At 42.4% G+C, this 121896-nt stretch overlaps 3 protein-coding genes across 6 annotated transcripts; 2 read left to right on the plus strand and 1 right to left on the minus strand.

The window, feature by feature from the left end:
- Positions 1 to 33495: 33495 nt before the first annotated feature.
- On the plus strand, positions 33496 to 57382 carry itga6a (integrin, alpha 6a). Of its 3 annotated transcripts, XM_020455459.2 has the most exons (26): positions 33496 to 33779; positions 46187 to 46314; positions 46466 to 46545; positions 46890 to 47151; positions 47484 to 47615; positions 48105 to 48318; positions 48448 to 48641; positions 48728 to 48822; positions 48916 to 49043; positions 49135 to 49224; positions 49340 to 49401; positions 49528 to 49697; positions 49985 to 50128; positions 50298 to 50413; positions 50539 to 50698; positions 50782 to 50868; positions 50970 to 51049; positions 51143 to 51220; positions 51323 to 51425; positions 51544 to 51720; positions 51856 to 51951; positions 52036 to 52152; positions 52257 to 52355; positions 52466 to 52591; positions 52815 to 52943; positions 55806 to 57382. In XM_020455459.2, the coding sequence occupies exons 1-25, from the start codon at positions 33598 to 33600 to the stop codon at positions 52914 to 52916; spliced, it is 3222 nt and encodes a 1073-aa protein (XP_020311048.1). In that variant the 5' UTR covers positions 33496 to 33597; the 3' UTR covers positions 52917 to 52943; positions 55806 to 57382. The 3 variants fall into 3 exon arrangements, with proteins under 3 accessions (XP_020311048.1, XP_020311044.1, XP_020311057.1); XM_020455455.2 differs by lacking the exon at positions 52815 to 52943; XM_020455468.2 differs by lacking the exons at positions 33496 to 33779; positions 46187 to 46314; positions 46466 to 46545; ... (1 more) ...; positions 47484 to 47615; positions 52815 to 52943 and adding an exon at positions 47622 to 47787.
- Positions 57383 to 58340: 958 nt separating this feature from the next.
- On the plus strand, positions 58341 to 62075 carry pdk1 (pyruvate dehydrogenase kinase, isozyme 1). Its single transcript, XM_020455480.2, has 11 exons — positions 58341 to 59048; positions 59198 to 59342; positions 59552 to 59623; positions 59723 to 59907; positions 60160 to 60255; positions 60349 to 60426; positions 60561 to 60637; positions 60743 to 60841; positions 60957 to 61064; positions 61152 to 61265; positions 61357 to 62075. The coding sequence occupies exons 1-11, from the start codon at positions 58937 to 58939 to the stop codon at positions 61495 to 61497; spliced, it is 1227 nt and encodes a 408-aa protein (XP_020311069.1). The 5' UTR covers positions 58341 to 58936; the 3' UTR covers positions 61498 to 62075.
- Positions 62076 to 62078: 3 nt separating this feature from the next.
- Positions 62079 to 107169, minus strand: LOC109866697 (neurabin-1). Of its 2 annotated transcripts, XM_020455491.2 has the most exons (20): positions 106979 to 107169; positions 104641 to 106599; positions 79337 to 79469; positions 79056 to 79176; positions 78662 to 78766; positions 75396 to 75522; positions 72624 to 72773; positions 72461 to 72514; positions 71994 to 72223; positions 71227 to 71323; positions 70989 to 71133; positions 70662 to 70807; positions 70146 to 70467; positions 69926 to 69977; positions 69770 to 69841; positions 69415 to 69610; positions 68401 to 68445; positions 66302 to 66418; positions 65254 to 65442; positions 62079 to 63411 (listed from the first exon to the last, which is right to left on the minus strand). In XM_020455491.2, exons 2-20 carry the CDS (start codon positions 106432 to 106434, stop codon positions 63253 to 63255), a joined length of 4254 nt encoding a protein of 1417 aa, XP_020311080.2. In that variant the 5' UTR covers positions 106435 to 106599; positions 106979 to 107169; the 3' UTR covers positions 62079 to 63252. The 2 variants fall into 2 exon arrangements, with proteins under 2 accessions (XP_020311080.2, XP_020311089.2); XM_020455500.2 differs by lacking the exon at positions 68401 to 68445.
- Between the last annotated feature and the right edge of the window lie 14727 nt (positions 107170 to 121896).

The following is a 121896-nucleotide window of genomic DNA, read 5'->3' on the forward strand; positions in this document are numbered from 1 at the left end:
TGTTCTTTACCATTCAGCCATCAGATTTGTCACCAATGCTCTTTATAGGACACATCACTCTATACTCCTCTGTATACCCGTCGCAAGACCCACCCTCTTAGGCCTCACTCCCCCCGATATGTGATATCTACTGCAGCCCTCATACTCCACATACATCACCTGTTCTGCCAGTCACATTCTGTTAAAGGTCCCCAAAACGCACACATCCCTGGGTCGCTTGTATTTTCAGTTTGCTGCAGCTCGCGACTAGAACGAGCTGCAACAAACACTCAAACTGGACAGTTTTATCTCAATCTCTTAATTCAAATACTCAATCATGGACACTCTTACTGACAGTTGCGGCTGCTTTGCGTGATGTATTGTTGTCTCTACCTTCTTGCCCTCTGTGCTGTTGTCTGTGCCCAATAATGTCTGCACCATGTTTTGTGTTGCTACCATGTTGTTGTCATGTTGTGTTGCTACCATGCTGTGTTGTCATCTGTTGCTGCCTTGCTATGTTGTTGTCTTATGTCTCTCTTTATGTGGTGTTGTGTTGTCTCTCTTGTCGTGATATGTGTTTTGTCCTAAATTTATAGTTTGTTTATATATATATTTTTAATCCCAGGCCCGTCCCCGCAGGAGGCCTTTTGCTAGGCCGTCATTGTAAGTAAGATTTTGTTCTTAACTGACTTGCCTAGTTAAATAAAGGTTAAATAAAAATTAATTAATTAATTAAAAACAAGGTGCCTCAGTTACCTTTAATGTCCCCCCCTGCTGAAACGTTTCAAGAAGTATCAGATACGTCAGGCATTCACCAAAGACAACCTAGGCCTTTCCGAACATTACTGCCCAGTAGCAGCACTCCGAAGGCGATACGACCACCTCCGTAAGCTGCCTTTGCCACTGGTGAACTAAGCTCAACCTCTGCTGCTGATTGGTTCAGACATGCCTCACCTCCTGATACCCATACAGCCAGTGTGTACAGGCCCGCCTTGTGGACCCATTGCCGTCCACATCGAACGCGGCTGGTCATTCCCTACTAGCTATGTCCACACAGCACCAGCTGAACAACAGTACCTGCTTACCACTACTGTTTCGCCGTCCGCCGAGCTCTTCAGGAACATGGAGCGACTTTGGCAGATCGATACCCTCCCCTATGTGAGTGAGAAGCTGGATACTCGCTCTAAAAAAGACCAGCAAGTCATGACGCTTTTCCAGACGTCCACTTCTAGGATAGAAGTTGATGGCGTTCAGTGCTACGCTACATCCCTGCTTCGTCGAGTAAATGATGCAACTCTCCATGCTCCAAAGGAAGCTGTACTGCCAAGCCTTCATAGCATGGAGCGAAGACTTACCAAAGACCCAAAATGCGCAGAGGTGTACTGCCAGGAGATCAAGAAGCTGCAGATGGCAGGCTACGGGTCACTTGTGCCACCTGAGGTAGCTGAACAATCTACTGAGGCCTGGTTTATACCCCACCATATTGTGCATCACAGTGGAAAGGATAGGATTGTGTTTAACTGTTTGTTCCAGCATAAAGGACAGTCGCTCAATGACCTTCTCCTCGCTGGACCAACCTTGGGACCATCCATGCTCGGTGTCCTCCTCAGATTCCGTGAACATGCTGTAGTTGTAAGCGGTGACATCAAAGGCATGTTTCATCAGATCCGCCTCTTACCAGTTGACAAACTGGTGCTACGCTTCATCTGCCGGAACATGCAAAGAACTGAAGATCCGAACAACTATGAGTGGCAGTTCTTGCCATTCGGCACTACTTGTAGTCCAAGTTTTACCATCTATTTTCTGCAGCGTCATGTTCAGCACAACGTAGGAGCCAACCAAGAGCTTGTGAAGTCAGTCGAAGAGTCATTCTACGTGGACAACTGCCTTCGAAGCATCCCCTCTGCTGATGAAGAAAGAAACCTTGTTAATGAACTGTGGCAGTTGCTCCATACTGGAGGCTTTGAGATACGCCAGTGGGCTAGCAATATACCAGCTGTCATCAAGCACATACCACCTGAGGCCAGATCAGAATGCAGCAAATTGTGGCTTTCCGAAAGTAGCATGGATCTCCAGGAACCAACCCTGGGGCTACATTGGAACTGCCTCAGAGACTCCTTGGGATACAAGGAGAGCTCCAAACCTACAATGAGTATTATCTAAATCATGCTCACCTGTCACTACGACCCACTAGGCTACATCGCGCCTTTCACAATCTGAACCAAGATACTCGTCCAGGACCTGTGGAAAGAAGGGATAGGTTGGGATGACCCCATTCAGCCTCAGAGACTGCTGGACAGATGGCTTGTTTGGAAACAAGAGATTCCTGGTCTTGTCCAGATGGAACTCCCCAGAACCATATGCTGACAACCCAAAGCTGACCAGAGACCTCTACATATTCAGTGATGCATCATAGAGAGCCAAATGGCTCTGTTGCCTGCATGCGGACTGTAGATGACCAGAAGCAGGTACACATTTCGTTCATTCTGGCCAGGTTTCGCGTTGCTCCAAAGAATCAACTGTCGATGCCACGCTTGGAGCCGATTGCTGCACTCACTGGGGCTCAGCTGGCCAGTGTCCTCCAACGGGGCAGCCGGGTCCACTCTCCAGTTAACCCAGCAAAGCAGCAGATTACATAGCTGCAGAAAACCTCCTCCAGAAGCAAGCTCAGATGGAATCGTTTCCTGTCAAACCGGTCTATACCTTCTAACAGTTGTATGGGTCCCTTGTCTTGAGTACGATAAGGATTCAGGACTACTTAGAGTTGGTGGTACACCTCGCAGAGCATCTGGAGATGGATGCTATGCACCCCATTGTCTTGGATCCACATCATCCATTGACCAAGCTACTCATTCAAGATTTCGACAAGACTCTCCTCCATCCTGGCCCAGAGAGGGTTCTGGCAGAACAGCGCTGCAGATACTGGATTCTGCAGGGAAGGGATGCCATCCAAAAGTTTCAGCACACCTGCTTGCAATGCCAAAGATGGTGCGCCAAACCTGAAGTTCCTAAGATGGCGGACCTACCTCATTCGACTGTATAAGCCACCCTTCTACTCTACCGGAGTGGATTGTTTTGGAACATTCAACGTAAAATCGGACGTTGCAATGAAAAGAGATGGGGCATCGGCTACAAATGCATGACCAGCCGCTGCACCCACCTGGACCTCCTGGAGAGTCTGGACGCTGATACCTTCTTGATGTCTTTAAGATGCTTCATTGCACATTGAGGCAAACCTTTTTAGCTTCTTTCGGACAATGGTATTAACTTCGTTGGAGGAGACCGAGAACTGCGATGGCAGTTCAAAGCGATGGCACCCCACCTGAAGGAACAGTTGGCCAAACAGAGGATAACGGATCAACCCACCAGGCGCTCCTCACTTTAGTGGAACGTGGGAACATGCTCTCAAGGTCATACTCAAAGACCAGACAGTCACGGGAACCGAGCTCTGTACTGTGCTTACCGAATTGGAGGGAATCTTGAATGCTAAACCTCTCAGGTACATCTCCTCCGATGTCGCGGACCCAGATACCATTACACCGAGCCTCATACTCATGGGACGCTACGACACATCTCTTCCTCAGGTTTTGTACGACTGAAATGACATCCTAGGGAAACACTGCTGGAGGCATAGCCAAGTGCTTGCCGATCACTTTTGGTCCCAGTTCGTTCGCTACTACTTGCCGAGTCTACAGGAAAGACAGAAGTGGAGGAAGGATGGAAGGGAACTTACCGTCGATCAAGAGGTTCTCATCATGGACCCTCAGCTCCCTCGATCTCTCTGGCCTGTTAGGAAGGTGACTCATACTTACCCAGTAGCTGATGGACGTATTTGGACTGCTGCCATCCAGGTCAAGGTTCGGACTTACCTACGACCAGTTGCCCGGCTGGTGCAGCTCCCAGCCATCCTTGATGATGATACAGAAGAACCTTTCACCAAGAACAGACTTTTCATCTGGTTAGAATAGCGTAGCAGACGTTTGGTGTGGCTGTGTAAAGTGTGTCCCTTTTAAGAAGTCAGTGATGATCTCACAGCTATCACAAGCTGGCAGAGTGTTCAGTTAATTACCAAGTGCAGCTCGCCACCTACTGCTGAGAACATAAATCTCAGTTTTTGGACATTATTTCCTTTCTGACCAATTTATTCATCACTGTGAGTGAATACTAGAACTGCATGTAAAGTTGATGTTTTCCCCCTGTTTTACTGACAAAGCGTTCAATAGTTTAAGAATATTTTTGTCATTATTACAGCATTATGTATCTTGTTTTATGCTAGCTACAGTTGAAGTCGGAAGTTTATATACACCTTAGCCAAATACATTTAAACTCAGATTTTCACAATTCCTGACATTTATTCAGAGTAAAAGTTTACATGCACTGAATTAGTATTTGGTAGCATTGCCTTTAAATTGTTTAACTGGAGTCAAACGTTTTAGGTAGCCTCCCACAAGCTTCCCACAATAAGTTGGATGAATTTGGCCCATTCCTCCATTTTGGCCCATTCCTCATTGTCCATTTGAAAGACCCATTTGTGACCAAGCTTTAACTTCCTGACTGATGTCTTGATATGTTGCTTCAATATATCTACATAATTTCCCTGCCTCATGATGCCATCTATTTTGTGAAGTGCACTAGTCCCTCCTGCAGCAAAGCAACCCCACAACATGATGCTGCCACCCCGTGCTTCACAGTTGGGATGGTGTTCTTCGGCTTGCAAGCATCCCCCTTTTTCCTCCAAATATAACAATGGTCATTATGGCCAAACAGTTCTATTTTTGTTTCATCAGACCAAAGGACATTTCTCCAAAAAGTACGATCTTTGTCTCCATGTGCAGTTGCAAAACGTAGTCTGGCTTTTTTATGGCGGTTTTTGAGCAGTGGCTTCTTCCTTGCTGCGTGGTCCCATGGTGTTTATACTTGCGTACTATGGCTTGTACAGATGAACATGGTACCTTCAGGCATGTGGAAATTGCTCCCAAGGATGAACCAGAATTGTGGAGGCCTACAATTCTTTTTTTGAGGTCTTGGCTGATTTATTTTGATTTTCCCATGATGTCAAGCAAAGAGGCACTGCGTTTGAAGGTAGGCCTTGAAATACATCCACAGGTACACCTCCAATTGACTCAAATTATGTCAATTAGCCCATCAGAAGCTTCTGAAGCTATGACATCCTTTTCTGGAATTTTCCAAGCAGTTTAAAGGCACAGTCATCTTAGTGTATGTAAACTTCTGACCCACTGGAATTGTGATAGAGTGAATTATGAAAGAATCTGTCTGTAAACAATTATTGGAAAAATTACTTGTGTCATGCACAAAGTAGATGTCCTCACCAACTTCCCAAAACTATAGTTTGTTAACAAGAAATTTGTGGAGTGTTTGAAAAATGAGTTTTAATGACTCCAACCCAAGTGTATGTAAACTTCCGAACTTCAACTGTATCTAACATTGTTAGCTACATTTTCGCCTGTCCTTGTTAGCTTGTTAGTCTGATGTTGCTAGCTACTTGTATTTTCGTTTCAGTCATTGGATTATTATAACAGATGAGAGCTGTTTGTTATTGCTAAATGAATGTGCCTTATCTTAGTATTGATGCCATTGTATTCATGTTTATTATTTCCAGACCCCATCTTGTATGGATAAATGGACAGTTAATTGGATAATCACAGCTCGGGGACATGGCACAAAATTGCAAACATTGTTAATGTCCAATCAACATTAAATAACCCTGAACGGAGGAACTGTCACTCTCACCGTCTCTCTAACAAGAGTACAATCTCCATAACTTAATTTACTCAATCAGTGTATAAATTCCAGAGGCATCACCCTCTAATTCAATATATAGCCTTGTTGATTTAATTATGTTTAAATGTTGAAGTTGAAATAGTGCTGCAATAGTGGAGGCAGTGCTCTTGTTGTCTTTGTACTGACTTGCGGTAGCTCTGTGGTTCTAAATGAGCAGTTGTTTAGTAAACTGTCAAAAACATTCATTTGCTTGACCATGTTGCAGCTCATATAACTGTTACTTGTAATATTTGCTTCGTCGACTTCACAGGACAGATGTTGCTCTCTAGTATTGTGATTTTATTCCTCCACTGTGTGACTGTGGTATTTTTGTTGTCACGCCCTTATTGTATATCAAGGTGGCGTATGAATAAATGGGTTATAGAGAAAATAACACAAATATCACAACATAGGTTGTAATATGGCTTTTTTTTATTAGCTTGGCTTCTCCAGTGATTTTATCAACGCACCGCTACTGCCTTTCAGAAAGACTTTACCTACTCAGAAAGATGTCCAATTTGCACTTTGCATTGAAAACGTAAAAAGGCATAATATGGTTACATTGTAAATAGAAATAAAAAATAAATAAATAAGTTAACAGGAAAATGAGATTCAATAAGCCATACACATGCTCTTCTGTTGCCAGGTTACCTCTGACCTGGCCGTCTGCTGTGGTGGACATGGTCAGTTTGAGTTCTCCTGGTCTCAGAGCCAGGCTGCTGGGATCTCACTTCCACACATATTGGGGGGTGATACAGTCTGCCCATTGTTTCCAGGGACACAGCACTCCATTCCCAGGCTGGACCGATGGGGACTGCCTGTCACAGCCAATTAAGGATCTCCACAGTCTCACTGCACTCAGCCAGCAACAACCAAATAGTCTGTGGCCAGAATGAGTTGCTCCCGTGCAGTTAGAGTAGGAGCACTGAAGTTGATATGTTTCAGTATCACTTGATGTTTTTTCTAAGGATAGAAGTGTGGGTTTGTTCTTTGAAATAAGCATATGTCTAGGAAAAAACTATTGCGACCTATTGCATGGTTATGAGTAGTCTCGCTACGTTTCCTACATTTAAGTGGCTAATTAGTTTGAATATGTGCTCCATACAAATTCATTTGGTTATTGATATGTTGGGGGTTGAGATTCAACAAGCGGAAATAGACTGACGATGTGTTTTCAGCCAGGACAGTCATCATAAAGTAGTCTGGAGTGAAAAGATTAGCAGTTATCACTCCTACTACTCTCCTCTGCTTGGCACTGTGTGAAGAGGTGACAGCTTGAGTCTTGGTTGTGTGCCACGAGAGTGTCCCTAGAATAGATTCGCCCATTGTCTCAACATCTGTTTTTCTCAGGAGGCCAGCTAACAAGGCACAGGGTGCAAATACTTGGCATAAAAAACATAAATACTGTCAGAAGCTGTTAAAAGGAGCCGAGAGGCACTGGGAATGCGTGAGTCATCACTTTCAGATTGTGGAATGGTGGGATTTCACACTGCCATGGCACTATCTCAGTGTTGTTTTACCCTACATGGGGATTATTTACAGGACTGGAGCTACTACACGACTACTCTTCTCACTACTACCTTAAGGACAGCAGGTCCTGGTTGTATTGAACTTATTGATTTAGCTGTTTTCCTGAGTTTTTCCCCTCAGCGCTGTGCTCCAGCATGGCACAGTGGATCTTCTCAGTGTTAACTGAAATGAGGATAATGACAAGAGACAAGGAGCAGGTGCCAACGCCGTCTAGAACAACCATGTTTCACCCCTGTGCTCGTAACCCTCCTTGACCCAAGGAGAAGCTCACTAACCAGTCTGGTGATGATCTTTGCCACAATGACTATCGTTTTAGTTGGTTTGCAGCACTAACTTGACAGTATCCGTCTCCCAACGTGTTTCATTCTGATTTTGAGAATGGGGTTACAATGTGTTGACGTAATAAGAAACAGTGTGAACAGATAGCTGCAGGGAGAATTCAATTAACAGGATTTTTCCAGATGTATTGTTTCAATGGCTGAGAAAAATTGACCTTTCTTGATTGGATGTTTTTCTTTGGCCAATTCACATGCTGTACAGACTTCCTATTGGATCTGTTATAGGATAAAAGCCTGAAATCATGTGTAATAGAAGCACTTCTCTTTTTTGCTGCATTATCAATAATTGAATGCTTAAAATGCTCATATATTATGTATTACTGTGTAAGTCAATAGGGAACATTAGCAAAGATGGCTGACAATATAAAACATATAAAAAATTAAGCAAATGTCATTGCCACATTGAGTTGATGTGATTTATATGTCTTGGTGTGAATGGGCATTTATAAATTACTGTGTTAGTGTGTGTTTTATTTAGACTTTATTATTCTCTTCTAAATACTCCTGAAGACACAACAAGGCCAGACAAGGTTGCTGTGCTCTGTTATCCTCTAACTTCTTGGTTATGCTGATAACAGGGTCATATTCCTCTCTTTCTCTGCCTCTGCCTCTGTCTCTCTCTCTCTCTCTCTCTCTCTCTCTCTCTCTCTCTCTCTCTCTCTCTCTATCTCTCTCTGTCCTTTTTACTAATGCACACAGCACACAATCTGTACAATCAAGGCAAAGCAATGGCGTCTATATCTTCCTCTCACTCCCCTGCATTCCCACCCACAACCTCACTCTCTGACTCCATGTAGCTCTCACTGCCCTCACTGGCACAACAACACATTCCTGCCCTATCTTCACCCACCTCTGCTACTTTAGAGCCTCATACAAGAGCCTACCGGAGGTAGGTTGTAGTTTTGTATGATGCAAAATGGTTACAAACAGGTTTCAGTAGTTAAACATCAGCTGGTATTGATACTTGCTGTTAGCAGTCAAAGTTCAGACAGCAGGATGTCAATGTGACAGATAACGATTTTGACCTCTAGAGACGATCTATACATTCTACTTAAGTGTCCAACATATCCCAGCAAGTTCCATGTCACTGTGCCTCAACTGGAGGTGTAAATGCTGTTTGAAGCAGGCAACACCTGAGAAACTTTAGCTGGACACAGTTTCTGGAGAAAATAAATGACTTGGCCTGATTCCATGGCATCCCAATTTGCCCTGGATTGATTTGAGCACTCCAAGTGGGAGAGTTGCTGTTGTGATCACACCTCAGACACCAGTGGGGGATTAGCCCTCCTAGTAGGTAATGGAGCTGCATGGGAACACAATCATGCTAACAATCTCTTCCAGATGTCGTCCACCACGCCCAGCGGGCAGCGCAGGCAGAAATTGCTGTGTGGCTGAGCATAAGTAAAAGTGGCTGGGCCAACATTTTCCATCCCTGACATATTCAAGTGAAAATTAACACAATCACATTGCATAATTTAACACACAACACATCATAAATGTGACCAACTACACCACAAACAAGCCCGTTATTATTGCCAAGTAGGCAGCGCAAGTGCGCAACTACACAACTGCTTACAACACCACCACTGACAAAACAGTACAACAGTAAACAAACATAATGAAATATAACACAAACATGGATGAGAGCACCAGCTGTTCCGGAAGACTGTGTGATCACGATCTCCGCAGCTGATAGTGCCTGTGTCCAAGAACACTAAGGTAACCTGCCTAAATGACTACCGACCCGTAGCACTCATGTCTGTAGCCATGAAGTGCTTTGAAGGGCTGGTCATGGTTCACATCAACACAACACCCACTCCAATTTGCATACCGCCCCAACAGATCCACAGATGATGCATCTCTATTGCACTCCACACTGCCCTTTCCCACCTTGACAAAAGGAACACCTAGGTGAGAATGCTATTCATTGACTACAGCTCAGCATTCAACACCATAGTACCCTCAAAGCTCATCAATAAGCTAAAGACCCTGGGACTAAACACCTTTCTCTGTAACTGGTTCCTGGACTTCCTGACAGGCCGCCCCCCCAGGAGGTAAGGGTAGGTAACAACCCATCCGCCATGCTGATCCTCAACACAGGGGCCCCTCATGGGTGCGTGCTCAGTCCCCTCCTGTACTCCCTGTTCACTCATGACTTCACGGCCAGGCATGACTCCAACACCATCAATAAGTTTGCCGAAGACACAACAGTGGTAGGCTTGATCACCAACAACGATGTGGGATGGGCGCCATCCGAGCCAACCGGGGCAAGGAAACCTCTCGAGCCAGCTAGGGCGTGGAAGCCCGACGAGCTGGCTAGGCACCCCCGGTTCCATCGGTGGCGACCCAGAGCCAATGCCACCATACCAACCGTAACGCCAGTACTCCCCGATGTATGTTGGCTGCTGCATTCTGTCACATGAGATGACGAAGCAGGTACGAGGAGTAAAAACATTTAATAAAGATGGACATAGAAGGAGACAGGAACAGCATCAGCATCAGCAAACTAATACTAAAGACAACAACAATACAATACAGCAGCGGGGGAACAGAGCAGGGAACTGACAAATATAGGGGAGGAAATGAACAGGTGATAAGTGAGTCCAGGTGCAGACGTGACAAACTAACCGGTGCCCCCGCACACTGACTCTGTATCGATACCCCCCTGTATATAGTCTCGCTATTGTTATTTTACTGCTGCTCTTTAATTACTTTTGACTTGTATTTCTTATTCTAATCCATATATTGTTTAACTGCATTGTTGGTTAGGGGCTCATAAGTAAGCATTTCACTGTAAGGTCTACACCTGTTGTACTCGACGCATGTGACAAATAACATTTGATTTGATTTGATACATGTCTATCACCTACTTATTCAGAGAGAGAGAGAGAGAGAGAAAGAAAGAAAGAAAGAACCAAAGAAAGAGATTCTACAGCAGCAAACAAGTACAGTGGACAAAACGTGAAAAATTATACCGTTATAAAAAAAACGGATAATGGCTGGTGTTCAGTCCGAGAGTCCAACCTCATGAAATAATCAATATATTATCAGATCAGACTGACCACTTCCACTAAAAGGAGCTATCTACAGTACAGGCACAACAGGTGGATTCAGAAACATGGTCAGTGCATCAGCCGGACACCAGCTCGGCACTGGATTGGAATATGTGCAAACAGTTTATTGCACAAAGATGCAAGAAAGAAAAGAAAAGAAAGTATTTTCATTAAGTCCCCAAGTGCACACCTTTCCCATATGAAAACACCCACACACAATACAATACAAACACTTTAAGCCTATATCTTGAGCTCTATGGCAGGTATGAAATAAATAGCTCACTTTGAATAAGAAAACTACTGTATAGGCATTCAGAAATGAAAACATGAAATCATTATACATAATACCACGGTGGGTATGAATACAGCCATCCTATTTCATAGGGCTAGATTGTTGAGGTGCAGACAGCATGCAAGATCGGATGGATGTTTTGATACGGCCTGTAGTGGTGAAGAGTCTCTCAACAGTACATGAAGTCACACAGTAGGAAGGGTGAGGCCCTTAGTAGTCTATTGATGTTAGGGAAAATGTCAGGGCTGCAGGTGTCCTAAACTTCAATAAAGGATGGGAATTCCTGACCTTCCCAATGTAACGGATGTGAAACGGCTAGCTTAGTTAGCGGTGGTGCGCGCTAAATAGCGTTTCAATCGGTGACGTCAGTAGTTGTTCCCCTTGCTCTGCAAGGGCCACGGCTTTTGTGGAATGATGGGTAACAATGCTTCGTGGATGACTGTTGTTGATGTGTGCAGAGGGTCCCTGGTTCGCGCCCGGGTATGGGCGAGGGGACGGTCTAAAGTTATACTGTTACACCAACGCAGTGATGGTAGGGGTACCATATGATTGCGGTTTAACCAATTAGATCCCAGGAACTGCATTCCTACTGCATTTTTCAACATTTCTGATTTGCCAGGAGACAATACAAACAAATCAAATTATGGGTGGGCCAGTGTTCAATCTGGCAGGGTCTCTGCCCTGCCATGGCTTCGCTGCCATGGCTGCCATGGCTTTGCCTATGACCACATCATGCTATTGCCAACATGAGGCCTGAGAATATGATGTGTCTATGTATACTGGACTGAAATCACAGCTACTGGCAATTTCTCAGATTGATGTGCTCTTTCTTTGGGTCTTCACTGTAATGCTTCATTTGACCTGAAGCCAAATCCCCATGCTGGAACAAAGACAGACTTCAGGCTCCATCTATCAGAATGGCCATTAATGAGCTATTCCTGGCAGAGAAAGCTCAGAACTTCTTCTCAAAACTATTGGCTGCCAGTGGGACAGTGTTGGGGATTAGTGAACTACACGTAGTTCAACTAGTAATTAAACTACATTTTACAGTAGCTTGGTAGTAGTTGAACGAAATTCAAATCTTGGTAGTGTTTTCAGTCATTAATTAGCAGTGTAGCTAACTACTGGAACAACACACTAGCTTTTTAGCAAAAAATTTAATAAAATATGGATGAAGTCGGCAAAAAGTTGTTCAATTCTGCCTAGTTCACACTTGAAACATAGTTTTTGTGTTTAATAGAATAAATGACACATTATGTTAAAATCGGACTACTGAGTGACCTGTTCTTGCAATTTGTATTCTAATTTTTCACGAAGCAGTTTGGATGTAGTGGACTACTTTTTCAAGGTAGCTTTAGTTAAGTAAACTATATTTTTCTAGACCTCTAAAAGTCAAAGCCTGGGGGAAGTTCTACTAAGCTAAAATATGGAATTGTTTTAAGATGGTCATACCATGCATGTATCATTAAGCTATTTGATTTGGAATCTTAGAACCCCTGTATGTATTTCTTTTTTAAATAAATATTTGATAAATATTTAATTTGACCCATAGAAACTCATTGAATGACACATTCATAAATGGCAAAAAAGACTGTAAAAAAACATTTTGGACACATATTTAAAGTTTTTTTTTTGTTGGCACAAAACTACCACCATACTTCCCATTCATTTGTATGAGTTACCTTCAGACGAGTCCCGTGACACTTGTGGGGGTCTTAGAGCAAACGTATTTGTGAGAGTATCGTCTTTCATAGAGTAGTCTTTTATTAGTTAGTAGGCCAAACCATTCAGACACTACAGATGTTTTCATGAGGAGACCGATTTTTGGGATGTCTCATGTTCACCTGGTCTGACAAACAGTGCTGTTAGCTCTGCCACTTTTCACTGCAGATGCAGAAGGCCGACATAGGCATATGCCCATGCAAAAAACCAAAAGTATGTGGACAAGCCTTCAAATTTGTGGATTCGGCTGTTTCAACCACACCCGTTGCTGACAGGTGTATAAAATTGAGCACACAGCCATGCAATCTCCAGAGACAAATACTGGCAGTAGAATGGCCCGTCATAGGCTGCCACCTTTTCAACAAGTCAGTTCGTCAAATTTATGCCTCGCTAGAGCTGCCCCTGTCAACTATAAGTGCTGTTATTGTGAAGTGGAAACGTCTAGGAGCCAAAACAGGTCAGCCGCGAAGTGGTAGGCCGCACAAGCTCACAGAACGGGACCGCTGAGTGCTGAAGCGCATAGCACGTATAAATCGTCTGTCCTCGTTTGCAACACTTACTACCGAGTTCCAAACTGCCTCTGGAAGCAACATCAGCACAATAACTGTTTATCGGAAGCTTCATGAAATGGGTTTCCATGGCCGAGCAGGAGCACACAAGCCTTAGATCACCATGCGCAATGCCAAGCGTCAGCTGGAGTGATGTAAAGCTTGAAGCCATTGGACTGGATGCAAGGAGAATGCTACCTTCCCCAATGCAAGGTGTCAACTGTAAAGTTTGGTGGAGGAGGAATAATGGTCTGTGGCTGTCTTTCATGGTTCGGACTAGGCTCCTTAGTTCCAGTGAAGGGAAATCTTAATGCTACAGCATACAATGACATTATAGACGATTCTGTGCTTCCAACTTCGTGGCAAAAGTTTGGGAAGGCCCTTTCCTGTTTCAGCATGACAATGCCCACATGCACAAAGCTAGGTCCATACAGAAATGGTTTGTCGAGATCATTGTGGAAGAACTTGACTGGCCTTCACAGAGCCCTGACCTCAACTCCATTGAACACCTTTGGGATTAATTGGACCGCCGACTACGATCCAGGCCTAATCGTCCAACATCAGTGCTCGACCTCACTAATGCTCTTGTGGCTGAATGGAAGCAAATCCCTGCAGCAATGTTCCAACAGCTAGTGGAAAACCTTCCCAGAAGAGTGGAGGTTGTTATAGCATCAAAGGGGGGGACCAACTTCATATTAATGCCCATGATTTTGGAATGAGATGTTTGACGAGCAGGTGTCCACATACTTTTGGTCTTGTACTGTATCTCTAGGTTAAACTGACAGAGTTTGATGGGAATTGTTTTATTATGTTAATTAAATTAACGCACGGGTCAAAGATTTCTTAAGAGCAGCTTTGGTGTAGCTTAACTTCTTCCAGTGTGAAGTAATTGGTAGCTTGGTAAACTACATCTTCACAGTTTATTTCCCAACACTGCAGTGGGAACAACACTAATGGTTTAGGAGTAGATAAAGATAATTCATTAGTGGTCACCCTGGCAACACAGGAGCATTCCAATGAAAAGTCTATAGTTATGTAAAAAAACATATATTTTTTATGTAATGTGTTTTTATGAGGAAGTTTGACGACTAAAGAGCTGGATTGAAGCTAGTGTGTAGATTTAATCTAGAAATATATAGTAGATACAGCCCTTATGGGACTACCATGTAGGTCTCACTGACGTTCATTTTGCACAGTTGAGTCATTTCAAATTATGGTATTCATCTCATACAACCAACAGGCTCAGCAGAAGTGAGGGGGATGGTAACCATATCTGTCCAGCCGCTCACTGAGGCAATTAAATGCTGAGCGGTTAAAAAAAATTAAATCAGTCATCAACTCAGAATTGTGACACACAATTAATTAGGTCGCCAATGAATAGACGCGGTCAACAGATCAACATTCTTCATCAGTGATCTAATAAAGCTGACCAGACATTGGATGTGGACAGATCACAGGATCGCTGAAAATCAACTTAATACATTATGGTCAATGAGCATGTCCCTTAAAATGGGAAAATATCTGACTTCCAGCCTTCCTAATATATGTTGTGCAATATTTAACTGTAGTTATGTATTTCTATTGTTGATAAACCATGTGACTCGGGCCCTGGCAAACATGACCCTTGATCCAAATTTGGTTGTCCACCCCGGTCCCTGTTTGGAATTCCAGGTATCCAGGGTGACCAATAGTGCCTGTTTACACTTCCAATGTTCTTTACAAAAGCAGCCATTCCTCTCATCAGGCAGAGATTCGCAGTGGGAAAGGGGAGGGAAAGACCCCAATGCCTAATGGGTAAGGTTACTTTTATTAGTATGTTTTCATGTTGTTTTTTTATCCTTTAAATTATTCTGAAGTTGGACAATACAGACAAAGTAGGGAGATTCAAATGATTTTTCCTGGGGGTCAGGCCCATTTCAGTGAAGACAAATCTGTTTCTGGTTAAACTTTCAACAGAGAAAACACACACACACTATACTTAGTTGAGTTTGCAACACTTCAGTTGCCAAGGACTGTTCCTGCACCTAACAAGATTATAGAAGAAAGTGGAGGATATGACTTTCATTGTGGTGCATTGTGAAGCAAATCAACTGTGGGCAACCCCACTGTGTTAGCTGGGTTCTCCTGCTGCTCTGAATACTCACTCACTCACTCAGTGCTGAGGGAGCAGTGGTGCATAGGATCCCCATAAATCAACTGAGCCTGCCTGGTGCTAAAAGGCTTCTCTCTCTCCTACTGTGGAGTTCAAATCTACCATAACCCGAATCATACTGTATGAGACAATGACTATAAGACAATGACTATAAGACAATGTCAAACATTTAGGGTTGAGTAATCTATAAGTGAGATCACTCAATGAATGCAGGCAGCTTTCGAGTTCAGTAAAAGGGCTTTGGCTGCCGTGTGATTAGCTGAGCCTGTCTTGCTGGGAGTGTTGCAGCTATAGAGATCCTGTTAAATTGCTAAGTATTCTAATTCCTAATTCTATGGTTGCAGCATTCATCACCATGGCAACTCGCCCTTGGTCATCCCTTAGTCAATTGGACCCGATGTTTATACATGGTTGATTTTATGGTTATGACATCCATACGCAACTGGTGATTTATGTTTCCCTTTGTCTTAGCACACAAAATTCTGAAAATTTTTATATTGTTTTGCTGATTAGTCAAGCACCAACTGCCGTTTGAAAATGCAATTCATATGATTGATATAACCATTGGTCAAGAAAAATGCATGAATACCATTAGTATATGGATTTTCCTCAATGCACCTCACATATTCATGCATCGTTTGAACATGGATATGATTTCCTCAACTGGTTTTTAGCTTTGTAAGACCATTCCTGGTCAGACTCTGGCCAGGGTAGCTCTCTGAGACCTCTGAGTTCCTCTGCTAGGTGCAGGAAGAGACCGACGTTAATGTTAGAACCATCCATGCCCGGGCTCTCATGATTGAGCACCTGTTTCCTTTGAATAAGTCATGTTGCCTTTTTTTCAGATGAGAGGGTCTTTTTTTTTATTACAACAATAGCTTCAAATGGGCAAGCTGCAGCTGGAATAACAACTGGAAGGAAGTGTTCACTTTCAAACAACACTATAATTAGGTTACCTTCTTGCAGATGAAGCGATGTGTTTGAGTGCATATTATACAGCAGATAGTGTCAACATTGATTGGATTATTTGTGTTTAGCCAATTGACACTTTGAAACTGTATTATTTATTCACGCAGTGCATTCATTCTGTGCATTTAAATGGTGAATATGTCATTGCAGTGCATTCATTCTGTGCATTTAAATGGTGAATATGTCATTGCAGTGCATTCATTCTGTGCATTTAAATGGTGAATATGTCATTGCAGTGCATTCATTCTGTGCATTTAAATGGTGAATATGTCATTGCAGTGCATTCATTCTGTGCATTTAAATGGTGAATATGTCATTGCAGTGCATTCATTCTGTGCATTTAAATGGTGAATATGTCATTGCAGTGCATTCATTCTGTGCATTTAAATGGTGAATATGTCATTGCAGTGCATTCATTCTGTGCATTTAAATGGTGAATATGTCATTGCAGTGCATTCATTCTGTGCATTTAAATGGTGAATATGTCATTGCAGTGCATTCATTCTGTGCATTTAAATGGTGAATATGTCATTGCAGTGCATTCATTCTGTGCATTTAAATGGTGAATATGTCATTGCAGTGCATTCATTCTGTGCATTTAAATGGTGAATATGTCATTGCAGTGCACAGGATATAATTATGTTCTAAATATATTATATATGTATTATCATTTAGAATTATCACTTCTTGGGGATATTACAAATTGACCTTATTACCTGCGATGAGCCTTACGATGCTTTGCCAGAACAACCTGAGAGACACATGGAGAAATTGCATGGCTTTGTATCGAGGGAAACACAATCCTGCAGTTTGAAGTGAGAACAAAGGGGAGTCCCCCAGAATTCCCTGCGTCATCTGCTGGACCTGCCTGAGAAAGAATGCCGCAAGGTCCCACTCCCCTCATTGTTTATTCAGAGGCACACCACCCTCCCAGGAGTCATAAAAGGGAGGCAGTCCTTTGTGAGGGGGACCAGAGCAGATTTACTGCCAGGGGTTTCTCCACAAAGGGCTGTGCCACTGTCACAACAGGAGTAGATCAGGAGCTCTCCCTTTCACACAGTGTGATTTAACACCACGCTTCACACAGCTACTGGTGCCTCTCTGGCCGGAGACTTTTCACTGTGGCTTTTAGTGTCACACACACTCACTCACCAGACGTTCACACACTTTTAATGAAAAGCAGTAAGCGCTCTGCGGCTCAATTGTTAATAGCTGTGACTGATGTTTGTGTTTTTCCAACCGCATTTCCTAAAATGTATAACCTTGATAACAAGCTTCAGAGTTGAATATTTTTGTTTACACATTTTGTATTATCTCAGAAATCGATTGATCTGAAGTGATGCAGGGTGAACTGTGTAGTGGGGTCACAATGGTATGTGAGTCTGTGCTCTCTGGAGTTTCATGGTGAATTTGTCTCAGGTGACACTTTATCTCGCCTGTTGGAGATGTCAGACTGAATTAAGATGCGTATGCAAACATAAGGATGATAAATCTGTCCAAGTCATGTTTTTATGAGACAAAAGAACCACCTGATATGCAAGTAGCCCAAATATCTCCCCAAACACAGATGTAACAAAATCCTGTGAGAAATCATTATGATGCGATCATGTGACCATTTATTAGAGCTACACCAAAGAATCAAACTTAAAATGGATGTCATCAATTAGAATGCATTTAAATCCCTTTGAACCACACTACACTCCCATTTCCTCATATTGAGACTTGAAGACACAGAATGACAAGAGGCTAAGTGTGTAATAAATGAGGTGAACAGATGGCATGGTAATGAATGAGGAGTGCTGTACTCCTTAGTGGTCTAATGGTGCATCTGTCATTGCATTGCATTGCAGTGACTAGTCCAGGATTGTTAGATGGGGTGTAACGGCAGTTGTCTAAATGCCTTTATGAGTGCCAAGCCTGCTGTGCTCTTTGGGCTCTGTCCGATAACTTCTGGGTTTGGTTTCTTCAACCAGTCAGTTTTGATTTCACCACTGTAACTTCAGAAGCCAGCCCTCCAATCTCAAAAGCAGCATAAGTTCCAAACAGCACTCGTATTAAGACGCCTTAACAAAGCAATAAAGTCTGGTGGCAAAACATATTTAAAGTGGTAAAATATATATATACATAATAAATCATGTTTTATGGAATATAAAGTATATACAAATGTACAGGACCAGTCAAAAGTTTGGACACACCTACTCACACCTAGGACACACCTATTCAAGGGTTTTTCCTTATTCTTCCTATTTTATACATTGTAGAAAAATTGTGAAGACATCAAAACCATGAATTAACACATATGGAATCATGTACTGTAGTAATCAAAAAAGTGTTAAACAAATCAAAACATATTTTATATTTGAGATTCTTCAAAGTAGCCATCCTTTGCCTTGATGACAGGTTTGCACACTCTTGGCATTCTCTCAAACAGCTTAACCTGGAATGCTTTTCCAACAGTCTTGAAGGAGTTCCCACATATGCTGAGCCCTTGTTGGGTGCTTTTCCTTCACTCTGTAGTCCAACTCATCCCTAACCATCTCATTTGGGTTGAGGTCGGGTGATTGTGGAGGCCAGGTCATCTGATGCAGCAATCCATCAGTCTCCTTCTTGGTCAAATAGCCCTTACACAGCCTGGAGGTGTGTTGGGTCATTGTCCTGTTGAAAAACAAATGAAAACCAGATGGAATGGTGTGTCGCTGCAGCCATGCTGGTTAAGTGTGCCTTGAATTCTAAGTAAATCACAGACAGTGTCATCAGCAAAGCACCCTCACACCCTAACACCTCCGTGCTTCATGGTGGGAACCGCACATGCAGAGATCATCCGTTCACCTACTCTGTCTCACAAAGTCATGGCGGTTGGAACCAAAAATCTCAAATTTGGAGTCATCAGACCACTGGTCTAATGTCCATTGCTTGTGTTTCTTGGCCAAAGCAAGTCTCTTCTTCTTATTGGTGTCCTTTAGTAGTGGTTTCTTCGCAGCAATTCGACCATGAAGGCCTGATTCATGCAGTCTCCTCTGAACAATTGATGTTGAGATGTGTTTGTTACTTGAACTCTGTGAAGCATTTATTTGGGCTGCAATTTTTGAGGCTGGTAACTCTGATGAACTCTGTGTCTTCCTTTCCTGTGGCGGTCCTCATGAGAGCCAGTTTCATCATAGTGGTTGATGGCTTTTGCGGCTGCACTTAAAGAAACTTTCAAAGTTCTTGAACTTTTCCGTATTAACTGACTTTCACATCTTAAAGTAACGATCAAATGTCATTTCTCTTTGCGTATTTGAGCTGTTCTTGCTATAATATAAGCAAATCTGTGAAGAAAGGCTCTCTCATCTGTGGAGATTCACCTGTCTCTCCCCAATATCTCTCAGGTTACCCCGTACCGTTGACCTGAGACAATCTGGCATAGCAAACTGACCTCTTCTGACATCTCCTATTACATACCCACCCAGGGCTATACTGGACATGAAAGCCCTGCCTGCTGTTTATGTGGTTTCTTTTTTTGGTTGCTATACTAGTTTGATAATGGGAGGCATACCTCATAGGTCAAAGGCCCTGGTGACTTCATGGCCCTGGTGACTTCATGACCCTTTGCTACCCATTAATTTATCAAATCAACATTTTGGACAGTAAGACAGAAAAATAGGCTATAATTCTTGATGAGGATGCATAACATACAGTACAGCACATAGGGCACTATCAGTCGCCTTGATCACAAAGCCATTTTTGTCACAAAGCCATTAATTAATTTGCCACCTAATTTGGTAAATTGCCAACATAGATAAAGATAAATCATTTCTAAGCACATCTTAATTTCATAATAGCAATAAATTCAGTTGCATGTAGCATATGAAACCATAGACTTAAAATCTTGTATTCTGTATGCGTGGATTGATGGTTTTCTCACGGGCTGATACCAGCTGCATGACCGCTATCATTAGCTTTTTTGGCACTTCCTCTCTCACTTTACCTCAGCCTCCAGCCTGGTATCAACACAGCCTTAGAGCTCTATAGCAGATTCAAACAACACTGTTGAAAAATCTGCACATGCCTGAGACTATTAATAGAGATGCTGGTTTCACATCTATATTTGACTTAATCAAATCAAAATCAAATCAAATGTATTTATATATTCCTTCTTACATCAGCTGATATCTCAAAGTGCTGTACAGAAACCCTGCCTAAAACCCCAAACAGCAAGCAATGCAGGTGTAGAAGCAAGGTGACTAGGAAAAACTACCTAGAAAGGCCAAAACCTAGGAAGAAACCTAGAGAGGAACCAGGCTATGAGGGGTGGCCAGTCCTTTTCTAACTGTGCCGGGTGGAGATTATAACAGAACATGGCCAAGATGTTCAAATGTTCATAAATGACCAGCATGGTTAAATAATAATAATCACAGTAGTTGTCGAGGGTGCAGCAAGTCAGCACCTCAGGAGTAGATGTCAGTTGGTTTTTCATAGCCGATAATTAAGAGTATCTCTACTGTTCCTGCTGTCTCTAGAGAGTTGAAAACAGCAGGTCTGGGACAGGTAGCACGTCCAGTGAACAGGTCAGGGTTCCATAGCCGCAGGCAGAACAATTGAAACTGGAGCAGCAGCACGGCCAGGTGGACTGGGGACAGCAAGGAGTCATCATGCAAGGTAGTCCTGAGGTATGGTCCTAGGGCTCAGGTCCTCCGAGAGAGAGAAAGAAAGAGAGAATTAGAGAGCGCATACTTAAATTCACACAGGACACCGGATAAGACAGGAGAAGTACTCCAGATATAACAGACTGACCCTAGCCCCCCGACACATAAACTACTGCAGTATAAATACTGGAGGCTGAGACAGGAGGGGTCAGGAGACACTGTGGCCCCATCCGATGATACCCCCGGACAGGGCCAAACAGGCAGGATATAACCTAACCGACCGTGCAAAGCACAGCCCCCACACCACTAGAGGGATATCTTCAACCACCAACTTACCATCCTGAGACAAGGCCGAGTATAGCCCACAAAGATCTCCGCCACGGCACAACCCAAGGGGGGGGGCGCAAACCCAACTTAACAATTCATAGGCCCACAGCAGTTACTGTATTGTTCTTAAACCAATTATCATTATCAATTCTAAGCATTATCAGTATTTATATTCAACTGGCCTGTCAATTCTGTGACATTACATATTTATACTGTACAGTTATTAATCACTGCTCAGAAAATATCACCGTAAAGGGTAGTACTGTACACTGAGTGTGCAAAACATTAAGAACACCTTCCTAAAATTAAGTTGCACCCCTCTGTATTGCCCTCGTAACAGCCTCAATTTGTCGGGGCATGGACTCTACAAGGTGTTGAACGCGTTCCACAGAGATGCTGGCTCATGTTGACTCCAATGCTTCCCACAGTTGTGTCAAGTTGGATGGACGTCATTGGGTGGTGGACCATTCTTGATACACGTGGGAAACACAGTAACGTCGCAGTTCTTAACCCAAACCAGTGCGCCTGGCACCTACTACCATACCCTGTTCAAAGGCACTTAAATATTTTGTATTGCCCATTTACCATCTGAATGGCACACATACACTATCCATGTCTAAATTGTTTCTAGGCTTAAAAATGATTATTTAACCTGTCTCCTCCCCTTCATCTACACTGAGTGAAGTGGATTTAACAAGTGGCATCAATAAGGGATCCTAGCCTTCACCTGGATTCACCTGGTCAGTCTACGTCATGGAAAGAGCAGGTGTCTCGAATGTTTTGTACACTCATTGTATGCCTGAGGTGAAGATGCACAGACCATGCCGGATCAATGGAATCTTAGAAATACCTACACTGAAAACTGATTTGGCTCATGCTTCACTGCCACTGAGCCAAATCACATTCTCCCAGGTAATGTAGCGTAGCCGCAGTTGTGGTGTATTGGGGTTGTGCAGCAGAGCATCAACAGAGTTGTGTGTGTTGATATGATCACGTTCTAGAAAAATGGTTGAACTGAATTCCTGTCTCCTGTTTCATCATTGTTGAATTGTTATAAACTCATGGTTATGAAATCCACGAGACATAACAAAAGATTGGCGACGAGTAAGTCTGAACCTACAGTGCAGTGACAATTCTGTCCGGAAGGAGTCCGTTTTTACAAGTTTTCCGTGGTACTGTCTAGGCTAATGTTAGGACAGTGTATTGATAGCAGTGGCAAGTGCATCATCAAGTTAGCTAAGAGAGAGTTAGCATCGGCATGGATGGCAGAAAATGATTCACTATGGACATCGGAGCGGGAAAACAACGTGGTTAAAAAGGGAGGAATATTCAGTGATTAAAGGAAAGGAAAATGTATTCAACTGTGAAGACGAACATGGGAAGAAGAAAACTGCTAAATTAGCGAATTTGAAGATGAAACATTAGTTAGTGAAGTGAATGAAGATCACTTGACTGAGGAAACTCTTGCTGTGGTTGAGGACAATATTGAAGTGAGTGACAATCAGGAGCCTATTGGAAAAAAAATGTCTAGAATTGTTGGAAACATTTGACAGTTTGATGAAAGTATTGAGCAGTGGAGCTCATATACAGAATGGTTAGAGTATTTTGTTCTTGCAAATTACATTAATGAGGACAAAATTGTGTTAACAATTCACCTCACAGCCGACACTTATCATACCAGTCCTCAAGAAGGATGGTGGTGTCAGGATATGTGGAGACTTTAAAGTCACAATTAACCCTGAGTTGTCCGCTGAGCAGTATCCACTACTACATATCAACAATCTTTTAGAGAATTTAGCTGGGGGTCAAAAGTTCTGCCAAGCCTATTTGCAGATGGACGCGGATGAAAACGAGCTTAGCAACAAAGCTGAAGCCACTGCATCAGTCGCTTTGTCAGGACAAAACAAGGTAATGTACTAAACAACTAACTAACTTTGACCTGTCATTGCCCTTCCAACTAGCTGATGATAGTAGTCCATAAGGTGTGGTAGCAATCTTGTCTCATATCATGCCTTCCGGTAAAGAGAAGCCGATCGCTTTCGCATTGAGGACATTGAACGAAGCAGAAAAGTAACTAGTTATGCACCGATAGAACGAGAAGCCCAAGGCATAATTTTTGGAGTGCGAAAGTTTCACCGGTATCAGTATGGGAGGAAGTTCACCCTTCTTACAGATCATCGTCCACTGAGGAGCATCTTTGGACCGTATACTGGGATTCTGTCACTTGCTGCAAGGAATATGCAAAGATGGGCTTTGTTGTTGTCAGCACACACCTATGACATCAAGAACCGCAAGTCAGTACTGCACTGCAACGCAGATGGACTTTCCAGATTATCACTACCTGTGGTCAAACTAGAGTCACACCAAGTGGACATCTTCTACTTCAGACAAGTGGAAAACGCACCATTCATTTCAACATAAGTGTGGAGAAACGCCAGAAATGACCCGTGTTATCTGATGTGATGGACATTATCATCAAAGGTAAAGCTGCAGGAGATGCTCCGGACCTGAAACCTGAGCTGTCGGTTTGTCTGCTGTGGGGAGGAGAGTTATCATTCCGTTTTCTCTAAAGAAACCAGTGTTGCAACAGCTACACTCAGGTCATTATGGAATGGTTCACATGAAGGAAATCGCACAAAGCTATTTCTGGTGGCCTAGATTGGATGGAAGCATTGAGGAGAAAGCATTGACTTTGCAGGTCCAATCAAAGACAGAATGTTTGTCGTGGTCATGGATGCTTATAGCAAGTGGCCATAAGTTGCAATCATGAGGTCTACTACTACTGAGAAGACCATTAAGAAGATTGGAGAAGTGTTTAGTCGGTTAGGATCGCCACTCCAACTTGTTAGCGACAGCGGGCCACAGTTAGTGTCCCAAGAAATGTCCATGTTCCTACAGGTGAATGTGAGACAGCACATCAGATGATGGAGAGGTTCCTACAGACCATGAAACATGCCTTGAAAGTGTCTTAGGGTCAAGGGACGCTTGAACAGCTTTATGCTATCCTACAGGAACAAGCTGCACGCAACCACCAAGGCTTCGCCTGCATCTCAACTCATGAAAAGAGAGCTACGCACAAGCTTCAACCTACTCAAACCTCAGAACGCAAAAGAGACGAAGTGTGAAGTCAACAGAAGAGTCAAGCCATACATTGTAAACAGAGAGCAAAGGACAGAGCTTTCAATCCTGGAGAAATGGTCTAGCTAGGAACTACCTCAATGGACCAATGTGGGTTCCTGCTACAGTCATTGCTCAGACTGGTCCTGTGTCCTACACTGTTCAACCTGCAGAGGACATCATCTGGAGAAGGCACACAAATCAGTTACTGTCACACCGACAGAACCACCAGTCGTGAGTGGTCCAGAACTGTTACTGGGTGACCCTCTGAACCAGCAGTCATCACCTGGGGGCTCACAGTCAAATTCTCAGGACACTGACTCAGCTGCATCCACGCAAGTGTGTAATGAGACTGTGACACAGGCTACTTGCATGCCTACACCTGTGACAATGCCACCGTCTAAAGACATTGTTCTTGATAGTCAGATTGACCGCGGTTACCCTATGAGAGATAGGCGGGCACCAAGACGCTTGGACTTAAGAGTTCATAATTGTTGTTCATAATAGGGACAATTTGACTCAGAAGCTATTCAACAAGTAATCTGGAATTCTCGTTCCTGACTTAGAATGGTCATGTAATTGACTTTGTGTTTCACAAGATTGTAGTTTGAGAGGATAGATAATCAAGTTCCTTAGTATTGGAACTCAATATCCTGCTTTATTGCAATTATAAAGCATACATTGACTTGATGGAAACTATTTTAATATTTTTGTTGAGGAAATGCTGAGCATAACGTTACATACTGTACATACATGCACTGTACTATTTGTTCTACCTCATGAGATAACTGGATTAAATTAGTAGAGACTTGCCTAATGGTATCTTGCTTTGGTCTTGGGATCTCCATTATTTTAATCCTTGTGTTCTGACACATCTTTGCTGTAACCAGTAATGCTTCTATTATTTTTGACCTGCATAGGCACCTCCCAGTCATAGGCACGCCCCCCCCCCCCCCTCAATTAAATTCAAAGAGCTTTATTGGATTGGGAAACATATGTTATATGTTTACATTGCCAAAGCAAGTGATATAGATGATAAACAAAAGTGAAATAAACAAAAAATGAACAGTAAGCATTACACTCACAAAAGTTCCAAAGGAATAGAGACATTTCAAATGTCATAATATGGCTACAGTACAGTGTTGTAATGATGTGCAAATAGCTAACGTACAAAAGGGAAAATAAATAAACATAAACATTGGTTGTATTTACAATGGTCTTTGTTCTTCACTGGTTGCTCTTTTCTTGTGGCAACAGGTCACAAATCTTGCTGCTGTGATGTCACACTGTGGTATTTCACCCAAAAGATATGGGAGTTTATCAAAATTGGATTTGTTTTCAAATTATTTGTGGGTCTGTGTAATCTGAGGGAAATATGTGTCTCTAATATAGTTATACATTTGGCAGGAGGTTAGGAAGTGCATCTCAGTTTTCACCTGATTTTGTGGGCAGTGTGCACACAGCCTGTCTTCTCTTTGGAGCCAGGTCTGCCTATGGCGGCCTCTCTCAATAGCAAGGCTATGCTCACTGAATCTGTACATAGTCATAGCTTTCCTTAATTTTGGGGCAGTCACAGTGGCCATGCATTCTTCCACTGTGTACTCTCTGTTTATGGCCAAAGAACATTCTAGTTTGCGTTGTTTTTTGTTTGTTAATTCTTTCCAATGTGTCAAGTAATTATCTTTTTGTTTTCACATGATTTGGTTATGTTGCTGTCCTGGGGCTCTGTTTGTGTTTGTGAACAGAGGCCAAGGACCAGCTTACCCAAGGACCAGCTCGAGTTTGATAATCAGCGGGTATCGGCCTAATTCTGCTCTGCGTGGATTATTTTGTGCTTTACGTTGTAGGACATTTTTGCATATTTCTGCATGCCGAGTCTCAATTTGGTGTTTGTCCCACTTTGTGAATTCCTGGTTGGTGAGCGGATCCCAGACCTCACAACAATAAAGGGCAATGGGTTCTATAACTGATTCAAGTATTTTTAGTCAGATCATAATTGGTATGTCAAATTTTATGTTCCGTTTGATGGCATCTCTCAGATCGTTCACAGCTTTTGGAAGTTACCTGTGGCGCTGATGTGTAGGCCGAGGTATGTATCGTTTTTTTGTGTGCTCTAAAGCAATTGTGTCTAGATGGAATTTCTCTCTCTCTCTCTCTCTCTCTCTTTCTCACTCACTCTCTCTCCCTATAATCTTTGACTAGCTGAAATGGGAACAGATTTAGCTTTGAGGTCTCTACAATGCCCACATTGTTTTGTTCTCTGCAGTGAGAACAAGGCTCAGGTCAGTTCAATCTGTAAACCATCTTAAAGGCATGATCAAACACAATATTTTGTGAATGAGAAATAGGCGGCAAAAATTCCATTGAAACATGTTAAGACCATGTGTATTTGATATGTGTGAACAAATGTACACAGGGTTGGGTTATATATATATTTTTAATTAAGTATTCCTTGAGGCTAAAGTACACTCTACTCATCAATAATCTTTTCTTGCAGGACATGCCAACAAACTGTATTCACGCGTTTGTCCAACAGAGAGAAGACTAATGCTCACACTTTGAGTCAGAAGTCTCCCAACAAGAGTGTTATGCACAGTATTGTTCTCTTGTTCATCAGACAAGGCTGTGGGCAGAGTGCCCCTTACATGCTGACCACACCGCTCACGCGTGTTTATGCACAATCGTGCGCATGTTGATTTTGTCCACCCACACCAGACACAATCAGGACACGAAGGTTGAAATATCAAAACGAACTCTGAACCAACTATATTAATTTGGGGACAGGTCGAAAAGCATGAAACATTTATGACAATTTAGCGAGCTAGCTTGCTGTTGCTAGTTAATTTGTCCTGTGATATAAATATTGGGCTGTTATTTTACCTGAAATGGTCCACTACTCCGACAATTAATCCACAGATAAAAGGATAAACCAGTTAGTTTCTAGTAATCTCTCCTCCTTCAGGAATTTTCTTCTTCTTCTTTGGACTCTATATGGCGGTTGGCAGCCAACTTTAAGGTGCATTACCACCACCAACTGGACTGGAGTGTGGACCTCAGTTCATCTTTCAATCACCCACAATGCCCCAATGGGAGAGGCAGGACATGTTGCGCGTCAAGCGACACAAATAGAACCAAGTTCTATTTTAGTGCCTGGCTACGCAGACGCTCGTTGATGCGCTCAAGCAGTGTGGGTGCAATGATTGAATAACAAAAATGTGTACATTTATTTTGCATCGCTCGCGCACGCGACGTGGGCGGTGTAGTTAGCATTTTAGGATGTCCTCAGCTCTGACCCACAGTGGCTTTGACTCATTTTGGTATTTTTGGTATTTGGTATTTTATTAGGATCCCTATTTACTGTTGTAAAAGCAGAAGCTACTCTTCCTGGGGTCCACATAAAACATGAAACATAATACAGAATGACATAATACTACAGAACATCATTAGACAAGAACAGCTCAAGGACAGCACTACATACATCATTCAATTGTTTTATGTTCCCAAAATGTATTGAGAAGATAGCAGGGCATAGCTGGCACATTAGCTGTGTTCTTCCTGTAAGGGGATGTGCCAAGGAGCTGGCATGGTTCCCTGGGAGAGAAGGATGCCATTTAATTTGAGACATACTGTAAGTGTAGAGACCACAACATTTAGGAATAATTACTTATTCATGAACATTGTGTCCACCAGGTGTTGTGAGTCAGAATGGTCATACATATTTTAGAAGCCATTCTCTTGTTGATGAATGATTAGGAGCCTATCAAATTGACCATTGTCTACCAAAAGTATTCCTTGTTTTAAGAAGCTTTTAAAATGAAAATCTTTAAGTTTTCTAATGGAGCCTGAATTTAAGAAGCTCCATTCCTTGCAGCTTAATGAAGAAAAAGGCTTGAGGCAAAGACTGGACTAGTCAGTGTGCCAATTCTACCTACAGTTTGAAGTCGGAAGTTTACATACACTTAGGTTGGAGTCATTAAAACTCATTTTACACTCCACAAATTTATTCTTAACAAACTATAGTTTTGGCAAGTCGGTTAAGACATCTACTTTGTGCATGACACAAGTAATTTTTCGAACAATTGTTTACAGACAGATTATTTGACTTATAATTCACTCTATCACAATTTCAGTGGGTCAGAAGTTTACATACACTAAGTTGACTTAGTGAAAAAAATGATGCTTTAGAACCTTCTGATAGGCTAATTGACATAATTTGAGTCAATTGGAGGTGTACCTGTGGATGCATTTCAAGGCCTACCTTCAAACTCAGTGCCTCTTTGCTTGACATCATGGAAAAATCAAAAGAACTCCAAACAATTGTAGACCTCCACATGTCTGGTTCATCCTTGGGAGCAATTTCCAAATGCCTTAAGGTAGGTACCACGTTCCTCTGTACAAACACCATGGGACCACGCAGCTGTCATACCGCTCAGGAAGGAGACGCATTCTGTCTCCTAGAGATGAACGTACTTTGGTGCGAAACGTGCAAATCAATCCCAGAACAACAGCAAAGGACCTTGTGAAGATGCTGGAGGAAACAGGTACAAAAGTATCTATATCCACAGTAAAACTAGCCCTATATTGACATAACCTGAAAGGCCGCTCCGCAAGGAAGAAGCCACTGCTCCAAAACCGCTTTAAGAAAGCCAGACTACGGTTTGCCACTGCACATGGGGACAAAGATCATACTTTTTGGAGAAATGTCATCTGGTCTGATGAAACAAAAATAGAACTGTTTGGCCATAATGACCATCGTTATGTTTGGAGGAAAAAGGGGTATGCTTTCAAGCCGAAGAACAAATCAAATCAAATCAAATTTATTTATATAGCCCTTCGTACATCAGCTGATATCTCAAAGTGCTGTACAGAAACCCAGCCTAAAACCCCAAACAGCAAGCAATGCAGGTGTAGAAGCACGGTGGCTAGGAAAAACTCCCTAGAAAGGCCAAAACCTAGGAAGAAACCTAGAGAGGAACCAGGCTATGTGGGGTGGCCAGTCCTCTTCTGGCTGTGCCGGGTGGAGATTATAACAGAACAGGGCCAAGATGTTCAAATGTTCATAAATGACCAGCATGGTCGAATAATAATAAGGCAGAACAGTTGAAACTGGAGCAGCAGCATGGCCAGGTGGACTGGGGACAGCAATGAGTCATCATGTCAGGTAGTCCTGGGGCATGGTCCTAGGGCTCAGGTCCTCCGAGAGAGAGAGAGAAAGAAAGAGAGAAGGAGAGAATTAGAGAATGCACACTTAGATTCACACAGGACACCGAATAGGACAGGAGAAGTACTCCAGATATAACAAACTGACCCTAGCCCCCCGACACATAAACTACTGCAGCATAAATACTGGAGGCTGAGACAGGAGGGGTCAGGAGACACTGTGGCCCCATCTGAGGACACCCCCGGACAGGGCCAAACAGGAAGGATATAACCCCACCCACTTTGCCAAAGCACAGCCCCCACACCACTAGAGGGATATCTTCCCAACTGTGAACACCATCCCAACTGTGAAGCACGGGGGTGGCAGCATCATGTTGTGGGGGTGCTTTGCTGCAGGAGGGAGTGGTGCACTTCACAAAATAGATGGCATCATGAGGCAGGGAAATTATGTGGATATATTGAAGCAACATGTCATGACATCAGTCAGGAAGTTAAAGCTTGGTCACAAATGGGTCTTCCAAATGGACAATGACCCCAAGCATACTTCCAAAGTTGTGGCAAAATGGCTTAAGGACAACAAAGTCAAGGTATTGGAGTCGCCATCACAAAGCCCTGACCTCAATCCTATAGAAAATGTGTGGGCAGAACTGAAAAGGTGTGTGTGAGCAAGGAGGCTGTCTCAGTTACAAAATTGGAAGGCTACCTAAAACGTTTTACCCAAGTTAAACAATTTAACAGCAACGCTAGCAAATACTAATTGAGTGTATGTAAACTTCTGACCCCCTGGGAATGTGATGAAAGAAATAAAAGCTTAAATAAATCCTTCTCTCTACTATTATTCTGACATTTCACATTCTTAAAATTAATTGGTGATCCTAACTGACAGGGAATTTTTACAAGGATTAAATGTCAGGAATTGTGAAAAACTGAGTTTAAATGTATTTGGCTAAGGTCTATGTAAACTTCAGACTTCAACTATATCTCTTTGTCTGCCTGGATTTGGGAGGTTCATTATCCAACTGATTGTCTTCACAGTTGACCTGCTGTCCATCCATGTCCAAACATTAGTAATACTAAAAAGCCCTGGCCACTTCGACATTATTAGCTAGATGCCCTAAAACATATGGACCTCTTTTGATTATAATTTGTCGGCATAAGAGTGTGATTATTGGTACATATACATTGATTAATAGACTACATGTATCTCTCAGTCCAGTCTCGTTACCAAATAGCCATTTCTGATCACTATTGGCTACAGCGAACTTTCATTTAATTTAATGAAGCTATTCATGAGGGTAGTTACTGCTTTCAATAAATATTTAAAAAATTTAATTGGTAAACATTTAGTTACGAAGTTTTCGACGATATGCATCAATACCAAATTCAGTGTGATATCAATACCAAATTCAGTGTGGTTCATCTTAGGGATGTCCATAAGAGGGTTGTTTCAAGTTGATAGGCCACTGTGGAGTGGATTTACAGTGGATTAAATGGACAAGTAAAATTTTTATTTTTTATTTTTTATAACTCAGCCATCTTTTGACCAATATCTTAGCTTTCTTAAACTAAGTTAAGACATGTACCATGGGCCTACAACATTTGGTGTCATTTGGTCCTATGGTTCATAAGAAGTATTTTTTTGCATTTTTAGCATACTAGAGTATGTGCTAATATGCATCTACTGGCGGCCGTCTTTAAGTGCATCAACGTTATTTTTCTCAAAATCTTTAGGGACTATTGTGATGAGTCCATTTTACAAAATTTGGAGTGAGTCTGAGTTTTAGTCAATGAGAAGATTTTTCATTATTATTTTAGCATTAGCGTTACATAGTCAAAAAAGAGAATTGCTAATAGTTTCCTTATTTTTTAAGATATCAATGGCAAACTGAATGTTTCATCATGGTAATGTATTTGATGATCCTATATCGTTTCACGTTGATAGGCCACTGTGAAGTGTATTTACAAAGGATTTAAATGGACACGTAAAATCAGATTTCTCCCCAATTTCGATCTTGTCTCATCGCTCCAACTCCCCAACAGGCTCGCGAGGCTTCCTCCGAAACATGACCCGCCAAACCACGCTTTTTAACACCCGCCTGCTTAACCTGGAAACCAGCCTCACAAATGTGTCGGAGGAAACACAATTCAACTGACAACCAAGGTCAGCCTGAAGTTGCCCGGCCCGCCACAAAGAGTCTCTAGAGCGCAATGAGACAACTAAAGGTCCCCCGGCCCAAACCTCCCCTAACCTGGACGATGCTGGGCCAATTGTGCGCCGCCCTATGGGATTCCTGATCACGGCCGGTTGTGTTACAGCCTGGGATCGAACCTGGGTATGTAGTGATGCCACTGCGATGCAATGCCTTAGACCACTGTGCCACTTGGGAGGCCCAATTTCCTGATTTAATAATAAGTCAGCGTTTTTTTCAGAGACAAATGTGTTCAGCAAGAAGAAAGACCTCTACCTACAAAGTTTGCAGTCTCTTGGTTAAACAGGGTGGCGGATATGAGGATTTAAGTGAGACTGTTTATAACAGCGCCACCTATAGGCCAATCAGTGCCATTATTTTGGTTAGGCTGACCCAGTGGTCTGGTAGGCTGATCCAGTGGTTCTCAAACCTCTCCTCGGGGACCACCAGCCAGTTCATGTATTTGATCTATTCCAGAACTAGCACACCTGAATCAAATGGTCAACTAATCATCAAGCCCTTGATTAGGTCAATCAAGTGAACTAGTTCAAGGCTCAAACAAAATTGTGAAACAATTTGGGTGTCCCCGAGGAGAGGTTTGAGAACCACTGGGCTAACCTAACCAGGTAAAACTACGGACGCTAGTATGACATAGTAATACATCAGCTGTAAAATGGTTTTATATGGGCTAGTCATACAAGTCATATGTATTTTTTTGACTAAACAACAAATGTGATTGGACAATAGAATTATCAGGGCATCTGTAATTAAAAAGTTACTCACATAGTATGTCATCACTATTGTGTTGATTAATTAATTCCAGTCAATAATTTTGGATTGAAAAGGTCTAGGTAGTTAAGCCACCTGAAATTTGAATATAAACAACATTTGATCACATTCCCATTTTTCTTAACACAAATAAATAGGCTTTTTTTAGGCTATAAATACATGACATTACTGCTTAATTTCCCCTGGCCAGAGGGATCAGAGCTCTAGGCTACCTGCAGCTGTGGTGGTTATCAGTAAACTACAGTTGATCAGGCTGAAGCACAGATTAATTGTGCTGAGGCAAATCACTCTAAACAACAATACTTGCTTTTGTGTCCATATTTTTTTTACCCGAATAAAAGTGTTGGGGCATCTAAATTTCGATTTAGTATGTCCAATTTTTGACTTAAGTATCTCGACATTTTGATCTACATTTTATATTGTTTTTGGTGGTGGGAATGGGCTTCCATAGTTATTTGACCATGTCAAGGGGAAAAAATGTCTAAAAATAATGGTAAGTTACACACTAATAAACCTTAAATGGAAACTGGAATGAATGACGACTACTGAATGGCCATTGCAGGGCAACTCTAAATAAAATCAAAACCCAGAAAACTGTTGTGGGGATTTGCAAGGTGACGTAAGTAAAGGGTGGAGGGCAGCAGAGGAGTGTCACTAGTCAACACAGCCACAAATGGCTAAACCCCGTTTATTTCTACAATTTCTCTTCTTAAAATGTGATTTAAACATAACTTTTAATCGTAACCACACTGCTAATTCTAAACCTAACTCTAACCCTAAATTTAAAGCAAAAAAGCAGTTTTTTTTGTTTTCAAGAATGATTACCATAGCCAATTTAGACTTTGTCGATGTGTTAACTAGTGACAACCAAGCAGAGGAGGGAGGGGCGCTGTACTACACGAACTTTATCCATAACCCCGGGAAAACAACAGAACCATTCAGCAGAGAATCCTGAGCGAGGTGTAGTGGAACGTGGAGACAGCGGCACAACATTGGACTATAGTGGTACCATTTGCTCCTAGCGCAATGGTTCTCCCAATAAGATATTTTCCAATTCATGTGGCACTTTTTTGTTTGCTAGAATGGACTCCCATATCAGCCTTCAACCTGGATACCTTGAATGTCCTGAGGAAAGACGGGGAACCGGGCAGTTTATTTGGATTCTCTCTAGCCATGCACCGGCAACTTATTCCTTCAGATAAGAGAATGTAAGTTTAGTTTTTTGTTGTTGTTGATATTGTTGTTGAATTAGTTATGTAACATTTATTAGGCTTACACTTCGTGTGGGTAGGTTAGGCTACTTATTGTGCGTCTCCGGTCTCCATTTTACAGTAACGTTAGTTGGAGCGTTCATCACTTGATGTATGGTAGCAGGTCCATTGACCAAATTCCGGTGGGACCGTTTTCTTGTCAAGGCAGGAGAATATTGTGCATTTAAAACGATACTGTGCATTTAAAAACGTTTCCTATTAACGCAACGTTCCACAATTGTTTCGTTATGGAGAGAAATGAACTATTTCTATTCGTACATGGTTTTTAAATATTTTAAAGTTAAACATTTAAACATTTTTTTTACTCTATGTTTTGGAGACCTACGTGTTGAATGCGTGTTAATAGGCTAGAAGCACAATGAGTATTTATATTCAGTAGTGCGTGGGTCCAGTCATTGTGTGTTTCAGAATGCCCTTTGACAGGGTCCTTGCTACAAATTAACAATGGAAAACCAGAGGTAACGAGCTTTGTCACTGGAGAAATCATGCATGTTAATGACATTTGTTCAAAAGAAAGTGACTCTATCCCCCAAATGAGAGGTTGAGATGGGGACCTCTGAATATGAATAGGAAATATGTAAGGACATTAAGAAGTGAATACACACGGGATATCATACGTAATTTTTTTCATAGTATGGGACACTGTATTGCACACCCAGATGTTTATTGAAAAGTATATTATCACTGTTATCATTTCGGAAGAATTTTGGTGTCAAGTAACCAACAGCATTACTTCTGCTGTTTTAAATTCTTAAAAATAGATCTGCCTGCAACTCCATTCTTGTGCACTTATTTAATGAGTTCATAACTTGGTTATAAACCCGAGTTTATAACAAATGGTTGTCATTCTACTAAATAGCAACTCAGGCATCTGCAGTGGTGCAACCATGGTTTTATCTATTCATCTGTAATCCATTCTCTGATAGTTTAGATTAATTCCTCTGAAAAGAGGAATGATTGGTGACCTGATGTAATTGTCCCAACGGAGAGTGGATGAGTGTGGCATGGGTCGGGGTGAATTATTGGTTTAGAACAGGGTGCTAAGGGCAGTGGCCCAGACAGAACACACTGTGTGTGTGCAGTGCACTGTGCACCATTTAAAAACATTGCAGCCATGAACATTGAATATATTTAGATAAAGAACAATCCATGAAGTCTAACTTTATCAAATAAAGATGTATTTTAACTATGGTCAGCATTGCTTTATTACCGAAAGAGCAAAATATTTGGACATACCTGACATTCAATAATGATTAGTAATGGTAATGATAGATAGGATGGGCACCATCCGTGTGTAACCTGTGATTCATTTAATTTAGCAAACCCTGAGGTGCCAGGAAAGTTAGGGGTGAATGCAATGATCCAGTGCGGGACAAAACCATGCCTCACAGGTGTGTGTTCCAGCTAACCACCAGAAGAACAGAGCAGGGGGATGGGCTCTGCTGCATGTCATATCCACACACATACTGTAGCCAGGGTGAGCTTAGCTGAGCTCCAACAAGCAAGCACACATTTGGTGGCAGCCAGAGGGCACTTGCTGCAGTACATTAGAGATGCAAAGGCCCAGTCTGCAATGCACTGATAACAACATTTTGGCCAGGATTCCTTAGATCACTCAGATATCCCTTCCTTTGCTTAGATCCTCACTTAGATCCTGCTTTGAGGAATGCAATGTGAACCTCTTCAGGTACGGCAGTTCTTGGTATCACTATTAACACATTTACTACATGCTTATCACCTACAACACCAGAGATTTTTAGGTTAAGCAATATGGACCCACAGTTAAATTATTATAATTAGTATATACAGTAGGAGGATGCAGTTAAGCATAACCATAGTGTCATTTGAAAGGGAACACGCTTGAGGTTAAGTGCTTTGAATAAAGGTTAGAATAAGACAGTTAAAATGCTCATCTTAGACTAAATCATGCCTTTGTGCCCATAAATGGATAGGGAGTGGAAACAGATGAACAACACAACTTTTAAAATGTTTTTTTTAATGCTATTTTCAAAGCACATTTTCACCGTAATGGCTGCTGTAAATTACTAGTTAAAAAAAGTTGAATGTCCTACTTGTATGTTAATGTTTTACAAGTGTGTGTATCTCTCTGCTTGTCCAAGAAATAAGTTCAAGAGAAGCCTGCTGATGGCCCAAAGCAGCAGTCTCCAAAATATATAGTGAATTTCATGGTATTTGTTGGACAAACAGAAGCTTGGTATTTCTCAGGAGCCTGGCAGTTGGCTGTGTCCCAGTCAATTTCAAAGGGAAGCTAGAGTTCCTTGGTTGGGTAGAGAGAGAGCCACTGATTTATTAACAACGATAGAAGAGCTCAAGTCTTGGTGTTTTGAAAAGCCACACACATTGGGATCAGATTTACGAAGCAATGTCATTTCGGAAGAATAAGAATTCAAACAAAAAGTCAAGTCAATGTTAGGAGAATGACAAACATTCTAGTAAATCTGTCCCTGTCTTCTACAGAACTCCAATGAAGGCTAAGAAGACATGTGGAAAATGAACCATTTGCCTTTATGACAGTTTCCCCTCCCTGTTGGGTTCTTGTCCTTGGTTGGTTGTTACAAAGAAGATAGTATCATAAAAAAATGTGTAGGCCTATCCATTTTAGGTCATTGAGACCAGAAGGGAAACACAGTGTCTTGTAAACATTTTGTCTGTAATCAGTGCTTTACTTGAACTGAAATAGGTGCCGGTACTCATTTTGGGTGCCGGTACAGTTTATTTTTAGGTGCAGGAGCTCCACAATACTTTTGATGTAATATTCTAGGAACAGGAGCTCAAGCAGTAGAACATTTGAGGTACCGGTACTCAGCTCTGGTGAGCTCCTGCCCAAGTCAAGAACTGGCTGTGATCTCAAATGTAAATCCTCATGTGACCTTAGATAATGAACAAACCAAGTGAAAGCAGAGTTGATCACAAAGATAGTTAATGTGTAGCCCTGGCTAACAGCTGTGATGCTCATTAACCCGCTATGTCTTTACACAGCTCAGAAAACCAAATGTCAACGCAAATATTTGTGAAACCAATCGACAATTGACTCTATTTATATTTTCCCCCACCTAGAGCATCTGATATTCACAGTCAGTGGCATCAATGGAAAATGCTAATCTGGCCAAATTATCAGCAACATTTATTTGGGAACATGAATGAATTAATAATGTTAGCAACTAATTTATTGGCTATTGCTTGTACTGAGTGACCACTTCCTTTTTAGTACATTGGGGCTTGGAACATTTTTTTTAAAGGAGCATATAGTCTATTATGATGAGCTGGCCATACTTATTGGAGCAGCGGGTGTGTCTATATAACAGACTAATATCCTCACTGTCTGAACTCAACTCAACCAAAGTGATTAACTCACTTACCCTTCCTCTCTAGTTAGATAACCTTCGGTGTCTAGCACCGATTGTGTTAAACTGATTTGAACTCAAAACAACCTCAAGCCCTTCAGGGTCTTATTGCCAATGTCTCTGTGCATGGTTAGTGTTCATCTTTTTAATAAGAAACGGAACACTTCAAAAATAGATAACAACAAAGTGACAACCGAAACAGTTCTATCTGGTGCAGACACACAAAGACTGAAAATAACCACCCACAAAACACAAAGGAAAACAGGCTACCTAAATATGGTTCTATATGGAACCATATCAGGCCAAACACAGAAATAGAAAATCATAGAAATACTAACATAGACAACCCACCCAACTCACGCCCTGACAATACTAAAACAAAAGACAAAACAAAGGAACTAAGGTCAGAACGTGACAAGATGAGTATCTGGATCAGTGTAACGATCTGCATCAGTGTAACGATGTGCACTGAAAGTCAGGAAGCAAGTTCAGGGAGTGAGTGTTTTTATAAATAAACGCAAAATAATACAAAACAAGAAACACGCACAGACATGAAACAGAAATGTAAACAATGATGACTGGGCAAGGAAAGGGAGTGACATATATAGGGAAGGTAATCAGGGAAGTGATGGAGTCCAGGTGAGACTGATGACACGCAGGTGTGCTTAACGATGGTGACAGGTGTGCGCCATAATGAGCAGCCTGGTGACCTAGAGGTTGGAGAGGGAGCACACGTGACAATCAGCATTTGTGTGTTCGATTACAGACTCAAAATGACCAGAAACAAAGAACTTGCTTCTGAAACTCGTCAGTCTATTCTTGTTCTGAGAAATGAATGCTATTCCATGCGAGAAATTGCCAAGAAACTGAAGATCTCTTCAACTGTCCAGTCCTCAACTGGCAACTTCATTAAATAGTCCCCGCAAAACACCAGTCTTAACGTCAACAGTGAAGAAGCAACTCCGGGATGCTGGCCTTCTAGGCAGAGTTCCTCTGTCCAGTGTCTGTGTTCTTTTGCCCATCTTAATATTTTATTTTTATTGGCCAGTCTGAGATATGGCTTTTTCTTTGCAACTCTGCCTAGAAGGCCAGCATCCCGGAGTCACGTCTTCACTGTTGATGTTGAGACTAGAGGTCGAACGATTATGATTTTTCAATGCCAATACCAATACCGATTATTGGAGGACCAAAAAAAGCCGATATCGATTAATCAGACAGTTTTTATATATATATTTGTAATAATGACAATTACAACAATAATGAATGAACAATGAACATGTCACGAATATTACCGAAGGTGACTCCCCTTCTTGTTCGGGTGGCGCTCGGCGGTCGTCGTCGCCGGTCTACTAGCTATCACCGATCCGTTGTTCTGTGTTCCTTTGGTTTTGTCTGATTGGTATCACCTGTTTCTTGTTTGGTTGTTAGGGGAGGGATATATATAGTTCGTTCAGCCCGCTTCTGTTTCGTGCGGGCTTGACAGTCTGTTTTGTTGTTTGAGTGTATTTTGTTTGTATTTGGGTTTCACGCTGTCCGTTTATATTTCTGATCATTTGTTTTGCCACTTTTGGTTCATGTTATGTTTCCGGGACATTAAAGCGTGTTTTTCCCACATCTTTTGCTCTCTGCGCCTGACTCCACACCTCCTCACTCATTTTTCGTAACAGAACACTTTTATTTTAACTTAATATAATACATAAATAAATATCTAATCTATCAAATAAATAATGAAACATGTTCAATTTTGTTTAAATAATGCAAAAACATAGTGTTGGAGAAGAAAGTAAACGTGCAATATGTGCCATGTAAAAAAGCTAACGTTTAAGCTCCTTGCTCAGAACATGAGAACATATGAATGCTGGTGGTTCAATATTCCAAGTTAAGAGGTTTTAGGTTGAAGTTATTATAGGAATTTTGACGAGTCGACTATTTCTCTATACCATTTGTATTTCATATATATTTTTTTGTTTGTTGAATTTTTAATCCCTTTTTCGTGGTATCCAATTGTTAGTAGTTACTATCTTGTCTCATCGCTACGACTCCCGTACAGGCTCAGGAGAGACGAAGGTCGAAAGCCATGCGTCCTCCGAAACGCAACCCAACCAAGCCGCATTGTTTTTTAACACAGCGTGCATGTGTTGGAGGAAACACCGTGTACCTGGCGACCTTGGTTAGCACGCACTGTGCCCGACCCGCCACAGGAGTCGCTGGTGCGTGATGAGACAAGGATATCCCTACCGGTGTGTCGCCCCACGGATCTCCCGGTCACGGCCGGCTGAGACAGAGCCTGGGCGTGAAACCAGAGTCTCTGGTAGCACAGCTAGCGCTGCGATGCAGTGCCCTAGACCACTGCGCCACCCGGGAGGCCCGTATTTCATATATCTTTCACTATTGGATGTTCTTATAGGCACTTTAGTATTGCCAGCCTAATTTCGGGAGTTGATTGGCATGAAGAGCGCTGTGCACCAAGCATTGCTAAGAGCTGCTGGCATACATAGTAAAGTGCTGTTTGAATGAATGCCTACGAGCCTGCTGCTACCTACCGCTTCTCAGTCAGACTGCTTTGTCAAATATCAAATCATAGACTTAATTATAATATAATAAACACAGAAATACGAGCCTTAGGTCATTAATATGGTCAAATCCGGAAACTATAATTTCTAAAACAAAACGTTTATTCTTTCAGTGAAATACGGAACCTTTCCATATTTTATTGAATGGGTGGTAACTCTAAGTCTAAATATTGCTGTTACATTGCACAAGCTTCAATGTCATGTCATAATTATGTAAAAGTCTGGCAAATTATTTCGAAATGAGCCAGGCGGCCCAAACTGTTGCATATACCCTGACTCTGCTTGCAGTGAACGCAAGAGAAGTGACGCAATTTCCCTAGTTAATATTGCCTGCTAACATGAATTTCTTTTAACTAAATATGCAGGTTTAAAAATGTATACTTCTGTGTATTGATTTTAAGAAAGGCATTGGTGTTTATGGTTAGGTACATTTGTGCAAAGTGTGTGCTTTTTTTGTGTGCTTTTTTCGGGAATGCGCTTTTGTTAAATCATCACCCGTTTGGCGAAGTTGAAGTAGGCTGTGATTCGATGATAAATTAACAGGCACCACATTGATTATATGCAACTCAGGACAAGCTAGTTAACCTAGTAATATCATCAACCATGTGTAGTTAACTAGTGATTATGTGAAGATTGATTGTTTTTTACAAGATAAGTTAAATGCTAGCTAGCAACTTACCTTGGCTCCTTGCAGCCACAAGGTCCTTTTGACATTGTACTCGTGCAACAGGTGGTCAGCCTGCCACGCAGTTTCCTCGTGGATTGCAATGTTATCGGCCATAATCGGCGTCCAAAAAGGTTGATTTACCGATTGTTATGAAAACTTGAAATCGGCCCTAATAAATCGGCCAATGCCAATTAATCGGTCGACTTCTAGTTGAGACTGGTGTTTTGCGGGTACTATTTAATGAAGTTGCCAATTGAGGACTTGAGAGGCGTCTGTTTCTCAAACTAGACACTCTAATGTACTTATCCTCTTTCTCAGTTGTGCACCGGGGCCTCCCACTCCTCTTTCTATTCTGGTTAGAGCGAGTTTGCGCTGATCTGTGAAGGGAGTAGTACACAGCGTTGTACGAGATCTTCAGTTTCTTGGCAATTTCTCGCATGGAATAGCCTTCATTTCTCCGACCAAGAATAGACTGACGAGTTTCAGAAGAAAGTGCTTTGTTTCTAGACATTTTGAGCCTGTAATCGAACCCACAAATGCTGATGCTCCAGATACTCAACTAGTCTAAAGAAGGCCAGTTTTATTGCTTCTTTAATCAGCAGAACAGTTTTCAGCTGTGCTAACATAATTGCAAAATGGTTTTCTAGTGATCAATTAGCCTTTTAAAATTATAAACTTAGATTAGCTAACATGCCATTGGAACACATGAGTGATGGTTGCTGATAATGGGCCTCTGTACGCTTGTGTAGATATTCCATAGAAAAATCTGCCGTTTTACAGCTACAATAGTCATTTACAACATTAACAATGTCTACACTGTATTTCTGATCGATTTGATGTTATTTTAATGGACAAAAAATGTGCTTTTCTTTAAAAAACAAGGACATTTCTAAGTGACCCCAAACTTTTGAAAGGTAGTGTATATATTGAACATGTTAATGCATCCTTTTCAAAACAATAGCTATGTACGTCGATGATTTGGTTAGGATATCTCCACAGTGAAACCAGAGAAAAGGCCATTGAATTGTACATGCCAGGCCATCTGTGCACATGTAACCCAATAGACCGCTTGCAGCAGTTTTCTCTCAGACAAGACACCCAAAACCAACTAGAAATCGTGGCTTTTCTTGGATCACACTGTACAGTAGTATGTATATGAACTCTTTGCACCACATCTAACAGGGGTTTTGTTCCTATCTGAGCTTTCACTGAGCAGGATCTCTGCTTAAATCCAGCACGCCTAATTCTTGTAATGGCCTGGCTGATATAACAAGCCAACTCCAGGCCAGTGCCAAGTGTTGGTGTGGGTAAACGGACACAGTTAGAACAGCTGCAGGGGTCCTGGGGACTGTGAGTGCGTGGTGGTGGGGGCAGCGTCACACATGTGAACAAAGGATGCACCCATAATTTGGTCACCACTATTCATTTCCTGTTAGTCTGTAACCAACCATTCTGATGGTTGATCTGCCATGCTTTGACATGGTCTCTGTTTTGACTTTCTTTGCTCTTCCTTATTGTCTTTTAGACTTCTTGACAGGGATATGGATATGGCTTCCCATGTATGCTTTTAATTACCTGTGGTAGTTATGCTGACTTGATACTATAACCTGGATGTTTTCTGTTTTAGGGAAACAGGGGCAGTAGATTTGCAATGTTATTTTTTGAACGTGTCCGAAAATGTCTCATTTCCCGCAAATGTAACTTGTTGGCAGTTCGCTACGAAGAAGGTAGCTTAGCGGTAGCTTATATCACATCACAGTGTTCCCATTACTTCTCTAGGGCATTCAGATCTATGAAGACCAGAGGGAAGAAAGTTTCAGAAGCTCCAAGTAGCAGTTTTGACATTTTGGTTCAAATTGCTTAGTCATTCCGAATGAGTTTATCTATATCAGAAGCTGTTTAGTAGTCAATATGACAGGGTGGATAAGGTGCTTGTCCATAAGTCATCAGAAATTAGCAGTTTGTTTACATGTGTGCACCAGACTTTGGATGCAAAGGCTGAAGTGTTGCATGTTAATGTCAATATTACTCTTCAGTGATTTGCCGAATTCTACAACTATCACTGAAGAACCATGCTGAAAACCTTTTCTTGCAGATACAAATCCCTATCTCTGTGTTACTATCTCTGTGTTACTATCTCTGCATTGATGTGTTGTTTCCCACCTAATATAGCTCTATACTCTGGGAAAAAAAGGTTATATCTAGAACCAAAAATGGTTATTCGCTTGTCCCCATAGGAGAACCCTTCGAAGAACCCTTTTTGGTTCCATATAGAACCCTTTTGGTTCTACCCGGAACCAAAAAGACTTATCCTATGTGGATAGCCGCAGAAACCGTTTGGAACCTTTTTTTCTACAGGTGTATGGGGTTGTTTTCTCCAGGGTTAAGTGAAAGTGTGATGTGCAAGAGTAACATTACAATAAATACATTGTGATTCTGAAAGCCCTCAACTATATACATTCTAACTGTGCCTAACACTGAAGCTCAGCTGCACTGTGAAATTGTAGTTACGATCTTTGTATTGACTAAGCTCTTATTTGCATTTCACTGGCTGTTGATAGAAGGGAGGGGACAGAATTTGGGCTTCCATCTTCCTCTTTCCCAACAGGCTTCCTCTTGGGAGTTCTTGTTTGTTAATTGGAGGTCTATGACACTATCCAATGAATCAATAGGGGGTTTACGGAAGTGCCTGTGGAATCATGCAGAGTGGAGGAAGAGGGTGAAGAGGATTCCCTGACCCCCTTTGAGGAAATTCTTACAATGTTTCCATTGGATTCACACTGTGGTCCACGATCACCCAAATGTGTTCTCCACTAGATCGGTCCCTAAGCAGTTGAACAGAGGACTTGTACTGTGGACTGTAATACATTTCCCTAATTGCATTACAAAACGACTTCCTCTAGTTAATATGCAATAGGCCTATGCAATATTTTTGCCCAGAGTGAGCCATTCTCATATTGATGCTTCTGCTCACATTTTTCTCAGTGCTCCCCGGTATGGGCTGTGGCTCTCACTCACTGTCCAGGCTGGAAAATGTGACCCAGAGTGGTCCTGCTGAGGTGTTTCTCTCACTGTGGTTGTTCAACAATGCGCAAGCTGCCTGTGTGTTTCCCTCTATAGTGTTAGTCTAACAGGAACACTTTTTTCATTTAGTGAAGTGCAAGTACAGCCAATTCCTAAAAGCCCTGCTAAGATATTACTTGAAATGTTTCATTCCAATATCTCATTCAGTCACAGGTCTTATAAAGCATTGTGCATAAATATATGGGCTCCTGAGTGGGCAGCGGTCTAAGGCACTGAATCTCATAACTACACACACCCTGGTTTGATTCCAGGCTGTATCACAACCGGCCGTGATTGGGAGGCCCACAGGGCGGCGCACAATTGGCCCAGCGTGGTTAGGGTTTGGCCGGTGTAGGCCGAATTTGTTCTTAACTGACTTGCCCAGTTAAATAAGTAAATACAAATGTAAATGGCTCTACAAATTATTCAAGCCTTTAACATATTCACACAGGCCTATTGTCTCCCGGCGGTTGTTAGGATTCTCTGAGGGACTGGGGGATGATTTGGATAAGTTGTTGTCAGTGAGCTAATGTTGTACAGGACAATCACATTATTGAATATGTTGCAAATTAGATTGTCGGCTCTACTGTTGCTCTGCCTATTGCTCATTGTATTGCACAATAGTCTACTCTACTACATACAGTTGAATTTGGAAGTTTACATACACTTAGGTTGGAGTCATTGAAACTTGTTTTTCAACCACTCCACAAATTTCTTGTTAACAAACCATAGTTTTGGTAAGTCGGTTAGGACGTCTACTTTGTGCATGACACAAGTAATTTTACCAACAATTGTTTACAGACAGATTATTTCACTTATAATTCACTGTATCACAATTCCAGTGGGTCAGAAGTTTACATACACTAAGTTGACTGTGCCTTTAAACAGCTTGGAAAATGCCAAAAAATGATGTCAGGGCTTTAGAAGCTTCTGATAGGCTAATTGACATAATTTGAGTCAATTGGAGGTGTGTACCTGTGGATGAATTTCAAGGTCTACCTTCAAACTCAGTGCCTCTTTGCTTGACATCGTGGGGAAATCAAAATAAATCAGTCAAGTCCTCATAAAAAAAATTGTAGACCTCCACAAGTCTGGTTCATCCTTGGGAGCAATTTCCAAACGACTGAAGGTACGACGTTCATCTGTACAAACAATATTACCTAAGTATAAACACCATGGGACCACACAGCTGTCATACCGCTCAGGAAGGAGACGTGTTCTGTCTCCTAGAGTGGAACGTACTTTGGTGTGAAAAGTGCAAATCAATCCCAGAACAACAGCAAAGGACCTTGTGAAGATACTGGTGGAAACAGGTACAAAAGTATCTATATCCACAGTAAAACGAGTCCTATATCGACATAACCTGAAAGGCCACTCAGCGAGGAAGAAGCCACTGCTCCAAAACCGCCATAAAAAAGCCAGACTACGGTTTGCAACTGCATATGGGGACAAAGATCGTACTTTTTGGAGAAATGTCTTCTGGTCTGATGAAACAAATATAGAACTGTTTGGCCATAATGACCATCGTTATGTTTGGAGGAAAAAGGGGGATGCTCTCAAGCCGAAGAACACCATCCCAACCGTGTAGCACGGGGGTGGCAGCATCATGTTGTGGGGGTGCTTTTGCTGCAGGAGGGACTAGTGCACTTCACAAAATAGATGGCATCACGAGGCAGGGAAATGATGTGGATGTATTGAGGCAACATGTCAAGACATCAGTCAGGAAGTTAAAGCTTGGTCGCAAATGGGTCTTCCAAATGGACAATGACCCCAAGCATACTTCCAAATTTGTGTCAAAATGGCTTAAGGAGAACAAAGTCAAGGTATTTGAGTTGCCATCACAAAGCCCTGACCTCAATCCTATAGAAAATTTGTGGGCAGAACTGAAAAAGCATGTGCAAGCAAGGAGGCCTACAAACCTGACTCAATTACACCAGCTCTGTCAGGAGGAATGGGCCATAATTCACCAAACTTATTGTGGGACACTTGTGGAAGGCTACCCGAAACATTTGACCCAAGTTAAACAATTTAAAGGCAATGCTACCAAATACTAATTGAGTGTATGTAAACTTCTGACCCACTGGGAATATGGTGAAAGAAATACAAGCTGAAATAAATCATTCTCTCTACTATTATTCTGACATTTCACATCCTTAAAATAAAGTGGTGATCTTAACTGACCTAAGACAGGGAATTTTTTACAATGATTAAATGTCAGGAATTGTGAAAAACCGACTTTAAATGTATTTGGCTAAGGTGTATGTAAACTTCCGACTAAATAGATCATGAGAATCTCTTTTTTTTTGTCCCTAGCCACCAAAATAATTATTTTGAGGACTGACAGCCAGTTGATATACAAATTGTTTATATTTGTGTCTCAAAGGCCATGTTCCCAATTATTTTAAAACGCTTGAGACAGTATTATGAATGCTGGCAGTTTGTCTGGCAATTTGTATAGACACACAGTAATGGAGATGGTTTCTGTTATTCAGTGCAGTCCTGGGTACTAAATTGACTGCATCTAATCCCATGTCTAAAAATGGTCAGTATGAATTATTGAATAGAACAGCTGCAGTATAGGATTACCAAACATCTCTGACATCTGCTATTGTCACAGTACATTAATCTACAGACCATACATATCTTAAAGATACAGTCATTGGATTTTTCTTACAGACTGTTGATTGGAGCACCAAGAGCCAAAGCTCTGGCCAACCAGAGAGCCAACATAACCGGAGGCCTGTACAGTTGTGACATCACCACAGAATCCGATGACTGTGATCGCATCGATTTTGACAATGAAGGTGAGGTGTTACTCATATCTGTTTCTCTCTCCTACACAACATATGAATTAACACGATGCTTTATTATTCACAATATACTGTAATTGTAATAAATTATTCTAAAGCAAGAATAAAAAATAACATCCTGATTCCTTCTGATGAATTTCCACAGAGGATGTGAGAGTTGAGAACAAGGAGAACCAGTGGATGGGGGTGACAGTTAACAGCCAGGGCCCCGGAGGGAAGATTGTGGTAAGTCAGTGTCTGAGGATATACTGGTTGGTTTCCTGACCAGGCTCATTTTGCTTTGTATATCTCACATATGGAACTTCGCGTTAGATCTGCAGTATTCAATAGCTGAGGATCTGTCTTACTTGGTGGATGTTAACCTGATTTCATTATACCCTGATGAAGACAGCTTGTCTGCCAAAACGTTGGTTATTTAGGTTGTTCAATTATTGCATCGGAGCTCCTAGAGTGTGCGGCTCTCTTTTTCTTTTTCAAGTGTTCTACTCCGCTAGCCAGCATCTCGCCTAAACAGGTGTGCGTTTCTCTCGCCTCCAGATTAACCTGATTCTACTGTCTTGTCATTGCAGACCTGTGCTCATCGCTACCAGAGACGTCTGTTTGTGGACACTGCTCAGGAGTCCCGTGACATCACAGGCCGCTGCTATGTCCTGAGTCAGGACCTCACTATTGATACGTCCTCTGATGAAGACGGAGGGAACTGGAAGTTCTGTGAGGGACGTGCCAGAGGCCATGAGAGGTTTGGCTCATGCCAGCAGGGTCTGGCTGCCACGTTCACCAAGGACTACCATTACGTGGTGTTTGGAGCGCCTGGCGCCTACAACTGGAAAGGTAGGAGTCTGTTCATAAGGCAAGAACTTAAGTTGTAGTTGCCAAACCTATTTACTTTGAAAATCAATGGGTGTTCAATGTTTTGATTTGAATGTCAGCTGAATGAACCATGTAGTAATTGTGACTTACATTGCCCTCTAGAGGTAAAGAAAGGCATTGCAACCTTCTTCATTTGACATTTCCATACTGTGCTTTAATTGAATTTTTATTTCACTTGTAGAATAAATTCACCCAATTACATTTAGCTTGTGTCATTATTGTTTTGTTGAGGGTCATATTTAAGCCAGCAGCATTCCATTGACATCTTCACCCCTCACTCTCAACCACTCTAGGCATTGTACGTGTAGAGCAAAAGAACAACACTTTGTTGGAAAAGGGATTTTATGATGACGGACCTTATGAAGTTGGAGATGAGAACCGCTTGGATCCTGACCTGGTGCCTGTGCCTGCTAACAGCTACCTAGGTGGGTACAGTGGTCTGAACCTTGATTGTGGGAATCATGTGTTTTGTGTGCTTAGGTATCCTGTTCATGACCAGTTTGTCTGCTGCCAACCCTGATCAGTTTGTGTATAAGTCGCCTTCTCTGCAGGTCAGCTTTGAGAGAACTCTAGATGTGAGGACCAATACTTACTTAGGTTTGTGACCTTCGAGGTGCCTAAAACATTAACCATTCCATCTCCATGATGGCTAACTAGTGAATGGTTTATAGTGTGAGTATTTAGCATGTCATTATTTTAACATAATGCTTGAATGCACTGCAGTTATTATTACTGGTATAATTATGTGTGCATCAACATATGTTTTCTAGGTTGCGTCAAGATAACATGACTAGTATATTTAGTTGTGTTTTTCTTTACATCCCAAATTCACTCATTTATCCATGAAATATGCATGATCTGTATTATAGACCGTGTAAGAGATATACCTTGATTCCTGTTATTTTATGTTGCAGGATTTTCCCTTGATTCTGGCTTTAGCATCACCAAGGGGCATGGCCTAACTATTGTGTCTGGAGCACCACGAGCCAATCACTGTGGGGCTGTGGTCCTGTTGCGAAAAGAGAATGAAGCGTCAGCAAGACTCTCCCCAGAGTACATTCTAGAAGGGCCTGGACTGGCATCGTCTTTTGGATATGATGTAGCTGTGGTCGACCTGAATGGAGATGGGTATGTCACACAAGTTCACTTCTACTTTTCCAGTTGTGGCTTATCCATACATTATGTAATCAAACCTACATGGATATTGTAAGTTATGATTAAAAATGTTTTTAAATGGTTGTTTGTTTTGCATCCCAGGTGGCAGGATATTGTTGTGGGAGCCCCTCAGTTCTTCATGAAAGAGGGAGACATTGGAGGAGCTGTTTATGTCTACATCAACCAGGCAGGAAAGTGGGCCAAGATCACCCCAATCCGCCTCAATGGAACCAAAGACTCAATGTTTGGGCTGGCAGTGGAAAACATCGGTGACATCAATCAGGACTCCTATCAAGGTGGGAACCTGGTATCTGTTCTTGTTTCTGGCCTTTTCTGTGCTTTTTCCACCAAATCACATAGCTAAATGGCTTCTCTTTTACAGACATTGCTGTTGGAGCGCCCTACGCTGACACTGGTGCAGGAAAAGTATACATTTACCATGGTTCTGCTAATGGAATCAACACCATGCCTGCACAGGTTGGTTTTGCAGTGTTTTATTGGTTGTGAATATCATTGTTGACATAGTGAAATGACATCTCTGCTGCATCCTATTTTTATTTGCCATTTCAGATCCTTGAGGGAAAGCCCAACAACATCAGATTATTTGGATATTCTCTGGCTGGGAACATGGACTTAGATAAGAATTCCTATCCTGATATAGCCATTGGGTCGCTCTCAGATACAGTACTCGTTTACAGGTGATGATCTTGTTAGGCTATCTATAGCAGTCTAGTTTCGACCTCACAAATCCATTTCAAGATAACACATAACACATTTTTTTTTTTTTAGGGCAAGGCCAATTATTAGTATCAAGAAGGATGTCAAAATTACTCCGAAGGAAATTGACTTCACAAAGAAAACCTGTGGCAACAGTATCTGGTAAGGTGTTGATGGGATTTGATGATTTGAAAATGATTTGATGATTTGAAAATATTTATACTTCTGTACATTTGTTTGCTAATTTAATTGAATGACATCCATTTGTTGTCTATAGTTTGACCGTGGAAGCATGCTTCACCTATAAAGCAAACCCTGCATCCTACAGCCCAAAACTAAGTAAGCAAAGCTTCTCTCTCTCCAGTAACCCCACCCCAATTGGGATCATTTGTCGTAGTCCCGAAATGACTGAATCCATTTGTCCTTACATAATACATACTGTTGTTCTGGAATGTTTCCTTACAGCTATCCGCTATGCATTTGAGGCTGAAGCAGATCGCAGGAAGCAAGGGCTGATCTCTAGGGTCCTGTTTCTGAACAAGTCTCGCACCGACCAGGACTTCCAGTCCACCGGATTTCTGGACCTCCGGGGACAAAACAAAAGAGCGTGTACCAAGACAAAAATCAGACTGCAGGTACAGAGGAGTTGATGCACAACTAAATTGTGAAAAACTAAAAGAACCACTTAACTCAACATTTCCAACCGAAAATGATGCACAAGTGAAATATCTATGTATTAATACCGACCTTTCAAATAACTATTTATAAGTGGTCTACAACGTGTCCATCAATGAAGCCAGCGTATAGAGTCACTGCTGGCGTATAGTTGTCTGATGTGTAACCCTCTTGAGATTTTAGAATAACACCTAGAATGTGGCGAGGGAGGGGGTGTACTCATCATGGTTGTGTTCTCTGTCTGTAGGATAACATTAGGGACAAGCTGCGTGGTATTCCCATTGAGGTGTCAGTGGGAATCCAGGGTACCAAGCGTCAGAAGAGGCAGAACGCTCTCCCCCAGCTTGTGCCTATTCTTGACAACTCCCAGCCAAGCAAGGTCGTCACTGAGGTAATCATACTGCTTCAGAGCTGAGAGAGGATCTCCATGTCCCCATTGTTGCATATACTTCACGATGCCATTGAATGTCTCAGGGCGAATGGAATTCAGTAACGTTTAGAATGGACTTACTGTCAGATGCATTAAAAATACGCTTTTTATGTATTGTGCTTCACTACAGGTTAACTTCTTAAAGGAAGGATGTGGAAATGATAATATTTGCCAGAGTAATTTACAACTGGTGTACAGATTCTGCTCCAAAGAGCCCAACCAAGAGGTATTCCCCCCGTTACAGATGTGAGTATGAACAAACATTCTTAGTGCATATACATTCTGGGATGTTCATGCTAAGATTTGGAAAAAGAAAACCATGAATCTGAGGAAGAGGTATAAGGCAATGTTTTGTTTTGTTTTTTATCCAGGCAGAATGGGCTACCAGTGATCTCCCTCAGTGATCAGAAGGACATAGCTCTGGAGGTGACAGTGAAGAACAGAAATGGGGATGATGCCCATGAGGCTAAGCTGGTGGGGATGTTCCCTAATGCTCTCTCATTCTCCGGCTTTCGCTCTCAGAAAACTACGGTAAGTGGAGGGACACTGGATTATTTCAGCATAGATTTGCTATCAGTCAAGTAACAACATTGTAATGGGCTCTTGTTCTCCAGAGGGATAAACCGGTGCTTTGTTTAGCCAATCAGAATGGCTCCCAGACAGAGTGTGAACTGGGGAATCCATTCAAAAGAGATTCAGAGGTAGGCTATGAAGCAGTTTTCTTTACAATATTTTTCTTATTCTGTCATTCTGTGGCTCACTCATGGGGAAGGTTATTTAATATTTGGATACGTGTTTCCAGGTTACTTTCTACATAATCTTGAGCACTGCTGGTATCTCTCTCAATACCACAGAAATCGACATTGACCTTGAGCTTCAAACGTAAGTAGCACTATAGTTTTCGCACAAACGTGACTGATGACTGACTTGGTGGCCTTGTAAAACACTTTTTTTGTGTCATTTCTCTTCTTTCAGGACCAGTACACAGGAAAGAACAGGCAGTCTGAAAGCAAGGGCAAAAGTAGTGATTGAGATGTTACTTTCTGTTGCAGGGTAAGTATTCAAACATTGACACTTTTTGACTACAGCATCAATTAGTTTTGAAAGCTATTGTGAGCAATGTGGTCCTCTAACATGTGGTTTGTTTATCAACAGAGTTGCGAGACCTTCCCAGGTGTATTTTGGGGGCAATGTGCAAGGAGAGAGTGCCATCAAGACAGAAGAGGAGATCGGCAGTTTGATCGATTATGAATTTAGGGTAATTATCGTTGTCTGCTTATCTCACTGAGTTTCTCAATATAACTTGATCTGAGGTTAGAGGACTGTGATGAGGACTGATCTGAGGACTGTGATGTTGAAAATGTTAATACCTCCAGATAATCAATTTGGGGAAGCCATTGAAGTCCTTTGGCACAGCCTCGTTGAACATTCAGTGGCCCAAAGAGAATGTGGATGGGAAGTGGCTGTTATATCTGGTTAAGATCAGCACCACTGGCCTGGAAGAGATCCCCTGCTCCCCAGAAACTGAGATCAACTCTCTCAAACACATTCAGGTAATACTTTCCTAATGCAGTTTCACTGTACTCTATGCATTTTTGTAGAAGCAAAAAATGTCCAGAGATGAGGTTTTAAAACACTAAATGAAATTCTAGTTTGAAATACTAACTTGTGATGTTTTTTTTTTTTAGGAGTCTAGCACATCTAGGAAAAAGCGTGAAGCTGGAGGCAAAACATCTGGAGGCAAAATCTCTTTGGTATCAGACCAAAGAAAGCACAAGATTTTGGTAAACACACATTCATTTGCATTTTTTTTTAAATGGATCAATAATGACAGCTAGGTTGTCTGACAAAATGTATTTTCCTCTCAGATGTGTGGCAATGGCTATGACTCTAGATGTGTGGTGATCAAGTGCCCTCTACTGGGCTTGGACAGTAGTGCAGTGATTTCTCTAAGGTCCCGTCTGTGGAATGCTACCTTCCTTGAGGTGAGAAACAACATGTCTGTTGTTTGCTTTTGAAAATAGTCCTAAATAGCCGATACGATTGATTTGGACATTCTCTAACATTGAAAACCTTTATTTTGAAACAGAATTACGCGTCTTTGAACTATCTTGATATAATTGTGAAAGCTTCCATCAGCCTTGATGCTCCTGCAAAGAATATGGTTCTCAGGAATGCTGAGACTCAGGTGAGTTGCACAGTCCACTCACACAATGACTCCTTCACTGATCAATACAACTAAGAGTTTCTATGTAACAAATCAAAATAAACATATGGTTTCTTCTTGTGCCCATGCAGGTGAGAGTCACAGTGTTTCCGGAGAAGGCAGTAGCCCAGTTTGGTGGAGTCCCATGGTGGATCATCCTCGTGGCTGTCCTGGCTGGTATTCTGATGTTGGCGTTGCTAGTGTTTCTACTCTGGAAGGTAAGGACAGTCTAGCTGCAACACATTTACTAATATATTCACTGTGTTGTACTCTGCTATTAGTAGACGCATGTAACAGTGAATCATTATTCATTCAGGTGGTAATCATAACATACAGTGATTAGAATGTATCTTTCTGATAAAATTGATTTTATTCACACTTGCGGTGTTACAGTATATTTCCATTCTCATATTGATTCTCATCACCCTTGCTCTCCTTAAGTGTGGTTTCTTCAAGAGAGCCCCACAGTATGATGCAGCATATCACAAGGCACAGATCCATGTTCAGCCCTCTGACAAAGAGGAACTCACTACTGAGGCATAGTGCCTGATCTCTGCACTCAGACCTGGGGTAAAATGGACATTGCAGTCAGCATGGAGTGTGGGCTTAACAAAGACTAACTCACTTTGGCTTTAAGGAAATGCTTACTTCCGAAGCTACTTCCGAACGTCTCGTGTGAAAATATTTGAATGGACACACTCCCATACTCCCCAAGTGAATGCACTTTATGTATCTAGTCCCCCCCATTTGAAGGTGTCATAAGTATTGGACAAATTCGCTTATTATATATTAAGTAGTCAAAAGTTTAGTATTTGGTCCCATATTCCTAGCACGCAATGACTACACCAAGCTTGTGACTCTACAAACTTGTTGGATGCATTTGCAGTTTGTTTTGGTTGTGTTTCGGATTATGTTGTGCCCGATAGAAATGAATGGTAAATAATGCATTATATAATTTTGGAGTCACATTTATTGTCAATAAGAATAGAGTATGTTTCTGGACACCTCTAGATTAATTTGAACGCCACCATGATTACGCATAATCATGAATGAATCGTGAATAATGATGAGTGAGAAAGTTACAAATGCACAAAGATCATGCCCTCAAAACAATTTGGTGAGAAAGTTAGAGGCATAAATATCATACCCCCCCCCAAAAAGCATGATATTTATGCCTCTGTAACTTTCTCACTAAAACGTTTGACTAAATTGAATACACGATAAGTAAATTTGTCAAAATACATATGATACCTTCAAATGGGGGGACTAGATACATAAAGGGATTTTATTTCTAAACTGTAAAACAGATATGAATGAAAACACCCTAAAAAAAAGGGGAAAATCTGTACTGTCACCTCATATAAAACATTTGATCTCAAAACCATAATGATGGAGTGTGACACCAAATTAAAAGTTTTAGCTTCACTGTCCAAATAAATACGTATGGGAGTGTACTATATCTGGTCATTGGAATCGATCTAATTTGAATATGTGCAAAGAGTATGCACTATTCAGATACAGTATCTGTGTGTTTGAATTTGGTCAGCATTTAAAGTTTTTGCCCCCGAATGAGCAGATATTCGATTTCCCTTAATTTTCAAACCTATTAAACTTTTTATCCCAGCTTCTTTATTTTTCTAGGTTTCTGCTTTGCCCGCCTGGCTGTTTGGAAATGCTATTTTGAATATTACTCTTTCCAAGGGAAGCATGCTCTCTCACAAATCACTCTCTTTGCATTGCCTCTGATTTGCTTGAGCATTATATTTTCTAAGTGTTGTATTTATATGTGCAGGTTGATACAAGTCTCATTTATAATAATAATATAATAATGTACAGTGGGGCAAAAAAGTATTTAGTCAGCCACCAATTGTGCAAGTTCTCCCACTTAAAAAGATGAGAGAGGCCTGTAATATTCATCATAGGTACACTTCAACTATGACAGACAAAATGAGAAAAAAAATCCAGAAAATCACACTGTAGGATTTTTAATGAATTTATTTGCAAATTATGGTGGAAAATAAGTATTTGGTCACCTACAAACAAGCAATATTTCTGGCTCTCACAGACCTGTAACTTCTTCTTTAAGAGGCTCCTCTGTCCTCCACTCATTACCTGTATTAATGGCACCTATTTGAACTTGTTATCAGTATAAAAGACACCTGTCCACAACCTCAAACAGTCACACTCCAAACTCCACTATGGCCAAGACCAAAGAGCTGTCAAAGGACACCAGAAACAAAATTGTAGACCTGCACCAGGCTGGGAAGACTGAATCTGCAATAGGTAAGCAGCTTGGTTTGAAGGAATCAACTGTGGGAGCAATTATTAGGAAATGGAAGACATACAAGACCACTGATAATCTCCCTCGATCTGGGGCTCCACGCAAGATCTCACCCCGTGGGGTCAAAATGATCACAAGAACGGTGAGCAAAAATCCCAGAACCACACGGGGGGACCTAGTGAATGACCTGCAGAGAGTTGGGACCAAAGTAACAAAGCCTACCATCAGTAACACACTAAGCCGCCAGGGACTCAAATCCTGCTTAAGCCAGTACATGTCCAGGCCCATCTGAAGTTTGCTAGAGAGCATTTGGATGATCCAGAAGAAGATTGGGAGAATGTCATATGGTCAGATGAAACCAAAATAGAACTTTTTGGTAAAAACTCAACTCGTCGTGTTTGGAGGACAAAGAATGCTGAGTTGCATCCAAAGAACACCATACCTACTGTGAAGCATGGGGGTGGAAACATCATGATTTGGGGCTGTTTTTCTGCAAAGGGACCAAGACGACTAATCCGTGTAAAGGAAAGAATGAATGGGGCCATGTATCGTGCGATTTTGAGTGAAAACCTCCTTCTATCAGCAAGGGCATTGAAGATGAAACGTGGCTGGGTCTTTCAGCAAGACAATGATCCTAAACACACCGCCCGGGCAACGGAGGAGTGGCTTCGTAAGAAGCATTTCAAGGTCCTGGAGTGGCCTAGCCAGTCTCCAGATCTCAACCCCATAGAAAATCTTTGGAGGGAGTTGAAAGTCCGTGTTGCCCAGCAACAGCCCCAAAACATCACTGCTCTAGAGGAGATCTGCATGGAGGAATGGGCCAAAATACCAGCAACAGTGTGTGAAAACCTTGTGAAGACTTACAGAAAACGTTTGACCTGTCATTGCCAACAAAGGGCATATAACAAAGTATTGAGATAAACTTTTGTTATTGACCAAATACTTATTTTCCACCATCATTTGCAAATAAATTCAGTAAAAATGATACATTGTGATTTTCGGGATTTTTTCCCCCAAATTTTGTCTGTCATAGTTGAAGTGTACCTATGATGAAAATTACAGGCCTCTCTCATCTTTTTAAGTGGGAGAACTTGCACAATTGGTGGCTGACTAAATACTTTTTTGCCCCACTGTATATTTTCTCTTGCCAGTGTGGATTTTTCAAACGCTCAAAACATGATGACAGCGTTCCAAGATACCACGCCGTACGGATCAAGAAGGAGGCTTGTCAGTTTAAAGACGGAAAAGCCAAGCTGGATTCCTTTGAGAAAAAGCAGTGGATGACAAGCTGGAATGAGAACGAGAGCTACTCATGAGACACTTGACTGTTGGGATACGGTCAGATACAATAATCTCCTATTTTTCTAAACATCCAATAACTGCATTTGGGAAGCAAACTACAAAGAAACGTTTTCTATTCTCCCCAAGGACTCTCAGATGAAAATCTATCCTGTGTCGCATCTGAGCAAATTAGAAGCATCGCGTCTTACATTTGGGTAGAAAAAGGAAATTGGGACTTTGAAATCCATTATCTGCCACTGATACAGTTTTTAATGACATGATGAATTGAGTTTCAATCTCCAATGTTTAGCTGTAGATAATCTTTCTGCTGTGTTTTTTTGCAGTCAGTTTTATCCAATCTCCATATTGTATAATACCTTCAATGAATTGACTGGAACATTTCTGTATGTTTTGTATATATTTAAATACTTTAGCACACTGTATATTTATTTTTGTCATTATCTGTATAGAAAAACTAACAGATATGCATTGGCCAAAGTCTTTTTACATTTTTTTTATCCCAAGTTACTTTTCAGTATAATAAGTTAGGGTAAATGGTACTGCTGATTTTCTAGTGCTGCACAGACATAAAAGTAGCTACAGGTATTATGTGAATAATATTGTAATTGGGACTCATTCTTTGCACTTGATTATTAAAAAAAGGTATGTCATTTCTACACAAGTCAAACAGGTACAAAGTTTATGCAATACCTCTCAATTCCCAAATTAGAAAAGAATAGCACCTTTATGAATATTTCTTAGACAGTTATGTCAGTTATGAGTTTGAGATATTTAACTGATTCCCACCAAACCTCTGTTTATCCAATACAGTGCCCCCTGTCAAATCCATTTCATATACGCAAATACTGTACTGGGTGATACTTCAGTAGCATGCAGCTGGGACAACTGGAGCTCGAAAGAAGCAGTAAAATGCAGTTTATTGTTTCGCTAATTTTATTTGAGCATTCCTGAGTAAGAAGGAAGGCACTCAGTAATGGTATTTGTTATGCGTGTCTTGAAGGTTGAGATGCCACCTGACATAAGAATCATAATACAAACCCCCAAAATGCCGACTTCGGAAAGTGATCTTCTTGATGAATGCTGTCTGTAGGCCTAACAGACTTCATTTGATAAGGAAGCTATTCAAAGGGTAATTTGCTGTGGAATGGAGATCAATGAGAAGCATTAGGTGCTTTCACACTGCACCTTAGCTCAGGGTTAACAAATGTTTGTGTGAACACCGACTAAGCTAGCCCAGGGCCAGTCTAGCCTGGGGCTAAGAACAATGCAGTGTGAAAAGGCCTATTTAGTACTATGCCTACCTAAAACATGCTTTGAAAAAAAAAATAATGTAAGTCTCATCACTGGCTCTTCATTCATTCCTCTAGTCAGATGTTTTGAATACTGTGTTTTGTGACAAATTGCAATAAAAAGAGAATAAATGGCTCAAAGTTTTTGTTTTGTTTTTGGGAAATGTGTTTTTTGCATACTTTAGTCTCCCTGAGACAACCTCAGAATGGGGTGAAAGCCAGTGTCTACCATTTTCAACAGCAACCCTGGAGCATAAGGTTTAACTGCTTTGCTCAACGGCACGTCGACTGATTTTTTTACCTTGTCGGCTTGGGATTCGAACTAGCGACATTTCGGCTACTGGCCCAACACTCTTTATGTGCTTGTTTTGATTAAATAAATGCTTAAAACGTATATAGACTAAGGAAACAGGCACTTCTGAGTCTACTAAAGGGCCATGTGTGACGTCAAGGACCCTGAACCAAAGAGGAAGCTCACTCTTGGGGTGTACTTTAACACTAGGCTGACCTGGGCAGAACACATTGAGAGAGTGGTGGCAAAGTAATGAGCTAAATGTTATGCGCTGTCTGATGGGAAAAGAGTGGTGGGCTAGGAGTTCCTCATTGAGGACCATGTACCGTGCCTTCGGACCCCTTGACCTTTCCACATTTTGTTGTGTTACAGCCTTTTTGCAAAATTGATTACTAGCTTATGGCTAGCTTATTACTTATGGCTTGGTTTTGGCTCTGACATGCACTGTCAACTGTGGAACCTATATAGACAGGCCTTTCAAAATCATGTCCAATCAATTGATTTTACCACAGGTGGACTCCAATCAAGTTGTAGAAACATCTCAAGGACAATCAATGGAAACAGGATGCATCTGAGCTCAATTTCGAGTCTGATAGCAAAGGGTCTGAATACTTATGTAAATAAGGTATTTCAGTTTTACATTTTTATACATTTTCAACAAAAAAAGGTGTGATGGCCATGCTGTTGGCCTTGCAGTGGGTGGAGGAATTCATTAGTTACAGTCTCAAATATTTTATAGTTTTTAAGAGAAAAAGGGCTGGCAGGTAGGATTTCGTTTTTCCCTGTCTCATGGACCAAACTCTAGTACAGTAGGTGGCGGTAATACACCATAACGTTGGATGCCAACCACCGACAAAACCCCACCGAAGAAGAAGATGAAGCGCGTTCGTGTTTATTTTGATTGCTAGCATGCTGCTGGAAGTTAGCTAGCACAACAGAACCAATGCATGATTCTTGAAGCGATATATGGGTTGTTCAATGTAGAAAGTAACGTTATAATACGCTAAACTAATACGTATAAATACATGTTTTAAGATTATGTAAATAGCTCATTTTCTAGGAACGTTTGCGAACAGTTCCAGTCGACTTGAATGAATGACATGCTGGAGTACTAACGTTAGCTAGCTAAATAAGCTAGCTATCTCCACTGAGCTTTTGTCATTTACTGTAAACTGTAACCGTTACCTAGCCTAATTGTTTACTTGTGGATCGTGATGGCTGCAAACGAACTTCACAAAAGCTACTGTTAAAAGCTAGCTAGTAACGTAGCTAGCTTAGCTACATATCTCGCTGCGTTCATCAGATGTCAACAATGCCATGGGCAATCAGCTGTTCAACACGGTCAACTGAATCATTTCTATCCACGCCCGTTTATCAACTGTGAGCTAAGTCGATCAAAATGAGGATTCTACGGGCCTTGATGAGTAACGCCGCTTCAATGGGAAAGCATATTGATTACTACTCCAGGTTCTCCCCTTCTCCCCTCTCAATGAAACAGTTCTTGGACTTCGGTAAGTGTACTTGATTTTCAATGTCTTTAGCTAACTGTTGACTAGCTTTATTGAGATATGTGGCACATAGGCTTTATATGGCTGCTTCACCTGTTTCATATCTTTCATCGAACTAACCAACAGTCATGTTTGTTCTGTTCCACATTCAGGGTCTGGTGAAAATGCATGCGAGAAAACATCGTTTGCATTCCTCAGACAGGAGCTACCTGTGAGGTTGGCAAACATAATGAAGGAGATCAACTTGTTACCTGATAACCTGCTAAAGACTCCATCAGTCCGGTTGGTACAGAGTTGGTGAGTACTGTCAACGGACCCCCATCTAGCCTTGTGGAACCAGCCTGAATGCTGCTTTTACCATTCCATTGCATTTCACTTCAGTAAAGCAGGATGGTGAATGCAGAAATCAATTCCACCAGGCTGATTCCCATCTTCTCCTGTTATGCATTTTCATCAGGCCTATGAATAGCTTAACCAATGTATTGGGTCATTTTCTCTTTTTTTAGGTACATGCAAAGTCTTCAAGACATTATTGAGTTCAAGGAGAAAGATGCCGATGATGAGAAAGTAACATATGAGTAAGATTATAATCCTGTTTCGTTATTCATGCTGACATATCACTGATATAAACGGGGCCCATTGTGGATCATAATTCCTTTTGGGGTCTGTCTTCACAGTTTCACTGATGCTGTTATAAAGATCCGAAACCGTCACAATGACGTCATCCCGACAATGGCCCAGGGGGTTGTGGAGTACAAGGAGACCTATGGCACAGACCCCATCGTCAGCCAGAACGTTCAGTATTTCCTGGATCGCTTCTACATGAGCAGAATATCCATCAGGATGCTGCTTAACCAGCACAGTGAGCATGTCACCTGTTATAGCACCCACACTGACATCAAAAGCTACAGCATTGCTCGGAAGAGGAACATTTGAAATGGAAACTGTTTCTGGCAGTTTAAAGACATTCTGTTTTAAGGCGAAAAATAGCTTACATCATACGACCAGAATATCTGAAAGAAATTGACAAATAACGGGCGCAGAGCTGTCAAATTCGTTATATAAACATCTGTTAAATGTTAGTGGTGACGGTTTTGCACGTCTTCTATTTTAGCCCTGCTCTTTGGTGGGAAGGTGAGGGTAAACCCAGCGCATCCTAAACAGATTGGCAGTATTGATCCGCACTGCAGTGTTACTGAAGTAGTTAGGGGTAAGTGCTGCACAATTTTAAACAACTGAAATAGGCCTAAATTGATGGCAACAATTTAGTATTACTTTCCTAACTGCTTTGCCTTTACCCCAGATGCGTATGAAAATGCAAGAAACCTTTGTGATCGGTATTACATGAACTCTCCTGAGTTGGTACTGGAACAATTCAATGGTAAATGTTTGGTTTTCATTCCTGACTTGTACATAATAAACTTGGTGGACATTTTTATGATATTAGACTGCATTTACATGTATTTTCTGAAATTATTGCATGACAGTTCCTACATTTTCCAATTGTCCCTACAGTGAAAGATGATGGAAAGCCAGTGACTGTAGTGTATGTGCCATCCCATCTCTACCACATGGTATTTGAACTTTTCAAGGTATGCCTTATTTTTTAAACTTCAAAATTCATGACTTATGAGCTTCCGTTTTTAAAATTCTGAGAAAAAAAATGTAACCTTAAAATGTGGATTCGATCTCTCCAGAATGCCATGAGAGCCACCATGGAGTTGTATGGCGACTCTATGGACTATCCTCCTGTACATGCCCAGGTGGCCCTGGGGAGTGAAGACCTGACAGTCAAGGTACAACTACTCTGCAGTGCTGCTTCTCATTTGTCCTCTCTTATATGGCTAGAAAGACGCCATATCATATCAGGCTTATCAGTGCATCTCTAGTCGATGCTATTTACTCTTCCAGGTGAGTGATCGCGGAGGAGGGGTCCCTCTGAGGAAGATTGAGAGGCTGTTCACCTACACCTACTCCACCGCCCCCCCGCCCAGCATGGACGGCCAACGCAGCCCTCTGGTGAGACTTTCCACTTTATAACAAGGAGCTCATAGTATTAATATTCATTACAGTATTGTAAGCATTCTCTTATCTGTTCTGTTGTAGGCTGGATATGGGTACGGCCTGCCCATCTCTCGATTATATGCCAGATACTTCCAAGGTGATTTGAAGCTGTACTCTCTGGAGGGCTATGGCACCGATGCTGTGATATATATCCGGGTAAGTCACAAAAACGAGACGTTAAAAGCATTGTATACAAGTGCTGATATTTTTCAGAGTAACTTAAACTCATTTCTACAATTGTGTGCAGGCATTGTCCACGGAGTCCATCGAGAGGCTTCCTGTTTACAACAAGTCAGTCTGGAAGCACTACAAGACCATGCACGAGGCAGACGACTGGTGTGTTCCAAGCAAGGAGCCCAAGGACATGACAACGTTCCGTAGTTTTTAGGCCTAGATGCCTCCTGGTTAGACTAGTGTCATTTGCTAGATGACTTCCTGTACATGAATTGCTTTGTGTGAGTGACGCTATAGCTGTTCCACTGTGGGAAGCAATAGGTCAAAACCCTTTGCACCTTTACTGGTTGTATGGATACATAACTGGCGAAGTTCTAGTGCCAGACATTTGTGTTTCTGGGAGTGTTGCTTTTTCAAAACTGACATGTTTATTATGTGAAAGGATTGCTTGGTTTCTAGCATTTTGCTGAAAGGGGGAAAAAGTGTGAATGTTGATTGTTATTTATACTGAGTGTTCTCCACTGGCTGAAGATGTTTGTTAAAGTTGTGCAGTTACGAGGTCTTTTTCCATGTCCTCTGCTATCGCTGAAGGAATATTATTTTATCATCTCGACAGTATAGAAGTACATGTTCTTTGTCCTCCAGTGATACATCAGAGAAATAAATATATAGTACTTGTTCTAACCGATATGTGTTATCTGTCAAGTGTTACTGACCTTATAGTGGAACTTCCATCTCATGATATCGGAAACCATTAGACCTTCCAATAAAGCACAAAATACACCCACAGAAGAATCTGATGTGAGAATTTGTTTATTTTATGCTGCTTAACATGCACCCATCATTCATGTTGACAAGACAGCAAGCTATTCAATAGATTTACTGTCATAGGCACACACACCTCGTGTTCTCATGGACCCCACACCCTGTCAGCAAGGAGTGCATGCACTGTAGAATAATATTGCATGTCTTGGTACCATTTCAGGACCACGGAGTAGTACATCCGTTCTCAAAACAGGCACAGTTGGGAACAGGTTATATATATATAAACAGCATTTACGTTGTCGTTACATGATTCTTTTGCCTTTAGCAAATATGTTTTCATCCTAGTGGCTATTCTACTTAGTAGAAAAAGTATTATAAAATGATGAACCTTTAATTTGATTTAAAAAAAGTTATGCAGTTAATTGATATGTAGAAACGTTAATTTATACACCTAAAACCTTGTCACCCTTTTAAGCTTAAAAGATTGTATAGTACTTTTATCTCAACTGTACAAAGTTCCTGCAACAAAATATCTGTACATGGCTACAGGAAAGTTACACTAGCAAAAATACACTATAAAACATGTAAAAAGTAGTACTGAACTCATTCCACTTGTATGGGTAAATGTACACAAATCCTGCAACTACATATCTGGAAACTCAAAAAGGGATAAAATGACTGCTTCTATAGCTTTATAAAAGGTTAAAAAAAAACATGTTGGGTTTTGCCTTTGGTCATGTCCCCAACACTTGTCATTACAGTATCACTCCCCCCCCCCCCCCCAATCTACCACAATGATGTGACACAGATACCTGCTGGCGACAGGACTGTCAGCGTGTTTGATTTGATTATAAAGCACAGCCAGCTCGTGTGTTCTTGTGAATAACCCAAAACTAGGAAACTAGGAAAAGTATCAATAGCCAACGACAAATCGGGCTATTTTCAGATGATTCTTCCAATTGGCATGGTAAATCAACACTGGTGTGCTAACATTATTGTTACTGGTCATTATAAACTCACATGATGAGTGACTGCTTTAGTGCTCTCTTAGTAACTGCAGTGAACTGAGGTGGATGGCACTTACGTAGACCTATATGTGAAACAACAGATACAAGGGTCGTTGAATGTCCTGCCTCACTTGAGGGAGAATGTGTTGGGTTATGTTCAGAGAGAGAGAGAGAGAGTGGGTCACCTCTGGGGCATTTCAGCAGACAGAGTCAGTGTTGGGAGGCAGTCTCCCGCTGCGCCGTGATTCCTTCTCCCTTTTCTCCCTCTGTTTCTCCATCTTCTCCTGGGCCTTCCTCATGTCCTTCAGCTTCTTCTTGATGGTGGCCCGGTCACTTTGGCTGGACACACCTAGAGCCTGAGGGGACAAACATCACTGGTCACATTTTAGAACACACCTCTATGAAATGTACAGTGCCGTGCGAAAGTATTCGGCCCCCTTGAACTTTGCGACCTTTTGCCACATTTCAGGCTTCAAACATAAAGATATAAAACTGTTTTTTTTGTGAAGAACCAACAACAAGTGGGACACAATCATGAAGTGGAACGACATTTATTGGATATTTCAAACTTTTTTAACAAATCAAAAACTGAAAAATTGGGCGTGCAAAATTATTCAGCTCCCTTAAGTTAATACTTTGTAGCGCCACCTTTTGCTGCGATTACAGCTGTAAGTCGCTTGGGGTATGTCGCTATCAGTTTTGCACATCGAGAGACTGAAATTTTTTCCCATTCCTCCTTGCAAAACAGCTCGAGCTCAGTGAGGTTGGATGGAAAGCATTTGTGAACAGCAGTTTTCAGTTCTTTCCACAGATTCTCGATTGGATTCAGGTCTGGACTTTGACTTGGCCATTCTAACACCTGGATATGTTTATTTTTGAACCATTCCATTGTAGATTTTGCTTTATGTTTTGGATCATTGTCTTGTTGGAAGACAAATCTCAGTCCCAGTCTCAGGTCTTTTGCAGACTCCATCAGGTTTTCTTCCAGAATGGTCCTGTATTTGGCTCCATCCATCTTCCCATCAATTTTACCCATCTTCCCTGTCCCTGCTGAAGACAAGCAGGCCCAAACCATGATGCTGCCACCACCATGTTTGACAGTGGGGATGATGTGTTCAGGGTGATGAGCTGTGTTGCTTTTACGCCAAACATAACGTTTTGCATTTTTGCCAAAAAGTTCAATTTTGGGTTCATCTGACCAGAGCACCTTCTTCCACATGTTTGGTGTGTTTCCCAGGTGGCTTGTGGCAAACTTTAAACGACACTTTTTATGGATATCTTTAAGAAATGGCTTTCTTCTTGCCACTCTTCCATAAAGGCCAGATTTGTGCAATATATGACTGATTGTTGTCCTATGGACAGAGTCTCCCACCTCAGCTGTAGATCTCTGCAGTTCATCCAGAGTGATCATGGGCCTCTTGGCTGCATCTCTGATCAATCTTCTCCTTGTATGAGCTGAAAGTTTAGAGGGACGGCCAGGTCTTGGTAGATTTGCAGTGGTCTGATACTCCTTCCATTTCAATATTATCGCTTGCACAGTGCTCCTTGGGATGTTTAAAGCTTGGGAAATCTTTTTGTATCCAAATCCGGCTTTAAACTTCTTCACAACAGTATCTCGGACCTGCCTGGTGTGTTCCTTGTTCTTCATGATGCTCTCTGCGCTTTTAACGGACCTCTGAGACTATCACAGTGCAGGTGCATTTATACGGAGACTTGATTACACACAGGTGGATTGTATTTATCATCATTAGTCATTTAGGTCAACATTGGATCATTCAGAGATCCTCACTGAACTTCTGGTGAGAGTTTGCTGCACTGAAAGTAAAGGGGCTGAATAATTTTGCACGCCCAATTTTTCAGTTTTTGATTTGTTAAAAAAGTTTGAAATATCCAATAAATGTCGTTCTACTTCATGATTTTGTCCCACTTGTTGTTGATTCTTCACCAAAAAATACAGTTTTATATCTTTATGTTTGAAGCCTGAAATGTGGCAAAAGGTCGCAAAGTTCAAGGGGGCCGAATACTTTCGCAAGGCACTGTATATACACTTCGGACAATACCGCTGCTGTAAATGGAAGCGCTTGCATTTGGATGATATGCAAAATCACTTCAATAGTACTTTCTTCCTTCTGACTGAAACTGTGTGGCCTACATATGAGTTCTGAACTGTGGTCTTGTTGCTTGTGATGCCCTCGTACCTTCAACTTGTCACTGTCCAGGTGCATGAGCTGATGGCCATCCACACCCTTGGCGGTGAACTCGGGCGTGTATTGGTCCATGTTCATTCCCATCAACCAGTGACAGACTTGCTGATTGGTCCACTCGGAGACAGGGCGGTTCTGCCATTGATATTCCTTTCCCGTGGGCACTGGCTCGTCATCCAGGTCCTACGGAACGCCAAGAAACACATGACATCCCAAGAAAACTAACGAAAAAAACTCACCTACAGCACAGTATAATGGATAAAATAGCAAATTCATGTTTTAAGCACAATATCAAAACTCTACGGCACAGTGCAAAGCATTTGGTACATGCATTGCACATCCAGTGACTGAAATCACATAAAATAAAAAAAAGCTGTGTCCAATGGTCCATTCAGAGTTTATCACAACTCTGTTAAGTGGAACAGGCCAGAATTTGGCACCCAAACATATCTTTTGTTGTTGTTGTGAATTTTAAATGATCATTGTTGGACATAAAAGACTGTAAAAACACCAGGAAATCAGCTCCAAGGGATTTTAATTTGGGAAATCTGTTCCCAAGTATCTCCACGCATATTAGCAATACACGTAATCATATACAAATGTAAGCAAGGTTTGAAATTATTCATGTTTTAGTCAAATGTGATTTCTGTTTGGGCTTCTACAAATGATTTGTAATTATGTTCCGCCCCACCGCTCAAGTAAAAAAAAAAAAGGCTTGTGGCTGTCTCTAGTTGATGATCCCTGTTCTAAGGTCGATGAGAAAAACGGAAGACCACTGGAGTAACTAAGTAGCCTCTACTGCTAGTTCAGCTGGTAGTAGCACAACAAGGACCCAAAGCTAAAGACACTTGTTTTAACACCACACAGACAACTTCAGCACACACATGCAACTTCCTTCTCCGGTGGTCATTCACGACTCCATCATCACAGCCGCAGGGGGGTAAACTCAAAAAGCATGCTTGAGACTGTCCCCTTTCAGAGAAATCTGAGAGCAGCACCATCCCACACAGGGGTTTGTGGAACAAAGAGAGAGAGCACTCACCTCATTGGACGAGAAGACTAAAGTATGTGAGCGCCCAGGCAGATTGGGCTCTGCAACTAAGCCTGAGATGTCTGAACTGGGGCTGCCAAGGTTCGAATCATCTATGACTGACAAACTCTAGAGCAGTGGAACAAGGAGGAAACAAGGAAGAATGCATTAACTAGACAAACACATGGGTGGGTAAACAACAGTTCAGTGGCCTAAAGCTCTAGGGAGGAAGACGATCAGCAAACGTGGAAATTGAGGTTGAGAATTAAATAGGGATTATCATTGACATGATTTGGTCTATGGTGATATCAACACTGGGAATACTGTGTCAAAATGCATCTGCATCATAACAGACGGGAAGAAGAAGATATCAGGTCAATGATTTCACATTCATAAATCAAACTGGATTACCAACTGAGCTCAAGGCAAACATAACTCGACAGAATTGCTATCATGACAAAACGACAATGATGACACACAATTTCTATTGGTACAGCACTAACAGCAGCACTCGAAAAAACCTTTGTGGTACTGTATCAAGAGTACGTTTTTCAATCATTTGTGATGAATTCCGAACTGATAATATTCATCATATCATGTGTGATATGAAAGGTACGGCGAGGGAGCATAAAAGTGAAGTTAGATTTACAGTGCCTTCAGAAAGTATTCACACATTGTGTCACAGCCTGAATTCAAATTCAACATTTTCTCACTCATCTTAGACAATACCCCATAAAAAAAATATTTGCACATTTATTGAAAATTAAATGCAGAAATATCTCATTTACATAAGTATTCACACCCCTGAGTCAATACTTTGTAGAAGCACCTTTGGCATCGATTACAGCTGTGAGTCATTCTGCGTAAGTATCTAAGAGCTTTCCACACCCGGATTGTGCAACATTTGCCCATTTCTTCAAGCTCTGTCAAATTGGTTGCTGATCATTGCTAGACAACCATTTTCAGGTCTTGCCTTAGATGTAAGTAGAAGAAAATCTACTTAACTAGGACACTCAGGTACATTCACAGTCTTCTTGGTAAGCAACTCCAGCGTAGATATGACCTTGTGTTTTAGGTTATTGTCCTGCTGAAAGATGAATTCATCTCCCAGTGTCTGATGGAAAGCAGAATGAACCAGATTTTCCTCTATGATTTTACCTATGCTTAGCACCATTCCATTTATTTTTATCCTGAAAAACTCCCCAGTCCTTAACGATCACAAGCAAACCCATAACATGATGAGGCCACCATTATGCTTGAAAATATGGATAGTTGTACTCAGTAATGTGTTGTATTGGATTTACCCCAAACATAACACTTTGTATTGAGGACAAAAAGTGAATTGCTTTGCCACATTTTTTGCAGTATTACTTTAGTGATGTTGTTGCAAACAGGATGCATGTTTTGGAATATTTTTTATTCTGTACAGGCTTCCTTCTTTTCACTCTGTCAATTAGGTTAATATCGTGGAGTAACTACAATGTTGTGGATCTATCCTCAGTTCTCTCCTATCCCAGCCATTAAACTCTGTAACTGTTTTAAAGTCACCATTGGCCTCATGGTTGAATCTGTGTTTGAAATTCACTGTTTGACTGAAGTGCCTTAGAGATAATTGTATGTGTGAGGTATAGAGATGGAGGTAGACATTCCAAAATCATGTTAAACACTTATTGCACACAGACTAAGTCCATGCAACTTACTCTGTGACTTGTTAAGCACATTTTTACTCCGGAACCTATTTAGGCTTGTCATAACAAAGGGGTTGAATACTTATTGACTCAAGACATCTTTTGTAAACATTTGGAAAAACATAATTCCACTTTGACATTCTGGTGTATTGTGTACATCTAAATGTAAATCCATTTTAAATCCAGGCTGTAACACAACAAAACGAGGGGAAAAGTCAAGGGGTGTGAATACTTTCTGAGGGCACTGTAAGTGCTTGACACACTACCACAAAACCCAATTCCACTACAACACCACAAATCAATGTTGGGTTATTAGTACAATCTAGATGTGAAATGAACTATCACAACACTAAACTAGATGACTGGTTAGTTCTAATCTACCAGCTCTAAGACTGGGGTTGTAAAAAGGAAATCATACTGTACCAAATCTAACGAGCGACTGAATAAAGAGGACCAGGAGAGATTTGTCTGTTTAAAAGAAGAACGGTTGGAGAGATTGTCATGTCGTTCTCCATACTGTACACTGGGGTTGACACCCACCTCTAGCTGCCACGGGACCACACAGAGTAGAATTCCAGCCAGAGGAACCAGGGGAGGCCCTGTTTGTGGCACACATCGCCCACTCCCCACAGCCCTTGTGCTGTTGGCCTCCGTCTACTCCCCAGGCAGCCTGGTTGGGAATTACTCAGGCCTATTTGTGCAGATGCATTTAATGGGGATAATTATCTAGTTGCTAAGCCATTGAAAATGCCAGTGAATCCTCCTCCTCCTCCTCTTGCTCTCAGATTAATGACGGGGTACCGTCTCAAATGGCACCCTGTTCCCTATATAGTGCACTACTTTTGACCAGGGCCCATAGAGGAATAGGGTGCCATTTGGGACGCATCCACGGCCCCCATATGGTTCCACAGGCGGCAGCAGGAGCAGCAGCAGTGCAACCCTGTTCTGCTCTCTTCCTGAATGGGAGGAGCTATAGAAGACAGAACAGCCACTCCACAGCAAGGTCATCGTCACGCTCTGGGATAAACGTTACCGGCCGGCTGCTACACATCTCTTGACAATGTGGTATTTCCACGCAGAGCAAAAACCTGCTTTAAACAGTGGATTACTGACCAATGAATCACTGGCTTATTACTGGCCAACTCACCATGAAACGGTCAGGAAATGAATGAGGGGGGTCAGTTCAGTGACACAGGACTTCTTTTATTCCACTTAGTAGTAGCAAATTAAATGTAATTCGAATCCCGGCTATATTTTTCATTACAGTAAAATGTCCTAATGCAATCATTCCTTTATATGTTCTGCTTCCGTTTGTTTCTGGTGATTCTGAAGTGACTGAAAATCTCTACCTCTTGGATAAAGATGTCTAGATGAGAGCTTTTTCGTTCTGTCTTTTGATGGAGTTGGCACTGTGTGTGTGTGTGTGTGTGTGCTCACTTTGTTCTTGCGGTCCTGGCTCTGCTCACTGCTGGTCTCAGTGGCTACGTATGGTAGGCTGCTGCTGGTGGACGAAGGCTCCTTATCCCTATCTCGGTCCCCAAACCAGGAGAAAGGCATACATGTGGGAATAGAGGTCATGGACTCAGAAGGGGACAAGTTTCCCCCAGATTCCTCCAGGAGCTCGGCAGAACCCCTGGACATTAGGAAAATAAAGAAAAATAAAAGTCTCCAAGTTATATATTGTCCCTTTAATAGGAGAAAGGTCCTCTGCTAGCAGAGCTGTGAGTGTACTGTGGTGACGTATCTAGGATGTGGTGAAACAGTCAGCCTGGTAACATGACATGTGACATACCTGCTGTCCAGAGATGCTCGCATGGCCTCCTTGTCATGTTTCTTCCCTTTGCCACCAGACTTCCGAAGGCCACTGTTGGTTATTCAAAAGCTTTAGATTGCGCAGGGACTAACAGGACTGTCAAACTGGAAACTAATCTTTACTACAGGCACTTACCCAAAAATCGTCTTTTTGGGTTTTCCGACGGAAGAACTCTCATTTGTCTCATCTGTAACAGAGTAAAAAATGTTTTTTACAAAGTAATGAACTGCCACAAGCAGAGAGCCAGTAAGAGGCATATCAATATGGTGACAGTCAGTGGAGGTAGCAGCAACAACTTGTTTTATAAATGTACTGTGTAAACAGCATATTTTGGGTAGCAGATTAATGGCGGTACCTTTGAGCTCCTTGCCCTTCCCCTTGGACTCCCTCTTCTTGACGTTGCGAAGGAACCCTGAGGGGGAGTGTGGCGAGGGCGAAGAGGTTTCTTTCGGCGGGGACAGGGAAGGATTGCCCCCGCTTTCGACACTATCTCTCTGGGACGCGGGCAGGGAGGGGCTGCTGGAGAGCTTCAACTTGCTCCTGGATCTCTCCGCAGCCTCGGGGGTGTCGTCCCTCTGGCCGTTCCTAGGACAGCAGATGGGCCCGGGCAGGGACAGGCTCTCCTGGATGCACCTCTTCCTGCTGGCAGAGTCCTCCTCCTCCTCCTCCTCGTTCTCCTGGAGGGGAAAAACAGTCAGCAGTGAATTGAGCAGACAAACAGTGGCTCGGCGATAGAACTGAAACATGTGAATATTGATATTGAACATGCATCCATAGAAAGAGATTGCGGAAGAAGAAATCTTTGAAATAGCTAGTACTATTGAACCCCGAAATTGTTTTCAAAATGAATGAGAGAACTTTCTGAGCTGACCTGTGAGTGGCAAGGGGACATGACGAGGTTCTCCTTCCGTTTGTTGCGAGACGGACGATTCCTCCTTGGGGCCAGTAGGCACTTGGCTTTGTGTGCACTGGTGTCCAAGCGCTCAGTCTCTGGAACCAGCTCGCTCCAGTCTGCATCTGTGGAGGAGAGACAATACAGCTCAGTAAACACAACATAAGGCAAACTGTACCCTATTCTCAGACACACTGGTGTTCGGAGACAGTCACCGAGACAGTCACCGAGACAGTCACGCTTTCCAGTGGTAGTAAATAATGGGTGGCTTCTATCCTGTTCGTCAAGTGTACGTTGGAGCCCTACCTAGCGCTAGAGAGTCCACTGACTGTGTGTTGATGAGAGGGCCTTCACTCTCCTGGCTGCTCCGTCTCCTCTCCACAGCAGAGTCCTGACCCGCCTGGGTCTCTTCACGGTCAGCAGGTGGACCGCTGCCCTCTAGGACCGCTATCTGAGGAGAGAACCACAGAATGGCCAGTCAACTTCTTCTCCACTCGGTCTGTTCTAATGTTGAAGTCTCTTTATTCCAATATGTCCCTCTTACCCTGTCCTGCAGGCTTTCAAGCTGCTCCTTGTACCATCGATCCTTCTCATCTAGAACTTTCCTCATCTCCTCATCCTTCTTCACAAAGTCAATCTCCCTGGAAAGGAATCAGAGCATTAAACTTCAGAAATCATTCCACTGACGTATAAACATATTGTACTTTCTACACTACGTGACTCAGCATAGTGGAAGGAAGCCTTAGGCCTGGTCAACACAGAAACTTACTTAGCTGAAGTAGCGACTTCTAAATAATGAAAAAATGCACGTATAACTTAGTGAACTCAACTCGAACTGCAAAAATCACTGAAACTGATGACTCATGTCTCCCTCACTAGCTTTAAGCACCAGCTATCAGAGCAGCTCACAGATCACTGCACCTGTACATAGTTCATCTGTAAACAGCCCATCCAACTACCTCATCCCCATACTGTATTTTTTTTTGCACCCCAGTATCTCTACTTGCACATTCATCTTCTGCACATCTACCATTCCAGTGTTTAATTGCTATATTGTAATTACTTCGCCACCCGGGCCTATTTCTTGCCTTACCTCCCTTATCTTACCTCATTTGCACACACTGTATATATACACTTTTCTTTTTTCTACTGTATTATTGACTGTATGTTTGTTTTACTCCATGTGTAACTCTGTGTTGTTGTATGTGTTGGACTGCTGTGCTTTATCTTGGCCAGGTCGCAATTGCAAATGAGAACTTGTTCTCAACTAGCCTACCTGGTTCAATAAAAGTGAAATAAAATAAAACTCACTTCTGCTGGTAGTCTTTGAGCAGTTTCTTGGCCTTGTTGTATTTCTTGTCCAGCGTCCCGTACTGGCTCTGGGTCTCCGACAGTTGCTTGTTGACAGTTTTACACAGAGCCTGGGCCTCCAGCCAGTACTTCTCCAGCTTCAACATCTTCTCGTTATTCTCCTCAATCTTCTGCTCCAAATCAACCTCCATGGACTCCCTGGATGCTTTGTCCTCCTCAGACACCCTTAGCTGTGAAGGAAGAGTGAAAGGTATTTTTACTACCTAAACGTAAGGGCTTCTCGTCTACTAGTACAATCAACATATTCAAATCATTACGGTCAGTCAGGTGACTGACAGGCAGAGACAGACAGTGTGACTGATGACATTTATGGTTAGTCACTGGGCTGGCGTCGGCTTACGATCCAAGCATTTATCCATAAGTTCTCGTGTTTATAAAACAATCGTTTGTTCTTCAGATTGACCTACCTTTTCCTTCAGTTGGTTTATTTCAGCTGTTGCTGTGTTGTGTTTCAGCTGGAGCTAGGGTAAAGAAAGAAACAATTTAAGCAACAAAAACAAGCACATATCACACACATAATTACACAGCCACCAAACTGTAAACTTGTGATAATTCTAACATTAGAAATACCTCCTTGAATTTGAAGCCCATCTGTGTGGAGTCCACGTTGGAGGGCATGAACATGGCCTCGGTCTTCGGCAGGTCAAACACCTCCACTGGCCTTCCGCCGGAGAAACTAGACCCTAGGATACCTCCCTCCTCTTCCTCATAGTGCTCCTCCTGAAACACAAAACAACCACAATCACGCAGCCAATCAATTGCCCACGTGGCGCCCAGCAGCTCGGCTCGGGGCCCAGGGGAGAGGTATGGGTAATCACTACATCATATCTCAGTGTTACCGTGGTAGCCTGCAGAGAGCTCAGCAGGAGGCCTGTATCAGCAGGAAATTCATATCTTCTGCTCATCAACATGTGTGTGTGTGTGTGATGGAACAACCCCAAACATGAGCCACCACACACTTAGAAAAAAACAACACAAAAAGCCCCATCACACTACTGCACAGATTAATTGCATACCCACATTGAAATGGCCAAATTTGTTCACCACTACCAACAGCTCCTTGGACAGGAGTAGTTCGGCATTCGGAATGTATTCAGACCACTTTACTTTTTCCAGATTTTGTTACGTTACAGCCATATTCTAAAATGGGTTAAAATATGTTTGTTCCCTCAATCTACACACAATACCCCATAATGACAAAACAAAAAACAGGTTTTTAGAAATGTTTGCACATTTACTCAAAATAAAAAACACCATATTTACATTAGTATTCAGACCCTTTGCTTTGATAGTTTAAATTTAGCTCAGGCGTTTCCATTGATCATCCCTGAGATGTTTCTACAACTTGGAGTCCACCTGTAGTAAATTCAATTGATTGGACATGATTTGGAAAGGAACACACCTGTCTATATAAGTTCCCACAGTTCACAGTGCATGTCAGACAAGAACCAAGCCATGATGTCGAAGGATTCCATGACAGGATTGTGTCGGGGCACAGATCTGGGGAAGGGTACCAAAACATTTCTGCAGCATTCAAGGTCCCCAAGAACACAGTGGCCTCCATCATTCTTAAATGGAAGAAGTTTGGAACCACTTCCGCCAGGCCAAACTGAGCAGTCGGGGGAGAAGGGCCTTGTCGGGGAGGTGACCAAGAACCCGATGGTCACGCTGACAGACCTCCAGAGTTACTCTGTGGAGATGGGAGAATCTTCCAGAAGGACAACAATCTCTGCAGCACTCCACCAATCAGGCCTTTATGGTAGAGTGGCCAGACAGATGCCACTTCTCAGTAAAACACACATGACAGCCCACTTGGAGTTTGCCAAACAGCACCTAAAGGACTGAGACCATGAGAAACAAGATTCTCTGGTCTGATGAAACCAAGATTGAACTCTTTGCCAAGAGTCACGTCTGGAGGATACCTGGCACCATCCCTACGGTGAAGCATGGTGGAGGCAACATCATGCTGCGGGGATGTTTTTCAGCAGCAGGGGCTGGGAGACTAGTCAGGATCGAGGGAAAGATGAACGGCGAAAAGCACAGAGAGATCCTTGATGAAAGGGCGAAAGTTTACCTTCCAACAGGACAACTACCCTATGCACACAGCCCAGACAACGCAGGAGTAGCTTCGGGACAAGTCTTTGAATGTCCTTGAGTGGCCCAGCCAGAGCCTGGACTTGAACCCGATCTAACATCTCTGGATAGACCTGAAAATAGCTGTGCAGTGATGCTCCCCATCCAACCTGACAGAGCTTGAGAGGATCTGTAGAGAAGAATGGGAGAAACTCCCCAAATACAGGTGTGCCAAGCTTGTAGCTTGAGGCTGTAATCACTGCCAAAGGTGCTTCAAAGTACAGAGTAAAGGGTCTGAATACTTACATTTGCAAACAATTCTAAAAACCTGTTTTGCTTTGTCATTATGGTGTATTGTGTGCAGATTGATGAGGGGAAAAAACAAGGGAATACATTTCTTAATAAGGCTGTAACGTAACAAAATGTGGAAAAAGTCAAGGGGTCTGAATAGTTTCCAAATACACTGTATCTACATGATATGCTCCACAATGAGACATGTACACTGCATGTACAAAACATTAAGAACACCTTCCTAATATTGAGTTGCAACCCCCCCTTTTGCCCTCAGAACAGCCTCAATTCGCCTGGGCATGGCCTCTACAAGGTGTCGGAAGCGTTCCACTTGGATGTTGACTCCAATGCTTCCCACAGTTGTGTCAAGCTGGCTGGATGTCCTTTGGGTGGTAGAACATTCCTGATACACACGGGAAACTGTTGAGCGTGAAAAACCCAGCAGCATTGCAGTTCTTAAAACAAACCGGTGCATCTGGCACCTACTACCATACCCCGTTCAAAGGCACTAAAATCTTTTGTCTTGCCCATTCAGCCTCTGAATGGCACACATACACTATCCATGTCTCAATTGTCTCAAGGCTTAAAAATCCTTCTTTAGCCTGTCTCCTCCCCTTCATCTACACTGATTGAAGTGGATTTAACGTGACATCAATAAGGGATCATAGCTTTCACCTGGTCAGTCTATGTCATGGAAAGGGCAGGTGATCATAATGTTTTGTATAATCAGTGTATATCGCCTTTTAACAGATCCAATAGGTTTAAGCTTAGTCTCTTTTCAAGGAGCCCTACCTTTTCATGCCCAGTTCCCTCTACAAATAAAGGCCTGTGGTTGCCTGGGCTTTTGAAAAGCAAACATTGCACAATTCCAGCAGGCTCCAGCAGCCACCCCACCCACACAGCACCAGGGTTACTCACTGCTCCCTTCCCGGATGGAGTGTAACTGGATTGGGCTAACCAACGGGCCAGGTGACTCACCTCCTCAGTGGACTGTTCATAGGGGTCGTCCAGGTGCTGCTGCTCACTCTTCTCCTGCTCCAGGGTCTCACTGATCAGACGTGCCACCTCGCTCTGCGTCCCCGGCTTCTCCCGGCCAATCAGAAAGCTGTTTGTGTGAGAGTTCAGTGGGTCAGCGTGGAGAGTGGTAGTACCAGCAGACGCCTTAGTATCTGGCAGACACCTTGCCTAGTCGATTTTATGTCCTTTGCTCTAAGTCTTGGCATACCAGCGTAGTTTCAATCATAATAGCGGGCTCATACTGATATGAGTCGTTGTAATGTAAGGCAAATGGGTGAAGCCTGTTTATTGAACTTTTCCTAGAGTGTGTGTGTGCTCTCGTTTCAATTGTGTACAGTAAATCATTCACATATTCACCCGTGTCCCATGTGGGCTACTCTCTGTGTGGAGGCCTGAGGCACATGCAGTAGACAATAATAAAAACCAACCGATTTATTCAATATTTCGACATTCCTCAAGGATATTTACTTTCCTCCAGTCATACCATATCACTTGAAGAAAGCTATGAGGTATTTTGTTGGACGTTCCATTACTGTCACACCTTAATCTCGTGTTGCCAGGCAACCTAGAACTCTGGGGGCGAGTCTAGCCACACCTAGGATGATTACGACTTATTTCAAAATCAAATCAGCTCACGTTTGATTTGTCACGTGCATAGAAAACAACAGGTGTAGACCTTACAGTGAAATGCTTACTTACAAGCCCTTAACCAATGCAGTTTAAAGAAAAATAAGTGTTAAGTATTTACTAAATAAAACTGAGGTATAAACAAAGTCAAAAAAGAAAGAAAAAAGAAGAAGAAAATAACAAATAAATAAAGAGCAACAATAAAATAACAGTAACGAGGCTATATACTGGGGTACCGATACAGTCAATGTGAGGGGGCACCGGTTAGTCGAGGTAATTGAGGTAATACGTACAGAGGTAAAGTAACCAGGCATAGATAATAAACAGAGAGTAGCATCAGCGTAAAAATTATTAGCTGTTCAGGAGTCCTCTGATATATATTCCTCTGATATATAGTATTATGGCTTGTGGGTAGAAGCTGTTAAGGAGCCTCTTGGACCTAGACTTGGCGCTCCGGTACTGCTTGCTGTGCGGTAGCAGAGAGAACAATCTACGACTAGGGTGGATAGAGTCTTTGGCAATTTGTAGGGCCTTCCTCTGATATCACCTGGTATAGAGGTCCTGGATGGCAGGAAGCTTGGCCCCAGTGATGTACTGGGCCGTACACACTATTCTCTGTAGTGCCTTGTGGTCGGAGGCAGAGCAGTTGCCATACCAAGCGGTGATGCAACCAGTTAGGATGCTCTCGATGGTGCAGTTGTAGAACTTTTTGAGGATCTGAGGACCCATACCAAATCTTTTCAGTCTCCTGAGGGGGAATAGGCTTTGTCGTGCCCTCTTCACAACTGTCTTTGTGTGTTTGGACCATGAGAGTTCGTTGGTGATGTGGACACCAAGGAACTTGAAGCTCTCAACCTGCTCCACTACAGCCCCGTCGATGAGAATGGGGGCATGCTCGGCCCTACTTTTCCTCTGGTCCACAATCATCTCCTTTGGTCATGTTGAGGGTGTTATCCTGGCACCACACCAGCAGGTCTCTGACCTCCTCCCTATAGGCTATCTCATCGTTGTGGGTGATAAGTGCTACCACTGTTGTGTCGTCGGCAAACTTAATGATGGTGTTGGAGTCATGCTTGACCATGCAGTCATGGGTGAACAGGGAGTACAGGAGGGGAGCCGGTCAGGAAGTCCAGGATCCAGTTGCAGAGCGAGGTGTTTAGTCCCAGGGTCAGCTAAGTGATGCGCTTTGAGAGCAATATGGTGTTGAACTCTGAGCTGTAGTCAATGAATAGCATTCTCACATAAGTGTTCCTTTTGTCCAGGTGGGAAAGGGCAGTGTGGAGTGCAATCTCTATTGCACTCCACATCCTGATGACCATCCTTTCATAGCACTTCATGGCTACAGACGTGAGTGCTACAGGTCGTTAGAATTAATTTAGCTCGTCTGGTAGGCTTGTGTCACTGGGTAGCTCGCTGCTGTGCTTCCCTTTGTAGTCCGTAATAGTTTGCAAGCCCTGTCCCATCCGGCGAGCATCGGAGCCGGTGTAGTAGAATTCAATCTTAGTCCTGTATTGATGCTTATCTGTTTGATGGTTATAAGCGTCCGGGTTAGAGTCCTGCTCCTTGAAAGCGGAAGCACTACCCTTTAGCTCAGTATGGGATGTTGCCTGTAATCCATGGCTTCTGGTTGGGGGATGTACGTAGGGTCACTGTGGGGACGACGTTGTCGATGCACTTATTGATGAAGCCAGTGACTGATGTGGTGTTCTCCTCAATGCCGTCGGAAGAATCCCGGAACATATTCCAGTCTGTGCTAGCAAAAGAGTCCTGTAGCGTAGCATTTGTGTCATCTGACCACTTCTGTATTGAGTGAGTCACTGGTACTTCCTGTTTTAGTTTTTGCTTGTAAGCAGGAATCAGGAGGATAGAGTTATGGTCAGATTTGCCAAATGGAGGGCGAGGGATTGCTTTGTAGGTCTCTCTGTGTGGAGTAAAGGTGGTCTCGAGTTGGTTGCACATGTAACATGCTGGTAGAAATGAGGTAAAACGGAATTAAGTTTCCCTGCATTTAAGTCCCCAGCCAATAGGAGCGCTGCCTCTGGGTGAGCATTTTCTTGTTAGCTTACAGCTACGAAGCTGTATGTTATCCATGTTGTCGTTCAGCCACGACTCTGTGAACAATAAATCATTACATTTTTTTTATGTCCCGTTGGTAGTATATTTGTGATCGTAGCTCATCTATTTTGTTATCCAATGATTGTACGTTGGCTAATAGGACTGATGGTAGAGTCAGATTACCCACTCGCCATCTGATCCTTACAAGGCCCCTTGACCTACGTCCCTGATATCTTTGTCTCTTTCTCATATGAATGATGGGGATTTGGGCCATGTCAGGTGTCTGAAGTAAATCCTTTGCGTCCGACTCGTTAAAGAAAAAAATCTTCGTCCAGTACGAGGTGAGTAATCACTGTTCTGATATCCAGAAGCTCTTTTCGGTCATAAGAGATGGTGGCAAAATACGTAATGTACAAAATAAGTTACAAATAACAACATCAAAAAGAAACACAATAGCAGAATTGGTTTGGAGCCCGTAAAACGGCAGCCATCTCCTACGGCGCCATTCTATCAAAAGGTCTATTAGAGATGGACTCTGAGCTCACCTGACTGTTCCTTTAGTGTTCTTCAGAACTGTAGCAGCAAACAGCTGGGTCACTCCTACCAGACTGATCCCATCCACCTCCACTATCTGGTCATTCACCTGGATTCTAGTTGGAAAGGACAAAATGCAATCATAAGGAAAGACATTTGAGACATACTGTATGTTAGAAAGAGGGAGTGTAATCAACAGGGGAGGATATTTGAGAAAAGTACTGTAACTATGTTATAGTGACGCTTTTCCTTAATTTCTTTGAAATGCACAAATTCTTCCAGCGTTGTGGATCATCGTGATACACCTATAATTCACAACACATTTTAAATGCCAAGGTTAAAACTGTAATTGTTCGGTTAAGCACAGTGGAGCGGAGCGCGTTTCCCCAAAGGCAGGGGCATCACCTGCCATCCCGTTCAGCTGCTCCACGCTCAGATATGGTCTTCACAAAGATTCCTAGTTTCTCCAAGCCCTGGTCAGCTCCCACTCCCATCCCTATGATACTGATGCCCAGGCCGTTGTCTCCTGTGGGGCAAAGACAGATGGGGAGTTAGAATGGATGGATGGGACTGCATTCTCTGGACCCTTGTGATGATGTTGATGAGGATGTATATTGGCCAGGGCTGCCCAATGGTACTCAAATGGATTAATAAAGGAAAGATGAAAGACAGACAAGGCGACGGACCCTTTTCAATTTCCACAGGGAACACGTCCATCTTCTCCACCCTCTTCTCCAGCTCGTACTCAGCCGACGCCGCCACGGGGTCCACCTCATCGTTGCGCCGGTCGTAATCCTCGTTAGAGTAGGTGCTGAACACCTGCAGTGTGGGAACAACAAGCACGGGGGGCTTACAACTAGGTAAACCACTCCCCACACTCCAACAACAAGCAATGGACCTAATATGGGACAGACACATTTTCTGTCTCTGTACTCATAGAATTAACGTTATTCTCTAAAATAAGTCTGTTCTGCTCAGAACTATTGTATTTGTTTTTGTCTCTACTGTGGTTATGCGTTTCAATAAATATTAAGCAGACTAGGCCTTGATGTCTCGAACTCTAACCCTCCATTAATTATCAATTAAAAAATGCACTCTCGGTGCCATCAACTCTGGTTCACCCTTTGCCAGTGAAAGAGGCTTCTGTGTCTTAGTTTTCAGACAGTGAGGTAACTTGCAGTCTCCCTAGTTTACAGCAAACTAAAGCACTGAGGCATGCAAATGCCAGTATGCACCAAGACACACTGTTACAGGGATTCCATTAAGGTTTAAAGAACCTACGATTTCAGCAGACATAACATCAGAGCACTAGTTCAGTCTCTGTTCAGTTCAGAGACGATGTAGTGGTTTCCATGTTAGGATCCTAGTCGCACAAAGTGTGGCAGGCAAAGCACGCCCTGCCTCGAGAAAAAGCAGGCCACAGCTGGAAGGAAAAGAGTGGATGTGGCAAAGATCATTGCTCTGTGGCAACAGGTGGCAATCCTCAGCGCTAAAATGAATAGCTCACAGAAAGCCTGTATTCAGTCAGCAATCTCCTGCCCTCTGCCAGCTTTCATTGCAGGTGGGCGTTATCCCGCCATATCTGTGATTAAATCAAACATCACACAGTTCATTTAGCCCGACATACCGCGTGTATTAGTCAGCTGGCATGGCCGCCTTCCATAATCGGATTTGTGAAACACTCTTAGAACCATCTACAGTGACGACGTTACCAGGATGTAGTAAGAAAGGTATGAATCCAATCTATCTAAAACGGCTTGGGCTGTGGGCTCCCAGGTCTGTATGGTGTCCTCTCCTCAGTCACAATGTGATATCCAGCCAAAGAGACAGAGAGCCAGAGCAAGCAGCACGGCCAGCTGAGATTAAGGCTTCTTTTTTCAGATGATCTCAGATCTGCTCCGAGAGAAGGGAGCTCTACTGATGGTGGGGATGGAATAGATCGGACCACACATTAGTCTTCAGCTTTGATATTCTTCGGACATCCTATGTCAAGAACTGCAGGAAACTCACTCAAAATGAAATGTGTTGCTAGCTACAGGAAACGGAGGAAAGGGAAGATATGTCAAGGTTTAAAAGAGTTGGAATGCGGAGTCTACAACTGCAAAGCCAAGGGAATAAACTCTAGTCTAGAGTTGTTCTGTTCTCCCTCAATTTTAAGGCATGGGGTCAGCTTCAAGTGTGACCTCACTGTAACAACAGCAATCTCCATACATGGACAGGGTAGTTGTTACCTCATGTCACTACAGAGTCTTAGACATGACCCACTGTGTTATTACAACCCAATGACGAGCTCAGAAAAGTGAGGCCCAATGTTAGTCAGAGCACGCACTATATTGAACAAAAATATAAAACGCAACAATTTCAAAGATTTTGCTGAGTTACAGTTCATAGAAGGAAATAAGTAAATTGAAATACATTCATTAGGTCCTAATCTATAGATTTCACATAACTGGGCAGGGGCACAGCCATGGGTGGGCCTGGGAGGGCATAGGTCCACCCACTTGAGAGCCAGGCCCATCTACTTGGGAGCCAGACCTAGCCAATCAGAATACGTTTTTTCCCCTCACAAAATGGCATTATTACATACAGAAATACTTCTTAGCACCCCCCACTCCATCACTCTTCTTCTTGGTCAAATAGCACTTACACAGCCTGGAGGTGGTTGGGTCATTGTCCTGTTGAAAAACAAATGATAGTCCCACTAAGCTCAAACCAGATGGAATGGCGTATCACTGCAGAATACTGTGGTAGCCATGCTGGTTAAGTGTGCCTTCAATTTTAAAAACATCACAGGCAGTGTCATCAGTGTCACCAGCAAAACACCCCCTCCTCCATGCTTCACAGTAGGAACCACACATGCAAAGATTATTTGGACGCCGATTATGGCCGATTACATTGCAATCCACGAGGAGACTGTGGCAGGCTGACCACCTGTTACGCGAGTGCAGCATCAAAAGGACTCCTTGTGGCTGCAAGGAGCCAAGGTAAGTTGCTAGCTAGCATTAAACTTATCATATAAAAAACAATTAATATTCACATAACTACACATGGTTGATGATATTACTAGTTTAACTAGCTTGTCCTGCATTGCATAAAATCAAAGCAGTGCCTGTTAATTTATCAACAAATCACAGCCTACCTCAACTTCGCCAAACGGGTGACGATTTAACAAAAACATTCGCAAAAAAAGCACACCTGTTGCACAAAATGTACCTAACCATAAACATCAATGCCTTTCTTAAAATCAGTACACAGAAGTATATTTTTTTAAACCTGCATATTTAGTTAAAAGAAATGCATGTTAAGCAGGCAATATTAACTAGAGAAATTGTGTCACTTCTCTTGCGTTCTGTGCAAGCAGAGTCAGGGTATATGCAGCAGTTTGGGCCGCCGGGCTCATTGTGAACTGTGTAAAGACCATTTCTTCCTAACAAAGACCATAATTAATTTGTCCGAATTTTACATAATTCTGACATGACATTGAAGGTTGTGCAATGTAGCAGCAATATTTAGAGTTAGGGTTGCCACCCGTTCGATAAAACGGTTCCATATTTCACTGAAAGAATAAACATTTTGTTTACGCAATTATAGTTTCCTGATTTGACCATATTGATGACCAAAGGCCCGTATTTCTGAGTCTTTATTATAATTAAGTCTATGATTTGATATTTGACAGACCAGTCTGACTGAGCGGTGGTAGGCAGCAGCAGGCTCGTAAGCATTCATTCAAACAGCACTTAAGCTGGCAATGCTAGAGTGCCTATAAGAACATGCAATAGTCAAAGATATATGAAATACAAATGGTATAGAGAGAAATAGTTGACGCATCATAATTTCTATAATAACTACAACCTAAAACTTCTTAACTGGGAATATTGAAGACTCATGTTCAAAGGAACCACCAGCTTCATATGTTCTCATGTTCTGAGCAAGGAACTTAAAAGTTAGCTTTTTTACATGGCACATATTGCACTTTTACTTTCTTCTCCAACACTGTGTTTTTCCATTATTTAAACCGAATTTGAACATGTTTCATTATTTATGAGACTAAACAGTTTTTATTTATGTATTAAGTAAAAAAAAGTGTTCATTGTTCATTCTGTATTGTTGTAATTGTCATTATTCTGAATATATATATAAAAAAAATAGTCAGATTTATCGGTATCGGCTTTTTTTGTGTGTCCTCCAATAATCAGTATCGGCGTTGAAAAATCATAATCGGTCGACCTCTAGCAGAGATCATCCATTCACCTACTCTGCCTCTCACAAAGACATGGAGGTTGGAACCAAAAATCTAAATTTGGACTCATCAGACCAAAGGACAGATTTCCACCGGTCTAATGTCCATTACTTGTGTTTTTTGGCCCAAGTAAGACTCTTCTTCTTATTGGTGTCTCTGGGTGACTCTGGGTCTTCCTTTCCTGTGAAGGTCCTCATGAGAGCCAGTTTCATCATAGCACTTGATGGTTTTGGCGACTGCACTTGAAGAAACTTTCAAAGTTCTTGACATTTTCCGGACAGACTGACCTTCATGTCTTAAAGGAATTGACTGTCGTTTCTCTTTGCTTATTTGAGCTGTTCTTGCCATAAAATGGACTTGGTCTTTAACCAAATAGGGCTCTTCTGTATACCACCCATACCTTGTCACAACACAAATGATTGTCTCAAACATATTATGGAAAGAAATTCCACAAATGAACTTTTAATTGAAATGCATTCCAGGTGACTACCTCATGAAGCTGGTTGAGAGAATGCCAATAGTGTGCAAAGCTGTCATCAAAGGGTGGCTACTTTGAAGAATCTCAAATATAAAATATATATTTGATTTGTTTATTAACACTTGTTTGGTTATTACATGATGCCATGTGTGTTATTTCATGGTATTGATGTCTTCGCTATTATTCTACAATGTAGAAAATAGATGTCTAACTGGGGGAGACGAATCCTCTCCCTTCATGGCGGTTCATGGCAGTTGTGATCTCCAAGTCCTCCCCAAATGTTGCGAGTGGTAAGGAAGTACGGTCCAGGAGACAGCACAAGCCAGCCCTCAGAAAAAGGCAGAGGTTTGCTGTCTGCCGAGGTAGGCAGAGAGTGACTGAGGAAAGCTACATGATTAGAAGTAGATCCCTTTGGAAGCTTGGATGGAGGAGTAGTGTGAAGCCTGCATGATGTAATCCAGTAAACATTTCCACTCTGAGAAGCCCAGTCTGAGGTCTGGGTGCTGGAGCATGTCAGGACTTGAGGAACCTGGCAGGAGCTCAGCGGGAGTATGAGACGACCGACCGTCCGTCTCCGTGTAGACCGCTATGGGTTCTCACAAGCACATTCCCATGTAAACAGATTACAATCCAAAAGGGTTTGTACACACTATTGCAATTTTGTGGAAGGGAAGAATGGCCCTCATTTTACTAGAGGTAGATGTAGATTTTGACCGTGTCCGTGGGTATAATCTCATAGCTGAACACCATTTCCCCTGCCTGCATCCCTGCTTTGGCTTTATTCTCCTAGCTGGACAGACATTGCTTAAGCTTGGACACAAGCAATGCCATCTCACTTGGTATTGAGATGAGTGAATCTGCCAATTAATACAGGATGTATAGTACAAGTGCTCTCTGCCATTTCAAATGAAAATATTCGGAGCACACCAGTCCTTGGATTATCTGACACGCACACATTTACTAAGGCTGAGAACAGTGTGCTCTAGAAAAAGTCTATGTGAACAACCGATTCAGATTTGTTTGGGATTTAATAGCCAGTTAAAATCCAAAAAAGAATCAATAAAACCGAAGCAGACAAAAGTCATTAAGGATGAAAAAAAGGCCTGGTTTTGGGGGTGTACAGTAATTAAGTGGAGAAACTTTAATAGAAAATGTAAATTGTAGAACGGCGGGAACACACTGATGCATCCCAGGCAGTTGGACTCTGCAGTAGCGCTGCAGTGGTTTTGCTTGGCTTCTCCCCTCTCACTTCTTTTGTTCCATTTTCCTGTTGCCATGGAATACTCCAGCTATTCGGAACAATGTTCCTTTCTCTGTTGCCGAAACCTAATCACTCAAGCACCATCTTCCACACAAGATAGAGACTCTGGAATCAATGTCTTTATTAACCCCCCCCCCCTCCTCCCCTAAAAAACAGCTTGCTGTTGTGATCACCAATCTCCAGTTACCATGTGAAACACCCATTTACCTTTATCTCTGTGTGCAGGCCTGGTGGTTGGCCAGGTAAGAGTTGCAATTTGTTCCATTCTGGAGGGCAAGGACAAGCAGATTCAGATCAAAATCGGTCAAGCGCATAGTATTCTCTTTGACTACTGAGCTGAAAGCTTGGCAATTAATGTAGCATTTAATTTTTTGTAATTTTGTGCCACTAAATCTTTAATAGAGTGACAGAAGCTGTGATGTGGCTTGGTAAACCGTAGTGCCATCTGCTTCATATTTTCTGTTTCTCCATGGCTTGTGAAAGCCTGTCTCCCAGCACGCCTGGCTTGACAATTACACTTCATCCACCTTCAACCACCACAGAGGCCTGCCTGCTGTACACACACACACACACACACACACATATTTTCCCCCTCTCCCGTTATCCCTTCCCCCCAAAACATACCACTGTGGGAAATGAGTCAGCAGCTGGGAGGGAAGCTAACCAGAGAAGCCGGAGCTACGCAAGGGCACCAAAGCGAGCGCCGAGCGCTGGATCGGGAAGAGCACATAATGTAAGCAGCTCTACAAAGACAACAAATGAAAACATGCTGTGGGAGCAGGGCAGGGGCCTGGTGCAGATCATACAGTAATTAGGAAAGAAAGCATGCCGCCAAGTTATTCAGTCCTGAATAAACAGAGCACGGAATCGGTTCAATACTTCTTGCTAGCACGCTCTACAAAAAGATGAGACCAGATTTAAAAAAAAATAGACATTGGTTCAACAACAAAAAATATCTGTCAAATAGACCTCCTTTTCAACTCTACCTTTGAAGAAATAAACAATGAATCACTCTGGAAAAGTGACTGACTGTTTAATTGTGAGAAAGAGGCCATACCCTAACCTTGTGTTTGGTGATGTGGATTAAGATGGATAGAATGCGGCTGGGTTCCATTTTGGAATCATATTCAAAGGAGCGTGGAGTAAAGACAGGTTGAACAGGTTTGCTTCTAAACGGCCCACAGACTCAGATTAACAGGCACCTCTCGTGCCCTGCTATGGGCAGCTGCTAAAAACCCTCCGATACCAGTTCATCTTCTGTCAACCAGCTAAGTGAAAACAACAGTTATTGATGTACTTACTTTTAAAATCACACAATGAAACACATTATGAGGCAATCACAATCAGCCCCAGACTAGTCGGAGTCTCCCTGTGCCAAAGAGCGAAAAGGCAGCATTGAGGCAGCTGTATTAGTATTCAGGCCCATCCCTCCAGTCTCCAGCCCAGGTGTCTGGAGGGAGCTCAGATCCTGGCAGGCCGGGCCTCCCTCTCCTCACCTCTCTGGCTTCTCTGTTGGCTGGGTAAGGGGTGGAGTGCAATGTTCCATCAAAATATTTTCATCACTGAGCAAATTTCAGGTCTGCTGAGTGCAAACTTGAACATTATGAAAATTCTGTGCAACTTCCAGCGTGCGTTTACTGTGAACACTGAGGCTGAACCTGCTTTAAGTTACAGTTTAAGCAGTGGCCAGGTAGACTACTGTGGCTATTTGACCATAATGTAGGCCTACCAGACCATCAAAAACAATTAAGAAAATGATGCATCCCACAACATTTTAAACATGGAAATAGCTGTTCTATCACTCAGCCTAAAGTAGCAGAGAATGTGTTGAGTTCAACGTAGGCATTCCATGGGACTTTGGAGAAGGAAAAAAAAACATGCAGGGCTTGACATTAACCTGTTTATCCACTTGTCCTTCAGACAAGGAGATGCCTGAAAGCATTTGTGTTGCTAGATGCAAGAAACCACTTTACAAAATTAAAATTCATTATTATTCCCATACCATTATTACAGAGAATCAGACACATTATGCTACCCTCTGCCTATTGGCTACTTAGCTTATTTAAGCCAGTCTAAAAATACAACACTGCTTTTAAGACAAAAAAAAGCTCTTTACCTGACTCGCTTTTCAAAGACGTCTAGAGATGTACACATTTTGTGCTCTTGTAGGAAGCAATCACTCCCTTATTGCTGACTACAAAGTATCTATAACTGGGCTAATAACTCACTAACTAGCAAAATATATGAACAAAATGTCCACACGTGGCTACATGCAGCTCTTGCTTTGATCTCAAAACAAGCTCATCTCTATCACGACCACAGCTGTAAACACAGTCCAGTTCAAAGTAAATGGCACAGATCCATATATGGCAATGGTTGATTTGCATTTAGGCCTACGGCAGCTCTGATTGTCGTGCCCAATAAAACCCTACTCCGATTCGTTCTGCCTACAAAAAACTCTTTCATAATTTGTTTTGTTTCGGTATGTCGTATTGAAAGTGGGTAATCTTGCATTGTTTCGATCCCAGTTACCACGGTAAAGGGAAACGTCGATAGTGTTAACGGGGAAAACTCAAGAAAGTTGAACGAAGTTCAATCTCGTTCGTCTCTCCGTGGGCTGATATTTCTTGTAAGCTTTGCGCGGCAGTCTCAGGGCTACTGCGCGCACAGCTTCGAGGGAACGTTGGTGGAGTGTGTCAGACACATTCCTCTGGCAACCAAAGAGAACGAAACAGAGACAGGAAATTAAAGTATAACATCCTTGAGTGTCCATGACTAGAGTAGTGGGGCCGAATGGTATCTACGTTCACTTCTCTCCACTTTCCAGGATTCACACACAGGAAATCGAGCAGGACAAAGGGCATGCCACAACATAATGTTTCTTTCTGTAGAACGACTGAGAAAGTCACTTCTGGTGACAAAAAAAAAGTAAACTTATTTATGTTGACACCATCTGAGATAACTGATTCACGTCTCTGATTAGCGCCACTGCTAATTCTGTTTGCAACAAATATACATTGTAACTTGTCACTGATTTAATGGGATAGTGCAATATTTTGGCAATCAAGCCCTTCGTATACTTACCCAGAGTCAGATGAACTCATTGATACAATTTGTCTCCGTGAGCAGTTTGAATTAAGGAAGTTAAAATGAGTTTTGTGAACCACTGCTAACTAGTGTTAGCGCAATGACTGGACATCTATAATAGCTGCTCCCATAGACTTGCTAGCTGCTCGCATAGACTTCCAGTCATTGCGCTAACACTAGTTAGCAACTTCCTACAAACTGAGCGCAGACATAAAATTGATACCCATGAGTTCATCTGATTCAGGGTAAGTAGAAAAACGGCTTATTTGCCAAAATCTAAATTTAAAAGTGCATCTGGGCAAAAAGGTTCATGTTTAACAATTATTTATTTGAACCCTTTACACATGTGGGAATTGGCCTATATGGATAGGCTAAATGTAAATGTTTCTTAAGGAAGAAACATGAAAATAATGGTAGTACAACAGTTTGGAGATTATGGGAAAATTATTAGACCAAAGTTTAGGACAAAACAGTTTTTATTTAACTAGACCAGTTAAGATCAAATTATTTTTTACAATGACGGCCTACCAAAAGGCAAAAGGCCTCCTGCGGAACGGGGGCTGGGATTAAAAATTACAAAAATAAAATATAAATATAGGACAACACACACATCACGATAACACTACATAACAGACCTAAGACAACATAGCAAGCAAGCAACACATGACAACACAGCATGGTAGCAACACAACAACATGGTAGCAGCACAAAACATTACTGGGCACAGACAACAGCACAGAGGGCAAGAAGGTAGAGACAACAATACATCATGAAAAGCAGCCACAACTGTCAGTGAGAGTGTCCATGATTGAGTCTTTCAATGAAGAGATTGAAATAAAACTGTCCAGTTTGAGTGTTTGTTGCAGCTCGTTCCAGTCACAAGCTGCAGCCAACTTAAAGACGAGTGACCCAGGAATGTGTCCGCTTTGGGACCTTTAAAAGAATGTGACTGGCAGAACGGGTGTTGTATGTGGAGGATGAGGGCTGCAGTAGATATCTGAGATAGTGCGGAGTGAGGCCTAAGCAGGTTTTAGAAATAAGCATCAACTAGTGGGTCTTGCAATGCGTATACAGAGATGACCAGCTTACAGAGGAGTATAGAGTGCAGTGATGTGTCTTACAAGGAACATTGGTGGCAAATCCGATGGCCGAACAGTAAAGAACATCTAGCCGCTCGAGATCACCCTTACCTGCCGATCTATAAATTATATCTCCGTAATCTTGCAAGGGTAGGATGGTCATCTGAATCAGGGTTAGTTTGACAGCTGGGGTGAAGGAGGAGCGATTACAACCGAGGAAACCAAGTCTAGATTTAACTTTAGCCTGGAGCTTTGATATGTGCTGAGAGAAGGACAGTGTACCGTCTATCCATACTCCCATGTACTTGTATGAGGTGACTACCTCAAGCTCTAACCCCTCAGAGGTAGTAATCACACCTGCGGGGAGAAGGGAATTATTTTTACCAAACCACATGACCTTTGTTTTGGAGGTGTTCTGAAGGGCAGAGAAAGCTTGTTTAACTCTAACAAAGCTTTGTTGTAAAGCATTTAACACAAAGTCCGGGCCAGCTGAGTATATGACTATCATCTGCATGTAAATGGATGAGGGCTTCCTACTACCTGAGCTATGTTGTTGATGCAAATTGAGAAAAGCGTAGGGCCTAGGATCGAGCCTTGGGGTACTCCCTTGGTGACAGGCAGTGGCTGAGACAGCAGATGTTCTGACTTTATACACTGCACTCTTGAGGTAGTAATCTAGTCAGTTGATTACAGACAAGTTTTTCCCAACACTTTTGATAAACAGGGCAGAATAGAAATAGGCCTATAACAGTTAAATAAAAGGAGGAAACGTGGCTGCCTTCCAAGCAATGGGAATCTCCCCAGAAAGGAGAGACCGGTTAAAAAAGGTCAGAGATAGGCTTGGCGATGATAGGGGAGGCAAGCTTACAGAAGAAAGGGTCTAAACAAGTGGGCTCCCGAGTGGCGCAGTGATCTAAGACAATGCATCTCAGTGCAAGATGTGTCACTGCAGTAACCTGGTTCGAATCCAGGCCACCCCATAGGGTGGCGCACAATTGGCCCAGTGTCGTCTGGGTTTGGCCAGGGTAGGACATCATTGTAAATAAGAATTTGTTCTTAACCTTTTTGGGATAGGGGGCAGCATTTTCACTTTTGGATGAATTGTGTGCCCAGACGGAACTGCCTCCTACTCTGTCCCAGATGCTAATATATGCATATTATTATTAGTATTGGATAGAAAACACTGAAGTTTCTAAAACTGTTTGAATGATGTCTGTGAGCATAACAGAACTCATATGGCAGGCAAAAACCTGAGAAGAAATCCAAACAGGAAGTGAGAAATCGAAAACAGTGCCTATTGAAATCAAAGTCAGATATGGATGAGGTTGTACTTCCTAGGGCTTCCACTAGACGTCACCATCTTTAGAAACTGGTTTGAGGATTCAACTATAAAGGAGGGGTCCATGAGAGCTCTTTGAGTGAGTGGTTTGGCAGAGGGCCTCGGTCTCATGACGCGCGCTCCCGACAGAGTTTGCTCTCGTTCCAATGCTTTTCTTCAGACAATGAAATTCTCTGGTTGGAACCTTATTGATGATTTATGTTAAAAACATCCTGAAGATTGATTCCATACATCATTTGACTTGTTTTTACGGACTGTAACGGAACTTTGAGTTTTTGTCTGGAGGAAGTGCTCGCGCCTCATGAAGATGGATTACTGGGCTGAACACACTAACCACAAGTGGCTAAATGATGGGCTTTATGGAACAAATCAGTCATTTATTGTCGAACTGGGAATCCTGGGAGTGCCTTCTGATGAATATCATCAAAGGTAAGTGAATATTTATAGTCTTAAAAAAAAAAAACTTATGTGGACTCCAAAATGGCAGAATTTTATTTGGCTAGATTGGGTTCTGAGCGCCGTTCTCAGATTATGCTTTTTCAGTAAAGTTTTTTTGAAATCTGACACAGCGGTTGCAGTAATTAAGGAGAAGTCTATCTTTATTCTGTGAATAACACTTGCATCTTTTATCAATGTTTATTATGAGTATTTCTGCAAAATCACCGGATGTTTTGGAATCAAAACATTACTGCACGTAACGCGTCAATGTACACTGAGAGTTTTGGATATAAATATGCACATTATCGAACAAAACATACATGTATTGTGTAACATGATGTCCTATGAGTGTCATCTGATGAAGATCAAAGGTTAGTGATTAATTTTATCTATATTTCTGCTTTTTGTGACTCCTATCTTTGGCTGGAAATTGGCTGTGTGCGTTTTTGTGACTTGACTCTGACCTAACATAATCATATGTTGTGCTTTTGCTGTAAAGCATTTTTGAAAATCGGACACGATGGGTAGATTAACAAGATGTTTATCTTTCATTTGCTGTATTGGACTTGTTAATGTGTGAAAGTCACATATTTTTGAATTTCGCGCACTGCCTTTTCAGCGGAATGTTGTCGAGCCTGCGCTAGAAAGGTTAACTGACTTGCCTAGTTAAATAAAGGTTAAGTAAACTACATTTAAAAAAAACATCTAACCAAGATGTTTTTTTGGGGTCAAGTTTAATTAAGGAGCTCCTTTAGCACCTCGGACTCAGTGACTGCCTGCAGGGAGAAACTTTGTAGCGGGGCAGGGGAAAAAGAGGGAGAAGTGTCGATAGTTGCATTAGAAGGGGTGGGAGATTAAATGTTGGACGGGCAAGGAGGCATAGCTGAGTCAAATAGGAATCCTGACTTAATGAAGTGGTGATTAAAGAGCTCAGCCATGTGCTTGTCAGTAACAACCACGTCATCAACATTAAGGGGCATGGGCAGCTGTGAGGAGGAGGGTTTATTCTCCAGGTCTTTAACCGTTTTCCAGAACTTCTTGGGGTTAGGACCCACAGAGAGAGCACTGCTCCTTAACTTCTTTGGGACTGGGGGCAGTATTGAGTAGCTTGGATAAAATGGTGCCCAGAGTAAACTGCCTGCTACTCAGGCCCAAAAGCATATCATTAGTAGATTTGGATAGAAAACACTCTGAAGTTTCTAAAACTGTTTGATGATGTCTGTGAGTATAACAGAACTCATATGGCAGGCAAAAACCTGAGAAAAAAATCCAACCAGGAAATGGGAAGTCTGAGGTTTGTAGTTTTTCAAGTCATTGCCTATCGAATATACAGTGTCTATGGGATCATATTGCACTTCCTAAGGCTTCCCCTAGAGGTTAACAGTCTTTAGAACCTTGTTTGAGGCTTCTACTGTGAAGTGGGGGCGAATGAGAGCTGTTTCAACCAGGTGTCTAGCAGAGTGCCATGAGCTGATCACGCGCGCTCCCGTGAAAGGTTGCTGCGTTCCATTGCATTTCTAAAGACAAAGGAATTCTCCGGTTGGAACATTATTGAAGATTTATGTTAAAAACATCCTAAAGATTGATTCTATACATCCCTTGACATGTTTCTACGAACTGTAATAGAACCTTTTTGACATTTCGTCTGAACAAGTGATCGCGCATTATGCATTTGGATTACTGGGCTAAACGCGCTAACAAAAAGGAGGTATTTGGACATAAATTATGGACTTTATCGAACAAAACAAACATTTATTGTGGAACTGGGATTCCCGGGAGTGCATTCCGATCAAGATCATCAAAAAGGTAAGTGAATAACGCTATTTCTGACACCTCTCCTTCTTTGGGAAATGGTTGGATGTTTTTGTGACTAGCGCTGACCGAACATAATCGCAAGGTGTGCTTTCGCCGTAAAACCATTTTGAAATCTGACATAGCGGTTGCATTAAGGAGAAGTTAAAGTTATTTCCATGTATAACACTTGTATATTTTATCAATGTTTATTATGAGTATTTCTGTAATTTGATGTGGCTCTCTGCACTTTCAGCGGATGTTTGTTTGAGACAATGCATTTCTGATCATAACACACCAATTTCAAATTAGTTTTTTTGACAAAGATTAACTTTATCGAACAAAACGTACATTTATTGTGTAACATGAAGTCCTGTAAGTGCCATCTGATGATCATCAAAAGGTTAGTGATTAATTTAAATAGCTATTTCTGATTTTGTGAGCACTCTCCTTGGCTGGAAAATGGCTATATGGTTTTCTGTAACTAGGTGCTGACCTAACTTTTGGTGTGCTTTTGCTGTAAAGTTGTTCTGTTGTTTTGAATTTGGCGCCCTGCAATTTCACTGGCTGTTGGCGAGGTGGGATGCTCCCATCCCACATATCCCAGAGAAGTTAAAGTAACTAACTTTGGCCTTCCAGATAGCCTGAGTGCACTTATTTCTCATTTGCCTGAGCATTTTCGCCAAATGCAATTGTTGAGGTGGAGTAACTCTGCAAGATCACGGTCGAACCAGGGGCTGAACCTGTTTTTAATTATATTTTTCTATTTGTTAATAATACCACTGAAAATATTTAAAAAATAAGTTCCAAGCGTCTTCGACAGACGACAGTCTTCAAGCTGATTCTATACCATTTTACAGAGGCCAGTTCATTAGTTTTTTTTAGCAAGTGTCAATGACAAATCAGGACAGGTTGTTTCACTGAGCAGCCATTACAAACACAGGCTGTTAAATAGTGATCACTAAGGTCATTAGAGAAACCACTGGACTGATACCTATCAGAATTATTTGTGATGATAACATCGAGGAGAGTAGTCTTTTCTGGGTATTTGGAGTCATACCTTGTGGGATTGGTAATAATCTGAGAAAGATTTAGGGAGTCCCATTGCTTTAGGACTTGGTCAGGTGTTTTAAGCATGTCCCAGTTTAGGTCACCTAGCAGGACAAATTCAGACAGTGTAAGGGGCTAGGAGAGCTCTTAGGGCAGGTGGGGTACAGGCCGGTGAGGATGGAGGACGATAGCACCCAGCAACAGTCAACAAAGAACTACTTGAAAGTTTAATGCTTAGAACCGACAAATCAAATAGTTTGGGGACAGTTCACCTGACAGAAGACTGGATCCAAACATTACACTGTTGATTTGAGAATTTTACATTTACTCTACTTTTCGCCGCATTTGTTGATAACCAAGTCAGAAAAAATACTGGATACATTGAGTAAAATCATAAGAACATTCCTGGAAAATGTGGGGTCGGTGCAACATAAGACAAAAAATGACAAGGCTTGAATGAGGTCTAACTGGTGTCTCCAAGTGGCCACACACCTTTTCAACGTGTGCACAGTAATCTCAATGCACTTTTATGACTCAAAGAAGAGTCTTCAACTATAAGGTGTTTTTTTGAGCTCTCCTAGCTGTGCCGTTGAGGAACTACAGCAAGCACACTGGTAGTTTTATTTGGAACACAGCACTGCATCCCTGCCATCACACAAATCCGGTTGTTGTTTACGCTATCCAAAAACAACCCATTATAATTGGCAATCTGAGTCATAGATTCATTCTGTTCATAACAACCCAGGGTATGACGACATGTCATCTGGTAACTGTACATCAAACATAGTGATCCTAAACATTGACACTGTACAGTGCCTTCAGAAAGAATTCATAACCCTTTACTTACTACACATGAAAGTTATGTTTTTCTCACCAGCTATATACAATACCCCATAACGACAAAGTGAAAACATGTTTAAATTTCTTTTTGCAAATGTATTTCAAATTAAATACAGATCTATCTCATTTACATAAGGAGTCACACCCCTGAGTCAATACTTTGTAGAAGCACCATCGGCAGCAATTACATCTGTGAGTCTTTCTGGGTACATCTGTAAGAGCTCTCCACAGCTGGATTGTGCAACATTTGCCAATTATTATTTTCAAATAATTTCAAGCTCTATCAAATTAGTTGTTGATCATTGCTAGACAACCATTTTCAGATATTGCCATAGATTTTCATGTGGATTTAAGTCAATTCAAGATTTAACGCGGCCCCTCAGAAACATTCGCTGTCTTCTTGGTGAGCAACTCTAGTGTAGAGCACCTCTAGCCTTTGTGTTTTAGTTCCTTTTCCTGCTGAAAGGTGAATTAATCTCCCAGTGTCTGGTGTAAAGCAGACAACCAGGTTTTCCTCTACGATTTTGCCTGTGCTTAGCTCCAATCCAATCCATTTTTTTTTTTTATTCCGAAAAACTCCCTGGTCTTTAATGATTACAAGAATACCCATAACATGATGCAGCCACCACTAAGCTTGAACATATGGATAGTCATATTCAGTAATGTGTTGTATTTGTCACACCTATTCCCGCTCTCCCTCTCTAGCGCTCGAGGGCACCAGGCTGCCCTTCATTACGCACACCATCACTACGAGCATCAGCGCTCATTGGACTCCCTTACTTTATTGATTGCCCCTCTATATCTGTCTGCTCCTCAGTTTGCTCCCCATGTCAGCATTGTCGTTTATGTTTCCCCTGTCCAGACGCTGTCCGTTGACTAAATGTTCACTCCCTGTACCTGCTTCTCATCTCCAGCGTCTGTCCTTATAGTATTGGATTTGCCCCAAACATAGCACTTTGTATTCAGGACAAAAAGGTAATAGCTCTGCCACATTTACTGCAGTATTACTTTAGTGCCTTGTTGCAAACAGGATACATATTTTTTCCTTCTTTCCACAATGTCAATTAGGTTAGTATTGTGGAGTAACTACAATATTGTTGATCCATACTCAGTGCCATTTTCCTTTTCTCTGAAGATTAACTCATTCCCAACTCCAAATGTCTACCCAGACTTCAACAGGAATGAGCAGCACAGTACAATAGTTTAGTCAGCCACTCTGGACAGTGAATTAACTGGATAAACTACAGTGTACTTACCTCGGTACTGCACACAGTATCTACAACAGGATAATAACACACCTGGAACTGGGGAGTGTTACCGCTCTCTACTATAATTCTACAACATGTGGTCATAGCATTGGTGTCAAGGTGAATGTGAATGTCAGCAGATACAGATTGCCGGGTGTGCTGTTTGTTAGACCTGTGGTTCACAGTTTGAACATAGCTCTGTGTGTCACACCACTCCATAATTTTCTTCAGATTAGGCCACACCTAGAAAACACAATTCCAACTGTACAGAGAACAGAGGAGTTAACCCTTTCCTTACCTCTGCCTATGACACAATCAAATGTTTCAAAAGCCCTTTGAAATAGGGCTGGGAGATATGTCCTGAAAATCATATAGCATTTTTTATTTATTTTTATTTATGGGCGATTCAAGATCTAAATAAGCTTTGTTGCACAATTAAAAAAAGGTCAATACACTGCATTTCAGTCAGGTATACAGTCAGGTATAATCAAATTAATTCAGGGCTTGTAAAATTATATTTAGGCTAAATAAGCCTTCCAAAACCATAAGACCCACTAATCATTTTATTTGATCAAATTAGTTTAACCTACTTTTTTTTGCAATAATCACCGATCTGGCTTTCAAGTCTGTCTATGACATGGTTTCAATTAGGAAAACGTGGCGCCGGACATTTGACCAGCAGCATTTTAATTTACCGGACATTTGAGAACTTGACCGTACCCATATGCATAGGTTGCGTAACCTGATTGGGGCATCCACCTACGGTGCTCAGAATGACAGAAATCACATTTATATTAGGGTAATTCATATAATCAGAACATGCAAGTCGAGGATGAACGATGTGCGGTCCTTCTTACCGAATTCTGATGTGCACTTTGAAGATGTTAGAATAACTGTATTTTTCTCAGCCAGCAAGACGAGTAACGAACAGCAAAATCACTGGCCTTTGTCAACCAACTATCCCCTATAGTAGAAAAGTTTACCTATTCTATTGGTCAGCTTGTCAAGAAAGAAATAGCCTATTCCAAACAGACTCTGGGACAGTTGTGAGATGATAGAGTCCAAATTCATACAACCAGTTACCTTAAAAAGCAATTAGTCTGATGCAACAGATGAGAATGTTAAGGATTCTTGCGATACAGGCATTTGGAACAGCGCACCAAAACATGCATTCAAATTAATTTGATTGATCACCCAGTCATTCTTTGAAGTAAGAATAAAAGCTACGCAATATGACATAAAACGATAGATTGCGCAAAGAGATATCTTGAAGATAAAACGTGTGGAAAAGACTAAGGTATAACCCCAGTGTTTATGTTGACCATTTATCACGAGGCCTGTACAGAAGGTTGAGACTGCTGCAGCAACAGACTACTACCGACTCAGCTGCTATGGGAATGCAGTATATCGTATCCAACGCCCCATCTAGGTGCTCTGTTATCCAAATATTAACATGAAGATATTTCCCCCCCCAACATTGCATTAATGCATTGACTGACTGAGGAACCTGCGGCAATACCAACATTTCGACTACAGGAGCAGAAAGGAGCAGAAGTGGTCTGTCCTATATTATCTGGCATACAGAAATATGACAGTGTGCACGTGTCAACAAGCCAGTGGGTAGTCTCCGGGTAGTATAGCAGGCAGTAAACAAAAAAGGTCCAACGTAACTTTGACGTAATTGTCACCTAGTAATTAAACCTTAACCATTATGGCACTTCAGGTTGGAATACTCAGCTTCTTTGTTGTTGTTTTTATAGTTAGTCATTTGTTTTACACCTTTATTCTCCACAATTTTGTGATTGCGATCTGGTCTCGTCGCTGCAACTCCACAACTGGCTGTGGGAGAGGCGAAGGTGGAGTCATGTGTCCTTTCCTTCTTATTTATATTTACTTTTGATACTTAAGAATATTTTAAACAAAATACTTTGACTTTTACTCAAGTAGTATTTTACTGGCTGACTTTTACTTGAGTAACTTTCTATTTAAAAAAAAAAAAAAAGTAGCTATACTGTTACTCAAGGACGACAATTAGGTACTTTTCCCACCACTGGTCAGAGGCAACACAGTTCAACTGATGACCGAGGTCAGCCTGCAGGCACCCGGCCCGACACAAGGAGTTGCTCGAGCGAGATGAGCCAAGTAAAGCACCCCTGGGCAAACCCTCCCCTAACCCGGACGAAGCAGGGCCATTTGTGCGCCGCTCTATGGGATTCCCGGTCACGGACGGTTATGACCCCAGGCTGTAGTGACTCCGCAACACTGCGATGCAGTGCTTTAGACCGCTGCGCCACTCGGGAGGCCCGGAATACTCAGCCTCTGATGGGTACAAAGCATCAACTTAAGTTGAGATTCCTTAAGTAATGCACAACCTCTATTTTTAATGATGCATCAAAGCCGAACAAGCAGATTAAGTACAGAGCTAATGGGATAGGAGTACAGGTGTCTGAAAATCAGTCTCAACGAATTTACAATCCATTCATTTGCGAAAAACAAACAGTAACTCTCCATATGTGCAGCTGCAAACTGTCTTTTGAGCCTCGGTCAAGGAACATGTTCAGAATGGAAGTCTCCTGCAGCAGCTTGACAAAGAAGACCTTTCTTCCTCAGACGACAGGTCCCCTGTACAGGCTCAGGTTGCACACAAAGACCTAAATCCTGCTGCAGGCTGTAGCACAAAGCACTTCAACTCTCCTCTGATAGCAGGCCAGGGCTCCAGAGAGGCCCACCATGCCACGCCAGGCAGGGCCAGCTCAAACCAGCACACTGTCTGAGGCATTGTTGACTGAATACCCTAGTCAAGCACTACTAGTGAGGTAAACTAGAATCATTCTGTATTGTGCCAGAGGTGAGGACAGACTGGTGTTGAAAATTAAATGGAAAGACCCTTCGGTTGAAGACCAAACTGTCAAATGCAAATCTTTCTGCTTTCCAGATAATTGAAAAAGACAACAGTTGTGATTAGACAGTCAATCCCCTTTTTCAACTGATATTCAAACACCAACAGCAAGGGCCAACCTGTCACCGAAATTACTCCTATTGCAAAAGGAGAGTGTCTTTTCTCCTGAGAGGCCTGTTTGAGAGGGAAAGAACTCTGCTTACATAACTTTACTCTCTAGGCAAGTAAGGCTACAATTGCGGAAACAAATTGTTAAGTATTGTAACAGAAGCCATCCCTGCTTGCAATATCATCGTTGACGTTTAAAGGAAAGACCAGAGGAAGCATTCCACTTTCGAGTCAACACATAGCAGAAGACGCATCTCATCCTCGTGTTGTTAAGAGATACTCCAGGGTGGAGTGTTTTCAGGAAGTGCATGCTTGAGGAAAACCTAAAGTGCCGTGCCCACTTCAAACTGTCTGGAAGCAGTTCAATCATGACTCATCTAAAATAGGACACCCACCATTTTACAGATGGCACCCTAAGGAGTATAGAAGGCAAAAAAAATGAAGGGTGCGAAAAAGCTTGCGGAAAACAATCTTTCATTAATAACTAGTAAACACTTTGTCCCAGACACATGCCATGCCATCTACCTTCAGCCTGTTAGAATTGAGAAACAAGGAGGGAAGAATGATGAGCAGCACATGCCAGGGCAAGACCAAAACGAAGAATCCACCATTTCACAACCACGGGAAGAACAGTCAACCAACAGATGTCACGTCACACTTACGACCTAGTCCTAACAAGGAAACGCCCTTTAACCTTAGCGTTACCTGGACAAAAAGACTGGTGATCATAAATCGATCCATCGTTTGTACAGGAGTTTAGAAGTAATGCATTCTTCACTGAAACAGTGTTTGATAATGGAGTTTGCAATGGCTTGAATTTCTGAACACATTTGTGTATCTCTTCACTCACACTGTTACTGAGCTCTATCAATATGTGAACTGTTACTGTAACACAATGACGTGAAGTGTAACGCTAGGCTAATCTCTGCTATGTCGTCCCTAGGACAGATGCAGCACACTGTTTGTGTCATCCTCCAGGTCAGCTACTGGCCCCCCTCTCACGGGACCCCCTCCCTAGGACCCTATGTCAGGCCAATTGGGGCCATCCACACCCTGAGATAACACACGAGGCCCTGGATAAACATTGACCAGTATATAGGCTGTGGAATGCCCTGAAGTGATTTTTTTCCCCCCTGATCTGCCAAAATTGTTGATAAGCTGTGTTGATGGGAGATATCACCCAACACCCCCCATGCCCAGCCCACTTCATTTTGACGCCTTTCACAAATTAGTTTTAGGCCATATAGCCCAGCCCCATCTCAATATTTTTCAAACCTATGGGCAATTCACGATTTGTATATATATACAAATATATATATATATATATATATATATTTGTTTTCTCTAAATAAGCTTTGTTGTACAATTAAAAGGTCAAATACACTGCATTTAAAAACAGTCAGCAATAATCTAATGATTTCGGAGCTTGTGAGGCTGAACGTACACTACATTCAAATGTTTGGGGGTTCGATTACAGGCTCAAAATGGCCAGAAACAAATAACTTTCTTCTGAAACTAGTCAGTCTATTCTTGTTCTGAGAAATGAAGGCTATTCTATGTGAGAAATTGCCAAGAAATGGAAGATCTCGTACAACACTGTGTACTACTCCCTTCACAAAACAGTGCTAACTGGCTCAGAATAGAAATAGTGGGAGGCCCCAGTGCACAACTGAGCAAGAAGACAAGTACATTAGTGTCTAGTTTGAGAAACAGACACCTCACAAGTCCTCAATTGGCAGCTTCATTAAATAGTACTTAGCTAACACAACGTGTCATTGGAACACAGGAGTGATGGTTGCTGATAATGGGCCTCTATATGCCCCTGTAGATACTCCATTAGAAATCAGCCGTTTCCAGCAACAATAGTCATTTACAACATTAACAAAGTTTACACTATATTTCAGATCAATTTTGGAGGGATGGAGGGGGAAAAGTGCTTTTCTTTCAAAAACAAGGACATTTCTAAGTGACCCCAAACTTTTGAACGGTAGTGTACGCATTCCACAACCATAAGACCCACTAATAATGTCATTATTTATCAAAATAGTTGCATCTGCTGTTTTTCCCCCAAACAATCACTGAACTAGCTTTCAGGTTGGTCTATAAAAAAAAGCCCTTTTTGTTAGAAATTTTACCATTCACTAATAACGTAGCAGGCATTATAGAAAATTAACACCATTCTCATAAACAAGTCCACGTGCTAGTGAGTAGCCAGCTAATATTTATATTTCAAGTTTGGCTAATTTGGATCTGAATTCAGCTAACAGTTGTATTGTTATGAACACAACATTCTGTCTGTCTCCAACTGTTTGAACAACATGCTAGCCTGTCCAGTTTGTTCAAATGTTGAAATCAATTGGCCTGCCTTGTTTCTAAAGAATGAGAACAAGTTGCCAATTCCTCACATAAATTGTTTTACGCTTATTGCACATTTATAAAACACAGATTACACAGCTAGTATAACAATCTTTATTTGACAAAAAATCTGCTAGCGATACGTGGTACCATAATGCGCGTGCGACTAACTGAGCATTCATTTTCCAGAATGTTCATTGGTACATCTGTTTCAGTAGTGTCTGCTCTGTTTCAAATCATGAGGAGTTGAAACATTTAAAAAAAGGTTATGGTTCGAAACTTCTCATCTATTACAGAAAAATAATGTCTCCCATGTGTTTTGGTGTCCATATGACCCATTCTGTTGGACCAAACCTTTAATGCAAATAGCAAGTTGAAACCGTTTGTCAGAGATGGGATATCCCATCTGTTGTTGTTGTGAGTCGTAGGAGGAGAGGCTTGGGTGAATGAGGCGAAGCAAGAGGTTTCACTCTCGCCAAAATCTGTCCAAAATAAGCCCAATGCATTTCTATGCTCTTATTTTTAACCTAAGATTGTCACCTGCCTTCCCGCCTTTGGGACAACGACTCCCATTATTAGGGCGGAGACATGAGCATCTCGTCATTATATACAGATCTCTGGTGTAAATGGGAAGGTGCACAGCACAGAAGGAGCGAACAAGACCGAAAAGACAACGTGAGAACAAGTGTACATAAACGCTCATAAAAACAACGCTACAGGCATTAGGAATGAACATAAATTCAAATTAACTTGATATATCGCCCAGCCCTACATTCCCATGAGTGCCAGTGGTAAAGGTGAATGCCATGCACAGATAAGAGTACCCTCTAGCTTACCATCTTCAAGTCACTCACCAGCAGTGAACTGAGCATATTGACCAGGCGGATCATTAACACAATAGATAGGAGGGAGTTGAGGGCAGGAATGTGTTTGTTCCCAAAAGGATTTAAGTTCCGCTCGCTCGTAAAAGGTAGAGTAAATAGGGAATTCTTGGTTTTACCATCCCCACCATTATCATGAAATTACTTGGCACCGGTCAGTAAAATGAGATCATACGAGTTGAATTAACATCTACACATCTTGTTGGTCAAGACAAGAGTCCTTACATGTTGACTAGGCTTGGGTGATATACCGTTTATAGCGTATACCGGGGAATTTCGAAATACTGACGGTATGATTTTCAATACCATTTGGGTTTGAGGGCACCCTCGTCTTGCGGTGGCGAGGGCTACGCCACTGCTTTTACGGTATATAGGTTAAGTATAACCATTTTTTTTAATCCAACACGTGTCAATAAATTATATCCAGCTCAGGGCTCCAGCTATGCATTTGATTTGCTAACTTGCTAGTTAAGTGGCTACATGTCAAGATGAAGCTTCTTGGTTACAGCAGAGACATTCAATCCCCCCCTGGATTGCCTAAATTCTTGTGCGTAAATAAAAAAATAAATACATACATACAGTACCATTCAAAAGTTTAACACACCTAATCCAGGGTTTTTCTTTATTTATACTATTTTCTACAACGTAGAATAATAGTGAAAACATAAAAACTATGAAATAACACATATAGTAACCAAAAAAAGTGTTAAACAACTCAAAATATATTTTATATTCTTTAAAAAGTAGCCACCCTTTGCCTTGATGACAGCTTTGCACGCTCTTGGCATTCTCTCAGCCAGCTACATGAGCTAGTCACCTGGAATGCATTTCGATTAACAGGTGTGCCTTGTTAAAAGTTAATTTGTGGAATTTCTTTCCTTAATGCGTTTGAGCCAATCAGTTGTGTTGTGACAAGGTAGGGGTGGTATACAGAAGATAGCCCTATTTGGTAAAAGACCAAGTCCATATTATGGCAAGAACAGCTCAAATAAGTAAAGAGAAACTACAGTCCATCATTACTTTAAGAAATTAGGTCAGTCAATTTCAAGACCTTTGAAAGTTTATTCAAGTCCAGTCGCAAAAACCATCATGCGCTATGACGAAACTGGCTCTCATGAGGACCACCACAGGAAAGGAAGACACAGAGTTACCTCTGCTGCAGAGGATAAGTTAATTTCAGCCCAAATAAATGCTTCAGAGTTCAAGTAACAGACACATCTCAACATCAACTGTTCAGCAGAGACTGCGTGAATCAAGCTTTCATGGTCGAACTGCTGCAAAGAAACCACTACTAAAGAACATCAATAAGAAGAGACTTGCTTGGGCCAAGAAACATGAGCAATGGACATTAGACCGGTGGAAATCTGTCCTTTGAGTCCAAATTTGGGATTTTTGTTTCCAACCGCATGTGTGATTCCCACCGTGAAGCATGGAGGAGGAGGTGTGATGGTGTGGGGTTGCTTTGCTGGTGACACTGTATGTGAGGTATTTCAAATTCAAGGCACACTTAACCAGCATGGCTACCATAGCATTCTGCAGCGAAACGCCATCCCATCTGGTTTGGGACGGTCATTTGTTTTTCAACCGGGCAATGACCCAACACACCTCCAGGCTGTGTAAGGGTTATTTGACCAAGGAGTGATGGATTGCTCCATCAGATGACCTGGCCTCCAATCACATGACCTCAATCCAATTGAGATGGTTTGGGATGAGTTGGACCACAGAGTGAAGGAAAAGAAGCCAACAAGTGCTCAGCATATGTGGGAACTCCTTCAAGACTGTTGGAAAAGCATTCCAGGTGAAGCTGGATGAGAGAATGCCGAGTGTGCAAAGTTGTTATCAAGGCAAAGGGTGGCTACTTTGAAGAATATAAAATATATTTTGATTTGTTTAACACTTTTTTTGGTTACTACATGCTTCCATACGTGCTATTTCATAGTGTTGATGTCTTTACTATTATTCTACAATGTATAAAAATAAAGAAAAACCCTTGAATGAGTAGGTGTCCAAACTTTTGACTGGTACTATAGAGATATAGAGATATATATATATATATATATATATATATATATAATATAGTATGGTACAGAAACAGTATGAAAGTCTGAATACTGCCCAACCCTAATGTTCAAAGGCTGATTCACAGTGAATGGAAATCATCATTCCCCAAGAGTAGGCCTCCAACCAACCATCAACAAGTCATCGGAAGAGCCATGATGAGGTTGTTTATACTGTACAGTACAGTTAAGTCAGGGTTCCAACACGTCACTCCAGTTCCCTCCCGACTGTCCTCATTCAGCTGGGGTTCACACAGACCCCTTACGTAATGTCAACAATGTTTCCATAAATACAGCGTGGAGCATTCTGGACTAACATCTGGAAATGTCTCCACTACTACTAGCCTAGTTTCCACAACATTGTTAACAAGAGAAATATGTGACCCTCAGACACACCAGCTTTAGGCAATGCCTCAGTAATTACAGAAGCTTAAACACCCCATAGTTTGGGTTCTCATCCATGACACGCTTCACCTGATACAGTGCTACAGCAGCCATAACATCATCATGTGTAACAAAGACACTCATTTCCTATGTGGGATCTGTCAATCAAGGCACCAAAGAATGCCCTCCACAAATAAGTCAACAACCTGAGCGAAAGTAGACTTCCTTGGTTAATAAATTTGATCCAAAAGGGCGCCAGCTGTGACATTGTCCAGTATATTACCACATGTACAATTGACCTCTCTCAGAACTTTTAGGCCAGACAAAAGCTAGCTAGCTACCATGAATAGAAACCATATTGTAATGTTCACATTCTCTAAGACCACAAAATGAAAGCAATTAACATCAACTTCACTTCAGATTATCAATGTAACATTCCCTCTTCTCAATGCTTACCCGTATCGGTGACGTTGAAAACGTGATCTTCCTCAGTGGTTCCGGTTCCTCCTCATCATCTGAAAGCCCAGGGGCCTCCTCATACTCCTCCTCACAGAGCTGCTCTTCATTCTCCTCCTCGAGGGTCTGGTCAGTATCTCCATCATCCACAAATGCTGTGTTCTCTCTACCATATGCCACTGGGGAAATCTTGCCCCTTCTGCCCTGTTCCTCCTCAGCAACCTCCTCCTCCGCATTTTCCTCCTTGTAATCCGCGGTTTGATTTACAGGATTCGTGTCTTCTCTCCACTCCTCTTTCAATTCATGCCGTGACTCCTCAAATCGACTTCCTTCTTCCTTCTCCAGTGTAATCTCTGTCTCCTTGCCGTCATCTTTCTCTGAGATCGGCTGATGGTGGTCATCCTTCTGACTGATCACCTTTGGTGGCGATTCTTTTAGCTCAACTTTGATCTCTTTTGGGGGTTGAACATGCACTTCCTCAAAAACATCGTCTTCAATATTCTCCTCTTCGTTCTCCTCGCTCTCTGATGACTCATTCTGTACCACTACGAGCTCAGCCCGGACCGTGCCAGGCAGAGACGAGGCCTGGGTAGGTGGCTTTTCCCTGGTGGGACTCCGTGCCACATGCCCATCACTCTTGGCACTGTTGGAGGTTTTGGCCCTGTTGCTACTGTAAAAGCTATTGGTAAACACAGTAGGCTGTTTTTGATCCCTGGGGGGTGGACTGGAGGGTTTTACTACGTCGCTACCCACAGATGGTCTACTGAAACCGTCACTGGTTGAGGGGGAGCGCTTGTAAGCGCTTTGGCCACCTGGGGATACGGGCTCTGGGGAGATGGGCTTTGGAGTGGCATTGGCTGTTGTTGGGAATGTTTTGTGAGTAGTGTTATTGAATGGGGAAGTTGGTTTGAGAATGACACCGGTAACTATGGAGGTAGGTTTGTTAGTGGCATCATTAGTTGGAATGGTGGATTTGTTAAAACTGTCCCTTGTAGGAGATGTAGGCATTGAGCGATCTGAGAGACTGCATACTTTAGACAACATCTCTGTGGCTTTTGCCTCATTGTCACTGTCCACAATGAAGTTGTCTAGCCGTCTGGACATGGGTCCAGCTTTCAGTGACACCCTGGACACATGTTTAGTCTCCTCAGTATCGCTCCTCTCATCTGGCTGGCTTCTCGTCACTGGAGTGGGACCAGGCTCTGTTTTGATGTTGCTAATTTCAGTGGACCCTGATAATCTCCTGGTACTTTTCCCCCCATCACACACACTGCCCAGGGGCACCCGGCTTACAACTCTGTTGGGAGACTTCTCCACTGCGGGTTGTTCTTTGATAGTCCTCTCAAAGAGTTTCCTGGTCGAAGAGAACTTCTCTGCCAAAGCTGTTTTGTCAACTTCGACATCTTCTCCCTTGGGGGTTTTGTCTAGACTTGGAGATTCTGGGCTAGTGGCACAGCTCAAACTTGTTTTGTGTGTGGTGACTGCAAATGGCACATTTGGTGGGGAGACCTGGGACAAATCAGCTTTCAACGTTGTTTTCACCTCTTGAATCTCTTGTTGCTGGCCATCCATCTGGAGGAAAATATTCTTTATCTTGTTTATCCGATTGCCTAAATGCCTCCCCCTCGTGTCCTCCTGTGTGTCGTTAGAGCCATTTGCATATGACTTTGCAGCACCGTCTGATTTCGTCCCATCAAAAGTACACTTAATAGCGTGGAAGTCCGACTTGTAAGCATTTCTATGCGGGGACGCACTCCTCAGCGCCCTTTCTCCTTTGCTCTCGGCTTTTATCATTTTCAAATATTTACTGGGAGTATCTTGGGAAGAGGCGATAGAAGTTAAACTTCTGAGTGTTTCTTGTTCCCCTATTGTTGTTCTCAGTCGACCAGTGCCATGGATCCGTCAGATTATTCGGCGTCTTGGTCAGGGAGTCTAAATCATGCGTAACGTGGTGGTCATCTACAGAGACAAGAGGAAAATACACTTTCAAAACCTAGCTGTTAGTACTATTTGAGCCTATCCAAAGCAACTTCCTATATACCTTGCAATCGCATTCTTCCGGCTGCTTCAAAGCAAATTACTTTCCCCTCACCACTACATTGTCGTAGACCAACTTCTTTAATTATTGAACGTGAGTGGGCTTTTAAGAGCCTATGATAATTCGTAGCCGGTCAAACACTGACAATAAAAGTCAGCTAAAGATGAAACACAAAAATAAGCTAACTGTGCAAAACACGTCTTTTGTGGTGATCAGTTTCATTGTAACAATTACAAGTAAACTGTGAGCGAAACATTTCAGAGCTTTACCGCACGCAAATTAACTTCCGTTGTATTTTACCTCTTACGATACTTGTTTCTTCATCCTAGGTGCTGAAGGCTCCTCATAATGCAACTCTTGTGTAATTTATACTCCCGAACTTGTCATTTCGTTACCGCCATCACTCCCCTTTCCAGTTTTCCTCCTTCCTTGTACTCCAGATACAGACAAATCGCGCTTCCGCGCGTACGTACCCTCGCCCTCTGGCGCGCCACACGATCAGACACAATCGGGGGCGCGCACACCAAAACATTCCAGGACGACAAACCCCAATCCCTTCTTGAGTGCGTGGTTGCGCAGACACAATAAATATTTGAGAAATATATTTCCTTGAGAAGCTCACCCACCGCTCTGCCGTATATGAAAGATTTAAAATGTACTCAAACAAAACCTATCTCAGGTTGCTACTGTATGTATCTTCAGCAGCTTCTCTATCTGATAGTGATAGTTTTGGTGTAAATGTCTCAACAGCAATATGGCTATTTGATGTTCCAACAAGTGGGTGTGATTTTGGTGAACAGTCTAAGAGCTTGTGTGAAATAGGCTTGGCATGATGCAACGCAGATACCTTACGACCAACCTTAACTTGGGCTATTTTGCCTCCCGAATGACACAGCGGTCTAAGGCACTGGATCGCAGTGCCAGAGGCATCACTACAGACCTGAGTTTGATCCTGGGCTGTATCACAACCAGCCATGATTGGGAGTCCCATAGGGCGGCGCACAATTGGCCCAGCATCGTCCCGTCCGAGTTAGGGGAGGGTTTGGCTGTCATTGTGAATAAGAATTTGTTCTTAACTGATTTGCCTAGTTAAATAAATAAATCTTAGCGATCCTATAACTGCAGAACAGTGATGTATGTGTCATAATTCAATTGTGTAACATTGTTCCAGAATAGCTGACCTGTAAAGAAACTCAAAAAGGTACATAAATGGCACTATATTACCTCACTGAAGAACTGTGCTGCCTTGCAGAGAAGCCAAACTAGTTTCTCAAATGCAAATTCTCTCTCTCGTATTCTGCCACTGTGTACTCTGTTTAGGGCCAAATGTGTCAAGCAATTATCTTTTTGTTTTCTCATGATTTTGGTTGGGTCTAATTGTGTTTCTGTCCTGGGGCTCTGTTTGTGTTTGTGAACAGAGCCCCAGGACCAGCTTGCTTGGAATTTGGTCCCATTCTCTCGGTCATTCTGTAGCTGCCAGACTATGCAGCCTCTCAGAAAACAGTGTTTGCCTACTGAGGGTGGAAAAGTACACTGAAAATGATGAGTGCCGTTTTACAGGAGAACATCAACACTGGTGGTGTTTGCACAGGTAAGGAGAGCTCATCTTCTCTGTGACAATCCAAACAATGGCAATCATATTATTTTATGATTTAACACTACAACATATTGTAATGCAATGACTGGATTCTTTTATAGGAATAAGAGTGAATACAGTCATGATTTAATATGGAAAATGGAGCAATTACTTACCATGCAGCATTTAAACTGGTTCCCTCCTTTAGGGACAGTAGCCCTGCACGAAGTAGCACACAAGTTAACGTTAACTTCTACTCTATAGACAGACATATTTGATGTGTTAATTCTAATCTAAAAATACCAAGATAGCCTTAACAGGATTTGTTGATGTTCTTGAGATCAGCCAGACTCACTGGAAGAGAGTTTAGTGACATTTCCCAGGTGACATGAGGACCTAGATTTCAAAAATACCAACCAATCAAATAGAAAGGGGGACAGAAGAGGTGAATAGAATTTAAGAAAAAAGTGCTTTGCACTCCACCCTCAGACATCAATACATTGTATAGGATAGATTAAGTAGATGTTCAATCCAAAAAGAACAGACTTGATCAAATGTGTTAACCCTGATCACTTTGCAAGTCAATGTACAACAGTGGAGGCTGCTGGGGGGAGGACGGCTCATAATAATGGCTGGAATGGAGTCAGTCGAGTGGATCAACCACATGGAAACCACGTCTTTGATGTGTATGATACCATTTCATTGACTCCCTTCCAGCCATTATTATGAGCCGTCCTCCCCTCAGCAGCCTCCACACGTATACTAGACTAACTAGATATCTTAACGTTGATAAGTGGAAGTCAATGACACCTGAAGCCTCTTGAAAATGTTTTCATGAAAGCAAATAGGCTTCTGTGCTGAGCCAAGATATATTCAAAAGTAGTTCCTTTGTAGAGCATCAACTTCTGCCTATCCTACACTTGTCTTGGTACCAGTAGACCACACTAAACATAGATAATAATGGACAAAACGCATTTAGAAGACACTTCGTTAGGTGATCATTCCAAAATCGTTGTGTAAAACAAAAGTTACTGATCAGTATTTAATGAAATAAACTTGGCAGCTAATGCATAAACAGATGGCCAATCTATTTGTCATATGTTGAGCTTTGTTATTTTCTCAATCACCCCAGGAGGGAACCCATACATATTTAAAATGTTTTAAACATGAAAGTGGGCTGTCATGTGCCTTTTAGTGAGAAGTGGCTTCCCGTCTGGTCACTCTACAATAAAGGCCTGATTGGTGGAGTGCTGCAGAGATGGTTGTCCTTCTGGAAGGTTCTACCATCTCCACAGAGCTGGTCAGAGTGACCATCGGGTTCTTGGTCACCTCCTGACCAAGACAATTATACCCCGGGTGAGGCCAGCTCTAGGAAGAGTCTTGGTGGTTCCAAACTTCTTCCATTTAAGAATGATGGAGGCCACAGTGTTCTTCAATGCTGCATAAATGTTTTGGTACCCTTCCCGAGACTTGTGCCTCGACACAATCCTGTCTCGTGCTCTACGGACAATTCCTTCGACCTCATGGTTTGGGATCTGCTGTGAACTGTGGGACCTTACATAGACAGGTGTGTGCCTTTCCAAATCATGTCCAATCAATTGAATTTACCACAGGTGGACTCCAATCAAGTTGTAAAAACATCTCAAGGATGATCAATGGAAACAGGATGCACCTGAACTTAATTTCGTGTCTCATAGCAAAAGGTCTGAATACTTATGTAAATTAAATAAGTTAAAAATTTCTAACAAACTATTCTGACTCATTATGGGGTATTGTGTGTAGATTGCTGAGGAAAAAAAATATATTTTAGAATAAGGCTGTAACGTAACAAAATGTGGAAAAAGTCAAGGGGTCTGAATACTTTCCGAAGGCACTGAATGTAGAAGTTAAGTTACGCAAATCATATATATTTTTTATTCATATATAAAAAGAGTGTGGCTAATGGTAGGTAGCTGATGGTGTAGACAGATTCAACTGAGTTTACTTCAATACAGCCTTTGTGTAACTACTCAAGTAGGCTACATCACAGTCAACATGTCAGAGCATATTCATAAATAGAAATTAACACAAACAGCTTAGCAGTAGCTACATTTAGGGAAGCAATCTCTGCCGTCTAACTGGAGATATTCTGCTCCTCAGGCATTTCCTGGGGAGTAATCTGCTCTCACATTCCATTTGGGACATAGTTATCTGATGTATGAGGGTTTATAAATCTTCTCGCAGAAACTCACGTGCTTCTGATTTAATAGTTAATTTGATTTCTATAAATACATTATATTGTGGTCAAGAGATTTGTTGTGGGTTCAACAAGGTGAAGGGTTAAAGGTTTCAATGATCGGAATTATGAAACAGATTGATGACTGACTAGATTTCCCTTGACATTTAGCGCTCGGCTTATTTTTCAGTGAAAACTCATGTCTAGATCCACTGTGTGTGGAGCCTTTAAAAAAGGTTTTAAAAAATACTCTTTGTTGTAGCCCGTTTTCAGTAGTAGGAAACTTTGAAAGGCATCTACATACCAGCTGCAACAAAGCAGCTGCCTGAATGCTATTTAGCATCTGAAATGATGTTGTGTGTGCACATGTGTTCTGCATGTGTGTTCACTATTACAAACTCACTGGATTATCTCCGAGTAACGGTGGGCCATTAGGCCCTGAAAGGCATACAGGCAGTCAGTGGGACAGCATACCTCCCAGGGGTAAAATCCCAGCAGGCCAATGGCCCACGGTCCCCATGACAACACCTCAAAAAATGTCTGAACGCACCAGTACCTTCAAATCAAGGGAAGACAGGACATTGTACAGGCAACAAAACATTCTAAAATCATACTACAATATGAACAGCTTACATGATATCATGAAGATGTTCAGCCCGCTGAGGGGCCAGGAATCACAACATATATGTTTGAATCATAGCACAGCTGCAACACATTTTTCACTAGGCCTATATACAGGGAACTGCCAAAATAAACACCAACGTAAAGTTTCTTATTAGGGAGTTGGGCTATCACAAGCCGCCAGAACAGCTTCAATGCGCCTTAGAATAGATTCTACAAGTGTCTGGAACTATATCGGAGGAATGCGACATCGTTCTTCCACAAGAAATTCCATAATTTGATGTTTTGTTGATGGTGGTGGAAAACTGTCTTTGGCACCGTTCCAGAATCTCCTATAGGCTAAAGCCTTGTTCATACTGCAGGCATTAATGCTCAAATCCGTTTTGGACTACTGACTGCCCAAACAGCTGACTGCCCAAATTACAAGTGACCAAATAAGTGACCAAATCGGATGTGAGTGTGTTCAGACAGCAGTCACTTTCTGACAAGGCTACGCTAGTTGTCATTGTAACAACGGGTACAGTTGAGGTCAGAAGTTTACATACACCTTAGCCAAATACATTTAGACTCAGTTTTTCACAATTCCTGACATTTAATCCTAGTAAAAATTCCCTGTCTTAGGTCAGTTAGGATCACCAATTTATTTTAAGAATATGAAATGTTAGAATAATAGTAGAGAGAATGATTTATTTCATATTTTATTTCTTTCATCACATTCCCAGTGGGTCAGAAGTTTACATACACTCAATTAGTATTTGTTACCATTGCCTTTAAATTGTTTAACTTGAGTCAAATGTTTCGGATAGCCTTCCACAAGCTTCCCACAATAAGTTGGGTGAATTTTGGCCCATTCCTCCTAACAGAGCTGGTGTAACCGAGTCAGGTTTGTAGGCCTCCTTGCTCGCACACGCTTTTTCAGTTTTGCCCACACATTTTCAAAAGGATTGAGGTCAGGTCTTTGTGATGGCCACTCCAATACCTTGACTTTGTTGTCCTTAAGCCATTTTGCCACAACTTTGGAAGTATGCTTGGGGTCATTGTCCATTTGGAAGACCCATTTGCTACCTAGCTTTAACTTCCTGACTGATGTCTTGAGATGTTGCTCCATGTGCATGTAATTCCACATCTTTAATCGGAGTGACACCTTCACAAAAAACAGGTAAACAGAAACCGAACGTGACACAACCGTGGCGCACACAAACACTCACAGAACATAAATAATTACCCACAAACACATGTGGAAAAAAGGCTGCCTAAGTATGATTCCCAATCAGAGTCAACGATAGACAGCTGCCTCTGATTGGGAACCATACCTGGACAACAAAGAACAGACAAACTAGAATGCCCACCCAAATCACACCCTGACCTAACCATATAGAGAAATAAACAGGCTCTCTAAGGTCAGGGTGTGACACCTCCCCCTTTTTCCTCCAAACATAACGATGGTCATTATGGCCAAACAGTTCTATTTTTGTTTCATCAGACCAGAGGACATTTCTCCAAAAAGTAAGATCTTTGTCCCCATGTGCAGTTACAAACCGTAGTCTGGCTTTTTTATGGCGGTTTTGGAGCAGTGGCTTCTTCCTTGCTGAGTGGCCTTTCAGGTTGTCGATATAGGACTCGTTTTACTGTGGATAAAGATACTTTTTCCACAGTAAAATACCTGTGATACCTGTTTCCTACAGCATCTTCACAAGGTCCTTTGCTGTTGTTCTGGGATTGATTTCCACTTTTCGCACCAAAGTATGTTCATCTCTAGGAGACAGAACGCATCTCCTTCCTGAGCGGTATGGCGGCCGGTACCATCAGGTGTTTGGAAATTGCTCTCAAGGATGAACCAGACTTGTGGAGGTCTACAATTTTTTTCCTAAGGTCTTGGTTGATTTCTTTTGATTTTCCCATGATATCAAGCAAAGAGGCACTGAGTTTGAAGGTAGGCCTTGAAATACATCCCCAGGTACACCTCCAATTGACTCAAATTATGTCAGTTAGCCTATCAGAAGGTTCTAAAGCCATGACATTGTTTCTGGAGTTTTCCAAGAATTTTCCAAGCTGTTTAAAGGCACAGTCAACTTAGTGTATGTAAACTTCCGACCCACTGGAATTATGATACAGTGAAATAATCTGTCAGTAAACAAATGTTGTAACAATTACTTGTGTCATGCACAAAGTAGATGTCCTAACCGACTTGCCAAAACTATGGTTTGTTAACAAGAAATTTGTGGAGTGGTTGAAAAATGAGTTTTAATGACTGCAACCTAAGTGTATGTAAACTTCCGACTTCAGCTGTATGTGTGCAGTGGTGTAGGCTGATTGGTGGTGGTGCTCGTGCTTCCTATCACTCAGAAGTTATGTGGCAAGGTAAGGTGACAACAATGCCCACCATGGATTTTTCCCAGTTCAATCAATCAAATTTATAAAGCTCTTCTTACATTAGCTGATGTCACAAAGTGCTGTACAGAAACCCAGCCTAAAACCCCAAACAGCAAACAATGCAGATGTAGAAGCACGGTGGCTAGGAAAAACTCCCTAGAAAGGCCAGAACCTAGGGAGAAACCTAGAGAGGAAGCAGTCTATGAGGGGTGGCCTGTCCTCTTCTGGCTGTGCCGGGTGGAGACTATAACAGACCATGGCCAAGATGTTCAAATGTTCATAGATGACCAGCAGGGTCAAATAATAATAATCACAGTGGTTGTAGAGGGTGCAACAGGTCAGCACCTCAGGAGTAAATGTCAGCTGGCTTTTCATAGCCGATCATTCAGAGTATCTCTACCGCTCCTACTGTCTCTAGAGAGTTGAAAACAGCAGGTTTGGGACAGGTAGCACGTCTGGTGAACAGGTAAGGGTTCCATAGCCGCAGCACCAGTTGAAACTGGTGTAGCAGCACGACCAGGTGGACTGGGGACAGCAAGGAGTCATCAGGCCAGGTAGTCCTGAGGCATGGTCCTAGGGCTCAGATCCTCTGAGAGAAAGAGAGAGAGAGAGAAAGAAAGAAAGAGAGAGAGAGACAGAGAAAAAGAGAGAGAATTAGAGAGAGCATACTTAAATTCACACAGGACACCGGAAAAGACAGAAGAAATACTCCAGATATAACAGACTCACCCTAGCCCCCCGACACAAACTATTGCAGCATAAAAACTGGAGGCTGAGACAGGAGGGGTTGAGACACTGTGGCCCCGTCAGTAAAACCTTGAATGTTGAAAACAATAGTGTAAGAACACTTTTAAAGCCTCTAAGAATAAGATGATCCAACTTTCAAGTCCTTTTTGGCTAGCCACAGCAGTCAACTGGCTAGCTAGGTAGCAGTTTATCTTCATAACAAATTCACTCATTTGTTTGTAAACAATTAACAAGCTATTTAGCTAACACATTTTTTTGTCAAACTGTCAACAGAGTAGCTAGTAGGCAACAAGATAAGGCAAATAACAGTCTAAAAACCACTTGAGTGCTAATTAAATCAGATTTGTATCGGATTTCAAACCACCTACAAAGGTAGGTCGTTTTTGATCACGAGTAGGTCTATTGCATCTGAGTCTACATCTTTGAAAACCTTTTTTATTTTTTATTTTTTATGTTCTTAACCAAAGTGGATTTTTGTTTTCTCATTGAAAAGTGTTTCTTGTTATCTTGGCCTTTGTTAGAGCTTTTGAACATCATACAAACGGGGACAGCTTGGTCTGACGAGGCAATCACAACTATTGTGAAGTCCTTGCAGAGAAACCACATTATAAAAATCACATCCATTCATGTGTGTGACATCAAAGAGGGTTGCAGTCCAAGTAAGCTTCAAACAGGGAGCTCACCCCGCAAAACACATGGTAAGATCAGTGACATAACATCAAAACAGGAAGAAGAAAAGAAGGTCAGGTTAAATAATGCACTGTGCGAAATTGTAATGTAAATGTGCATACTGTGTATTGGCGCATCAAAATACATGAAGTTGCCAATATTATGTTTGAATAGAACAGCATGATGGAGTAGCTAAAGTGGAACAGGATTTTTTATATTTTTTAAAGACGTTTTATTTAACCTTTATTTAACTAGGCAAGTCAGTTAAGAACGTGAATTCAGAAAACGTGGGAGACTTTTTGCATCCAACATATTAGCCCAACTCATGATGCATTTCTGAAATCCTCAATGCTTCCTAATCAAACACATTGATTTGTCATTGGGGTACAATTAGGACTATAATGGTGTCCCAGTTTATCTATCCTGCTGTCTACCAAATCTAAACTGAAAACATGTTTTTTACTCAGTGCACGCAAATGGGTGTCATGTCTCCTGTGAATATGATATCAACATTTTTTTTTTTTGTGTGATTAGGAAACATAATTGGTTGGGATAATATGTTGGATAGATGTCTAACGAGGTTACAGAACATCGTCAATGTAAAATGCATCCCACTTAGTCTTGATACACCGTATTAGAGGTGGCAAAATGCCCATAAAACCTAGCGGTCAAACAGGGAAATGGTTCCAATTGTTTTTCCACCAATAATTTTTCCCATAGGGAATTTTAGAAATACTTCAAATAAGGGCATGCAAATCTCTCTTGGACAAGGTGACTTTTATCAATTTACGCTCAGATTTGAAAATGCAAATTAGACAATGCTAGACTACAAATCCCTGCACGTCACCTCTAGTTTATACCTTTGTGTCACGTTCGTTGAATGGAGGAGACCAAGGCGCAGCATGTTATGAATACATCTTCTATTTATTAATGAAGACGAACACTAAACAAACTATACAAAATAACAAAAGGAACGTAAAGCTAAATAAATTTTTTAAAAATGATTTTTTTTTTTATTACGTTCAATACCATTCATTCTTTATAACTCATAATTTTCATTCATACTCCAATAATGGTATTTTAATTTAACTTAACAAAAACCCCAAAACAAAACCTCAGGGGAGCATCTTCCCTCCCCGTCATCCTACAAACTACCTTTCCCTATCTCCCCATCCCTAATCTATCCCCTTACAAATCTAAATGAAACCCAGCCCTAAACCCCCCTTCCACCTCTCCCGGGCAGGATTCTGCCCCCACTTACTCTCCTCCCTCTTCATCCTCCCCCTCAAATCTCCTTCCACCCTCCTCACTATCCCTTCCACCCCCCAATCTCTCCCTGTCTTTACCATGTTCTGCCCACAGTCCCCGTTTGAAGAGACTCATGAGAAGCCAGAGCAGAAACCTGTCCCTATCCATCCCTCTCTCTTTCCCTGCACCTCTCTCTAACCTGGCCCATGTCAATTCAAAATGCCCTGTGCCCTAGCCCATACTACTCCGGCAAAAGCACAGTCCCAAAAGGCATGGCGCACAGTCTCCTCCCTGCCACAAGAGGATCTTGGACAGATGGGGGATCGCGCCAAACTATGCCGGTACATGATGGAACGTACCGGCAAGCACTTGTGGAGGCTCAACCAATTCAGGTCCTTGAGCTTGTTGTCCAGGCCCCGCGCCTGCACTCCCTCCCAGACCACTGCCGAGATGCCCACTACAGGCGCCGGACTCCCTGCCTGTCTGACCTTCTCTTACAGGTGCCTGTGATCTAAACCTACTCGGGCAACTTCAACCTCGGGGTGCACACGCAGTCACTTGGCCGCATGGCCAAAGTGCCACGGCAGCTGTTCCACCCGAGGACCCGTGTTAGACCACACCATTACGCTTCTCGCCTGATACGAGAAGAACACGCAGGAGGTAACCGGAAGGGTGTATCAGTGGATGAGCAAGCTCCGTTTACAAGAAAGAAACAAAAATTGCGTCCAGCTTGAGGGGGAGATGTGGTACCCCCCTACCTCCCTCCCCGATGGGACAGAGCATGCGTGCCCTGGCGACCCACTCGTACCTGCCACCCCACATGAACTGAAACACAAGCCTCACTAGAGGCCTCCTCAGACAAGCAGGCAATGGGTAGTTGTACGCCAAATACAAAAGAGACGGCAACACATCCACCTTTAGGACAAGGACCTTGCCCATAAAAGACAAAGACCTAGCCCTCCACATCGCTAGCTTTCTCCGTACCACTGCGATACCCATGTTCCAGTTCAGCGTCGCTGATCCGGAGGTCTCAAAATGGACCCCGAGAATCCTCAGGGCCCCCTCACAGAGAGATAACCCCCCGGGCACATCCGTCCTACCGCGCACTCTTCCGAAAAACTTAAAACCACTGGAGTTGCGCCATGTAGGGCCAGCCATTTTCAGAGTAGTGTGCAGGCCACCATCAACCAGACCATGGCAAGCCATTAGCCCGGTGATGGTGCCTGCACTGCTATCCCCCCTACTCCTAAATCTATATTAAAACCCCCCCTATCACTCATTTCCTATTTGTGACACACAGGGGAGCCAGACAGTCCACCATCTCCCTCCTGTCTGCCGCCACCTGTGGCCTATACACCACCACTAATCTAAACTTACAATCCCTTATCGTGACATCCACCCCCATAACCCTCCCCTGCATCACCACAAAAGAACCCTCCACTTTTACCTCCCTGTGCCCACACAAAATCCCTACCCCCGATGAGTGCACCCCCCAAATACCCCAAACCGACTCCCCCTTGTCCCACTCCATCTTAAACCTACTAACATCCCCTCCATCCCTCAGGTGAACCTCCTGTAAAAAACAAAAATCAAACCCCACACCCTCCAAATAACTAAATTACCACCCTCCTCTTAACAAAATCCCTTAAACCGCTTATATTTAAACAAAAAAAAGTACAATTAGACCCCATGAAAGAATAAAATTAAAATAATATTTGAGTGAATAAAAATTTCACTCAAATACTAAACCCAGACAGAAAAAAACAAAAACAGGAGACTCACCCAATGCTCCCCTGCTCCATATCTACCGGTGGGAACACCATCCGTACTCCTGACGTCCCCCCCTCTTCCTCCATCTCACCAACCCAGGATGCAGAAATAGTGTTTGGCACCGGGGTGCCCTGCACCCTGGGTCTACCCCCACACTCCTCCCCCTCCCCAGAGCTGTAGCTGGTTTGGAAAAAAATAGGGGAGGCTGAGTCCCCAAACAAAAAACTCCCCACCTCCTCCTCTACCCAGTCCTGGGCCTTGTTAGGTGGGTCCCCACCCGACAGGAGTTGAGGGCCTGGGGAAACCAGCAGCAACCCAGAGGTTTCTCCCACCCCCATCGCTCTCTTGGCCATCCCTTTCCTCTCACTGTCGGCCAATCGCACCCTCCTCTTCACTCTCTTCTTTGGTGATGGCGGCAGTGGAGAGATACCACCCTCCCTCCCCGCCAGCTCCTCCACCATACCCCTCATCTCTTCCACCAGGGCACTTCCCCCCCCCCACTTACCCTTCCACCGTCTCCTTTTCCACCACCCCTCCCTCGCCTTCTTCTCTCTCATGCTCCTCCACTCGCCTCTCCTCCCATTCCAAAACCCTAGGGAGTCTTTGAGGTGCTTGAGGAGTGCTTGAGGAGATCTCCCCAGAAAGGCCCTCACCTCCTCGTCCTTAACGTATGGGTTGTAAATGTTGACAGTTACAACCCTAAAGTTGTTCCTCGCCAAGCTGGTTACTTCATAGTGACACATCGGCCTCTCACCTCCCACTACTCTTGCCCTTCTCAGGATCTCATCATGTTTCACCTCTGTGTGAAGTGCCACGTCGTATGCTCCCTCCAATGAGTTGCCTTGGAAGCAAAACACGTCCTTCACCGTCAGCTTTAGGATCCCCATCAAGATGGTCCTTCCAAATGTTTCCCATCCTAAAGGCTCCATCTCCTTTTCCTTCCATGCAAAACAAATCGTGTTGGCCAGCCCAATCCCAGGGACCGACCGTGTTGAAGAAGTTTGGGTCTACCCCCACACAAGGAGAATGGTGCACCCGGCACACGTTCTCTTCCAAAACAAGGAAAAAATTAAATCCAAAGTGACCGAGAATCTGAAGCTAAATATAGTGCTGACACAGGCAACTAACACATAGACAATAACCCACGAAATACCCAAAGAAGATGGCTGCCTAAATATGGTTCCCAATCAGAGACAACGATAAACACATGCTTCGCTAGTGCTTCGCCGTATTTAGTTAGTGCTAAATACGGCTGCTAGAATCCTGACTAGAACCAAAAAATGTGATCATATTACTCCAGTGCTAGCCTCCCTACACTGGCTTCCTGTCAAGGCAAGGGCTGATTTCAAGGTTTTACTGCTAACCTACAAATCATTACATGGGCTTGCTCCTACCTATCTCTCTGATTTGGTCCTGCCGTACATACCTACACATACGCTACGGTCACAAGACGCAGGCCTCCTAATTGTCCCTAGAATTTCTAAGCAAACAGCTGGAGGCAGGGCTTTCTCCTATAGAGCTAAATTTTTATGCAATGGCATCCCTACCCATGTGAGAGACGCAAACTCGGTCTCAACCTTTAAGTCTTTACTGAAGACTCATCTCTTCAGTGGGTCATATGATTGAGTGTAGTCTGGCCCAGGAGTGTGAAGGTGAACGGAAAGGCTCTGGAGCAACGAACCGCCCTTGCTGTCTCTGCCTGGCCGGTTCCCCTCTTTCCACTGGGATTCTCTGCCTCTAACCCTGAGTCACTGGCTTACTAGGGCTCTTTCATACCGTCCCTAGGAGGGGTGCGTCACTTGAGTGGGTTGAGTCACTGATGTGATATTCCTGTCTGGGTTGGCGTCCCCCCTTGGGTTGTGCCATGGCGGAGATCTTTGTGGGGTATACTCGGCCTTGTCTCAGGATGGTAAGTTGGTGGTTGAAGATATCCCTCTAGTGGTGTGGGGGCTGTGCTTTGGCAAAGTGGGTGGGGTTATATCCTTCCTGTATGGCCCTGTCCGGGGGTGTCCTCGGATGAGGCCACAGTGTCTCCTGACCACTCCTGTCTCAGCCTACAGTATTTATGCTGCAGTAGTTTATGTGTTGGGGGGCTAGGGTCAGTTTGTTATATCTGGAGTACTTCTCCTGTCCTATCCGGTGTCCTGTGTGAATTTAAGTATGCTCTCTCTAATTCTCTCTCTCTCTCTCTCTCTCTCTCTCTCGGAGGACCTGAGCCCTAGGACCATGCCTCAGGACTACCTGACATGATGACTCCTTGCTGTCCCCAGTCCACCTGGCCGTGCTGCTGCTCCAGTTTCAACTGTTCTGCCTGTGATTATTATTATTTGACCATGCTGGTCATTTATGAACATTTTAACATCTTGGCCATGCTCTGTTATAATCTCCACCCAGCACAGCCAGAAGAGGACTGGCCACCCCACATAGCCTGGTTTCTCTCTAGGTTTCTTCCTAGGTTTTCGCCTTTCTAGGGAGTATTTCCTAGCCACCGTGCTTCTACACCTGCATTGCTTGCTGTTTGGGGTTTTAGGCTGGGTTTCTGTACAGCACTTTGTGATATCAGCTGATGTACAAAGGGCTATATAAACAAATTTGATTTGATTTGATAAACAGCTGCCTCTAATTGAGAACCAATCTAGGCAACCATAGACATACATAAACACCTAGATAGTATACAACCCCATAAACATACAAAACCCCTAGACAGTACACAAACACATACATCACCCATGTCACACCCTGACCTAACCAAAATAATAAAGAAAACAAAGAATACTTTGACTATTTTGTTTTAAAAATTGACAACTGCTCTTCCCAATTTCGTGGTATCCTATCCTTGTCCCATCGCTGCAACTCCCTACGGACTCCGGAGAGGCAAAGGTCGAGAGCCGTGCGTCCCCCGAAACACACTGCTTCTTGACACAATGCCCGCTTAACCAGCCGCACCATTGTGTGTCGGAGGAAACACCATTCACCTTGCGGCGTGCATTGCGCCCGGCCTGCCACAGGAGTCGCTAGTGCACGATGGGACAAGAACATCCCTGCCGGCCAAACCCACCCCTAACCTAAACGACGCTGGGCCAATTGTGCTCCACCCTATGGGTTGCCCGGTCGCGGCCAGCTACGACAGAGACTGGACTCGAACCAGGATCTCTAGTGGCACAGCTTGCACTGCCTTAGACCACTGCGCCACTCTGGAGGCCAATAATGTACAGTCTTATGGCAAAAAAAACAATCACTTCAGATATTTTTCAGAGCTGATCTGATTGGTCAAAAGACAAATTAGTTTAAAAAAATTGGACTGCCTGCCAATTGGACTGCCTGTGTAAATGTAGCCCATTGAGCAGAGGCCCTCTCGAGTTAACTACTTTCCATGCCAGCACCACCGATTTTTGAAATGGCCTGTTTTCTGTTAAAGTTCTTAGTCATGTAATACAAATCTTCACAGATTTGTATTACAGGTCTTCACAGATCAAATCTCTGAAATGTGTACTGATTATTTTCCTCAATGTTTCATATCTGCCCGAAATTATATTATATTCCATCAGTCAAACTTCATCCAGATTTCCATTTTTGACTCCATGACTGGAAATATGTACCATATTTTGAGACTTTAATGTTACATTCCATTAATCAAATCATATTTTCTATTAATTCTGAACGCAGTATGTCCTCAGCAGTTCACTATGTTATCCATGGGTTATTCATTAAGCCATTTTGTACATGTACTGTATTTTAAACATAGTATATAATATGTAACAATGTGGATAAACGTCTTATTGAAAATAAAAAACTTGTCGACAGTGGCCACTAATTCTTAGCCTATAGGGAGTGTGGCGTAGTGTTAATTGGCAGGGTGTGTCTTTCATATGGTGGCATGTTGCAGCTGGCGGTATGCAGTATTAGCGGAATGTGTGCTGTGTCCAGGCACTGCATGCCTGAGCCTGAGCAGGAGAAGCTCATATGACCCCATCCTGCTGCCCAATTCCAAATTCCACC

Source organism: Oncorhynchus kisutch, linkage group LG2 (genome assembly GCF_002021735.2).
Source record: "Oncorhynchus kisutch isolate 150728-3 linkage group LG2, Okis_V2, whole genome shotgun sequence".
In the NCBI taxonomy this organism is placed as follows: domain Eukaryota; kingdom Metazoa; phylum Chordata; class Actinopteri; order Salmoniformes; family Salmonidae; genus Oncorhynchus; species Oncorhynchus kisutch.

Coding starts and splice junctions, on each gene's coding strand:
- LOC109866697 (XM_020455491.2), bottom strand. CDS start 106,434: ATGATAAAAGCCGAGAGCAAAGGAGAAAGGGCGCTGAGGAGTGCGTCC. Junction 69,842..69,925: donor CCCAAAAAGACGATTTTTGG/GTAAGTGCCTGT, acceptor AATAACCAACAG/TGGCCTTCGGAAGTCTGGTG. Junction 65,443..66,301: donor TAGTCTTCTCGTCCAATGAG/GTGAGTGCTCTC, acceptor GGCGTTCCGTAG/GACCTGGATGACGAGCCAGT.
- pdk1 (XM_020455480.2), top strand. CDS start 58,937: ATGAGGATTCTACGGGCCTTGATGAGTAACGCCGCTTCAATGGGAAAG. Junction 60,256..60,348: donor TGTTACTGAAGTAGTTAGGG/GTAAGTGCTGCA, acceptor CCTTTACCCCAG/ATGCGTATGAAAATGCAAGA. Junction 61,065..61,151: donor ACGGCCAACGCAGCCCTCTG/GTGAGACTTTCC, acceptor GTTCTGTTGTAG/GCTGGATATGGGTACGGCCT.
- itga6a (XM_020455455.2), top strand. CDS start 33,598: ATGGTTCTCCCAATAAGATATTTTCCAATTCATGTGGCACTTTTTTGT. Junction 46,315..46,465: donor CATCGATTTTGACAATGAAG/GTGAGGTGTTAC, acceptor GAATTTCCACAG/AGGATGTGAGAGTTGAGAAC. Junction 51,221..51,322: donor ATGTTACTTTCTGTTGCAGG/GTAAGTATTCAA, acceptor GTTTATCAACAG/AGTTGCGAGACCTTCCCAGG.